The sequence below is a fragment of the Alosa pseudoharengus genome, unplaced genomic scaffold, assembly GCF_046254945.1.
Source record: "Alosa pseudoharengus isolate Yale_2024_CS ecotype anadromous, Long Island Sound unplaced genomic scaffold, YU_APseudo_1.1 YU_APseudo_1.1_scf_12, whole genome shotgun sequence".
Classification (NCBI taxonomy): domain Eukaryota; kingdom Metazoa; phylum Chordata; class Actinopteri; order Clupeiformes; family Clupeidae; genus Alosa; species Alosa pseudoharengus.
Genome location: NW_027468587.1, coordinates 38202838 through 38318117, shown reverse-complemented (window position 1 = coordinate 38318117; position 115280 = coordinate 38202838). Strand labels below are relative to the sequence as shown.

Below are 115280 nucleotides of genomic sequence, written 5' to 3'. Positions count from 1 at the left end.
GCGCCATATTTGAAAATAGCCTATGCTAACATGCCGAAGCTAATCTGCACGCTCTTGACCCCCTGCAGTCAACCTACACAATGCAAAGCATACCGCTTCTGATCGGCTATGGCAACAATACAAAGACAAAACGCAGCAGAGCTGCAGTATAGCGTTTTTCCAAAGGGGGCTCCAAAACAGCAATCTCAATAAAGCTGCTTAATTACGGCGAAAATACCATAGAAACACTAAAGTACATTTCTAACTCTGTTACACACCCCTTCCCTGAATTTCACCAAATTCAAGCAGCAACCAAATAGTACTTCCAAAGGCAAAGAGTACATTACTTTCAGACACTAGACAGAGAGTCACCAATTACAGGACAGCCAACCACAGAGGTATCCAATAAGGATGAAGTGGAAGAAGAGGAGCGCAAACTCTCACACAACCAACCACTGGCAGTAGGGTGCCTTATAAAGCCATAAACCATAAATTCCATAAATTATCCACAAAGCTAATCAGAAAAGCTAGATAAATAATAATATGTCTAACTTTTATATTAGCATATAGTTTGTAAATAAACATTTAACATTTAAATGATTTAAGAAATAACTGTTAATAAGTGCCAAAAATATATTTAGTTAACTATTAACATATGTTAATACAATATTAGTTAATAGATTTGTTAAAACATTAACTTACATATTTTATGCAAACAACTAATATTTAATTAATGATGAAAAAACTATTAACTTGTGCCAAATAGATATTTTAGTAACAATTAACAAATATTAACAAAGGGTTAGGTAATTACTAGTTTGCTATTTATTATGGCACCTTATTTTGGAGTGTTACCACCATACATATTGTAATGTTGGTGTCTTTTGGTGAGTGCTAGCCTCCCAGAATGCAATGTGTGTCCTTGTCATGTATGTGTTAGCTTGTGTAGTCTTTCTTTAGGTTTTACCTCATGTGTTTTACCCGGTGTATTGTATGTGACTACCCTGCTTGTGTATCGTGCTTGTTTTCTTGACTTCCCTTGTGTTTCCTATGTAATGGTGTCTGGGTCGATGTGTTTGCTGATTCCCGCTTCCGCGAATAAACCTTTGATTGGACAACTGTGTGTGTCGCTATCAAATCGTTACATTGGTGTCAGAAGCGACTTTTGAACATGGCCATGGAGAGGAAGAGGTTCCTGGACGACGGATGGTATGCGGAGACGCTGGGGGCAGCGAACTCACGACGGAGGGGCAGCTTCGACGGAAAGGCCCTCTGAACTTTAAAACGTTTGGGTGCGTGTGAGAGGCACCGTCCTGTGTGGGCGCCCGTTCTGGTTGGCCCGTTGGCCAGCGCCAGAGAAAAAAAAAAAGGAGAAGGTTCGCTGTGTTGGGAGATAGCACGAGGCAGAAGAGGGGGGTCAAGCCTTCGTTGTGACCATGACTGAGTGGAGAGGGCCGGGAGCAAAGGAGGACAGCTCTGTGAGGAGGCAGCGCGAGGAGGGAAGCCGGAAACCGGTAGCTGACGGCCTGAGAGCTCAGCGTGGTCCGGCTGCAGCGGAGTTAGTGCCTGCCTGTCCTGGTCGGTGCGACTGTGGAGTGGAGCGACGGAGGTACAGCGCCAGTTGACCCGTGAGTTCCAGTGCTTGGTGCCACAGTCTACGGTAGTAAGGCCACCTAGGGCCCCGTCTGGAGAGGAGGAGTGCCGCGGTGACGCCGCGGAAAGTGCAGCCTGAGGGCGGCTGCTGAGAGGGAGCTGGTGACGAACGGGGACGGCCACGTGGCTGCTAGCACGCCCGCACTGGATTGCTAGCAGCGTGGCTCCCCGTTGAGTGAGCTCCTGCGGTGTGTGCACCCCTCGTGTTGTTGGCGGTATCACAGACTGATGGACTGAGCGAGTGAATGCCCACACCGACGTTATGGCAATGGCTAAGTGAGGAGATATTGCAGAGGACGGCAATAGCTCGCGAGGGGGCTGTGTAACGTAGGTGTCTTTTGGACTGAGTGCTAGCCTCCCAGAATGCAATGCGTGTGAATGCTGGTTTGTGTAAAGTCGGTTTTAGTTAGTGTAATTGCGTTTTCCTTGTCATGTATGTGTTAGCTTGTGTAGTCTTTCTTTAGGTTTTACCTCATGTGTTTTACCCGGTGTATTGTATGTGACTACCCTGCTTGTGTATCGTGCTTGTTTTCTTGACTTCCCTTGTGTGTCCTATGTAATGGTGTCCGGGTCGATGTGTTTGGCTGATTCCCGCTTCCGCGAATAAACCTTTGATTGGACAACTGTGTGTGTCGCTATCAAATCGTTACAATATCTATTCTGCCACCCTTATACGCGGCAGATAGACAACTCCTCCTCCAATCACCAAGCTGAAGAGGATACTTTTAATGGTTCACTGGAAGTAGGGTAAAACAAAATACAAAATAATACATTTTTAACTTCAGTACATTAATGAAAATGAATATGAAATTACATAAGTTACTTAAAGAGACCGGACACATTTAACTACACTTACAGCACACTCCCCGCCTGGTATCCTGGGATACCACTACCTTTATTTTAGTTAACTATCCTACCATTAATCAGCGGGAAGGAGTGTGACAATTTGAGTTATAGGTCTTAGGAACATTGTTGTCTCTTCTTTATTAGCAACCTTGATTTCTACCTTGCAGATCTTTCCATCTTTACTAGGAAACACTTTGATAATGCGCCCTAATGGCCATCATGCCGTTTGGACTGACAGTCTTTCATGAGCACTACAGTCCCTACTGTGATGTTCTGCTTGTCGGCTTGCCACTTACTTCTTGGCTGAAGTGTAGACAGGTATTGTTTCTGCCACCTGTCCCAAAAGTTATTGCTAAGCTCTGCACCTGTTTCCACTGGCGCCTGTAGAGGTCAGTTTCACCAAACTCACCTGGAGGAACAGGACATGGACTAGTCTTCTGTGTAAGTAGAGTTGTGGGTGTCAGAATGCACAGGTCTTCCGGATCGGTGGAGACAGGTATCAGAGGCCTAGAATTCACAATGGCGGTCATCTCGGCCATTAATGTGGCAAGAACTTCATGAGTAATTCTTGAGGGTTTTATTTGGAGCATCATAGAGTCACAGAATCGTTCCCATGCACCCCCTATATGAGAGGCATGGGGCGGATTGAAGATCCTTGAGCATCCTTGCTCTGCATGAAGCTTAGACTGTGCTCTCGTTCAAGTTGGAAGGGAGGTTCAACTCTCTGCATGCTCCAACAAAGTTGGTTCCTCGATCGGAGCGTATCTGCTTCACTGGACCACGAATGGCGAGAAAGCGTCTCACAGCATTTATAAAGCAGGAAGTGTCCATGCTCTCTATGATTTCAATGTGGCTCGCTCTGGTGCATAGGCAGGTGAACAGCACTGCCCATCTCTTATCATTGGCATGACCACCCCTGGTGCAGCGGGTTGAGCCCGACCAGGGGCCAAACACATCGATCCCCACAATATCAATGTTGACTATACAACCATCCTGACTTGCCCACCAATCTTGTCATACACACACACACACACACACGAACATACCCCGAACATACTGTACATGCAACACACCCCAAACAAAAGTGCCACTGTCAATGTTGGAGTATATTACTATAAGTGTCACAAGGTCGGTTCGTTCGCCGCTCACGGGCCTCGAATCCGCCACCTTGACACACACACACCGGCATGGGAGACGAACGCTCTATCCACTGAGCTAAAAGCCCAGGCTTCCAACTCAGCGGTTAGAATCGTTCTGAAGGTTAGGGCTGTAAGGATTTACACGGGCAACTAGCACGCTAGTTCAGTCTGCCTCCGTTATATAAGTCTCAAAAACAGGGTGACAATGCATATAAATGGCTGGAATTCCTAATGCAATATTTTTGTTCAACCCCTTGAATTAAAGCTGAAAGTCTACACTTCAAGCACATCTTAATTGTTTAACTTCATGTCCATTCTGGTTGTGCACAGAGGCAGAATTATAGAAATTGTTATTATCCAAATACTTATGGACCTGACTTTGTTGATCTAGTTTTGGTGATCTTGTTTTGTTTTGGTGGTTATTGTGATCAAAAATCTTGATTTGATCACAGTTTTCACATTTTAATTTTCATTTATATTTATTCATTGAGCTAACACTTTTATCCAAAGCGACTTACAGATGAGGACTGATGCTATAGTGCAAAAAAAAACTTTTAGATAATATCCATGGAGACAAAGAAACAAATACCAGTATGCATGATGCTCATTCAGTGCTATACAATGGATGCAGCAGGATGAGCACAGAGTAATATGGATGAGTTTATGGGCAGTTCCGTTATTGATTCCTACTTGTAATGGCAATTAGGGGACCCTTTTATGACTCTCCTCTACTGTATTGACTCTGTGGTTGGCTCTCTGTATATTGTGGTCTCCAAGTGTGCCCAGTCTGGGGCCAGTCTTGTGTGTCCAAGACTGATGAAATCAGATTGACAGTGGCAGTTTATGTTGGTAGACCTTTTTATATTTTTATGGAGGGGATATCTCCCAGTTTAGTATAATTCACAGGAAAAGGCTTGCATCAGTTAGTCCAGTGTTTCCCAAACTTTTTTTCTGGGGACCCAATTTTTAAAAATGACAGACTATTGTGGCCCAATTCACTTCAGATGTAACATGCAACCACCAATATTGCCCAAAATGTTGATGTTTAAGGCCACAGGTTCTCAAACTTTTCTATAACCATTCTACAGTGCCATATCTACAGTAAGTGGTTGGATCGATATCTAATGCCTACAGGTCTGGCCCACTACTAGGGTTTGGTGATGCACTGACTCCTCAGTTTTCCCACAATTCTGCAATCTCAAAGCTGTTAAATTCTAGCTCAGTGTTGTACACACACAACCTCAGGTTGTCCTCATCCTGCTTTGAACACTGTTGTGTTGCATTTTGAACACCATCAGCTTGGGAAGTTGGAAATGACTAGCCTACCGAAAAGATGAATTTTAATGTACATCCGAGAGTTTGGGGATATTCTGGTGTAACAGAGGTCGTAATTCGTCCACCACTCAAGGTCCTTGCACCTGACACCTTACATAACACCGTGGGCAATTCCGATGTAAACAGCAAATAACGCCCGACAGAAATATTATTTCATTTTGTGAGTGAGATATCCGCGATCTGGCGTCCACTCTGCGACGTGTTCGCCCCCCAGTTTCAGAGCTATTCTAAATGCAAAAAGGCACAGGAGTTATGACAAAACCGTGACTGTTAACAAACTAAATCCTAATAGAAAGCTGTTAGCTTTCCTAAGCTATATAAGGTATAAGCTAGGCCTATTACACAACATAAATTGTCACCAGTGTTCTAAACTAACTTTTTTGATCACCAGCCAATGTGGCTGGTAACCTTCTAAGGTACTAGCCAATCATAATTTGTACTAGCCATTTTTTTCCCGGTGAAAATAAGAGAATTATGAGTTTATGAGATGAGTGTCACTGAATGCATTTGATCATTTTATTAACATGAACATACTGTACCACAAAAAATGCACAGAAAGTGCAAACACTTCATTTCATGTTTGGGATCTCTATCTATCTATCTATCTATCTATCTATCTATCTATTTCTCTGTCTCTCTGTCGATATCCTTATTCAAGTAGCCTGTGCCATTGTACAGTTTAATCAAGTAGCCTGTGCCATTGTTCGTCTTTGAAGATTTGTTTTGCTTATTTTTTTGTGTATTGTTTTATTTGGGTTGGATCTATATGTATTTTTTATTCTTTGCTTAACATGTATGTGGCTGGGGGGGGGGGGGGGTAATTAGTGCCCTGGGCCATGGTGCGTACTATGGAATACAACCCTAGCGACGCCCCTGTATCTATCTATCTATCTATCTATCTATCTATCTATCGAGATGGACCATGACCCTCGAGATGGACCATGATAGATAGATAGATAGATAGATAGATACTTTATTGATTCCCAGGGGAAATTCAAGGTCTCAGTAGCATACAGACATCACAAACACATTCATTAACAGCAGAAAAAAGTAATTAAAAGTATATAATATAAAAAACACAACTAAGCAATAAGGACAGTAGAAGATAAAGAATATACTAAATATACTAAAATACAAATTATACTAAATAACACTTAATCTAAATCAATTCTAAAAACAGTATCCACATAATGGGTGATTGATCAAGAGGCGCTTGCAATGACTGAGGCAGGGACTGAGCCTGTGATTCTCTGTGCATAATAAAGCAAAAGTTACTTCCCAGACATATTGTGTTTCTTAAGAACTCCCAGTTAGATGCATTTTATTGAGGTGAAGCACACACTAATCCCGGCGCAGTGAGCTGCCTGCTACAACAGCAGCGCTCAGGGAGCAGTGAGGGGTTAGGTGCCTTGCTCAAGGGCACTTTCAGCCGTGGCCCAGAGGTCGGGGCTCGAACCGGCGACCCTCCGGTAACAAGTCACTGCTAACCAGTGGGCCATGGCTGCCCTGTGTGTGTGTGTGTGTGTGTGTGTGGCCAAAGTGATTTAGTAATTTAAAGTAATACAGTAAATTTACATATTGGGGATAAATTACAAATCTCCACAGAAATGCAAACATTACCATATGGAATTTAAACGTAAGTTATGTCCATAACTATGGATCGATCTATGAGACCGACCGATGACCGTCACCACGGTCTACACCAGGGGTCTCAAACTCAAATGAGCTGGGGGCCAATTCTGCCAACGTCATCTGATTGGAGGGCCGGCTATTTCTGAAAATGCAATGTTCTTTTTTTCAAATACCACACAAAACTGCAAACAGAAAGTGCAAGTGTTTTTATCTAGTTTTAGACACCTGTGCTAGCAAACTTAGCTTATAAATAAAATAATGATAAAATAAATATTAATACAAATTATAAAACAAATGAAAAGCATAAAAACAGGTATGTGTGTGTTTCACACCAAATAAAAATATTTTCCTCAAATAACTTTTTTAAACCTGGCAAACTATAGGCGTCAGGGTTAAGAAAGCAACACTATTGGATTTTTATATCAAAATTTCAAAAGGCCATGGCTTGAAAGTGGTCAGAGATAAAGTCCTACTGTAAATGTAAAAATCTTTGAGTAAAACAAAAGTTTATGAAGGGGGTAAATTTACCCATCTAATTTGCCACTGGATGGCAAGCACCTCAAATTATGCACCTTTCAATAAATACTGGATGAACATATTTGAGCAGGTTTACTTTACTTTTTTCATATTACCCACATAACAAATTAACAGGAAAACACCTAAGATGTATACCAACACCTAAGATGTATATGGTTTCTAAACCACAATGCCTACAATAAAGTATTCTGGTTAAATTAGTTCCTATCGCGGGTAATCGGAGTACCCAGAAGTTCGCATCATATTGCGGGTGACTTTGTAGTTTAGAGCCCTATTTCTACTAGCCCTGCTGTCTGTACCACGTCCATTACGGACACTATCATCACAATTACCACTGCAACCTCCAAGCTATGTTGGGCAGAGGGTCGAAATAAGCATGGTGCTTAGTGGACACCATCGTATACACGCAGACGCACCTCCATTCAATAGACGATCGATCATAATCTCCAAAAGGATATTCTCCTTCAGATTTAGAATAGGTGAATAACATAGCCTATCTATCACACGTAAACGTATGTCAACATTTGGTGTAGGCCTATTTCTGCTTAATTTCTGCTTCAACTTATGCAACACTATGGCCTGCATCGCTTCCGCGTCATTACAAATGCACGTCTTTGTGTTTCTCGCGTGTAGGCTAATACAAGTATTTCCTGAAAATTTTGGGTTTGAATGAAGCTCTGGATGTCTAGCACATAGTGGAGCAGAGTACAAATGAGATTTGTCACCGTACTTGGAACTATCGTCTATTTTAATCAGTATCGTTGTTTGTCACAATTAAAAAGTCTCAAGGGCCGGATTACATTATTATTTTGACATACGTCGCGGGCCGGAATTGGGCCGAACGCGGGCCGGTTTGGGCCGCGGGCCGGGTGTTTGAGACCCCTGGTCGACACCTTGAATGATGCCATCCTTCTACCTTTTCTCGAGACCATTATATCAACAATGTCATGTGACTGACCTGGAGGCTGTCCTGCAGTAATATAATGCATTCAGGGACATGCCTCTTCCTCTTGCCTGGAACGCCTCAGCTCGTTCCGAGCGACAAGAGATGGTGACGGTCATCGGTCGGTCTCATAGATCCATAGTTATGGACATAACTTACGATCTATTTCGACCTCCCTCAGACCGTCACCACGGTCTACACCTTGGATGACTAGTCCCAACAGTGTCGCGAGGACAGAAGACTACTCATCACCGGTCAGGTCGGCCACCAACATAACAGTGGAGCCGATAGTGGCAGATGTCACATTGACTCGTTAAAGTCTGGCAGGGATCCATGGAGTACTCCAGGATGCCGCTGCACATGCCACCAAGAGCAACCCCTTTCAATGGTACCCATGAGACGGCCATACTACGTGTGGAATGAGCCGCCAGGCTTTAAGGGATTAGGAAACACTGCCCAGAGAAGGCCTGAAAAATTGTCTCCACCAATTGGTGGGTCAAACGGTGTGTAGACACTGGGTGAACCAGCTACTCATCCCCATAGCACTGAAAGCTGTGTGTGTGCGCATGTCAACGCAGCCACGTGTGATCAACACAAGCTCCCAATGCCTTGACTGGGCATAGAGCATTAAGAGCCCCTTCAGCTTGGCAAGCTGGCTCAGGGCAAAATAGCTCCAGTTCAATGACATGGTTAACTGCCTGAGGGTTCATCCCCTAAGGGAAGAATAATGGTTGCCACCTCAGGCATATAGTACTCATGGAGGGTGCACATAGCTCACTTGCCAGAGCATGTGGCCAAAGATGCAGTTTTATTTTTGCAGGTGGCCAAACATGCAGTTTTATGCAACACAAACTTGATGCCCCAGGGGTCCACCTGGGGTTGCACTCAAAGGCCTCACCACCCAGGAGAGGTTGCAGGATTGAGCTCTCAAAAATCTGCCTGGATGCAGGTAGTCAGCTTTTTCAGGAACTGCGACCCCATAGGGTCTTCTCCAACAGACAAACCTTCTACAGTGCCATGGGACACCAAGGCATAGACTTACAGGATACTGGATCAGCTGCCCTTCCCACATCCCAAAGGGAGTGAAGAAAGTGTAGCAACAAGCATTGGATGTCACTGGATCTAACTCCAGGCCCTGCCACCATGAGGAGAACAATTCCCATCTCTGCTGGAAATGCTTGGCAATACTCATGGGCTCTGTTACAGCCAGTTTTAACCCTGAGAAGGGCTGAGGATAGCGGGACCAGATGACAGCTTGACTGGAATTCGAGATTCCGAGCTTCTGGCACTGCTTTGAGTGAGGCCAGGCATGGGAATGTCCACAGCCGAGGTTTCTGAGTAACCTAGCAGCCACGCTGAGCCCTTAAGCCCGCTTTGTGGTTGATATGGTACATGGCAGCAGAGCTGTCTGTCCGCCCCAAGACATGCTTGCCCTGTATACAAGAGAAGAGAGCCCTTAGGGTGAAATGCACTGCCCCCAGCTCCAGAAGACTGATGTGCCCCATGTTCCATGGGGGCTCGCAGAGACCGCTCACGGTTCTGCCCTCCCAAACGGTATCTATTGACACAAATGTACTAGACTGCCCAAGTTCTTGTACACACATCCTGCTGCCCAGTCATGGGGGCAGAGCTTGCAGACATGACCATCCCATGTGGAATCTTAACATGCCTGTTTTTCCCATGAACGCCGGTTTGAGGCAGTCAGCCAGTGCTGCAGAGATCTGGCTCTGAAGAGACTGTGTGGGAACACCATCACTGCTGCAGAGATCATCCCCTGGATTCTCTAAAAGCCAATCGAATCTAATGTTTGCTGAGGCAAATGTCATGTAGGACTGCCAGAACTCTTGCTATCCTTTAAGGGGTAAGAGTGGCCCTCATTGTGAGTGGGTTCAGGTGGAACCCTAAAAGACTGCCTCCTGAATTGGTTTAATGTTTCTTTCCTTCAGTTGAGTTTTAGCTGAGGGACTGAACATGGTACAGCACAGTGTCTGTGTACTACATGACCTGTACCCAAAAAGTGTATCGCAAGTTGGTAGTGGTGAACCACTTCCTTAGTATTTTGACGGGTAAGATTTGCTGTACGTGTTGAAGCGCCGGAGGACTAAGGTGAGCTGAGCCCGCCCCTCCCGTTTTGAAAACAAGGAAATATGCTGAGTAAAAAGCAGCCTGCCGGTCGCTTAGACTTTACTGTGACAATGGCGCCCCTCTGAAATGGCGTTGCTATTTCCTCTGCCAAAGCATTTGCCTGGACTGAGGCCCCTTACTGTTATAGGGACCCTAAAACAAGATGGAGGCCGAAATTGGAAACTCCAATGGGTGGGGGAGTGGCAACGTAGTGGCCAAATAGCTGGGCCAGCCAGCAGCAGCCCCCAGCCCGACAAGCCTCTTAGTCAATATGAGGACATGGCCATTCCAATATCACAGGTGAGTTAGGAATGGGTAGACAGCAGCATCCAACAAGTTCTTGGTGTCTGGACCACTAGCGCTACTAGACTTTCTGATAGCTGCTAACAAAACAGCCAAAGCAGTCTCAGCACAGGCTTCACTATACACATTGTCACTATCAGACCCAGAGCTCTGAAGCTGGAAGGAACCAAAGTTAAGCAAAAACCCAGCTACATCCGGCCTCTCTTCTCAATAGGAGAGCCAGTGTACAGAGGAAGATGGACTCTGTATCAGCCATATGTGGTTCCTGGAAAGGTGGCAGGTGGACAGGGAAAGTTCCTGCTGCCTAACCTGCCATGGATGGAGCTGGCCCTTGGGAGTGAGTGTCCCCTGGCCACTCAGTCAATCAGGCCCCAAATAGAGGCCGGAATCTTTAACTGCATGTCCTCTGCAACTGCAACTCCATGGGAATTAAGCTACGGCCCTCTATGGCTCTTTTCCTCCTATACCTATAGGAGTGCACACAATGCTGTCTGCGTGAGTGACGATCATGGATACTGTCCTGCTCTCCATCACAGGTGGGAGGAGGAACAGTCACTGCATGGGGATGTTCAACCAGGCCAGACCACACTCCTCAAATGGTCGATACCAGCCGGACATCTTCTGTGAGATGCACTTTGCCCAAACATGGTTAACACTTCCTGTCTGTCCATGATTGTGCCGCAAATGGTGCAAGTATTTGGTGCCATAGTATTGTCAGACGGTAACAGAACCCTTTTACCACTGCACCATTGCTGTGAATGGTTTCAAACATAACCTAGCCCAGCTGCACACAGTAATTTGACACTGAGGGCCAGATGTACTAACGCTTTTGCGCCCACTTCAGGCGTATTTGTTTCGCAACTTGCGTTTAAAATTATTGCGAGGTATGTACAAACAGGCCGCAATGAGGTAAAAGCTCAATCTGCCTGTCGCGGGAGCTGAAAATGTCTAATTGCGCTTTTCGTGTCATGCATATGCATTCATGGGAGGATCCAGAGGAAAGTGGGAGTTTGGCGTAAAAAGATGGGAGGGGAAGAGTAAAGAGCGCCTAATTATGTATTCCGCGGTATTTACAAAGACTGCACCTGAAAGCGCACGTCTATTCTGCGCCTAAATACTTGCGCCTTGTAAAAGCAGGTGTTAATCCAAATTGAAGTTCAATGCTTCAATAAGAGAACCTTTCAAAGACAACAGAATCGCTATTTAGAGCACCAGTTTTGCAAGTCTTTGTAGGCTACTATCAAAAGCAACATTAACTTTCGTTGGCCTTTCGAATGTCTTACTTTCACTTTCACGTCATTCACTTAAACTTTCTTACTTGCTAGATTTGACCAATTTTCCATAGCCTATGTTCACAAGTAGTTTGACTAGAACTACTGATCTTCATTATCTCCCTGCTCGTTGACATCTTATCATCTATGGTATTATTTCATGATCGCTAAACGTTTGATTCTTTTTAATGTTGTCATCAACTTCATTCAGCTGCGCTTGTAGGCTCTGCCATTCAGTTGTGGACGTTCGTAAATTGCGTTTATGGGCGGAGAGAGGCAGAGAAAGGCACAGTTTACACCAAGGATTGAACGATTGATAAATACGACGGAAACTTGGGTCTGTCAGCGTTCGCAGTCTGCGGTTTGTCCATGGCGCTGATAACGTTACGTTCGCAAATGTACGTACATCTGGCCCTGAGTCACTGGCCCACAAGAACAGAGGTTACGGGAGATGTTAGAGTATTAATGTTAGAGTATTAAGTGTAACATTAAAATATTGTAAACTTAATCCCACATGGATTACATCCCAGCAGCCACGTGACTGTCATTGTGTGACTTCTTTCCGGCGGTCATGTGACTTTATGTCATCGTGCGACTTCTTTTCAGCGGTCATGTGACTGTCATTGTGTGATTGTCACGCAGTCATGCGACTTCATGTCATCATGAGACCACACATCTCGTGTGTTTAAATGAGTTATTTCCTGTTGAATTGATTACAGCTAACAATGGCGTTTGGATGAACATCAGAACTTCTTGCACCTCGTCATCCTGGCTAATCCCATGTTAAAATTAACCATTTTAAAAGATTGTAAACTCCAAGTTAAATAAACTCACCACTCATGTATGTGTACATACACGGGAGAAATACAACCTCCACTCACAAGAAGGTATGAGGGGAACATAGCAACCAATTTAACAGCTGCGCACAGTGTAAGGGGGGGGGGGTATAGACCCTGACGAAAAATATGATCAGTTACAATTACAATTACATCACACACACCTCCACTCTTCTATGTGAACATACAAAGGGGCAATAGACATCCACTCCTGCACACGGATGTGCGAGGGGAATATAGCAACAATCTCACCAGTTGCGCACAACAGTTAAGGGAGATAGTAATTTAACCGAACAAAAGGGCTTTGCACCTCCGGTGCTTGGGCCCTAACGCTGGAAAACGAAGTAAAGTGAATCTTCTCCCACCACATGTGAACACACCGTCTAGGCCGGCAGAGCCTAAATGACTCACTGTGCAGGAACACACTAAACTGGAGAACAAACTTCTTCTACTGCATGTGAACACACCATTTAGGATGGGAGAACAGAAAGACTCTCAGTACGCGGACGTACAGCTAGACAGGAGAACAAAGATTTCCCACTACATGTGAACACTTGGCCTGCACGCCATTTAGGCTGAGAAAACAGAAACTCTCACCATGCGTGAACACACTGCCTAGGCAGACAAACATCCCCACTGCGTCTAAATGCCCTGTTTAGGCTAGTAAACAGAGAGACTTACTATGCGAGAACACACAGCTCTAGCTACTCCTGCTGCATTTGAAAAGGCTGTTTAGGCCGCAGGACCAAAAAGGCTTATCGTGCGCGAACGCACTGCTTAAACTGGGAAATGTTAAGGTTAGCAGACTAGAACCGAAGACAAGCTGCAACCCACCGCACTGGAACACGTCGTATAGGCCAGTAAACTGAAAGACTTACTGTGCGCGAACACACTGCTTTCTTTACTCCTGCTGTATTTGAGCCGCAGGTTCAGGCCGCCGGACCAAAAAGGCTTACCGTGCGCGAACGCACTGCTTAAACTGGGAAATGTTAAGGTTAGCAGACTAGAAACGAAAGACAAGCTGCAACCCACTGCGCGCGAACACGCCGTATAGGCCAGTAAAATGAGAGACTTACTGTGCGCGAACACACTGCTTCATTTTTATTACTGCTGTATGTCATGTATCCTGAGTTATTTTAGGCTGCAGGACCAAAAAGGGTTACTGTGCGCGAACGCACTGCTTAGGCAGGGGGACAGCTTTCCTTCTACTGCCTGTGAACACTGCCGTTTAGGCTGGATGAGCAGAAAGACTCACTGTGCACAATGCACCGCTTAGGCTAGTTTTTTTTTTATTTTATTTTTTTTATTTATTTTATTTAAGGCCATTTCAGCAACTAAGGCTATTTAATGGCCAGAGCATTTTGTGTTATAGAAGCTTAAATATTTTTAAAACTATGCTAGTCAGAAATTCTAAAACTTCAAAGGTGGGACAATGCACCACTTAGAATGGATAACAAACTTTTCTCCCACTACATCCTTACTATGTGCGAACACATTACTCAGACAGAAAAACAAGCTGTATACCCACTGCGCACAAATGCGTTATTTAGGCCAGCAAACCGAAAGACTCACTATGCACGAATGCACTGCTTAGACAAAACAACTTTTCTCATACTGCATGTGAACACGCCGTTTAGGCTGGAGGAACAGAAAGACTAACTGTGCACGAACGCACTGCTTAGACAGGAAAACATCTTTTCCCATATACTGTTGATTTAGGTCGGAGGACCAGAAGTGCATGCGCGACCATTGATTGTGCGCGAACGCACCGCTTGGAGAACAAGCCTTTTCTCCTAACCTACTGCATGTGAACACACGGTAAGCTGGTAAATTAAAAGACTCACTGTGCGCGAACACACTGCTTTAGCTATACAACTCCAAAAGCCCTTACGTTTCGTAATGAATTTAGGCTGATTACCATCCCTGCACACCTTTGTGTAAATCCTTAACAGGGCGAAAGTTAGTCTTGACCACCCTGCCAATTATGAGCCTTTGTTTTCTAAACAAAGCATAATTCACGTGGCTTGTACGATCAAAAAGCGCGGAGAAAAACACAACAGGTGTCAACAATTAAACTGGCTACACTAGCTTGCATTCAACAAGCCGCCGGTAACGTTCTACCGTGAAGGCGAAAGTAAACGCCTTACTAGAACGAATGTCAAAGGGAAAACCAGTTTGAATCCTCAGGGACCAAAGGCACCTGCACGATAACGTGGCGGATTACTGGCTTCTAATGAAATCATACTCACCGGTCTCAGAATTGAGGCGAGAAAGGCAAAGAGGAAGAGGCATGTCCCTGAATGCATTATATTACTGCAGGACAGCCTCCAGGTCAGTCACATATATAATATAGTCAATAGTAATATGTGAAAGTGAAGCTGATCGAAGCTGTTAAGGACCTTTCGTTATTTATAAACGGGGTCACCTGAGGGATTTTGAGTTCTTCAATCAAAAGTTGCATGACCCTCCCCTGCCTGCAAGAAAATTTTCAACGACCCTCCCCGGCCAATTGTCGATACTTACCGCCCACGTTATAAAGCGCTATGCTATGCCATGATAACACATCAACGTAAGCTATCGTTCTAAACTCACCCTCTGCATTCTGATCTTACTCATCACACTTCACCAAGATGGTGGCCATTTCAGTAGATTTATTCACTAACATTGTTGTGGAAACGCAATAAGCATGGAAACTAAATGCACACTTCCTGCAACTGCATTAGCCTAGGCTACTTGAAATAAGTTACTCCAAAAGTAAGGGACCGTTCGTTATTTATAAACGGGGTCACCGGAGGAAAAGGGGAGGGTCATGTCTTTTTATTCTTTGTTGAGGGGAGGGTCACCTAACTTTTTTTGTCAAGGAGGGGGGGTCACCCATCTTTTGTATTAATGAAAACAGCAAAAAATCAAAGTGGCTTGTTTGATAGTTGATTTCTGTCGCCATATAACGTTCTCTTTCGTTCCATAGCTCTGTCAATATTGAACAATGAAAATAAGGGAGATTTCCCGGGTTTCTCACGCAAAATACGGAAAATGTCAACATCCGTCCCCATTAACGTTGGAAGGGTTGGAGCAACAAAGTAGCCTAGTTTATTCACGCTTAACAGCATATCCATTTGGTCAACTTTATCCAGCCCTAAAAAAAGCTAACTTTGGTTTACTTGTAGTTTACCGTGTAGCCATAGCCTAACTTTAAACAGTGTGCATGCTTATAAAGCATACTTGTGCTTCATTCATCCACACATCCAGCTCCTAACGTTTTGACAAGCATTTCTACCAATTGACCGTTCCTGCCCATCTCTAGCTTTGCTGTCTCCATCCTTTCTGTTTTTGTTGTTTACAAAAAAATATATAGTAGCCTAGGCCTATTTATTGGTAACCAGCAACAAGTGCAATTTGTTAATCGCTGTCATTCTCTCTCCTGCCAACAAAAATGTGTTACGTTCCAAGTAGCACTGCGTAATTCTGCTTCATAAAGCAGAATACAGAATACAAATACATTGGTCATATAAATAGCCAGTTTATGGTCTACAGTGTAGGCTAGAGTTGGTAAGTTATGGTAGGCCAACTTGGAGTGAATATACAGGGGGATTTCTTTGGCTCTTAGCCTGGCAGGTGCGCACGTAGACATAGCCTACGGCCGAACACTGCAAGCGCCAATGAATCGTGCTCTCACAACAACCACGTCGTTAACTTAAATAGGCCTACTGTAGGTTAACATCACTCTGAGTTCGCATTCAAGCAAGCAAAACGATGATTTGAATACATCTGTTTCTCTGGAAGGGCAAGGGGTAACAACAGGACAACACAAAGACAGGCCAGAATGCAGGACTAATGTTAATGAGAGTATTACAGTAGCCTAATATGGGATATTCTACGGGAAAATATTAAAACGGCAAGACAGCGGGGAAAAGTTAAAATGATAGGCCTAAACCCGGAAAAAGTTGGTTAGGTATTTTTCGGTCCCTGTGATTATTTGTGAAATTGTTCAAACGGTGTAGCAAGCTCCCAAATTGACGCTCGTCTGAGAAATTGAGTTTTGGATAATGTTCAGCTTCGGCAGCTTTACAATGACTGAGGAAGCCTAGAGACGAGTCCATAGCAACAAGTTCATGTGTTGAATTTGTTATTACCCAAATCACCATGGCGATTTATTCTGTGGAGCTAGCCTGCTCCAGACCAGGCTAAATTCCAGGATCTATTTAATCTCATCCCTTATCTCAGTCAGCAGTCACCACAAACGGAAACCAATAGTTATTCCACTGCCCACTACACATTGTTATCACATATAACTAGACCCACTGTCATTATTTAAACGTTTGTGATCATTAATTAACTTTTACATATTGCCATTCCCGACCTGTCATGAGATAATGTGACGTCACGGGAGTGCCTAACCATTTCGCGCATGGTGGTCGCGGCACTAGTTGTAATATTCTCCTAAACAGAGGTGTTGCTGTTTGTTGCTGTTGTGAAAAGGCTATCGCTACCTACTTCACACCGTAAAAGAAGCAATGAAGCCGCTCTAGTTATGTCTAGTTGCCATGGTGAATCAGTGAATCTGTGTTCGGTGGCGGGGTCTATTTGAGGGAGCCGTGAGCGTGCACTTATCCAAGTTATATTATTATTATATTATTATAAATATTAGGATAGGTTTCACCTGGCTTGATGAATCCGTGTCTGCTCATCCTGGCTTGGTCTTTGTGCAACCAATTAAGCCTGTACCCTCTTGTTTTGGATTCATTGAGTGCAGCTCAGTAATTATCACAGATGTCTTAATTCTGCTTTTGTGCAACAGGCCCCTGGTGCTTGGTTATTGTCAACAGAATAACATGACTGAATGTCTGAGCAATTATTGCACCTGTCAAGTATAAGTATAAGTATATATACTCTTTTGATCCCGTGAGGGAAATTTGGTCTCTGCATTTATCCCAATCCGTGAATGTGAAACACACTCAGCACACAGTGAACACACAGTGAGGTGAAGCACACACTAATCCCGGCGCAGTGAGCTGCCTGCTACAACAGTGGCGCTCGGGGAGCAGTGAGGGGTTAGGTGCCTTGCTCAAGGGCACTTCAGCCATTCCCACTGGTCGGGGCTCGTACCGGCAACCCTCCGGTTACAGATCCGGAGTGCTAACCAGTGGGCCACGGCTGCCCAAATCTGTGTCCTTATGTAATATTTATTCTGAATTGTGGACACAAATAAAGAAGTAGAATGTGTGCATGCCTGTGTGTGCATGCATGTGAGTGTGTGTGTGCCTGTGTGTGTGAATGTGCATGCGTGCTTGAATGTGTGCTGTGTGTGTGTTTATGTGTTTGTGTGCATGCGTGTACATGTATGTGTGTACAGTACGTGTACATGCGTGTAGCCGGAATCCCACAAAACTTGGCATTCAGAGGGTGTCATAATACTATACAGGGCCGGTTCTTCCTATATACACACTACGCAAGTTGTGTAGGGCCCCACAAGTAAATGAAGGCCCCGTCCCCCGTCTCACCTTGAGTCAAGTGAGGACAGGTATACAGTTATAGCGAGTGTCTCATACATTAAGAAGATGAACATGACACCAAATTACCATTCAGGGCATGGGAACCGGAAAAAGAAACTTCACGAGAATGAACAGCAGGAACAACAGTCGGGTAAACTTTCGTTCGTTCCATGGTTTGATGTCAACATAAAGTATACTGTATCTCTCCAGCACATGTTGCTGTCCCAGTCTAGGCCTACTTAACAGGGCAGTAAATCCCCTGGTCTGTCTGTGGCCTGCTTGCCAGCCTTTCCCAGTCAAAGTACTTCGCAAAGTTGTGAAATATAATTGCATATTCCGTGTTTTGAATGCGGGCAACTTGCTACATTTTTGAAGAAAAAAATAAACGTATCTTTAAATGTGTTCATAATAACATGCAGCTCGGGATGAAACTAGCAGTTTTTCAGCAGAAACACAAGACCTTTAAACTAATCAGTGATTTAACTCTTCCCATACATTTTTAAATGAAGTAAATAGTTTTATAATATTTCAGTCAAACTTTAGTTGGTTTAGATAGCCAACGTATGTAAAATGGAAAGTAGCCTAAAGTATTAACTTTGATTTACTGTGCTGCATACTGGACAATAGATGCACATCGTAAATTAGGCCCATATGAAGTATTAAAATGATTGTATAAAATAGTCTACGTTTGAAAAAATATTGAAGGGAATCAGGGGGAGCCAGTTCAGTAGCCTACTGTATGTCTTTGGCAAGTAGCCTACTACAGACACAGGTGAAGAACAGTCAGCTTCAGCCAGTAGGCTAGCACAACAAGACCCTTACAAAAAATAACTGCATTACTTCAAGTGTCAAACTGCAGATTTCTGAGTATCAAAACCACAGTTTTGGAGGAAATATTTGCAGTTCTTATACAGGAAATGCCATACAAAAAAACTGCGTTGTACTGCATACTGTAATTTACTGCAGAAATGCAGTATTTTGGACATGAAAATACTAGGCTACTGCACTATAGGCTACTGTACACTGTAAAAATTGGATAGTTCCTTGAAGAACCTCAATGTTACTCCAAGAACCCAGGGGCTCTTCTGAGAACTCAAACGTGCCTTGATGCTCTTAGAGGTCTCTGCAAGAACCTTAACGATTTTTCAGTATGAAAGGAGGTTCCTCAAAGAACCCAATTTAATCAAGGTTCCTGGAGGATCTCCAGCTGAGAAAGAATAATTTTCTTGAATTTATCTTTTACAGGCCTAAATTGCTGTGTAGCCTAGGCCTAACTGATTCAAAACATAGGCTAACCTAATCAGATAATATGATGCTAGGCCTGTGATAGGCTATGACAACAAAATAAGAGTTTTGATGAGTAATCGCCTTTGACTAGTGTTTAATTGCGCAAAAGATCTGAAGCATTCAGCTACTTGTGTGGTGTTTTGTTAATTGTGTGTAATTAACTATTTTGAAAAACTAGACGAGCATAGGCTAGGCCTACTGCCTATGCCAAAATAGCAGCAGAACACGGTCGGATAACTCGATGGGCGCACAGGTGTTGCTCGAGGCGATGACGCGCGTGTGGAATCTTCTTTAAAAATGGCAACAGAATTTGACAGTTGAGTCAACGTTACTACAGGAGGTGAGTGCAACATTTTGACAGCCCTATCTCAAGCTTTTTTAATGTTGACGTTTGTCAGAAACTATACCTTAAATGATAAATATTCTACATATTAAATGGAAACGAGACGTTTTAACCATGACCTCATTATAGGCTATAGCATACAACTAAAGGTAAGATCAACGTTGTCACCGTTCGTGAACGTTAACCTTAACTTTTTGTTTAACATAACGTTAGAGCTTAGCAGCCTTATTTAGCCTACCGTTAGTTTTTTTAAGTTATAAGATAGCATTATGCCTTGGCTTGTATGCTATGCTTAAACTGAATGTTAGCCAAATATTCTGTCTATTTTACTCCTTCAGCACAGACTTTTCAACTTCCCGTGTTTCCAACTCTCCTGAAATGAAAGCTAACATTAATGGAGGAAGTCCTGACGTTCATACTGCTGCACACAGATTATACAGGTCCTATTTGATTCAATTTCTATGTGGTAAGTGTGTAGCATGAGGTAGCCTACAGCTTTACTTACTGTTCTTCATTTGCATTCACGCAAAACAACAACCAGTCATTTCAATCATTAAGTCATTTAAAATATAGGCTACTCCATCTCTATGTTTAATTTCAAAGGTATCCAGTATCATGACATTTGTGCTGCTGCTGTATCTAAGCACCCTTTCCTCCGGGATCGCACAGGACCAGGATATGCATGTAAGTAGATTATTAAAGTAATAAACATACAGTTAGGCCTACTGGCTGTAGTGAGGGTCCTTTTTTAGTGCACCTAACAAGTAGGGATAATGGGATGGGATATTCCGGGTATTCAGGTTGTTGTAGTCTGCTCACTTACAGATGCAATTGAATCATGTATGCCTATGACACTCTTCACTTCTGTTGGTATGTTGCTTAACACCTGTATAAACCAGGCCATTGCATTTGAATTTTCCTTTAGGCTAATTGGTTTATATAACCTTTCATATTATAGTTGGTTGGGAATGCTAAAAACAAATTCAAGAAGGAAAGAATCCCACTGAGCCTTCCTGAAATTGGATACCATCGAGCAAAGTATGGGAAAAGGCAAAATTCATCACAGGCAAGTCACCTTTTCCTCACAAAGAAAAATGCATCTGTATCTCAAGCAGAAGCTTTCAGAATTACACTTAACTGTGATCCTTATTGCAGTTTACTTTGATTCCAGGACAAAACTCAATCCAATGTGAGGGAAACCACACTTATTTTTTTTCTATTCACACAGATACCTGCTACCCAGGATGCAAACACTAGTTCAGGTATGGTGTGTGTGCGTGCGTGCGTGCGTGCGTGCGTGTGCATATGTTCACTGATGATCTTTTTACACTGACAGGTTGTAGATGTTCTTGGTGATGAAAGCGTATCCAAATCCAATGTAAGTTTTCAGATGATGATTAAACACCATATATTACTACTTATTACATTTCTTTAACCAAATTGACCTTTACTTTAAATTGAGTGTAACATTTACAGGACAATGAGACAAAAATGAAGGAGGAGTGTTAAAAAGTAAACCCTGATCTAAATACGATTGAAAACAGAATAAGGAGAACAATCAGTGACAGAGTGGCATTTATTCAACGCCACTCCACACAGGAAATCCTTACTGAATACCCAGCTTTACACCACATTTGAACTGTGAGTTAACATTTGGCATTTAGTTCACTGCAAATTATTTTTCAGATGTTCTTCTGCCAAGCAAACATGTAATTTGTTCTTATCTTTTTAAAGGTTTTCTCTGAAATTCAGCACCTGCATAACATTGACCTAAGTACCAATCTGCACTAAATCAGGCCTGTGAGGAGACAACCTACAAATACAAAGGTATTAAGAAGTTTGATTTACACTTCATGTCATTACTGCTATAAAACTGTATGGAATTCATGTTATTACTGCTATAAGACTTATCCAGTATATTGTTCAAATTCAGGACTCTTTGCAGCAGAGCGGCCATATCTGTTTGGGGACAATCCTGACAGGCTCATACGTTGTGGATAAGGTAAGAGTACCAGTCATTTGACACTGTTAGAAACTTCCCCTGCCAATGGGCTTGAATATCACCAATCCCCATTCTAAATACTGTTATTCTGTACTTTTCAGATATCCAAGACACCCACACCTACCCTATACATAAGAGGCAACCCCTTTGAGGAAGACACCACCATTACACTTTGCATGGACGGACAAGACGTCGTAACACCAGAAGATGTGTTGATGGGCATTGGAGCATTGCTAGCAGTTTATTTAATTTTCAATATGGAATACCCAAAGGCCGTGAACAAGACATTGTTGTTTTTACAGTCTATGTGTGATATTAAGACAAAAGAAAAAATCCCCATTGCCGTATTTCGGATGTCAAATTTCATACTCTAAATTAAATACTCAATAGTTCAATCAATCATTTATTGACTATTTCATTTAGATTAGGAAGTTAATTGTGTTCTTGTTAATAGCATTGTTTAATAGATGTTTTCATTCATGCCTTCATCTATGTAGCCTGTGTATTATTTGTTTATTTATATATTTATTTATGTATCTATCTGTCCATCCTTTCATGTACAGTATTCCTAATATTTTGCCATTGACATGCTTTGACGCTTTTGATTAAATTCTTGCTTAAATACATCTGTTGTTTCATGTACATTTATCCCACATTCTAATAATAATAATAATAATAACAATAAAGGTTAATACATTCTAATAATAATAATAATAAAGGTTAATAATAATGAAGGTTCTGTAATGAACTTCAAAAGGTTCCTCAAGCAACCTTTGAAAAGGTTCTTCAAAGAACCTTTCTTTAAAGGTTCTTCGAAGAACCTTTTGAGGTTCCCCCACAGTTTCAAATTGAAGAACCCCTAAAAGTTCCTCCAGGATCTTATAATTTTTACAGTGTAGTACTGAAACTGCAGTTATTATGTACAGCAAGCATCAAAGGCAAGCAACCCAGAACCTTAAACTGGGCATTTATAGCTGTGAAGGTGAGTCACACACAATTATTTTTGTTTTTCCTAGTCCTTTATGGGGGAAAACACTATATTTATGACCACTGCGCAGCGAAGCGGCGGTCATAAAGGGTTTAGTCAGAGTTTTTCAATAATTTTGTGTCAACGATTCACGGGACACTGAAAGACCGGGTGCACGAAACTTGCCCGATAAACCTTCGCTGTGCAGTGGCCATAATAAGCCATCAATATCTGTGCATCAGTCTTCTTGATTCATATTTTGTAAAACAGGAAACCTCACCAAAGATCTTTGCTTAAGTGATCACATGCCTTTTAATGGTTAATGTGGGAAGAGCTTGCTTCTGTGGGAGGAGTGTAAATTGAATGATGTAGTCTGCTGGAGCAAAAGATAGACCCATGCAGTTACAGCTACAGATGCAGGCTCATGTCCAGGCAGGCTTTTGAACTGAAGCTGCATTCTCCAACCTCTCAACAACTGGTTTGACACAAAAAGGTAAGTAAAAATCCTTGCATAACAAGTGCCTCCAACAGCACTCTAAAGTATCTGTGAGTGTTAGTGTATGTATAGGCAAACTGTGATAGTCATTTAGAGCAATGGATGTATTTAAATGAAGATATTGGCGAAAAATTACAAATCTCCACAAGAAGTTTGAATAAAAGAGAAAGAAATATACATCTGTACTTAGGGTTAGGGATGCTTCGTGTCCATAATAAGAGTGATGTATACTTATGATTTCTTAGTAAATATAAAAGACTCCATTGATTTAAGCAGCTTTACTCTCACAATAGCGTAATATGTGTAAACAAAGTACGCTAAGCACCAGAAAAACAAATGCACAAGCCAGTTGTCAATCAACATTGGTGCTTTTACTGGTGTTAGTGCTACAAAAATAATTATATTGTTAGATCAGGTTAAAATATGTCAAGGGTGCTTATATTGTGATTTACTGCAGCTAAACACTGTTTATTTTGTTTTTGCCTGTTCACAGATAATGGCTTCAAAACTGGTGGCAACCTTAGCTTCATTTCTTCTCCTGTCAAGTGTAGGAGTAATCATTGCCATTGCTATAATCCAGACATACAAGATAACCTATGTGTCTCCAGGATTAAAGGTATGTCAGTAAGTCATAAAAAGTGGCACACAATTGCAATTAGATTAGCATAAAAGATTAATATTTGAGGAGATGGATCTAATCTTTTCAGAAATTCTCTATAATGGATTTAATTGAGTAGGACACACAATTGCTGTGTGGTATCTTAAATGTAAAAAGTTTCTTGCTACAGACAGAAATAACGCACCATCAAGAAGTGGTGTCTATCAGAGAAGTGAAGCAGTGTGTAATCACTGGTGCACCAGATGCATTGCCACGCCTGTTGGGTAACATACAGGGTGAGAATGGGTCAGAAATTCCAAATACTCTGTAGAGAAAAGCATATAATACATCATTTCCATATATTCAGCAATACAAAACAACATTTTTATATATTATGCAATGGACTCGAGTAAAAAGGTACATGTGTAAAAAAGTACAAAGTATCTAATAAAGGTCAATAATTTAGACTTGATTCAGTATTGCAGTAGTAACCCAATCTGCACACATTTCTCTATTTTATTTAAGTAATTGAATAAAAGCTGGAAGTAGATAAAAAGGAACAAAACAAATGAAGGGAGATGAGCAATGACTGTGGCATTAATATTCAGAGGTCAGTCTCAAAAGCACTGGAGAGCTTTTCAAGCCATATATTTTGGGTTCAAAAGATTGGAGCCAAAGCCCCCCCCCACCCCCCCCCCCCCCCCCTCAAGTCTATTTAGAAATAGTGCTTCTATAGTGTCATTGTGAATGACATAGAATTGTATGCTATGGAAAGAATGTTAACATAATGTCTGATGCCTGGGGCAAACTGACTGGATCAAAGGTCATATTTGTGACTTGCTTTCTACTGAGGGAGAGGTTGTTAATTGCAGGCGTCCTCATAGTGAAGGCGCTTTATGAAAGTGTTGTTCAGACAGGAAAGATGTCAATGTGTTCCACTGTGATCCATTCCATATTAGTTGAATTTTGCTTGCTTGAGTTCCATCAACAATATTGGAGTGCTGGTTAGGTGAGAAGAATTGTTCAAGTTATTAGTATTAATCATTGTCATTATTCATAATTATCGCCAAAATAATAATAATATCGCAAAAATGTAAATGCAATGTCATATGTTAATATCACTTTTCTTTGTGCAGTATGGGATTGTCTTAGACTGTGGCTCCTCCCGCACTACTGTGTATGTATATGAATGGCCAGCAGAGAAGGAGAATAATACTGGGATCATTAGAGAAACTGTTAAATGCAATGTTAAAGGTAAAATCAATATATATATATATATATATATATTCAATAGTTTTTGGGAACACTGGATTAATATTACATACAATGTTTACCATTTAGATTTGCTTATTTAAATTTAACTGGAAATATCAATTTTGGATTATCTGCCAAATTGCATTCAAATTATATTGAAGAGGTTAATTAGGCCTACTGTTATACTATTTTACACTGTTTCTCTGTACAAGCCAATAAGGTAAATTTGTGTACCTGACAAGTTTCGGCTACCTTGCCTCTGTAGCCTTCATCAGAGGTGTCACGTGATGTTGGTGTGACGTTGTCTGAGATGTGTTATATGGCGTTTTCCATCCCACCCAACATGCAATAAAACGTACATGGGAGAGACAGGCCGGCAATTCAGCACACGAAAAAAGGAACACCAGAAAGAATGTGAAAAGGAAACATCTGGAACGCTCATCCGTGCAACAAGAATGAAAGCAACACAGGAAAATCTGAAATCTGCCATTTCAGACCACTGTAAGAGGGAAAACCATCTAATGAACTGGGATGCAGCCAAGGTCATCAGAACGGAAAGCAACAAATTCCATCGATGGATCAAAGAGGCGGTTGAAATCAAGAAGCGGGCCCCAAAGACTGTAAACCGGGATGAAGGAGCCTACCAACTATCCCACACCTGGGACACAGTCCTGCAGGGCCGCCCCCGGCTGTATGAAAAACCACCAGATAGCAGAGGGCGCCCCCCCCCCCCCCCTGGAACACCCCAGGGGACAAGGCCATCCCACCACATCAGGTGGGATGGAAAACTCCATATAACACAGCTCAGACGACGTCACACCAACATCACGTGACACCTCTGATGAAGGCTACAGAGGCAAGGTAGCCGAAACTTTTCAGGTACACAAATTGACCTTATTGGCTTGTACAGAGAAACAGTGCATTCAAATAATTTAAATCCCTGCTGCAGGTTTGAATGCAATATAAACAATTGTATTGAACTGAACATAAATATATATATTTAACATTGGTATTTCTATATACATTTAATTATTTACCTTCCAGGTCCAGGCATCTCTGACCTGGGTCGTAATTCAAGTCAGGATGAAGAGACATGGAAACATTTCAAGAGCTGTATGGTACAAGTGAAAGAAAAGATTCCAGCTTTCAAGCACAACTCCACTTCCATCTTCCTTGGAGCCACAGCTGGAATGAGACTGTTACAGTACGTCTGTCAGCATGATATGAATACTACTAAAGCTTTTAAGTGGGGTCTAATTGGCTAACCCTCTCTTTCTCGCCAATAAGGCTATATTAACAAGCAGGAAATTGGCTGATGAGATGCCTGTAAATCCCATTTCATATTGATTAGTCTGGCATTACTGCACTTACAAACACTAGGTTTGTTTTAAATGTGTTTGAATGTGATTTTAGCTGAAAGAAAACCCTCTGATGGAAAGAACAAAGCCATATCATTCTGTCAAGAGAGAACACCTAGTGGAGAAATGCATTTTATTGAAATGGAACGTACAGTACCATGCAGAAGTCTAAGGCCACCTTACATATTTTGCTTTAGCAATGTTAAAGGGACAATATATATTTATTTCTCATGCTTTATTACAATGCAATAAGGAAATACAGGAAATACACACAGTATTAAAAAATAAATGTTTTTGTTCTGGTTCTGGTAATGTAAAGTAATAATGTAATGCAATGTGATGTAATGTAGCACACCAACCCTCAGTGCTTGTTTGATGGGAGTGAGGGGGAAAACTTAACCTAATTAAGTGCTACGGGGTTCGTTATCCTACCTAACTATTTATATATAAGCAAACCAGACCACGGTTTAAAATGATTAGGACAAGGTTGATAATTTACTATTAAAAATGTAAGTGAAGGAAGATACAGATGGTAATTACAATATTTGCAGAATGAAGGTAGGCTATTTACCCCCCAAGAGATTTTGGTAACGCTTTAGAATAACATGTGCTTATTAGGTATTAACAGTGCATAATAAACTGTTAACAATTCATTACTAACAGTTAGTTAATGGTTGTTATCCTTTAATAACATTAAAGGATGTTTAACATGCAGCTTGTAAGTGTTAATAGGCAGCCTTTTCAGTTACTTACAAGCACATTTGTTAACAGTTGTAAGTGTTAACAAGCAGCTTGTTAATGCGTGTTAATGGTGTATAAGATAAAGAGGTGGATAACTAATACGCTTAGGGACCGTTCGTTATTTATAAACGGGGTCACCGGAGGGATTTTAAGTGCTTCGATCAAAAGTTGCATGACCCTCCCCTGCCTGCTATATAATTTTCAACGACCCTCGAGCAGCATTTTCAAAAATGACATGACCCTCCCTGGCCAATTGTCGATGTCTTCCGCGCTATGAAAACACATCAACATATGCTACCGCCCTAAATTCCACCTCTGCTTTCTGATCTTACACATCACACTTCACCAAGATGGTGGCCATTTCAGTATTTACTCACTAACATTGTTGTGGAAACACAATGGAAACTAAATGCACACTTCCTGCAACTGCATTAGCCTACTTGAAAAGTTACTCTAGTAATTATTCACATGAAATAAAACAATAAAGCATTGAGACCATTCAACAAAGCACACTGGGTAATAACAAATTCAACACATGAACTTGTTGCTATGGACTCGTCTCTAGGCTTCCTCAGTCATTGTAAAGCTGCCGAAGCTGAACATTACCAAAACTCAATTTCTCAGACGAGCGTCAATTTGGGAGCTTGCTACACTTCTTCCTTCTCAAATGACTTGAAAAGCCGTTTGCACAATTTCACAAATAATCACAGGGACCGAAAAATACCTAACATGCCAACTTTTTCCGGGTTTATCATTTTAACGTTTCCCCGCTGTCTTGCCGTTTTAATATATTTTTCCGCAGAGTATCCCATATTAGTGTAATACTCTCATAACATTAGTCCTGCATTCTGGCCTGTCTCTGTGTTGTCCTGTTGTTACCCCTTGCCCTTCCAGAGAAACAGATGTATTCAAATCATCGTTTTGCTTGCTTCAATGCGAACTCAGAGTGATGTTAACCTAGGCCTATTTAAGTTAACGACGTGGTTGTCGTGAGAGCACGAATTATTAGCGCTTGCAGTGTTCGGCCGTAGGCTACGTGCGCACCTGCCAGGCTACTCAGCTAGACAAATAATTCCCCCTGTATATTCACTCCAAGTTGGCCTACCATAACTTAACAACTACACTGTAGACCATAAACTGGCTATTTATATGACCAAATGTATTTGTTCAACTTTATGAAGCAGAATTACGCACTGCTACTTGGAACGTAGGCCTAACACATTTTTGTTGGCAGGAGAGAGGATGACAGCGATTAACAAATTGCACTTGTTGCTGGTTACCAATAAATACTATATATTTTTTTGCAAACAACAAAAACAGAAAGGATGGAGACAGCAAAGCTAGAGATGGGCAGGAACAAGGTCAATTGGTAGAAATGCTTGTCAAAACGTTAGGAGCTGGATGTGTGGATGAATGAAGCACAAGTATGCTTTAGGCTATTTTAAGCATGCAGACTGTTTAAAGTTAGGCTACACGGTAAACTACAAGTAAACCAAAGTTAAATTTAGCTTTTTTAGGGCTGGATAAAATTGACCAAATGGATATAGGCTGTTAGGCGTGAATAAAGTAGGCTACTTTGTTGCTCCAACCCTTTCAACGTTAATGGGGACGAATGTTGACATTTTCCGTATTTTGCGTGAGAAACCCGGGAAATCTCCCTTATTTTCATTGTTCAATGTTGACAGAGCTATGGAACGAAAGAGAACGTTATATGGCGACAGAAATCAACAATCAAACAAGCCACTTTGATTTTTTGCTGTTTTCATTAATACAAAAGATGGGTGACCCTCCCTTCTAGACAAAAAAAAGTTAGGTGACCCTCCCCTCAACAAAGAATAAAAAGACATGACCCTCCCCTATTTTCTTCCGGTGACCCCGTTTATAAATAACGAACGGTCCCTTATAAGACCTTTCTTACCTATTTGTAGTACATTTTGCAGCCCCCCAATCTAAAGCGAGGACCATGTAGCCCAGTGGTCCCCAAACTACGGCCCGCCAACTCATTTTGGGTGGCCCCCAAAACATGTCCGTGGTATATAGCATCTGGCCCGCATGGGAGTACGACATCGTGAAACTATAACCTCCGTAATTTCCCCCATTCATTCTCTATGGCGAGTCTTAACATGTGCTTGTACATGTAATTCTCTTTTTGTCCACTGGTGGTTGTTTTGGCGCTGTTTTGCGTTTGCCATCGAAAACGGAATGAAATGTAGGCCTACCTGCAAAAAATGTAAGAGGCCTATGCTGACTGCATCAGTGCTCAAAGTATTCTAAAAGTGTATCAATTAATTGTTAATAACTAACTAACTTCTATTCAAGTCATATTTCTGGGTCTTTCTGGGATGATGATTTCTATTCATGTTCATACAAATTAACAAAGTTCTCATCAGGTGAGTGAAAGTGGTCTTTTCAGATGTTTTTGTCAGCACTTCATAAAACTCTCATAGTTTGAGAACTTCAAAATATTTGTAGGATATTGCTTGTTCACAACTTGAGCTGTGTATGCAAAGACACAGAGTTCAGAGTTCACACATTTTGAATAAAATACACTTTTGGGACTCCCTGCTAATACTTTTGGGAATTCTATTTTTTGTATTAGTATTATTTCATTTGAGCTACATTTTGCACTGATATGGCATGATTGCAATACAAACACAGCTAATAATGGTATTAAATTGCAGTAGCCTATGATTAAATGTAATGGAATATTCAACTAAGGTAGACTGCTGTTGTTCACAGCACTAAGCTATTTATGGTTACTAATATACTCCGAGTCTCTGGCCCTCTCTTAGAGCCAGGCATAGTGAGCTGGCCCTCGGAAGAAAAAGTTTGGGGACCACTGATGTAGCCTATAGTTCCACAAGCCCAACTTTCTATCTATACTGATAAACATTTTCGTCAGCAATATAGGAACAGGAGTGTAGCTCAATAAGTAGGGATGCACTCTCTGACGCAGGAGACCCGGGTTCGATTCCTGCTCACTGCAGCAATTTTGAAAGTGCATTTCTCACAGCTAAACCAAGCTAGATAGATAGATACAGTATATAGAGAGATAGAAGGTTGGGCTTGTGGAACTATAGGCTACATGGTCCTCGCTTTAGATTGGGGGGCTGCAAAATGTACTACAAATAGGTAAGAAAGGTCTTATACGCATATTAGTTATCCACCTCTTTGTCTTATACACCATTAACAAGCATTAACAAGCTGCTTGTTAACACTTACAACTGTTAACAAATATGCTTGTAAGTAGCTTAAAAGGTTGCTTATTAACACTTACAAGCTGCATGTTAACAGTTAGTTAATGTTATTAAAGGATAACAACAGTTAACTAACTGTTAGTAATGAATTGTTAACTGCTTATTATGCACTGTTAATACCTAATAAGCACATGTTATTCTAAAGCGTTACCGATTTTTTGTATTTGGTTTTGTACATCAAGAAAATATGTCCTCGTTTTACTAAATCATGCGCTCATTTTACTGAATTGTGCACTAATAAATAGTTCACTGTGAGCTCATTTTAAAAAAAATAGCACAATTTAGCTAAATGGCAAGTACAATTTAGCTAATGAGCCCAGTTTTTGTATATCAATGACACCGCCGGGGTTACTTACACGCACGGACGCACGCACAGAGTTGGGGGCAGCCGTGGCCTACTGGTTAGCGCTTCGGACTTGTTACCGGAGGGTTGCCGGTTCGAACCCCGACCAGTAGGCACGGCTGAAGTGCCCTTGAGCAAGGCACCTAACCCCACACTGCTCCCCGAGCGCTGCTGTTGTTACAGGCAGCTCACTGTGCCGGGATTAGTGTGTGCTTCACCTCACTGTGTGCTGAGTGTGTTTCACTAATTCACGGATTGGGATAAATGCAGAGACCAAATTTCCCTCACGGGATCAAAAGAGTATATATACTTATACTTACAGTAGTTTGCATTGTTTTTGCACAACCTTGAATTTAGTGTTGAATTTCATTGTTTATGTTTTAGTTACTTGATTTATTATAGTTATTTTTATAATTTATAGTTATAGTTATTCAATTGAAATACATATGTGCTTACTATAGTAACCTCTGCTGCCCTTAAAGGGGCAGGAGCTACATAAATGGCCAAATGGAACAAATCAAAGAACAGATTTGACCTCTTAACCTATTTTGGCAACAATAAATATTATTAACCATACTATATTAAATACAATAATATATTCATGACATTTAATAATATATATATATTACTTGTAGTAAGTAAAACTATTCACTACATTTTGTGCCCAAGCAATAAGCCCTGTTTACACTCTTCCCCTTCTAAAAGTTTTTGATGTCCCCATCTAACTAAAGGTAAGAATTTAGTGCTAAGATCACTGAATATGCTGCTAAGATATAAAACCCCAAGGAAACTATTTGAATCTAGCACAACCAGAGCATAATGCCAAAGGGTGACACCAAAAGGTGTGGCTTCCACATCTTCCCAGGTCTTTGTAGGTCCCATAGCCGGCAAGCACTCCTCTGCTCAAGATATTCAGTGTTCTATCACAGGGATTTCCTAGAGCATCGTAGCCAAACCTCGTCACGGGTCTACGCTCTCCTCGGGTCGCTCGGTCACCGGGCTTCTCTGAATGTCAGCCTCACTGTCTCTGGAGTCTTCTCCCCCTTCTAGAGCCATCTCTGCAGCAGGATCCAGGCTGGAAAAGACCTCTACGACTGGCATATCACCCGGATCAGCAACATCACACCGTTCAGCTGCAGGTAAGTGGATCAAAGGTAAACACTCTTTCCAGGTTCCTTCTTCTCCCTTGATGCTGAGGACAGTTGGGATCCAAGGCAGACATATTCGGACTCAGAGGAGCTTGTAGCAGCAACCTCAACCAAAACCCCGTGTCTATTGACATCTCAAGTCATCAAAGTCAGGATGCGCTATCCGACGGGACCTCTCTCTGAATGGCTTTTTACCACTCAACCGGATCCAATGTTCCACCCCCTTGGCCAGCTTTCTTGAGAGCCTCGCTTTCCACTCCTCAGGAACAGGAGAGTCTTGAAATTCAAACAGGGCTGGGTCAATCCTTCTAGTGGAATTCAGCTCAGCTCCTTTGGGCTCCACCATGGCATCAGCAACATGAAGGTGTACGATAATACAGTAGTGCCAGTAGGAATGGAGGTCTCCTTGAGCATTCCTTAACATGACTAGAAAATTGTTCTTGTCAAGAGCAGAAGAAAACAGCATAGTGGGCTGGACAAACACACTGGTGGGGAGAGCAATAGAGGAGGTGCGCTCTGTGATGAGGTTGCCTTTCTTTCGTGGCTGCACTTCATGTGCCAGGTGCTTGGTGTACCAGCTGTCAAAAATGATGGTCACTTGTGATCCACTCCACTTTAATCTGAGCTGTGGATGGTGGCCCCACAAGACCTTCAGGCAAACACCCAGGTCAAGTTCTTACTGCCCCTCTTCTTACCCAGACATCAGAGGAATCATTACCAGCTGAGCCACCTCGTCCTCTTCTGTCTCTGCTTGTGCGCTGCACATCGATGAACTTCTGGAAAACTTTCTGTGGGTCTTCAGCTCTGCACTTTGTGGCAACATGCCCATCCTCACCATCCTCACCACATCGGTAGCAAAAGAGTCTGTGAGTATGCACGGCGCTAATGGGAGCTGGGGGAAGTCGGCTGGTGGGCTGGTCTCTCTGTGGCTGCTGAGGCTGGATGGACAGTCATGACTTTGAGCTGCTTTCTTAACTTTCTCACTTCTTTTTTCATAGCATTTACATCTCCACTCTCACATTCATTGTCAGTGGAGGGAAATTCTTTGCCAACTGCTGAATGTATGGGCTGCACAGCTCTGTGCTTGGATGTTTGAAGTTTCAATGCTGCCATCTCATTCCTGAGTGCTTGCATATCACTGCCAGCATGCGCCACAGCATTTTTCACATGAACAGTAGTGTTGAGACAATCGACTCTTTTACGCAAGTCGGTTCAACCGGACAGTCATTAGTTGGCCTACTGAGTTAATACATTTGGTCACAGGTTCGCGCACCCAGGGGGTGGCAGTGGCCGCGGTTACATTCGGTCTTGTTCAGTAGCCAGCAGTGAGCGATCTCCTCGTGAGCCTACCTACCAATATTCACTTCTAACAGATTCATACCCTCGGTAATGGTCTCGTTCAGTAGCCTGCCGAGCGGTCGCTTTGTGAACCTATGAAGCCAGCAACATTCACTTTTCTAACATTTAACTTTCTAACTACAAAAATAACATGACTGTATTTGTAGGCTATGTACTTCCCCATCGATATGTGTGAATGGCCATGAACACAATCATCTACGATGCACTAAAAACAAGGCTTGGTTAATAAGTTGCCGCGAACCTAGATAGTCGTTTTGATTACATAGACTCCCTATAGGCCTACCTCGGTTACAGTCTCGTTCAGTAAGTATATGCGCGGTCTCTTTGTGACAACCGAAGCCAGCAACGTTAACTTTTAACATTTAACTTTATAACTACCCAGATAACGTGTATTTGTAGCCTATGTGATGTAGGTTACTTCCCCATCGATAATGTGTGAATTGCCATGAACATAATCATCTACAATGTACTAGAATAAGGCTTGGTTAACTTGCTGAGAACCTAGACCGTTTGATAACATTAGACTCACCTTCGGTTACGGTCTCGTTCAGTAGCCTGGCACGGTCTTCGTGACTAGGCTACTATGAAGCCAGCAACATTCACTAACATTTATAACTTTAAGATATGAGATGTACTTCCCCATCAATAATGTGTGAATTGCCATGAATAATCATCTATGATGCACTAACAATTAGCTGGTTAATGAATCAAACTGGACGAGAACCAAGACACGATAAAGGGTACAGAGCAGTTGCATTGTTACATTCGGTCTCATTCAGTCTCCTCGTGACAGCCTGCAGCCTACAGTCATTCACTTCTAAGCATTTATTTAAAGGTAAACTATGCAGTATTGGCATATTCCTTACTGTTTTCTCGGTTTTTGCTTCTTTTTCGCTGGCTCCGTCATGACGAATGTCTGAGAAACTCCATCGCTACCTTTTTCTAGCCGGTGCCTGGCGTGTATGTGTATTTGAATTTAGAGGGTGACACGGGAATCAATTTTCACTCCCGTCCCATCCCGAGCCCGCACAAATACTCCCGTCATATCCCGATCACGTGACAGCCCCCCCAAAAAAATTCTGTCCCGCAAAATCCCGAGAGAAAGACTCCCGAATCCCGTCCCACTCCATATGTTGATGTCTAAAGTTATCCGGCTGTTAGGCTACCCAGTAGCGTGCGGTCTGCGGTGACCATACATTTTGGTAGGCTAGGGCAGAAAGCCTTGTCTAACTTTTCTTTAATAGCCGATCATTTTGGGCTACATTAAAATTACATATTTTACAGGACTTTGTGTAGGCTATGCTTAAATCATTTCATAGTCAGAATTGTAGATCTCATCCCATCAGTTAAGTTTGCACCGTTCTCATCACGTTAAACCAGCGAACAAAACAATTTTTGTGCCAGGGTTATGCGATAAATATATGGGTAAGGCTATTTGCACCCCTGGTACAATTAGCAGTGTATGCTATTCGTACCCTGGTGCAATAAGAAGTGAATTCTATTTGTACCCCGGTGCACACAGCAATGTGTCCTATTAGTACCCCATCTGGTACAAATATCAATGTATGCTATTCGTACCCCGGTGCACACAGCAATGTGTCCTATTAGTACCCCGTCTGGTACAAATATCAATGTATGCTATTCGTACCCCGGTGCACACATCAATGTGTTCTATTAGTACCTCGTCTGGTACAAATATCAATGTATGCTATTCGTACCCCGGTGCACATAGCAATGTGTCCTATTAGTACCCCGACTGGTACAAATATCAGTGTATGCTATTTGCACCCTGTGCATTTAATCTGGCATATATATTTTTTTAAAAACAAGCAACATGTTGCAAGGGTGGTTTTTCCGCTCACAGGCGCTAGGGTGAAGCGAGACGGCCACCATTCAACCCGAAAAAAGTCATATAGCCATTCCACTCTGAAGCTGTTAAATTAAGGTAAATTAAGCTAAAAAAAACTGCATAGTGTGCCTTTAACGTAACTACCAAGATAACATTAGGCCTATGTGTATTTGTAGGTATGTGATATAATACTTTCCCATCGATATAAATTTCCATGAACATAATCATCTAGTTTATTATAAGCTTCAATGGGTTCTTGCATGTTTCTGCTGAAAAACTGCTAGTTTCATCCCGAGCTGCATGTTATCATGAGCGCATTTAAAGATGAGGTTTGTTTGTTTAAATGTAGCCAGTCGCCTGCATTCAAAAACGGAAGATGTGATTATATTTCACAACTTTGCTAAGTACTGTAACTGATAAAGGCTGGCAAGCAAGCCGCAGACAGATCAGGAGATTCACTTCCCTGTTTGGTTGGCCTAGGCTATGCCAGCAACACGCACTACATGTAGACATCAAACCATGGAACGGACACAAGTTTACCCGACTGCTGTTCCCGCTGTTCATTCTTCAGTTTTTTGCCATGCCCGTCTCTTTTATTGAGCAATGCACCAAGGGGTGTGGTAATTAACAGGCTCGGACTGGTAATTTGTACAACCGGGCAAATGCCCGGTGGGCCGGTCCACATGTGGGCCGGTGACCTCCGGGATTTTTTTTTTTTTTTTTTAAGTTATTTAGAGACTAGTCCTATTTGCGGCCCGTCATGTAGACATAGGCCTAGCCTATAAATGCAGTTGCATCCATTTGGCTTGGGCGGTGACAGGTCAATCATTTTGGCCTCTTCATGACAGATTCAGTGTGTGTTACGATCGTGCCCCCCTGCCCCACCCCTCAAGTGGATTTGTCCAAGCAGCCGCTAGGTTTGTGGGGAAATATAGCCTACGAGTGCATGGTAGCCTAGTAGGTGCCCTCCGCTGGCTGGTGTTCACATCATCACAGTTTAACCAGAGAGGGTTAGTAATCAAGGATCTTTGGTTTAACTGTAAACAGCAACCAGAGGTCTAGTTTTATTCCATAAATATATTGTTTTTATAGACGTTAGTTGCACGCTACCAAGAGCTTCCATTTACTGCACCATGTAGGCTAGTGCGGTTCTGTCAACATAAAAAAACTACGGGTAATCTACCATTTTCGCACAACTTGGTGGAAAAGTGTAGCACAGGTTAAAGGGGTGGTTCAGGATTTTGGACATAGGACCTCATTTCCAAGTAAGCAAGTGTGATATTTATCAGTGGAGACCGTTTTCAACACGTTTCATCCAGTCCTTCTAACTGCAGAGTTCACAGGTGCTAGGCTAGCGCAAGTCAACGGTATGTGCTAGCCTGCCACTAAAAACAGTCTTACCCACTCCAAAGTACACCCGAGGCAAATAAATTATAACGCCAGACTATCGATGTAAATGTCTGTATTGATAGTGTTATTTCTAACGTTATTCTATCCTTGCATTTCAACGATCACATTACATTTTGAGGGACTAGTTTCTTAGCAGCGACGGAATTATACTTGCTCCGGTTAGTAGTACTGCGCCGAAAAGTAAACAGTAAAGCGCACTCCAATGGGGATACCTAGTAGTAGCCTTGGTAATATCAGTTCGCCGCTGAGTTGCAAAATGACTTCTAACAACTTCAGGGACCAAAGTATAACTATTGCAACGCGATGCAAGGGTAGTTGTATTTCTTACACTATTCTATCAACACAGACATTTACATCGATTGTCTGGAATTTGCTTCAGGTGTACTTTGGAGTGGATAAGACTGTCTTTAGTGGCAGGCTAGCACATACCGTTGACTTGCGCTAGCCTAGCACCTGCGAACTCTGCAATTAGAAGGACTGGATGAAACGTGTTGAAAACGGTCTCCACTGATAAATATCACACTTGCTTACTTGGAAATGAGGTCTTATGTCCAAAATCCTGAAGAAGAAAATCCATTCATTTTTGGAGCTGATCCTACTCAAAAGGAACTTCAAAGTATTTCCCATATAGTAGGCCTAGGCTTTTAGCTCACAACGACAGTGAAAGTGAAACTTGGAAAGTGGAAGTCTCTCCACCGAGTGTTACATTAAATGCACAATCAATCGCGATTATGCAGGTAAAAAGTAGGCCATGTTAGTAACGAAGGTAGCCTAATTTTGCAAAATGTGATGACGGCACACAAACTTGGGCAAAAACTTTTAGTAGGCTATACACTTGTGGTGATAGCCTACAGTTAATGTGAATCGCGGACTATAACCAAAGTAAAGGAAATTTGCACCAAATTAAGGCTGTGGTTGTGTTTCTACAACATGTTGGCACAAAACGTAATTTCTGTCAACTATGACGATGTCCATGTTCAGTTAGCCTGGCCCTTACCGCCTGTGACTACGAATTCTCTTCGTCATACAGTCTGGAACAAAGTAATAAGAATCCGTCTCCGTAATGGGCGGATGCTTATTTCGAGGTTTAAAATCATTGGAGTTCCCTTAACCAATCAGCAACGTTTGGTAATGACGTATGCTGTGCGCCGGAGTTCAGGCTATTACGCTTACCACTTCCGCTTCAGGCTCTTACGCTTCCCACTTCTGCTCTCAGTAGTAAACAGACCGCTGGCTAGTATGTAGGCTACCTGACCGCCAGGGCAGTCTCTTCGTAGTGGATATATCCCTAACTTGCGCCAGCCACAGACCGAGAGTTGTATACCAAAAGCGTCATGTCACCGAGATTATATCAGCTCTTGTCACACGCCAGTTTTCCTCTTATCTCTTCTCGCCACTTATCAGACTATTGTTGTTCTACGCAGCCCGGTGACTTCGTCGGAGCTACGGAGCTTTTACTTCGTCCTACACGGGCTGTTCAGACTACACTCTTGGATAAGTTGGATTGTACTGATGACCTACGTGTTATTTAACCTGGAGCTTGCTCAGTTAAACTAACAGTTGTTCGGCATAAAACAACGCAGCCTCACCTTGAGCCATGCTCCGTGACTGGCTAACGTTACTGTCCACAAGCACGGTAGCCTCGCCTGGAGCCCAGCTCAGCCACAGGCCTCTGTCAAACACAAACACGGAGTGGTTTACCTTGAGCCCAGCTCGGTAACCGCTAGTCCCAGTCAATCACAGCAGCCTTTCCTTGAGCCCCGCTTGGTAACCGGCTAGCTCAAGTCAAGACACACAGCCTCGCCTTGAGCCCCGCTCGGTAGGCTAGTAGCTAACATTCCATTCCTTAAGTAGGCCGCATTGGTTTTGTAAAGGTAATTTGAGAGTAGGGGGGAGAATAACGAGCAGCAAACGTTAATTTGAAAACATGAAAAGTAGTGATGCATGTAGTACACTTGTGCGTTTAGGTTTAGTAATCACCATCTGATAAATCAAACTTTTTTTCCAAAGCCAGTTGGAAGGAGAGTTTTACGACGTCCTTGCCATTTATAAAATTGACAAGACAAGCCTATTGTTCCTGCTTTAATTGCGTGATGCCCTCGAGAATTGAGACAACTTCGCGGATAGCTTCTAGCGTCTCTTCCACCGTCGCCATTGTTGCTATAATGTTGAACTACAAGCTTCGCTGGACTACAACAAGCAACTCGGCAGGCAAGTTCCGCGTCATCACTCAACTGTTCGCTGATTGGCGCGGTTGTACGCGAACCGCATACTGTCTGTTGGGCCAGACTACGTGCGAGGCTGAAATAAAATTTTGGCCGGAAGTACGTAGGATGGTAACACCAGGCTAATGTTCAGTAGCCTAGGCCCTATATTTTTTAGTCAAGCAGTGACGTGGTTTAATGCATGGGGTAACATGACGTGAGACTGTATTCCTGAATCCTGTCCTTCTCAAATCACTTTAAAAGAGAGACACCCCCGGACGCCCATGTTATTGTGATTATAGACTATAGATGTAAAATCTAAATGTTTAATGTTTGGGTTCAGTTTATGAAGTGTTGCTACAGCATAATAGGCCTACTGGGTGTTTGTTATTTATGGGGGGAATCAGAGGGGGGGGGGGGGGGGGGGGGGGGGTCGTCGGTCCAGTGGTGGGCCGGTCCAGGAGAAAATTGCCAGGGCCGAATTTTGTTCCCAGTCCGACCCTGGTAATTAAAGTCACACTATGCAAGATTTTCAACTTTCCGAAGCCAATTTGATGGTAAACAAACTTGTACTAGGCAAAACGTTCACCTAGAATAGCTATACAGCATAGGCGTAGCGAGTCCCTACCGAGAAAACCAGCCATGCAACTTCCAAGAGCGGCGCCCCGCCAAATCTCGTGAGAATCGTGAAACATTACCTTATCAGTAGATATAGCTCTTTGGAGATAGTTTTTGCCTATTGTTAATCCTTCACCTCCACAACAAAAACATTTGCATTGTGTACAGGGGGGCAAAGTCATAAGAAGTTTGCTATGTACAATAGTAACATATAAATACATTGCGACTCTAGAGGGAGCTCTACACTCGCCAAAAAATACATAAACCTACCTTGAAAAACCTAAGGAGGGGTCTAGTAGCCTGGCGGGCCATCCTATATCATTGAAATGTATAGTCTGGAATCAAACCATTCACCTCGCTTAATCCAAGGGGCGGGCAGAGAATTGTCTTTCAAACTGCCTAGGCATGCAATAGGCCAGCGCTACGACCATATCCGTTTCCGGTCGGCAAAACGGCAAATACATCCTTCTTCGAAAAGAATGACTTAAGTGCATTGTGTTGCTCAACTTTCAAAAAAAAAAGTCCAACTCCTCCAAAGTTGACGCCAACGCCGATTCAAACAACCGCTCTTCATTCGCCATAGCCACCTTCCTTGTTGTTCACTGTCGCAGGACTGTCGTTATCCTGTTAAGCCCGCCTTAAGACTCTAACAAAATAGAGTGCTGTGATTGGATGACGTCCACGGCGTCAGCCAATGGAAATCCCTATGGTTTGATACTAGACGTACAGGCTAGGGGTGTAACGGTACACAGAAGTCACGGTTCGGTTCATACCTCGGTTCGGACATCACGGTTCGGTACGAGTTCGGTACAATGGAGGGAAAAGCAAAACAAAAATGCAGAAAGCATTTTTTTTGTACATGTCTCAGTCTGTACCACCTAGTGTCATACAGTCTCTTCCCTGAGCTATCTGCAACAGCCTGAAGTGTGTAAGATGTAGGCTAAACAGTACAATAAGTGCCCAGACTCAATCTGTAACTTGTAAACAAAATAAGACAATCAGCTATAAAACTGAAAATAGGCCTACAGCATCTCTTATTTCTGAAAGTGCAAATTACATAGAAAATGATTTTTAAAAATCCACTTAAGCAAGACCTTCAACATCTGTGTTTAGTTGTATATGGAAGGGTCTACAATTTGCCTCAATGTTTTTCATTGTGTGTAAAGTAATAATCTAGCCTACTAACTGTGAAAATATCACACTATTTTGCATTTTTTTTAAAAACGAAATTGCTCCTTTCATTTCATAAACAGACTACAACTAGAAGTCACGTGACTTTGCCCTTTGACGTTAACTCACCGTAGCATGGTTTGTTTATTAGCCTGGTTAGCGTTGTCACTTTATTTTACTGTCTGCACTTACACTACCAGCTCCTCATGTGAGAAGTTACAAGTTACCCCAACATAAAGGTAATTACCACGCGATTTACATAGCTTTCTGTCATTACGAAATCATTTAATTTAAGCCATAGGTTTTGGCCCTATTTGTATGTGTATCCAAAGGCTGCTGAAGCGCACGGGAAGTTTCTTTCCCCTCGTTTCAGTGATTGGTAGCCTACATCATCTGGGTGATGGCTTCGAATATGTGTAGCATTTTTTCCACTCACATACCCAATGCTGAACAACGCCGACACACAATTTCATCTTATCCACCACTCTTCCGCCTGTAGCCTACTAACGTTACTGTAACTGAAGTTCTCAAACTTGCGATCTTAAAGACACCAGCGGATCCTCTAACTCTTGTAGGTCTAATCTTAGTGCTGCTAATGACTAGAGTTGGATGTCTCGAGACCGGTCTCGAGACCACTTTTACGTGGTCTCGGTCTTGTCACAGTCTCGACCGTCTTTGGTCTTGGTCTTGTCTTGGTCTCGGATCCCTCGGTCTTGTCTTGGTCTCATTGTCTTGGTCTTGCGGTCTCGGGTCGACATAGTGGTCGGGAGATTTGCAACAAATATGTCCATGATACAAAACATAACATTCGATAATGCAACATTAAATTATTTCGCCTTTCACGCCCTTCAAATGCAACCTTTCAAATGCAACCAATCAATGACATACATGTATTTTGTTGTGATTAAGAAACTGGCGCTCATCCAATCAAAAGACGCAAGTGTAGCCAGCGCGAAACGTTAGGTTTACGTCATAGCTGTCAGCAGGGGCGCCTGCAGGAATTAATGCTATGGTACGCACCAACCCCCCCAACCCCCCCCCCCCCCCGCAAAAAAAAAATTCACGCGTGGACAATATTTGTCCGTTTCCCGGTTTACATAGCATAGCAACATTCACATGCAATAATACAAAAACAACGTCTTCAATGACCTATTCATTTGGACAACTTGATACAGCTCTATACAGGCTAAAGTTACCTTTAGTTTTGTTCTAGCTTACCGTGACGTCTGGCTGTAAACAGCTGTCTAATGCAGTCTAACGTTCTGATAAACAATTGCCTACCTTGTTCTTGCCCATCTGAAATAACTCCTAGCTTTGCTGCATCCATTCTTTCTGTTTTCGTTGTTTAAACTTGTGATATCCATGATGAGTATTGAGTTAGTGAATTATCTCAACATTGTGTGCTGATAATATAGATAGCCGAGTAAAAGAAAACAAGTAGCCTAGTTGCGTGCCTGCGTGCGTATTCTCTCTCTCCTGCTCAAACAAAATGTGTGCGCGTTAATTTTGATAACGTGTTCACTAACTTCAATAGAAAATTGTAAATTGTAGCCTGATGGCATGCTAATAGGATACTGTCCATAGTTGGGAAGGTATGGTGGGCCAAAACACACACGCACAGGAAATGTTCTCTTGTTGAGTAGCCTGATGGTACGCACAGTGCGTAAGGACGTACACCTGCAGGCGCGCCTGGCTGTCAGTCTCAGTCAGACCTAGTAATAATAATGTCAGCGAATTCCGCCATCCTTAAATTTGCATTCACGGAACATAAAGAAATTTGCAGTCCAGGGGCAAGAAAGAAGCATTCTGCAAAATGCAAGTTTTGCAAAGTCTCTCTCTCTCATCATTGTCATGCAATTGCTATAGCCTACATAGTTTATCTCACCCAGTCTACGAAAACATTTACAGTGAGTGAGCTCACAGTCACACACATTCATGACATGCTCTGTCTCTGCATTGTTCTGTCTGTAGTTGAAATAATACCTTCTTAAATTTAATTTAAACTGGGACTGAACCTCTTACCCCAGCAGGGTTCTCAAGTCTCACGCAATGGGCGTGAGACACACGCAATTCAACAAGTTCACACGCTCACACACCACACCTTGCATTTCTCACGCAGAAATATTACTAGGGATGTCAAGGTATCTGCATAATTATTAGAGGAGGCGCAGGGATACGAGAGGATTTCTCGCAGGGTTCAGAACTAGCGCACCACTCACCAGCAAAATCAAAAAAATAAATAGCCACCGACATCCAATCAAAAAATAGTAGGCTATTCGTTGTATCCGGGTAAAATTCCAAAATAGCACATCCCCTCCCTACAACCACGTTATGCTTGTGTAGGGTTACACGTTTAAGATTTCAAAACTGCACCAACATTCTTTTTATTCAGAAATTCAACTGTCTGTCATTTGGTAAACCAGCCTACTTATGGTACTTTACAGGGTGTGTAAATCAAGCCTTTTCACGAACATTTGGCCTAGCCTACTTTATGGCAAAATTATTTCTTATCTATAAACTAAACTAAACTGTCGGTCATTAAGAAAACCTAATGATTGTGTCGTTATAGCTTTGTGTAAGCCAGACATCAGCAACGTTCATTTTACACGACCAATCACTCTCGTGGCTGCCTGCACTTTCCCTGTCGTCACGGCTGCAACTTTCGCACTCGTTTGTGCTTTTTAGCGCCGTGTTCATCAGGTCCCGGGACACCCATCTGATCCTCCATGGACCATGTCAACAATGAATGAAAATTTGCTTATTATTAACGAGTGTTATCAATTTGAGCGAGTATGCTACACATAGGCCTACATTTTTTTCTAAACATACAGGACTGCTGCAGACAATGACCTGCCAACCACCATCATGTATAATGAACTTGCTGTCCTCGGTTTCGGCATGCACATGCTTAGTCTAATGATTCAGTGACAATTTTTCCTTACTGCACCTGTAAGACATACAAAAATCACACAAAGCAAAGAAACAAAGAGTAAATATAAGATTCAAAGATTCTTTATTACATGACATTATAGTAAAATGCTTGCAGTTTGCACAAATAAATAATATTAAATGTGACTAGTGATGTGGAGTGAGTAGTGAGTGAATGAATGAGAGAGTGGTTATTAAGTAAAGACTGAGTGAAATGCACACACACAAATGCTATTGTAACGTCGGTGCCTTCCGGACTGAGTGCTATCTTCCCAGAATGCAATGTGTTTGAATGCTGGACTGTGTAATGTCGGTTTTAGCAGAGAATGTCTAATAAGGGGAGAACTGCCACTCTCGGAAAACTTCCGGTTTCTGAACTGGTTGCAGTTCCTTCTGTGGTTCCACATGAGGGCGCTCGTCCACGAGTGCAGAATGCATGGAGGTCTATGGAGCTGTACCCCTCAAAATCCACTTTTCTCGGGATATAATTTTTTTGTAAGTAATTTGAATATTGTATTCGAAAGGGGAGGCAAAGAAAATACACTTGGTGGAGTATTATATTTTTTAAAGTGACTTAATTGTTCTAAAAAGTCTTTCAAATGTGTCAATGACGTCACTCATTAGCACAATGCTAGCGTGTTATGGGCAACAACAACCCAAACTGTAAGAAATCAAAAGGACATAAGTACTCGTTCATTCAACTTTTGACCTATAACCCAAGTTGAAGTTATACAAACTACAATCAAATCTGAGATTTGTCAACGACAATCAGGTGAAAGAGACAAATTTAGCCGCCTAGCTCCATTAACTCCCATTCATTCTGCACTCATGGCGATCGCCCCCAGTGGAAATCTGGTGGAACTGCAACCAAAATTCGGTACAATGGGACTTAATACGGAGTGGCAAGGCTCTCCGTAGACGGGCTCTGGTTTTAGTGAATGTAATTGCGTTTACCTTGACATGTATGTGTAAGCATTTTTTTTTGTACATGTCTCAAGCTGTACCACCTAGTGTCATACAGTCTCTTCCCTGAGCTATCTGCAACAGCCTGAAGTGTGTAAGATGTAGGCTAAACAGTACAATAAGTGCCCAGACTCAATCTGTAACTTGTAAACAAAATAAGACAATCAGCTATAAAACTGAAAATAGGCCTACAGCATCTCTTATTTCTGAAAGTGCAAATTACATAGAAAATTATTTTTAAAAATCCACTTAAGCAAGACCTTCAACATCTGTGTTTAGTTGTATATGGAAGGGTCTACAATTTGCCTCAATATTTTTCATTGTGTGTAAAGTAATAATCTAGCCTACTAACTGTGAAAATATCACACTATTTTGCCTTTTTTTAAAAAACGAAATTGCTCCTTTCATTTCATAAACAGACTACAACTAGAAGTCACGTGACTTTGCCCTTTGACGTTAACTCACCGTAGCATGGTTTGTTTATTAGCCTGGTTAGCGTTGTCACTTTATTTTACTGTCTGCACTTACACTACCAGCTCCTCATGTGAGAAGTTACAAGTTACCCCAACATAAAGGTAATTACCACGCGATTTACATAGCTTTCTGTCATTACGAAATCATTTAATTTAAGCCATAGGTTTTGGCCCTATTTGTATGTGTATCCAAAGGCTGCTGAAGCGCACGGGAAGTTTCTTTCCCCTCGTTTCAGTGATTGGTAGCCTACATCATCTGGGTGATGGCTTCGAATATGTGTAGCATTTTTTCCACTCACATACCCAATGCTGAACAACGCCGACACACAATTTCATCTTATCCACCACTCTTCCGCCTGTACTAACGTTACTGTAACTGAAGTTCTCAAACTTGCGATCTTAAAGAGACCAGCGGATCCTCTAACTCTTGTAGGTCTAATCTTAGTGCTGCTAATGACTGACGGACTCGACCGACGACCTGACAAAAAAAAACATAGGCGCCAATCAGAGCTTCAGAGCTAAGGCGAGGCTACAGATTAGCGTTAGGTGTCGCTAAAGAACTCCCGTAACTCTCGCTACTTAACAGTAATTGCGCATGACATTAATTAATCCGCACACGAGTTTTATGTATTTTTATACCGTGTATTCTCTGTGTAAATTCATGCACCGAACCGTGACGCCCGTACCGTTTCGGTTCAATACGAATACATGAACCGTTACACCCCTAGTACAGGCTGAGCAAATTGATTTGGGTGCGTCTAGATTTCTAGGCCAAGGGTCTAGCGCATTATCTAAAAATTGCTATCGTACATTACCTAAAACGCATTACGTCACTGACTAAGAGAAACATGGTCAGAAATCCATGATGAGTTGTTTATATGTTATTTTAAGAGTGCATTATCAACAGTGATATGGGCGGGTGCACAACACATCCTGCTTCTCTCATCCACAGTTACGCTGCTTGTAATAAAGGGAATGACAGATGTCATTCTCATTGGTTTAAATGATGTTTTGATTGATGAATGATGACTGATTGACAATCATAGGAACGGCTTGTTGCATCATCTGCTCGACGTTTGATAACGTTTGTTAAAAAAAAACACTCCCAATGTGGACTGGACAACCCACTAAATTTAATTAAGCTATTCACTAGTGACCATACGTTTTAGATCGCTAAAATAGGGGCCGTAAGGAATTTGAGCGCAGCGAAGCGGCGGTCATATTTTTTTCCGCATGTGTAATTTTCCATCAAGGATTCCCGGGACACTGAAAGACCGGGGTGCACGAAACTTGGTGGACATGTAGCCCCACAAGGATAGCATGGAAGGATAGCGTAGGTGGCACTCTTCCCTATGGACAAAAGTCACCAAACAAATATCAATCCCAATGCCTTATTGCAGTGACAGGGACACTGTACTGCAGGAGATGTTTTCCTTTGCATGAATGTTAAATTGAGGTCCTGACTCACCATGGTTGTTAAAGATCCCATGGCACTTATTGCAAAGAGTAGGTGGTTCCCTGATTTGCTTTATTTACATACACATACATAAAGACACACGCACACACACACACACACATAAAAACACACACACACTACACATGCACACACACATACATGCACACACACGACACGCACAAACACATAAACACACATACACACGCACACACACCCTCACACACATGCACCCACACATACAAACACACCTACATACACAAACACACACACACAAAAAAAACACACACAAAACACATATACACAAAAACAACCATACACTCTGCACACACTCAATTACAAACACAAAAAAGGAACAAAGTAGGAAATGAAGACAATTTGCTAAGCGTGACTTATTTTTGTGGAAAAAAATGTGCTGGACTGGGCGGTGGTCACATTTTGTACCTCTCTGCGGTACATATAGTCTCTGAAACAATCTCCTTCCAAACTTTCTGACAGAACCTTTTTTCTCCTTTAGTCCCACTCCTGAGCCAATCAAAATTAGGGATGGCGAAATTTAAAAAAAATCTTAACCGGCCACTGAGCCTCATTAACCGGTTAAAGTCGGTCACAGAAAATTCTATAACTGCCATTTATGATACCCGTGTCCTGTCGCGCGTCTTTCTCTGCCCGTGAAACAAGTTATCCCCCCATTTTAGAATGGTTAGGCTCCCGTCACACAATGTTAGTTAGTGCCCTTTGTATTATACATTTTCCCCAATCATTGACCACTACTTGTGGAGGAATAAGGGTTTTGTTTTGGGGAGAAAATAATTGCTTTCCCTGTGCACCCACGCACAGGCACACATTACGCACAACGTCGACCTTCCATGCAACGCGGCACCGAGCTCGGGCTATAAAAAGCTCACGTTACAAAGTCACAAACAGAGAACGCTACATTTGGTATATTAAGATGGTATAATTTGGTATAATAAGTATATTAACCAACGTCTTCGTAAAAAAACGTACCGATTGCCAACAGCCTCTGTAGCGTGCTGCACAAAATCCTTTGCAATAAGTTCCTGTCGTCATGCCATTTAAGTACAGATGAATAATAAAACACAACAAGTAGGCATATGCTAAGTTAGTCTTTCGTGTCTTCATTTGCCATTACATTGTTACAATTATCATCATGCCATAGTCAACACGCAGCCACTAACAAGCAGTGAAGTTTGTCACAATATGCTACACGCAAGGCGTACAAATAGTCACTATAGTAACCGGTATAAACTGTTTTCGGAATGGCTACGTGAGCTCTGCTGCAGCAGAGCCATGGCTCTGCATTGCGCTTAATAAATTCCGCCGTGGGACGGCTCATGCTCACATTTATCATTTTTAGATATTGAGTGATCATATCGCCCCATACAATACAACACCAATAACACGTGTGTGCGCAGTGTAATAACAGACGCTGGCTGGCATTCAGGAGCTTTAAAAATAGTGTTTTTTTTGGGGGGGGGTTTTAACCGGCGGCAGAAAATTTTAACCGGTCAACGTTGACCACCGGTTAAACGGCTACCGGTTAACATCCCTAATCAAAATATTACAATACAGTCACATGAAAATACCAATCGCCAAACAGCTCACAGTGCATGCAGCAACAAAACAAAAACTGACTTTAAATACTGTGATAACCTCTACTGCCCTTAGACCTTAAAGGGACAGGAGGTACATGTAAGGGATAATGGACGACACGGTGGTCTGTTCACAGAAGTTAATGCACGATCAAGGTTGTAAAACGGCCCCGATGCGAAGCGGAGGGCTGTTTAAACCTCGTAAGTGCATTCATTTCGGTGAACAGACCACCATGGAGTCCATTATCCCTCTTATTCCACTGTTGCCACTTGCGTTGTGTTCATTTCCTGTTACAATTTAAACTTTTTAATCACTTGTCTTGTTTGTAGAACTACTTTCTTCCAACACATATCAACTAATTTCTCAACTTGCAGGAGAAACTGCCATTACTAGTTCTAAATGGATGGTTGCTACAGCCAAAGGCGCGTCGTTAGTTCTATCCAGTGGCGTAACAAGCCAATGGTGGGCCCAGGTGCGAGAGCGCTACGCGGGCCCCGTACCGACGACCTTTGGCCCAGGATGAATTAACTCTGATACATGCAATACACATTAAGGGTGACTTCAATTGTTTATGCAAAGGGCCTGAGGCACCGAAGTAGTTTAGTAGTTACAGATTACAATTTCAAATAAAAAAACACACGACTACATATCCATTACATGTAAAAACATTAAAAAATTATTTTATTAACAGCCTGCAGGCCAGGGTCATCTAATATTACTGCATTAACATCAACTCGCATGGAATTGTGGGAACACTCAATGCGCCTCTTCAACCCTCTGCTGAAACTGTGAGCGTAGATTGCTTGCTTATAAACTCGCACTGCGCAGAAACAAAACTTAATGTAGCCTAACTTATTTAACCGTCCAGAAACCAAATAAAATCATTCATATGCATACAATCCCCAATATGCGTGAATTAGGCCATTAGAAGAAGGCCATCTTACAAGCCTTTCGTTGTGCAAAATCGTCAACAATGTTCCCAATATTTAATGCTCTGGCTCTCGTATTTTCAATGGACAGGATAGCTAACCCACGGAGCCTCTCCTGCCCCATGCTGCTCCTTAGGTATAGGTCTTAATAAGTTTGAGTTTGGAAAAAGATCGCTTAGCTGTTGCCACAGTCACAGGCAATGTCAGAAACAACATGAGTACACACCTCCCCGAATGTGGATGTTACACTGTCATAATCTACCACCAGCATTTTGGCAAGTTGAAAAATAGATGACTTCTGTGAAATCTCTGCTTTAAAGCAAGACCTGAATGAGAGGAGTTGTGTTGGGAATGTCGGTGCAATGTCCCTGCTATAATGGTCTGACGAACGTCTTGCCTTTTCAAGCAGTTCATCATCACCTGCGAGTTGAAGGGTCATAGGACGTAAAGACTCAAACACATGACAAGTTTCCCGCATACTTGCAAATCTTTGGGAGAGCTGACTGATTATGATGTCCAGAGTTGCATTAAATACCTGCACTTTGAAGTATCTCTCTGCATCGGTTAAGCGCTCATCTTCCGATAGATCGTCAAAGTGACGCTTCACTCTCCGTGCTCTAACATTCTAAAGTTCTAAACAAAAAAAAACAAAAAAGGAGGCAGGGCGGGAGTAGCGACGGGCCCCGGGAGGTCTCGGGCCCTGGTGCGACTGCACTTGCTGCACCTACTATAGTTACGCCACTGGTTCTATCTCTCCCGTTGTCAAGCGGGCGTATCCCACGATTCTGATGAACTTTAGCTTTGAAACATTGCTATTTTACTTAGCCTGCTGTCATCCATCTAGCTAAAAGCCACCCCCGACATATGTTACAATGTTGCAATGTTCTGAACGTCTGCATTTTACAGCTCAGATGCAACATGACAGTTAATTTAAACTTTTGGGAGTACAGTCATACAGCTAGGCTCAGATCATTACACAGCCCCCCGAGACTTAGTCCATGTCCCCTTGACTCAAGTCTTACCCTACGTCAGTCCATGAGCCTGGCTGGGACGCGACGCTGGCGTTGTGGGCGCCCCGCTGTCGCGGCGGTGACTTCCGGTGAAGGCTGCACGGTGATCGGTGGAGCCACAGCTCCATTGTCACCACGTTCCACAGAGTCAGTGTCAAAGTCTCCACGACCCTCAGCTGAGGCCAGGGGTCGATACGGGGCCAGTCGATCATGGTGGAGAGCCACAACTCTCCGACGCTTAATCAGTCTCACACGATAGACCACATCAGACAGCTTCTCTAAGACATCGCACGGCCCGACCCACTGGCTAGTGAGTTTCGGGGAAATGCCTTTCTTTCTCTCCGGGCAGTACACCCACACTTTATCGCCGGTCTGGAACTCCTGGCCGCGACAGCGCGTATCGTAAGCTCGCTTTTGACGCATTCCAGCTTCACTCATAGCCTGCCGGGCCAACTCATGTACTCCTTTGAGTCTCTCGTGTAGCTGCTTGTAGTATTCCAGCCCTGGCTTACCTCCAATCTCCGCCTCCGGAGGCGAACCGAACACCAAGTCCACCGGCGTGCGTAGCTCTCGCCCGAACATCAGAGCTGCCGGTGTGCATTTCGTTGACTCTTGCACCGCTGTGCGATATGCCCATAGCACCAGGGGCAAGTGTAAGTCCCAGTCCTTTTGTCGGCGGTCGGCCAATATGGCCAGCTGCACTGCTAGCGTCCGGTTAAACCGTTCGACCAGCCTGTCGCTTTGTGGATGCAGAGGTGTCGTTCTCGTTTTCCGGATGCCCATGTGCTGGCAAACCTCAGCAAACACCTCCGCCTCGAAATTCCGCCCTTGGTCGCTGTGGAGCTCCTCCGGTGCCCCGAACCGGCAGAACATCTCAGTGACTGTCTGTTCGCTGTCGTGTGGGCGCTCTGATCTGGCACTGCATACGCCTCCGGCCACTTAGTGAAATAGTCCATAGCTACGAGCACGTAGCGATTTTCCCGCTCTGTGACTGGCAGTGGGCCCATGATATCGACGGCTACCCGCTCCATGGGAGCCCCGACTGCGTATTGCTGCAGCGGAGCGTGCGAGCGTCGCGTGGGGCCCTTCTTCGCTGTGCAGGCGTCACAGCAGTGAACATGCAGTTCAACGTCCAGCCTGCATCCCGGCCAATAGAAGTGGCTTCTCAGCCGACGAAGAGTTTTTGCGATGCCGAAATGAGCCGCCCCCACAGCCCCATGTACCTGTTCCAGTACACGGGCTCGTAATCCAGCAGGAACCAGCAACTGGAAAATGTCAGATTGTCGATCGGGGGCTCGCCAGTGTCTATACAACAGTCCTTGACGTGCTACTATTCCCGGCCACTGTGAATAAATCGCTTTGGTCTCTGGATCGAGTGCTGATACGTCAGTCCATGGCGGTCGCTGACCGGCTTCGATCCATGACCACACTCGGCCAAGCGTGGCGTCCTCCGATTGCGCCTTCCGGATCTCCTCCCTCCACATCACGTCCACCGGTGACTGCGCGTCCATGGCCTCAGCTGCCGCTCTGCAGTGCTGTGTTGTGGCGTTGGGCTGCGGTGTGTTGTCTCTCTCGCTGGCGTGAAGCTGGCGAGCGGTGGCTCTCTTGATGGCGCCGCGCTGGCGAGCGTTGAGTCTCTCGCTGGCGTGCTGTTGGCGAGCGTTGACCCTCTCGTTGGCGCGACGCTGGTGAGCGTTGAAAACAGCGACTCTCTCTCTCTCTGCCAGCGGTGATGCAGCCTGTAGCCGACGAGCGGGCTCCGGTTTAGCCGCGGCCAGGCTCCTCTCCTCCCTCCGGTGGCAGTGCTGGCACTGGTCTGCTGCACACAGACGCCTGGACAGGGCGTCCGCGTTGCCGTGAAGGCGACCCGCCCGGTGTCGAATCTCCATGTCGCAGTCCTGGAGCGCCTCCAGCCAGCGAGCCAGCTGGCCCTCTGGTTCTTTGAAGTTCAGCAGCCAGGTGAGCGATGCATGGTCCGTTCTCAGCAGGAACCGTTTGCCGTAGAGGTAGGTTCGGAAATGGCGCACTGCCACCACCACAGCCAACAGTTCTCTGCGGGTCACGCAGTAGTTCTTCTCCGCTCGGTCCAGTGAGCGGCTGAAGTATGCGACCACCTGCTCGCCCTGCTCGCCTGCTTGAGAGAGGACGGCGCCGACGCCCACGTCGCTGGCGTCGGTGTCCAGGATGAAAGGCAGTTGAGGGTCAGGGAAAGCGAGCACTGGGGCCTCACATAGCGCCCTCCGCAGCCGCCGGAATGCCGCGTCGCACTCTCGCGTCCACTCGAAGAGCTGGCCTTTGTGCGTCAAACGATGCAGCGGGCTGGCGACTGTAGCAAAGTCCCGGGTGAAACGCCGGTAATATGACGCCAGGCCCAGGAAGCTCCGCAGCTCAGCACCATCGCGCGGAACAGGCCAACGTCTCACCGTCTCCACCTTAGCTGGGTCGGTGGCCACTCCGGCGGCCCCCACGACATGGCCCAGGAATCCGGTTTGCCTCCGGAACAGGTGGCACTTTTTCGGGTGCAGTTTGAGCCCAGCACCCCGTATGGCGTCGAACACCTTTTCCAGATGTCCTATGGCACCGGTGAAGTCTGTTGCATGACACAGGATGTCGTCCAGGTAAACCACGCAGCATGTTCGTGGAATGCCCGCCAGGACACGCTCCATCAGCCGCTCAAAGTTCGCTGGCCCGTTGCATAGGCCGAACGGAAGTACCCGGAACTGCCACAGCCCTTGCCCGATGGTAAACGCTGTCTTCGGCCGAGCTTCCGGGGCTAGTTCAATCTGCCAGTAGCCACTGCGTAAGTCCAGCGAGCTAAACCAGCAGGAGCCGGCAATGCTGTCCAGCGCATCGTCAATGCGGGGGAGCGGGTAGGAGTCTTTCCGGGTTACCTGGTTGAGGCGCCTGTAGTCAACACAGAACCGCCATGAGCCGTCCTTCTTCCGGACGAGTACAGCCGGCGCAGCCCAGGGACTACTGCTTGGCTCTATCACTCCTGCCGCGGCCATTTCCTTGATCTTTTCTTCAGCTGTTTGTCGTTTGGCGAACGGTAAGCGATGAGGCTGAAGTCGGATGGGCCGAGCATTTCCGGTGTCGATCTCGTGTTGGACCAGGCTCGTTCGGGTGCAGTCCTCATCTCTTGCAGCGAAGATGTCGGTGTACGCTGCTAGTAGTCTCCGCACCTGGCTACCCTGTGCTTCACTCAGCCCCTCACAGCTACGAGTGCAGAGTTCATTTACGGCTTGCCTTGTCTCTACAGAGGGCCGCGCTCTCTGAGTGGAGAGTGGTGATTGCTCAACCCGCGCTCCTGGCTCCTCTCTAGTGGGCGTGAGCTGAGCAGTGGCGAACTCAGCAAGCGGACCTGGACGAGACCTGTTGTTTTCGCGGGCTTGAGTTCCGTGGGCTTGTGTGGGGAGGGGCGGAGTCTTGGATGGCGAGCACTCTTTGCGAGTTTGCTTCCTGCGGGCTTGTGTGAGCGAGTTGGAGAGTTCTTCGTCGCGCCAGCTCTCCGCACTTCATGCTCTGTTTTCCCCGCCGTGTGCAACACTACGCTGCTCGTCCCTAAGTGTAGTGTGAACCGGGAAATGTCCACCACAGCCCCCCATTTCTCTAGCACGTCCAGGCTGAGAATGCAATCCTGAATGCTAGCCAACCAAAGCCGGCGGCTCGCCGCCTCACCGTTGATGCACACGCACACCACCTTTTGTCCATACAGTTCCGCTCGCTCTCCGGTAACTGTTGTGATGCGCGTTTTTGTCTTTTCCCAGCCTCTGGGTCTGGCTACCAGCGTGCCGGGTAAGAGACCGGGGCGCACAAGCGAGATGGTGGAGCCAGTATCGATCAAGGCGCGACACCGAGTCCCGTCTAGCGTGCAGTCCACATACAGTCCTCTGGTTTGGCCGAGCCGGCCCAGCCGTATGCAATCCATAGCCCCTCCCGCCGTGCCACCTTCTTCTAGTAACTGGGGTGCGAGCGTGAGGGGTGCCGGGGCTGGGCAGTACCACGCGATGTGTCCCGGCTCGCCACACCGGTGGCATCCGTCTCCGCTGGCCGGCCTCTTCCACTCGCGTGGGCGCCGTTGTGGTGGCTGTGCCGTGGTCTGCCGCGTCACCTCCATCGATGTCTGGCGTACGCAATGCCGCGACTCTGTTGTGCGGAAGATGTTTTCCACCCGTTCGGCTTCCGCAAGCGCCACGGACAGCGAGCTGGGGGCGCTCAGGCGAAGGTGTTCTTTTAGCCGCTCTGGGTGGATGCCTCGCACGAACGCTTCCAGTGCCATCTCTTCATGTAGACCCTGGCTGTACGTTGGGTAGCCCCGCCGGGCATACAGCTGCAGGTCAGCCGCGAACTTGCCCAGTCTCTCGTCCTTGTGTCGCCGTCTGGAAGCGAGTTGTTCTCTGGCATCGCTGATGAAGATTCTCTGGCCGAATCGTCGTTGCAGAGCTGCTTCGATTGCGGTCCAGCTTACTTGCTCAGCCGGTGGCAGATCTTCTCCTCCAGGGCCAACGCCACCTGTACGCCCGTTCTCTCCGCCGACCAGCCATTCAGCTCGGCTGCCAGCCGGACCTGTACCAGGTATGTCGCCAGCGGCCTTTCGCCATTGTAGTGGGGCAACTTTGCGCTGGGGCGCCCTTCTACCGCCACCGTCGCACCGAGGACCGGCCGGTTTCCATCGCTCCCGTGTGGAGCGGGTTCAAGTGGCGGGATGCTGCCATCAGCCCAGTTCGTTTCCTCCTGTGGCCGGGGGCGGGTCTCTTCATCACGGTCACGCTGCAGGCTGGCTCCGTCTGCCGGGCTCAGCAGGTGGCCATGGGCGAGCGTGCTGTCGAAGAGCCGTCTTGGCAGGAAACTCATCATCGTCAGGTAATCAGTTGCAGCTTTCTCCTCCCGTCCAGTAGGGGTCGTCATCCCACTTCTGACACCAATGTAACAAACTGTAAGGTTGTCTCAAAATGGTCTTTATTGGTTACGCACCAAAAACACGAACGTCATGAAACAGGCAACATAAGGGAGGTCAATTAAACAAGCACGATACACAAACAGGGTAGTCACATACAATACACGGGGTAAACACATGAGGTACAACACAAAGAAAGACCATACCAGCTAACACATACACAACAAGGCAAACGCCACTACTCAGCACTACAACCAACATCAACATTATACACACACACACGCACAGCATTATGGGAGTACAGTCATACAGCTAGGCTCAGATCATTACAATACGGTTAATGGTCGTTCTAAATTACGTAGGACAATGGGAAATTCAACCAAACAGTGGAATAAAAATACATAAACGCCCAAACGGAACAAATGAAAGAACAGACTTGACAATAAATATTGTTAACCATACTTTGAATACAATAATATATTCATTACTTTTTTTTTTTCTAATCCCACCTCCACCCCCCCTCATTGGGGGACTTTTCCTTTCTTTCCATTTTAACAAAAATGTATTTATTTATTTATTTATTTGTTTGTTTATTTATTTATTCTTTTTAAATGTGTTTTTTGGTGTCTGTTTTAGTTATCTGTTGAAGCTTGAAACGGATACAGAGTATAAGCCTTACATCTTTACAAACAGAATACAATAAAATTAAAAATAACAAAATCACCAGTAACAAAGGGAAAAAACAAACCAATGAAGAATGAAAAAAAGTCCCTCCATCCAAGCCACATTCTCCCGACCGATCTACAAATCCCCCCCCACCACACACGCACACACACACACACCCTACTCCCAACCTCCAAGGGACAACAAATTCCTGAATCATACAGCAACATGTTGGAATAGTCATTCTTTTCTACCTGCTCCATCCTTCCACTTCCTTTATTTTACTCCATCTTTCTGCATAATGCACTTCCTTGGATTCATAGATCATACATTCAGTTTCACAGTAAACTTTAACATGGTCTTTAAGTCTCCCTATACTCAATTCATGTATGTCGGTTGTTTTGAAGATTAAGATTTTCCCTAACAAAATAATGATGTTCTGAAGAGCGTGAGCTTCCGCTGAAAGATCACCCAGAAGCACTGTGAGAAGATCCAATCGCAATATTACATCATAACCCAATAACCACCTTTCCACTTCAATCCAAAACAAAGCAACTGGTGAGCAATACCAGAATAAATGATCTGTTGTCTCCTCCTCCTCCTTACAGAATCGACAACTTGGTGTTAACTCCTTCCCCCAAATCCATAATATTTTTTTCGTAGCTAAATACTTATAGATTAATTTATATTGAAAATATCTTGCTCTTGTATCTATTGTTGTTCCATACAAAGTTGTGAAGACTTGCTTCCATGATATTGGTATGTCTAGCAATCTTTCCCAACTGTCAAAAATGTTATAGGGTATTGCCACCAGATTTTTAGCTTGTAGATAAAAATTATACAGTTTTTTATTAACCTTTGCTTTTTTTAGCCACCTGGTCTGTTTTATATCTGGTCTACAAACTAAGTATGAACCTGCAATCGCGTTAACTTTTCTTTTCCATTGTTGTGGTAAGGCTCCAATTAACTGATTGTATTGTTGCAAAGTACATATTCGCCCATATACTTGTGTTATTTGTGAGTATGACATAAATCCCCCTTCTTCCTTTATAATATCTTTTACAAACATTATATATTTTTCAAACATTTGCTTCAAGAACATTGTGCCACCTCCACTCAGTATATTAGAGTTAATCCATAGCATCTGTTGTAAAATTTGGTCATTGTTTTCTGGAGGATGGTACTGAAAGTGCAGCCAACTTTGCAGTGCCTCTGTCAAAAAGGACGACAGTTCAGAAAAAATATCCTTCATTACAAAAAAACTGTGAGGGTTGTATTTGTATAAATGGAAATAGTTTTTTTTCAAACATAGGATGAACCTTTCCTAAGAGTCTAATAGAAAACCACTCCTTATTGAAATAAAATTTGGGAATGAGGGAGGCCTTTAATGATGGTTCATAGCCTTCAAGTTCAGCAATTATGTACCACCTACATTATAGTCATTATATAGATATGTGCGTTCGATTTTATCTTTCTTTCCATTCCATATGAATTTAAATATTTGTTGTTCGTATTCCTTATAAAACATTTCTGCCGGTGTTGGTAGAGCCAGGATCAGGTAAGTAAACTGTGACACAATCAGTGTATTTACAAGCGTTGTTTTACCAAAGATGGTCAGTTTATTTCCATGCCAGGGCTGTACAATTTTTGAGAGCTTTTTTAATTTGATGTTAAAGTTAAGAGTGGCTATTTCTTTCATATTCTCTGGTATATGGATACCTAATACATCAATGTCTCCATCTGTCCATTTCACTGGCATTTCACATGGTAGTTTGAAATTTGTATATTTTAGTGAACCTAATCTCATTATATGACATTTTCCATAATTAGGCTTTAATCCATATATTTTTGTAAAGTGATCCATATCATTTATGAGGTTTTGCAAGGATGTTATATCTGGTCTGATCATGAAGGTTGTATCATCTGCATACATTAATAGTTTTGAATTTATGCCATTTAATTGCAAACCTCTGATGTTTTCATTAGATCTTATTCTCTCTGCCAATATTTCAATAGCTATGATGAATAAATACGGAGATAGGGGACATCCTTGTTTCACTCCTCTTTCCCGAGTGATAGGTTTTGAAAGGTATCCATTATTAATCACTTTACTGGTAGCTCCCTTACACTCTAAAAAATAACCCAAATATAACCCAGCCACTGGTTAACTATTGGACCAACACCCCATTGAGTTATCCTAACCCAGTGGTCTGGGTACATTATTAAACCCAGCAGATTGGGTATGATTCTAACCCAAAACGCTGGGTTATATCAACACAACATTAGTTAAATTGGCACAATAGACAGGTAACCAATGTGCTGGGTTATAACTATATAAATGTTGAGTAAAATTCACACAGTATATTGGGTATAGATTCAACCCAAACCACTGGGTTATATCAACAGAACTGCTAGTTAAAATAACCAGTTGTCGGGTTTTCTAAACCCAGTATTTGGGTTGCATTGAGAGAAAATGGGCAACAAATAGCCATGCAATAAAATAAAACAGTTCAACATAATTATTTATTTGACAGTTTACTTTATTTTTGAATGGATAGCCTACTCTAAAATCAGCATCAGCATGTGATAAGTTACTTCCATGAAGACAGCTAGATTCCACGGTCCATTTGGGGGTCAGCCCTGTCACTCAAAGAAAGAAAAAGAGTAAATTAATCATTGCTATTGACAAAACTTTATATCAAGACTTTCACGAACCATGATCAGCAGGGGCGGAGCTAATGCTTCACTATAGGGGGTGCGACGATCTTTAGTGGGCCCCTATACTGTCGGTGTTTATTCCAACATCATGTTTTTATTTAGCCCACTTCATATTGTGCTTATTAGAGGCTGAGGCATTTTGTTTATGTCCTGATGACCTAGTCTACCGTTTAGTTTATGCATCGGTGCAGCTGTGCGTATTATCAGGCAACTCAATGAGAGAATTTCCCGTGTGTGTTCACACAAAGTTAGCCCACCATAACTTCCCAACTGCTTCACAACTGTGCAGTATCCCATTAACTGCTCGACAATAGGCTATTTACAATTTTCTTTAAAATTTGTAAACACGTTGTCAAAATCAACTTTAATGTTGTTTGAGCAGGAGAGGGAATAAAAGCCTACGCACGCAGCAATTACAAAAGTTGCGGGCTAGGCTATACTTGCTTTATTTTACTATGGTTGCCAGTTATCAACACACAATGTTAAGCTAATTCACTAACTCAAGACTTCAAGGCTATCATGGATATAAAACGTTTTTTGGAAACAATGAAAGGGTGGAGGTAGCAAAGGATGGAGGCAGCAAAACTAGAGGAGTTATTTCAGATGAACAAGGTAGACAAATGCTTTTCAAAACGTTACCATTATAATATTTACTGATGTTAAAGCGCGAACGCTGTTTAAAGCCATACAAAACGGTAAACAGAACAAAACTAAAGGTAACTTTACCCTTAGGGTCGTATAAAGTTGTCCAAATGAATAGGTCGTTATTAGGCGTTATTGTTGTATATTGCATTTTGTACTAGGCTACTTTTTAGGTGGCCAATGCATGAACGAAACCGGGAAACGGACAAATATTAAGCCTTTCAATGTTTTGTTGCGCGCGGAGGGGTAGATGCGCTGAACATTCATTCCTGCTGGTGTGCCTGATAGTGACTGCTGTTGTCGCGGCAAGCTTAGGCCTATGCTCCTGCCTCTAAATAGGCACAGTGTAGACTAGACCTACACTGTAATAAATGCAGCCTGTAGCATAGGCTACTTCGGCAAACCCAGACCGGTTGTGGCATCAGTTTCGCTTTTAAAACGCAACAGTGTAGCGAGAGGGAGAGTGCGGGCTATTTAATTTGCAGCATGACAGACGAACTCCCATTGTGAGCGCACTCTACGGACCAGTGGCATCTTTAGTAGGCCTAACATTTTAGTACAAATAAGCATCGGTAAATATAACAATTAATCAAGATAGATTTGGCCAAAAGTGGGCCCCCTTTGCGGTCGTGGGCCCGGAGCGACCGCCCCCCCTGCCCCCCCGCTCCCTCCGCTTATGATGATCAGTGAATGATGTTGACAAACATTACAAATCCGGAGACCAAATATTAGCGCAATACACTCGGAAACCATGCTCACCTCATGGAGTTGTTTAACAGCACACTGACAAACATACGTTCAGTTATATTAACGTTAGTGGCAGTGGTAGTTCTATAGTCTATGGCAGTGTTTCTTAACTGGTGGGTCGGGACCCAAAAGTGGGTCGCAGAACTGTTCTGGGTGGGTCGCAGAGCTAAAGAAAAAAAATCGCCAATTTAAAATGCTACCTTATCAAATCTAATATTGGACCTTTATTTTGGACCTCATGTTAGACATAATTTTAGTGGTAAACGCAAGTACTTGTAGCTTACTTGAATGAAGTAGACAGGTTATCCAACTGGTGCCAGGAAAACAACCTCCTCCTGAATGTTACGAAGACCAAGGAGATGTTTATAGATTTCAGGCGTGATCAGCATAAGATGTATCAACCACTTATGATCAATGACTCTCAAGTGGAAAGGGTAGAGAGTTTTAAGTATCTTGGAGTCCATATTACTGAAGACCTGACTTGGACCAAGCATATTAATTAATTGGTGAAAAAAGGTCATCAGCATCTTTTCCACCTCAGACGCCTCAAGTACTTCAAGCTACCTCAACAACTACTGAAGAACTTTTACAGAACCACCATTGAAAGTGTTATCACTGGCAGTATAACAGCTTGGTATGGAAATAGCACTGAGCTAGACCGTAAAGCTCTGAAGAGAGTAGTAAGATCAGCTGAACGTACCACCAGAAGTGCCCTACCCAACCTACAGGAAATTTACATAAGGAGATGTCAGTCGAGAACAAGGAAAATTATCAGGCATCCCAGTCACCCCAACAACTGCCTCTTCACTATCCTACGGTCTGGGAAACGTTACCGCTGCCTGAAGTCCAACACGGAGAGAATGCGGAAAAGTTTTTATCCCCAGGCTATCAGGATTTTAAATGAGGATTGTAGCAGGAACACCAACATAGCCTAAACACTTTTGCACTTTGGACTTTCTTTCTTTATTTTTCCTTTTCTATATATCCTTTGCACAGTCTTGGAGTCAGTGGAACAAGCATTTCACTGCATTTATAGGCTACCTGTATAATGTATGTGACAAATAAACATTTGATTGATTGATTGAAGTAGGCTGCTACTCTGAATATTGAAGTAGCCTACAGTAGGCTCGGATATGTATTCACTTAAACTGAGGACAAAATAGGACAGAAACCCCATTGTGTGGTGTGCAGTAGATGGCTGGCAGTAGATGGCATGAAACCATCAAAACTAAAATGCCACATGGAAACAAGGCACCCCTGTCAAAGTCATACAGTACCTGTTGAGTACTTTGAAAGGTGACATCAAGAGTTGAAGACCTCACAAATGTAGGCTAATGCCAAACATCTGCATGTTCCAAACAAGTAGGCCTACAGGCACTTCGCCTGTCTTACCATGTAGCTCACCATATGCATTGGCTTGAACGCTAAAAAAAAATATATGGGTCGCGACTTTATGAACATGGGAAATTGTGGGTCCCAAAGCCAGACCAGTTGAGAACCACTGGTCTATGGTTCTACCGTTAGCTAGCTCATGTTAACACATTCAGTTAGTTAAATTCAAGTTGTCTGTAACGTTAAAGGAACCGTATGTAAGAAATGTATTTCAATTAATCATAAAATGGCCCTGATATGTCACTGACATTAAGAAATCATGTTCATTTCAAATACTTAGATCACTGACAACAGTAGTCCGGCCAGGTTATTGTCATTCAAAAAGTAAATTTGCAGCCTTCAACTGATGTTGATGTTGTCGTGTTATGTTTGGCCAGGGGCCTATTGCACAAAACTAGGATAAGGGATTAAGCCGGGATATCTTGGTTATCCTGGCTCAATTTATCCGTGATCAAGTTGCACAAAAGCGGGATAGGGGACAGCAGGATATGTTATGGTATAAGTTACCATGGCGATTTATTCTGTGGAGCTAGCCTGCTCCAGACCAGGCTAAGTTCCAGGATCTATTCCCCCCTAATCTCATCCCTTATCTCAGTCAGCAGTCACCACAAATGGAAACCAATAGCTATTCCACTGCCCACTACACATTGTTATCACATATACCTAGACCCACTGTCATTATTTAAACTTTTTTGATCAATAATTACATTTTACATACTCGGCATTCCCGACCTGTAATGCGACAATGTGACGTCACAAGAGTGCCTAACCATTTCGCACGTGGTGGTCGCGTAACTAGTTGCAATATTCTCCTAAACAGAGGTGTTGCTGTTTGTTGCTGTTGTGAAAAGGCTATCGCTACCTACTTCACACCGTAGAAGAAGCAATGAAGCCGCTCTAGTTGCCATGGTGAATAAGTGAATCTGTGATCGGTGGCGGGGTCTATTTGAGGGAGCCGTGAGCGCGCACTTATCCAGGATAGGTTTCACCTGGCTTAATGAATCCCTGTCTGCTCATCCTGTCTTGCTCGTTGTGCAACCAATTAAGCCTGTACGATCGTGTTTTGGATTCATTGAGCGCAGCTCAGTAACTTATCCCGGATGTCTTAATTCTGCTTTTGTGCAATAGGCCCCTGATGTGCCACCCTCCACCTATCTACTAATCACAAAGTCAGTAGTGTTTCGGCATCCGGGTTGCCAGCTCTGCCCAAGTACCCAGGTGAAGCCAGGATAAGCCAGGGGCTTCTCGCTCTGCCAGTCAGGGGAGAGGGGGAGGGGATACACCGCTCTACAGTATTTTGAAAGTGATTGCAGTACCAGTTTTGGCCACAATCTTAAATACGGTTCCTTTAATGTTACCACCAAAAACCACCCAGTAAGTTACATGGCTATAATATGAAGCTACCCTGAAAGAATTAATATGTTGTTTGGCATGATGATTACCGTACGTGTGAAGAGACTACTTCGACTGTATACATTAGCTGACACACATGCTGCACTACCACGAAGCACTTAATTAACGTTAGCATACCAACCGTCTGCTAACGTTAACCTAGCCAGCTGTTGGTATGCTAATTTTAGTTTGTTGTAAAAGTTTGTTTTGTTTCTGTTCAGCAGTTCATACCCAGTGAACACAGAACTATGTTTTTAAGAGTCTGTCTTTGTGTAGATTTAACATTAACATGAGCAGTAATTGTAAGTTAATGTTAGCTAACGTTAGCTGGCTTGAATGACACAATTCTTAACCTGCTTAGGCTGAACGAAATTGGCAGGCAGAATATCCATTCATATCATGAAGGGTGTCTCTTTGTGTACTTTTAAAATTCGTCTGAATAATAATAATAATAAAAGTTAAAAGCAGATACATACCTTCCAAAATCGCCTGATTTTCACTGCATGTTGACAGCTGCTGGACTGCATGGACGGTTGAAAGAATAACTCTCAAATAACTATGCAGCTGTGTTAAAGTTACCCTGGTGCTGGGTAGTGTGCTCACGTCAGGTGGGGGAGAGGAGGGGGACTGTCCTAAACTATCAACCCAACAAGCCGGGTTACAGAAAATAACCCAACATGAGTAAAAACAACCCCACACAATGACCCAACAGTTTCAACTCAGCGTTTGGGTTGAGAAAATAACCCAGCATTTTTTGTGTATACATTACTTTGACCCATGTTATTATAGAATCTCCAAAGCCGAAATACCTTAAACATCTATTAATAAATTCCCACTTCACTTTATCAAATGCTTTTTCAAAGTCTGCAATAAAAACAAGTCCTGCCTTTTGTCGTGGAAAATGTCCACTTCCGAATCCAAATTTCCAATTAATAATTACCACTTGACTATTTAGTAATTTAGCACTCTGAAACAAGGCGTCCGAAGGAGACAATGTAGACAGAAGATTTTCCAAAGACTGTTGATCTTTATTCCCCGTATTGCAATGATAGTACAGCCCAACCGTCAAAGCAATAGGGAGAAGGTGAGATGTTACCAGCTGGTACCCTCGGCGAGATCTGCCTACGAATGGCTATACACTATATTTTATACTCCTCCGCCCTTGAGATGTGCCACCCTCTCACGTCACCTCCAACAACACCCTTCGCCAATCAGTATCATGCAGGGTCGCTTACATTGGTGGAAACTATCTTCCCATCATGCATAAAACTATATGCAAACCTATGTAATACATAGGTAACATATGTAAACTAGTATAACCCTAAATCTCCCTGGTTCCTTCAAGTTTGGTGAGTTAAGGCCTTCTTATCTGATTCTCTCCCTGGCTGGACAGGGCCTAGCACATGAGGCACAATGGCCTCCTCATCCCTGTCCCGTCCATTCCTCGCCAGCTTGATAACACCCCCCCTTCCCTTGACCAGGTATGGAGGAGATGCTTTCATCCTGGTACCCCATTACTTTTCCCCTCACCCCACTCTTCTGACAGTTGGTCTGGCCTACAAAGAATACAATGATCTCACTCTGCTCACAGCAAATGCAGTGGCCTTAAAACTTATGACACTCATGACTTCATTCTTCTAAACATGAAAACCCCATACGATAGTATAAACCCTTATGAAACTCATGTAATAACATAAACACTTATAAAACCCATGATTACATTCCCTTAAATCATGAAAATCCACCATACTTTTCTTCTACATCATAATGTTCAATTATTTCCAGTAACTGCCTTATACTATTTGATATATTTCTTCCCTCTATAAAGCCTGTTTGATCGTGATGTATTAATGGTGGTAAAACCTTTTTAATCCTAGTTGCTATACATTTAGCTAAAATCTTAGAATCATAACTCTGTAGTGTAAGAGGCCTCCAATTCCTTAAGTGCACAGGGTCCTTATATTTGCCACTTAGTTCTTGTTTTAGCAACAGGGAGATGCGCTTTCACTTTGTGTACCTGTAAGTTCCTTATATGAGAAATTTAAACAATCCATTAAAGTTTTTTTTAAGATGATTGCTTCTGATCCTCAGTTAATTTCACATGGTTATAGGGGAATAATAGATCTTCTCTACCCTCTTCCTGATCTTTATCCGAATAAATTTCTGTGTAATATGTTTCTATTTCATTCATTATTTCTTCTGGTGTAGTTAGTGTATTCCCATCATTTATCTTAAGTCATATTCTTCTTGGAACTGTTTCTTTGTTGTAAATTCAAAAAGAACTTGTTGCATCTTTTCCCCATTTTCATATTCATTACTTTTAATAATATATGTATTACTTTTAGTAAGTAAAGCTATTCACTACATTTTGTGCCTAGGCAATTCGGTTGTTAAATCCGATGTCACGCGCCCAACAGCTTTTTCGTCAAACATGCTTACTAGCGCAGCTAGCTGGTTTTTGCAACATGTAAACATTGTCTACCTCACCTCTGTTTTTCGTCATTACTGTAGCTGTGCAGTTAGATGATACAATCAAGGGTAACGCCCGGGCTTCCGTGAAAAATAGGATTTTATTAGGTTGAGGCAACAAGTGAGTAGCAGGACGACAATTTTCTTAAAGGCTGCTCTGAATAGTGGTAGAAATAGTTCATTGTTGCTGTCTAGGGAGAAAAACGAGCAGCTCTGAAAGCTGTTGGACCCGGAGAGAGTCCAGCCCGAATGGCTTAAACCACATTTGAATGTATTGTTTTAGTAGTATTTTAATGACCAATTTTGCCAGGTTTACTGAGCCATCATTCCCCACCTAGGCCACTGATGGGCAATGTGTCAAAACTAGAACCAACCGGCTCCATCTACAGCTTCTCCCAGCGAGATTGTTAACACTGCTAAAACAATGGAAGAAGTGTGGTCTGCACAATGCAATTGCTCCAAAAATATAAACTATTATTTTAAATACATAGCAACGTTTCAATCACCCTGGATCTTCGTCAGGCAAAAATTTCTTTGGATGTGTGCGCCCACTCTCCAAAACATTGCTAAAACAACAAATCTAATGGCTTAATGTCAGGTATGTCAGGTTAAAAAAAATATTTGACAAATGAAGGGACATGAAGCAAGATAGTAGTGAGTAGTGATTTTTCTTGAAAAAACAACTTTAAATGCAATAGAACAATATTTACAGTTATTTTTATAACTGAATTTATGAACATTCCAGACACAGTGATGACCTCATAAGAGGGAGTCCAGCAAAGTTGAGCATAGGGGAGAATGGGTTTTAAGTGCATTTTCTTTTACACTGATAAGGCCAAAAATGTTCTCTATGACATACCAGTGGTTCATAAGCATGAACCTGACTGGCAGGGACAAAGTAAAGACGAATAGGCTACAAAATTTAGGTAAATCATGGCCATCAAATCATCAGTTAGAAATTGATTAGGGGTGTGAGTAGGATCGGATCACTATTAGTATGTATCATGGCTTCAAAATGGCAGTTGTGTCATTCATAAAAAAAAAAAAATCATAAAAAAAACATAGGCTTTCATATACAACAAGTTAAGTAGAATCAGTAAGCAAATTAATAGTCTGTCTATAGCTAACATTAGTTGATAAGCAGATGTATATATAAAGAGCAAATGTGTGGTAGCACATATACACGGATGGTTTTATAGTCAGGTCTCTAAAGAAAAGCATATATGCCCATGGTTGGCTGAACACAGACTAATGAGTTGCTTACTGATTCTACTTAGTTTAGGCTATATAATGGCCTATGTGATGGCAAGTGACACAACTGGCATTTTCAAGCATTGCTACTTACCCATATCCTCTTCATCACATTTTAAGATCAATAATGGTTACCAGTAAAGAAAAAAGGTATCAGGATATTTTTATGTCAGGCAGGTAGTAGACTCTGAATTAGGTCATGTTTTTGGCCTCATCAGTGTAAAAAAAACTACTTTATGATCCCTTATCCCATGTGTTTTAATTGACCAACTTTGCTGGACTCCCTCTTATGAGGTCATCATTGTGTCTGGAATGTTTCCTGGAATGTTCATAAATTCAGTTATAAAAATAACTGAAAATATTGTTCTATTGTATTTCAAGTTGATTTTTCAAGAAAAATCACTACTCACTACTATCTTGCTTCATGTCCCTTCATTTGTCAAAAATGTTTTTTAACCTGACATACGCACGACTGATACCACAACAAGAAGTACTTGGGTAATGCGGTAAAATTATGTAGGATGTATAGTTGAATACATTTTCATTGTGCTGTTGTAACAGAGGTCGGTTCGTCCGCCGCTCATGGGCCTCGAACCCGCCACCTCAACACACACCGACATGGGAGTTGAACGCTCTAACCACTGAGCTAAAAGCCCAGGCTTCCAACTCTGTGGTTAGAAGTGTTCTTAAGGTTAGGGGTGTAAGGATTTACACGTGCAACTAGCATGCTAGCTCAGCTTGCTTCCGTTACACTGAAGTGTTCCATTATTTAGGTAAAATAAGAATAGTATTTCCAGATGAATAGAAAATGGGTCAATGATAAATAAGTGATGATTCAGTAATTCAGTGAAAGCAACACGATGGAAAATTCTTATTTACCCCTTGGCTTCAATTGTCCAAGCATTGGGTGCATCTTTAGCATCATTATTCAATGTGCACAGTAACATGAAAGTCTTATTTTGTAATTTTATCAGACTGCCTTTAGCCAGTGCCTCCAAAATTAGCCAGTGCATCCAAAAATGACAAAAAGGGTCATGTTCCTGCACAGTACATAGTGCAATACCAGGCATTCTGGGCAAGCAGTAGCAAAGAGATACCATACTTCCTACTATAAGTAAGTCACTCAAAATAAGTTTACTTAACAATAAGTTTGGTGTTGTTATTTTAAGGGAAAATAATTGCATAGTATCTCTTTTCTTTAAATTTGAATTTCCTAATTGAGTTAAAATTCCATTTCTGAAATGTACATTGTGAATCCAACATTCATTTCTAATCCCTCTGTAGGCTTCAGAATGAAACCGCTTCAAATACAATCTTGCAGGATATGAGGAATTACCTGCAATCATTGCCATTCCAATTCCAAAATGCTTCTATTATTTCTGGAGAAGAAGAAGGATTGTATGGCTGGATAACAGTGAACTATTTAATGAATAACTTTCTGGAGGTTTGTCTTTAATATTCTGTTCAAGGGACACTTACCGGTATTCATGTAGGCTCATTATACCTATACAATTACCTAGAAGTTCTGATACTCAGTTCTATCTTACATTTGTAATATAACCAATATATATCTGCCTATCTAAATGTATAATAATGTTTTTTGTACCTGTAGAGGGACTTGTGGAACTCCTGGGTGCGCCCCCATGGAGCTAAAACAGTAGGCTCCCTTGACTTAGGAGGAGCATCCACCCAAATTGCATTTACAACAACTGATGACGCCATGGGGGAGGGCCTGACAAAGGTCACTCTTTACGGTTATGACTACACAGTGTATACTCACAGTTTTTTGTGCTTTGGGAAAAATGAAGCTGAAAAAACTGTGCTTGCGAAGTTCGTCCAGGTACTGGCTTTTCAAGGGTATTGTTAACATTTGAATGTGTTTTTTGTCATGCACTGTCTTCTGCAGTGCTGATGTATTTAGTAATAAATGCATTTCATGCTCTTGAATTTTGCACTAGCAGGGTTGATGGATCCTAATAATATATTCTCTCCATAATTGAACAAAACTATGATGTCTGTTTATGTTTAAACAACAGATTAATCCTATGATGCAGTTATAGATTATACATTCTGTTAATATGCTAATGATATCAGAACATTTGTAATCACATGGCACTTGAATCAAGTATAGTATTAAATATAGTATGACTAAGACACTAAGTATTGTGATCAAAATTATCAAAAGATGAAGGATACATTCTGTATTCTGGTCAAATCTCTTGATCCATTTTTACAAGTTCCACGTTTAGTTTGCTGGTCATGGACTGTCATGCTCCCATATTTCAGATTCATAATTATATTTGGCCATAATTGAACAGAATGTTTATCTTGATATACAGTATACATTATTTTTCTATGTGTAGCATTTATATCTACAGATTCTACATTATCTGTTCTTTAGGGTTCTACTGACCTCAACAATGTTCAGAATCCCTGCTATCCTGTTGGATTCAACATAACAATGACAGAAGAGTTCATTTTTGGCAGTGAGTGCACTAAGGACTTACGAATATCCAACTACTCTCCAGAGCGGAACATAACCATATTCGGAGGAGGAGATGCAGCCGAGTGTAGAAATGCTGTGAGACAGATATTTAACCTCAGTTCCTGTGATGGTTCCCAGAATTGCTCATTCAATGGAGTCTATCAGCCACCAGTGTCAGGACAGTTCATGGTACTACTATCTCAATTAATCTCAATATAAATGCATAGTGTGTGTGTGTGTGTGAGTGTGTGAGTGTGTAAGTGTGTAACAGAGAGAGAGAGAGAGAGTGTGAGAGTGTCAACGTAAATATAGTTGAGAATTGATACGCTGGGGCTTTACGTCAATGAGTAAATGACTAGTTCAATCATAAAACTCTACAGGTGGTACAGGTGTTTCCACTTCTAATATGGCTTTATTCTTTAACTTTGACAGAGTGGGATTCTGTTCATGTCTTGTACACTGCCTGCCTGGCCAAAAAAAAGGTCACCACCTGGATTTAACTAAGTAAATAAATCTGGGGTTTTTGCAGTTGGTCAGGTACAGTACAGTAGGTTCAGCAACGTTATGTGCCCATAGAATGAAGTCAGCTGACTACTTGACTATACTGAATGACCAGGTTATTCAATCAATGGATTTTTTCTTCCCTGATGGCACGGCCGGGCATATTCCAAGATGACAATGCCAGGATTCATTGAGCTTAAATTGTGAAAGAGTGGATCAGGGAGCATGAGACATCATTTTCACTCATGGATTGGCCACAGAGTCCAGAACTTACAGTAACCCCATTGATAATCTTTGGGATGTGCTGGAGAAGACTTTGGACGGAAATAAATGTTGAGACATTGCAGAAGCTTGTGGAGATGCCGTAATTAAAGCTAAAGGCGGTCCAATGAAATATTAGAATGTGTGACCTTTTTTTTGACCAGGCAATGTATGTAATATTTATGTTATTTATACTGTGTATATGTTCCGTGATATTTCGTCACCATGTGTGGTTTTGGATCCAGGCCTATGCAGGATTCTACTACACTGCCTGGGCTCTGAAGCTTGTTGGAGCACCTACTCTTGATAAGTTCAACTCCACACTGTGGTCATTCTGCTCCATGGACTGGACAAAAGTAAGTATGCTTTACAAAAATCTGGGATGGAATACAGAGTTACAGAGACAGAGAGAGATGTATTGACCTACTGAAAGGATAATATCAGGTGTCAATAAGGGTACAAATTCATTCATTCATTCATTCAACCTTTATTTATTCTCGGAGGTTCGTTGAAGGTAGTCCTTATTTCAGTGAAGCCAAGCTTACAGTAACAATGAAACAGCAGAAGAAATAGTATGACAATTGTACAACCCGAATTCCGGGACGCTTTGTAAAATGTTAATAAAAAAAACAATGCCATGATTTACAAATCATGTCAACCCTATATTTAATTCAGAATAGTTCAAAGACAACATATCAACTGTTGAAGGAGAGAAATTTGACTATTTAATGGAAAATATAAGCACATTTTGAATTTGATGCCAGCAACAATCAAAAAAGTTGCGAAAGGCTGGAAATGTTAGTGATGATAGGAACAACAAAAGGAAGAACATTTCACAACTAATTAAGTGCATGACGAGAAATTCATCACTTTATTAGGTGTAAGATAATAACAAGCCCTTTGTGAAACTTAGCCACTTTTTAGAGTTTAACAAGGTTTTAAACTCGCCGGTGATGCAAGAAGTTACTTGACGTCTTAAGTTTCATTGCTATGTCATATACCTGTGGTTTAACCCATGTTGGGATCGTTGCTCAAAAAAAGTAATGTATTACACATTACTCATTACTGTAATGCTGCATGGAAGACATAGGATTAGGCAAGGGTTACAGTTAGGGATAAGGTTAGGGTTAGGTGCCTTGAAGTTGATGCTCTCATCCAGAGGTCGGGAACCTTTTTTGCCTGGAGAGCCACTTTTACCATTTTTTTTTTTTTTATCTCAGAAGAGCCACATAAAGACAAGAAAAAGTTTGGATATTTAACTTACAGTTACTTTCATTCAACAGAGGATTTTTTTTATACATTTTTTGTACTAGTTTTAAAAGTAATGTGCAAGTAACTTGAAATGTAAAGTGGAATGACAGAAGTATAGGCCTTTAGGCTTCCCATGTAGGCTAAATACCACCCCCTATTTTACCAGTGTCCTTTGGTAAGCAAAGTAACAACACAACACTCAATTTTTGAATGCTAAGATTACACTCAATTAGGCCTACTAGAGATTAGATTTGGTGATGGTCTTGTAGTCTGACTGGCTCATAATCAGTGAGGTGAAGTTTCATGCAAGAATTGAGGCTGTCATCATCTACAGTAAGGGCAATTCCACGCAAAACTGTCATATCCTTAATGCCAACTAGGCTACAGTTTTGCACGGAATTGCCCTTAAACGTGAGCGCAGGTTTGTCTTTATATTTTTCATATGTGAGAAAGATTTCTTACGGAGCACTCCGGGTGACATGGGGGAAAAAAACATGGGTTAGAAAAAAAAAAAAGTAGTGGGGAAAAAAAACATGAGGAAGAAAAAAAAAACCGATGCACTTTTGCGGGATCTCATTGCAAAGTTTTGCGAGATCTCGCAAAAAGTTTTGCGAGATCTCGCAAAACTTTTTTTCTACTTTTGGAACTTGCTGGGCTTCCTACTTGACCCCAATAGGCCCACAAACCACTACCGCCAGATGGCAATCGTATCATGATACTCTGATTGCTCTATCACTGTTGCGTGTTGTGGGTTTTCTGGACACATTACATAGGCCTATGACAAGGGAGGGAGAGGGAGACACCTGCGTGCAGACACGCACACACAGCAGGCTACAATAAATTGCCTAACAGACAGCAGCCTAATTTCGAGGTATCACCAGGGTGCGATTTGTAGGGGGGGATGGTGAGGATTTCCCCAACTCTGGTTTTCCTATCCCTACCTCTGCTAAATTATTTTTATCTCCGGTGGGGACAAGGATTAAACCCCTTGATAGCGATGAATGCAACTTAACTGCTAGCCTACTTAAACTCTTGAAATCTAGCGATCTTCAGTGTCAATACATCAGAGTAGGCTATTCAGTAGCCTTCTGGCAGACGGCGCATATTTCTGAACGTCATCGAACACAAAAACATTGTAACATTTTCAGTCCCTCTCAACATTTTAGTGCGGGAACTTCCGCAGGGAAAACAGCGCTGAACCAAACATGAAACGCGCTCAGAGCAGCATATCGTCTTACTTAAACACCTAGTAGTTTGCGGAGGACGAACGAGAAAGCACTCGTTTGATAAAACACAAAACTTTTTTTCTACTTTTGGAACTTGCTGGGCTTCCTACTTGACCCCAATAGGCCCACAAACCACTACCGCCAGATGGCAATCGTATCATGATACTATGATTGCTTTATCACTGTTGCATGTTGTGGGTTTTCTGGACACATTACATAGGCCTATGACACGGGAGGGAGAGGGAGACACCTGCGTGCAGACACACGCAGGCGCGTAGCAAGCGTGGGGGATGTGGGTGTTATAATGTACACAGTTTTGCTGGAACACGATTATATCCCCCACACTTTTTGTCAGATTAAATTGAAAGTAAAATATGGAAATAAACGCTCCCGTAAAGAGTTGGAACCGTATCTATAACGAACACACAGAGACACAAATAGGTCTGTTGATTTGATTGAACGGTCATCCAGCCAATCACACCAAGTTAGGTGAAGAACCAGAGCCGCTCTGATCAAATTCAAAGTGTACGTCTTTCAAGGCTGCTGCTTGGGTCTGCATTGTAACGTCTGCAGTGAGCAGATTTCAGATAGAATTGAAATGATAATTGTTACCGCATTATGCTAATTTAGTAAACCAAAATTCACTGTCTGACTGACAGTTTTTGCCACAATGCAGGGAGTCAAAGTGAAAGCGGGGTGCGTGCACCAAGGCACCTGTTTCTGCAGGAAAACCTTTGGCTACTGTTCTCAGAGCATTATGCTTTCTCTGCCTATGATCTGCAGCTTTTCTCAAACTATGGGCCTCCTCAACAATGAACCTACTACTGCTCCACGTAGCCGCGAAATTAAGTTATGCCCGGTGCTTCACACATCTGCTCATTTGCAGCATACTGTAGTGAATGGCGTTTATTGGCCACGACGGCTACGCCCCCACCTTGTGGATTAATTGCAGTAGGCTGCAGGTGAGGTGGGACACCTGTGTCTTAGGGGCGTGTGATTGTTGCTGGTAAAGGGGAGATAAAGAGAGGCTGAATTTGGACACGACAGGACTCTCGGCGTGTTGATTAGTGCGGCTGGACGGGGGCATTCCGCAGCACGCCAGACGTTGTGGATTACTTGCGAACACTGTGGATAAGGCTACTTGCGGACTCTGAATTATCTCTGGACACTTACGGTCAGTCTCATAACGCTCCAGGCTGGAGCTGCTGTACGGACTAAACCAGTACTTTCTCAAAGCCGGTCATAGGACCCTGTGATCTAGCTCAGTCATTGCCTTGTTATTGCAGTCTAGTGTGGCCTACTGTGTGTGTGTGCAAATCCTGCAGATTTGCGTTCAGTAGCCAAGTGCGTAATATTGTAAAAGTTGAAAAAATAAATGTGTTTATTGAATCCTACAGAAAATAAATAGCTTACTATCATACTGTCAGTTAATTGGCTACAGTGCAGTGAAGAGTTTGGAGAGAAGTTATAGGGCAACTTGAAGTTTTATGAAAATAATTTACGAACCAGAACATATGGGCCATAAGCTTCTATTTCTTGCAGCTGTTAAAACACCCGCTAGATAGTTTAAATACCCGCCACCAACATTTGTTTTTGCTGTACAGATTATTTCTGTAAGTTATTTGTCTACTAGGCCTAGCCTACTGGCTGATTTATCAAACGAGTGCTTTCTCGTTCGTCCTCCGCAAACTACTAGGTGTTTAAAGTAAGACGATATGCTGCTCTGAGCGCGTTTCATGTTTGGTTCAGCGCTGTTTTCCCTGCGGAAGTTCCCGCACTAAAATGTTGAGAGGGACTGAAAAAGTTAATGTTTTTGTGTTCAATGACGTTCAGAAATATGCGCCGTCTGCCAGAAGGCTACTGAATAGCCTACTCTGATGTATTGACACTGAAGATCGCTAGATTTCAAGAGTTTAAGTAGGCTAGCAGTTAAATTGCATTCATCGCTATCAAGGGGTTTAATCCTTGTCCCCACCGGAGATAAAAAATAATTTAGCAGAGGTAGGGATAGGAAAACCAGAGTTGGGAAAATACTCACCATCCCCCCCTACAAATCGCACCCTGGTGATGCCTCTAAATTAGGCTGCTGTCTGTTAGGCAATTTATTGTAGCCTGCTGTGTGTGCGTGTGTGCACGCAGGTGTCTCCCTCTCCCTCCCTTGTCATAGGCCTATGTAATGTGTCCAGAAAACCCACAACACGCAACAGTGATAGAGCAATCAGAGCATCATGATACGATTGCCATCTGGCGGTAGTGATTTGTGGGCCTATTGGGATCAAGTAGGAAGCCCAGTGTGGCCTATACGTCACTACGCCACTCCCACTTATCTGAAAGATGTGGGAGAACCTATTTGCCCACCAGACTAGAGACTTTCCCCACGCTATCAATCAAAATGAAACAAGCTGGAGGCTGATGTGCAAAAGCAATACAGAAACAGTTTATTAATTCACATTAAAATGTCATTTATTTTCTTGTTTATCATCAGTATATCAAGTCAAAGACTAAAACAAACGGTGATTATGGATCCACAGGCAATAGAGTTATAGGGAATATGGACAGCACGCAGCTCTCGGTGTAAAACGGTGAACCACCTGTTAAACAAACAATTTATTTTATAAGTCCTAAGAGGCTACAATTTCCACAGCAAACGTGACAGCACAGCATTAAAACACAGCATTTCCAATAAGAATCACAGCAGCCAAGTGGTCACCTTATTACATCCGAGAAGTGCCCGCTGTCCACCTCAGATCCCGAATCAACGGATAGGCCAGAATTTACACACTATACAAATAAATTAATGTTCCACATAACAAGCAGGAGTAGGTTTCGTTGCTGATTACCTCGCCGAATTGCGCAATGCCCAATCCCCAAAAAGAAGGGAAACCCTTCACAAATGCCCTTGTAAAAAGAGGAATTGCACTTCTGTCCCGACACTAATAATTTCATAAGCACAGCATGATACAAAAGCTAAAATACATGATAATTCACGGTATGGGAAAACAGTGGCTGCGACGTCCTACAAAATCCGCAATCCTACAAGAGAAATTAAAACACACATTTATTCAGTCGTGCAGTCATAACTCCTTCACTCCCATTATGCGATATTAGAGGCTACTATCACTCACACTTAATACTCACCACTAATAAACCAAACACTCACAATCAACGGGCCTCGAGGCCAAAGGGCTTCTAATGTGCGCGGCTCCGTCACTGAAGCCAGACCCAGAGAAATCACGGGCTACACACAATAAACGCGCATTTAAGTCATTACCAACTAGAATCTGGTGACAGCTTAGTAAACCAATGGATAGCCTACCTACTTTTACGAGGAGATCCGCCCAAGCACACAAGCCAGTTTAGCATTCGCGATGCAACGCCAAAGTTGATCTGTTTAAGGGCAATAAACATAAGTATCCCAATCCGGCTGACCGGGGCTACCATTTCAAAACACTTAAGTTATACGCACCTTAGTGGTTGGCGGTCTCAGCGAGAATCGTTTGAATTGCTTCTGCTCAGTCGCCAGTTAAGTTCTACAAAATAGCTTGTGGTCAAATCACATAATCCCCTTTTACGAGGCTCACATCACATCAAAGCACTTGGCAGGAATACATACATTGATAAAGCCGGCGTTGGGTTTGCAAGTTGCCGCTGTTTCGGGCCACTCTCCAAAATCACTGCACGCCTGTGCACTAACCCAGCATGTACTCGCTGAAAATCTATGAGAACCAAATTTAAAATAAACACCATATATTGTGATACCACTAGCGACGTCTAACAGCAACACCAAACAATTCAAGCTTACCGCGTTTCCACTCTTGTCCACTCCCCCTGCCTGACAGCTGATTCCAATGCGCATTCTACTCCAGCGGATGTCATTTTATACTACGTGACTCTGGGTAATGTCCCATTGCCCACACCAGCAAGTTCCAAAAGTAGAAAAAAAGTTTCCCGCAAAAGTGCATCGTTTTTTGTTTCTTCTTCATGTTTTTTTTCCCCCCACAACTTTTTTTTTTTTTTTCTAACCCATGTTTTTTTTGTCACCCGGAGGGCTCCGTAATTTCTCACATGCAAGTGGAACCGAACAGGGTTAGCACAGCAATACTAACTCATTGCAGTGTGCGATATATAACGGGCAGTTCATTTCGCGTTTTCAGAATCAGTCTTCGGATGGAAACTTTTCCATTTCAGCCCACTTGTGCTCACTCGCAAGCTATGTGTAACCTGCGTTGTGTTGAACCTGCGCGATTCAGTCCTGCACACGCCCGGACTCGAACCCGCGAACAGCAGCACCTCGGATCGGGAGGCGAGCTTTTTTTCATCTTTCGCCAACCCATGCTCTCATCGCTACCTTGAAGTTGACGCTGGGGGCTTAAACATGAAAAACGAGTGGAAATGTGGGTGCAGTCCACTATTCCAACCACCCAAATTTCAATGGCCAAATTTCAATTGCCGTGTTTCATGGGTTCGTTTAGGTAGGAAGGCTTTAAACATGAGGTTTCTCTCCCATCAGTGCTGACATCAGAGTTATGAGATGATCTCTAGTGGAATGGTTCCTGACAGAGATCTGTTATTATTTTTGCTCATTTTTGACCACAGGTATGATAGGGGAGTCATGGGAGGGTGGAAAAATGATCAGTCCCTTTATTTAAATATAAGTACTCTTTTGATCCCGTGAGGGAAATTTGGTCTCTGCATTTATCCCAATCCGTGAATTAGTGAAACACACTCAGCACACAGTGAACACACAGTGAGGTGAAGCACACACTAATCCCGGCACAGTGAGCTGCCTGCAACAACAGCGGCGCTCGGGGAGCAGTGAGGGGTTAGGTGCCTTGCTCAAGGGCACTGGTCAGGGTTCAAACTAGTGGCAACCCTCCGGTTACAAGTCCGATGCGCTAACCAGTAGGCCACAGCTACCCCTATTTTTTGTATGGATAAACACAACAGAGAAAATGAGGAAATAGATTTCAGCGCAATTCCGACCAGGGTGGCGATTATAATGTAGACACCCACCACAACTGAAATATGTAAGGTTTACTGATTAATGGATGCAAGCTGGTTCTTACCAGCTAGTTCTTCCTGCATTTACTTATTTACGCAGCTCAGTGGAATCACTATTCAGTGCTAGTTGCAATTCCTCACTTGATTCCAAATTTTGTTTATTCTCCCTTTTGAGTAGTTTTAAAAACCTCATTCTGCAATTATTCAATCTCACTGTGTTGATTTGTTTTGGAATCCCTTAGCTCAAGAGGAACTACAACATCACTGAGACGCATCTGAAGTCTTATTGTTATTCAGCAAACTATGTCTACACAATCCTTGTGGATGGCTACAAATTCAATACTGAGTCATGGAATGATATCAGGTTTGAAAGACAGGTAATTTGTGAATTTTACTTAGTAATTTGACTGTTTTCTCCACATAGTATCATCTTGTAACTAATTATTGTATACATTGTTACAGGTGAAGAACACAAGTATTGCCTGGACACTGGGCTACATGCTAACCCTTTCCAACATGATCCCAGCAGAGGCTAAACATATGCATTTGCCAATGGAAAACACCCTCTTTGCTGGCATCCTCTTCCTTTTCTCAGCTCTGACAATTATAGCTCTTGTGTTTCTCATCATCCTTCTCATTAGAACCTGCTACTAATTTTTCTGTATACAGGGTTCCCATCCATTTTCACTGACAAAAGTTCAAAACCTTCATGACTTCCAAGTATGCAAGTATGACTGCTTACTTTAAACCACAGGCTAATTATAACATGTCACTTAAACAACGACATTGGGAAAAACATTGCTTTCTCTGTTTTCTCCTCCACTTTTCCATTTCCATGAAAAAGTGATTGAATTCCGTGGCATGTACTGTACACCATCTCCTACCCATGTCCCTGGTAAAATGAAATTTCATGATTTTTCCAAAACTTTGATTTGATTTCTCCTGGTCTGGAAAATGGGATTTAACAATTCCATGACTTTTCCAGGTTTTGCATGACCGTGGGAACCCTGTCCATAGTTACAGAGCTTGATTTGTTTTTAGATGAAGATAATGACATTTGAACACCAATTTGATATGAATGGGAAGACGATTACCATGGTCCAAAAATGTCATTGACCAACATTAGTCTGCATGTTGACTACAAAATTACAACAGAGCTACCAGATAACATGTAAGGGATAACATATTGTCCACTGGTCAATATTGGAAAATAAGTCCAAGAAAACAGGACAAACAGGACCCTGGCGTGAAATGGTGTGAAAATGAACTTATTTTCTGTGATTGACCAGCAGGTAATACATTATCCCACTTATTATAGGCTACTGATCCCTTCAAAAACGAGAAAATAAACTTCACACAATGTATCTTTTCGTGGCTTCTGCTGAGAACTAAATAGTTTTAACTTCAAAGTTTTAGATGTTGAATAGCAACAATCTTGCTGACTTTCATTCTCAATGAAATTTCGTTGTGATAAGTGAACAGACTGCATGCGGAGTGACATGAATCAGAAGCACAAAACCTGTTGCCATTGACAGTGGTAATTATATGGAATTATCAGAACCTTGAATGTCCATTTATGTCAAGGAAACTTTCTGCAGCATTCTAAACAGTCATATAATACGCCAGTTGACATTGATGAAATTCCTTTCTGTAAATATTAGCCCAAGCATGATATATTTCCGTATAAGCCTACTTTACTATAAAAACATATACACAATCTAATGCCAGATTCTCCCAGATTTGAACATGAGGTGTTCCATCCACCCAAAATGTTTGCAGTCACCCAGGTACATTTTAAAAGATCATGTTCCGGTGTGTGCCTTTACCAGACACTGTCACGCAAAGGGAATTGGGAACTGTTGTTAGTTCCATCTCTCTCGTTGTCAAGCAGGCATAACATAACCCAGGTTTCTGTTGAACCTTAGCTTTGTAAAATTGCTGTTTTATTACTTAGCCTTCTGCCTTGTAACTGAGCTAAAAGCCACCTCGGTCATATATGCTACAATGTTGCTATGCACTGAACGTCGCTCAAATTGCTTTTTTTATAGCACTAATGCAACGTGACGAAAATCCCTGACTGTACCTTTAATACAGTACATTATGAAGGTCTTCTGATATTAAGTTGGTCCTTTTCCTCTTGTATTGGGGAAATGTAATACTATTCTACCTTTGTGATGAGATGATGACAGTTCAAAATAAAGAGGATGCACATTTATCCTTGAGCTTCGTTATCTATGGTTTTGCAAAAAATTTTTGACCAATTATGTTTTGAAATACAAGTATGATGAATTATCTTGTATGATAATCAAATGGTAAGAACTGAAAATGTGAGCTAAAGTCCAGATACCAGACCACCACTTTTGAGAATAGAATAGAACAGAATATACTTTAATGTCTCCATGGGGAAATTTGTCTTGGACTCATCAAAACATAACCCAGTAATAGACATACATCAACAGGGACATGACAGAGAACACGTTACATAATAAATGTAACATAATAATAATGTAAACAGATGCAGCAACATGGGTTGTGTGCGTGTGACACTAAGCCTCAACAAGAGTAGCCTACACTTATAGAGACTGTTGATAAAGAATATTTGGTATTGACATTGCTGTAGAACTAGCCTGCCTATCCCTGTGATCCCAAGGCTGAAAGAGGTTAGGATGAACTGTATTGTATTCATATAGCACTGTACAAGCAGTGGGTAAAAGTGCTTTACATCGGCAAATCAATTAGAAAATATAAAAACATAAAACAGAAAAGTTATATTACAAAAATAATTTAAAAACCATTGATTTAAAATGCAAAAAGATGCAAAAAACAAAATGAAATAATTTACAATAAAGCTGAAAATGACCAAGTGATGTGCACACAACACAGGCCTGATCAATACGATAAAGTATATAAAAAAGTAAAACCACTTTGTTTACTGCTTGGAAAATGTACATAAAAATAAATACAAATAAATGTTGTAATTGTGTATATAAGTTGTTTTCTGACATTATTATTACCATACCAAACTCTGTCACTGTCTACATCATATAGGTGCTAGTGGCAGATCATTTTTGGTTCTCATAAGCTTACTTGTAAAAAATTCAAGAATTTTGTGAAGCAGCAAAATGGAAGATTTGATCTTGGGGTCCCCCTACCCCCTAAGCGATATGGGAAATATTGGGAAAAGTTCTTAAAGAAGATGACAGTAGTACAAGTTATGGTCTACCGTATGTAGGCCTACTTCTTGCGAAGCCATTTAAAAGTATGACAGCCAAAACGGGCAGCCTGCAGGAATAAATGTTATGGCACAGACTAGGCTACACAGCCATATCTACCGGTAGGCTATAGGTTCGCGCATGCATAAAAGTTATTAGTTCGTTGTGTTTGAGACTTTAAACTCCACTCCAGGGGGGGAGGCAGAGCAGAACGCTCTTATGAAGTAGGCAGGGTCTTGTTGAATATTCACTGATTTTATGCAAATATCACCAGTTAACCTGCTCACCAGCTAACTGGAACACAGGCACAATCGTAACACCAAAGATCCTTGATTACTCCGCTTCCACCCTCTATGGTAACACTTTTCTATTCTCTCCGTTCAAACTCAATTTACATAAAGACGGACTGTGAAATTTGGCCAGAAAGGAGTCGTACATGTTTACTCCATGAAAGTTGAAATTTAACTTAACGGCAACATGTAGCCTACCTTTGTTACAACCTGACACAGCCATTATAAAGTGCAGTAGCCTATCGTTGTAACTGTAGCCTAAGTGTCATGAATGTAACAGTAGCAACCACCATATCTACCCAGAGACTTTCTAATGAGGAGACACAGCACTCAAAGAATCTCCCATAGAAATGTATGGGGTTAGTTTGTAACGCAAACATGGCAGTCGTCTACACATATTCTGCCCTTTCCGCTGACATGTGAATACATCGTGCCAATCATGTGGTATGTTGTGAATTAGGGCTGTCAAAATAACTGATTAATTTTGATTAATTAATTTGAGAAAAAATAACTGATTAAAAAAATTAGTGCAGATGTATCGATTCCGTATGACCTTTGACCCCGAGCCGTTCTAGTCAGTAAAAATTAGACTGTAAAATGAAGGAGAGAGAAGAAAATGTGCTGCCTGGATCATTGATTGGAATATTTACTTTTAAAAAACGGCCTGATGGTGATAAAGTGTTGAAAATAGTCCTCTGAAATGTCTGCAGCAAGGAATTTGCATATCACTGGAGTTTATCAACTCTATAATTGCACATCAATGCAAAGAAATAAGTGTTGACATTGAGGGGAGTGTTTTTTCACTTGTATATGAAAAAAAAACTTCTTGAATTTTGAATTTATTTCCTCAGCATATTAGGTCATATCATAGATTATTATGGCAATTATTTGAACAGTGAAAATAATAATAAAAGAGTCTTTGAACTTTAATGTCACTAATCGCTACCTTAGAATAATAAGGTTCTATCTGACATTTTTGTCAAAATGGAGTTATTTACATATTTTTATTCTTTGAAAGTTTCTTAAGTTCAGATGAGGTGTTTCTTAAAGTTGTGTACATATTTGGACTTTATATCAAAAAGAACTTGTTCCATTTACCATGTAACTCTATGGAATTCTAAAACTTTGAAGCTCAATATCTCAGAACTACTCAAAACGCAGATAGAACCTTATTATTCTAAGGTAGCGTAATGCTGATTATTCAATGATTCATTTGAATTTACATATTTAAAATACTTTCACAGCAAAAATTATATATGCGATTAATTTAGATTAATTAATCACAGAGTATGTAATTAATTAGATTCTTTTTTTTAATCGATTGACAGCCCTATTGTGAATACATCGTGCCAATCATGTGTTGTGATCTCGCAGCTGGAGCCAGGTTAATGTGTCATGAAGCCTTGCCCACGTGCAGTTCTGCCCGAAATAGTTGCCCAATAAGTGCCCAAAATGCATTGCAATATGGCCAAGTGGAGGAACTTAAAGGAAAATTCCGGTATTTAGCACTTTGAGTCCCTTTTCTGGTTTGTTTTGGATGAACTAGAGTGGTGGACACCGAAATTTTGACGATTGGTCCTGTCTCGACTTTTCTGACTCGTTTTGAATCGCCTTTGACTACTCTGAGTGGCTACCAACAGGCATACTGTAATATCAACGTGCAATGAGTCTTCCAACAGAAATCAATGGGATTTTACAAAATGCCAAATAAAACACGACAGAAACTGTATTTCGCTACGCTACTTGTTTTGGAACATCAACGAACACCACTAACCACTCGGTGAGTTGCACAGTTTTGAAAACGAACGTTAAGGGTTGTTTTAGGACATGTTTGAGTAGCCTACAACAGTATGCCTGTTGGCAGCCACTCAGAGTAGTCAAAGGCGATTCAAAACGAGTCAGAAAAGTAGAGACAGGACCAATCGTCAAAATTTCGGTGTCCACCACTCTAGTTCATTCAAAACAAACCAGAAAAGGGACTCAAAGTGCTAAATACTGGAATTTTCCTTTAAAGGATGTACTTTAGCAACACCCTAGCAACCATCTCGATTATTCTAGTAACAACCAATGAACATTATTACCCAAAGCAACCAACACAGCAACTGTTTCATTTAGCATAGCAACCGCCATATCTACTCTAGCAACACCCTAGCAACCATCTCAATAGACTATGTGCACGAAACGCTCTATGTGAGCTGGTTTATTTCCAGTGGAGTTAGGTGTGTTTGAACCTGCCGCTATTGTTAATGTAATTACTGTCTACACGGACCCATTTGGGTGTGGCACTAGGGAATCAGCATGTTACGATAAAGGATTTATGCATGTGTTAAAATTGTTTTGTGCACCTAGTCTGTTACCCCTAGCAACAGCCTAACAACCACTTCTATATTGTCAACCAACATGATTACCCTAGCAACCAGCATAGCAACCACTTTATTTAGCATATCAACCACCATATCTATATCAAATGCCTTTGTGTGAGCACAGAAGAGATCCATTACTTTTTCTGCAGGTTTCTTGTGTAAATGAGGTTTTTGGATAATATGTGTTTCACCTATGTATGTTTCTGTATGTTTCTAGATCAACCTGGAGGACTTTGCCTTCTAGACTGGTCTTTATTATTTTTGTAATAGTAGGATGATACGTAAATACCACAGACAAATAGGTGTGGTCAGAGGTAGATGAATAAAATGTTGGAAAACAATTATGGCAACAGCTTAATGTCACTATTAGTAAGTAACAACATGTAGAAAAACATACTGGACATACTGTATTTACATAACATATTTAGAAATAATTGTCATCACTTAAGGCAAGAGGTCTTAATTGTAAGATCTCTGTATAAACTGTACAGATCAACAAAATAGCAGATAAGCAAAATAGCAATAGGCTTGTTTGCATATGGGTTTGTGTGTGTGTGTGTGTGTGTGGGGGGGGGGGGTTGATCATTGAAGTGGTGTTGCATCAAAGCTGCCCGTAATGATCGATGCTTCTGATCTGTGTTAGGGACTGGGTGCAGGACTGTCCAGTGGTGTACTAGGACTGGCAAGGCTGGCATTCACTCCTCCAATAGACGGGAGGTAAGCATGGTGAAGGATGGGCAGCTGCACAGATAGCCTCCGCTGGATGCTGTTGGACAGAATTACAGAACTTTTGGAACAGATAGACAAATCTTTTTATTTTGCATTTGAAGAGTATTATGACAGTGGATCTTATAGATCAGGGATTCCCAAACTGTGGCACATGTACCACCGGTGGTATGCAAGCTTCCACTAGGGGGTACACGAGATAAAAAGGGCAATGTCGGAAAGGTATTACATTTTTTTTTTAAAATCTTAAACCTATGTTCTCTTTGTTCTTTATGTTTCATAATGTTGGTCTCCACGTTGTTTTTTTAGTGTGAGAGCTCATAGACCAGTTGCACATTTTGATTTTGTTATTTCTTGTCATGTAGGGCAGCTAATTAAACATGACGCCTGGAATGCGTCAATAGAATGTGTTACATTTTTCTGTGTCAGATGGTGGGGGTACGCGAGCCGAGTCAGGATGTAGGTGGTGGTACGCGGGGAAAAAAGTTTGGGAACCGTTGTTATAGATGAAAGGATCTACACTAGGCCTACTCTTGATTAGTCTGGATTCACCAAATCATTTCACTTTGTGAATAGGGTCTAAGAACATTCCATTGGAGAATGTTTCCAATTGTAGTGTAACAGAGGTCGTAATTCGTCCGCCGCTCATGGCCCTCGAACCCGCCACCTCGACACACACCGGCATGGGAGTTGAATGCTCTAACCACTGAGCTAAAAGCCCAGGCTCCCAACTCAGCGGTTAGAAGCGTTCTTAAGGTTAGGGGTATGAGGATTTACACGGGCAACTAGCACGCTAGCTCAGTTCGCCTCCGTTACAGTAGCATCCTACTGTAATGGGCGTAGACTTTTGTGTTAACTTTAAAATCATTAGACCAGCCTAACCAATTGCATTTATAAAGGATTGCTAACCTTAGTATGTACTTTGCCACTTTTGCAAATTGATAATAAACATTGATATTCTTTGATGTTTTCTGGCATTGCAATTACCATTTTATTGCCTCATCTAGCTCTACAACTGCCACTTTCTATTTTGAAACTAACGTCATCCCCTCTGGTCGCTGATTGTTTCACCATCCTGTTGGCTGAGGGAAAATTACTGTTTCCAAACTGTCTATCTCTGTGAGAAAATGAACTGAGCTACAGGTGAGTGGAGCAAGGCTAGCACTTTGTCAAACTTTAGCTTAAAACTAACAATGTCATGTCATACAATAAAAAAAGGACAGCAATATTACAATTACCGTTCTGGTGAGTTAATGTCTCTCAGCAGATCATCATCTGTCCTGGAATCTTCAGGAAGGGTACAGCATTTTTCTTTGAATGAAAATATTTTTCCAGTTCACCAGAAAATGGTGCCATGGAAATGTAAAGAAAATGATATAGCTCTAATGTTACACAGTATATCATAGCAGTGTTTGCATTTACCTGATATATCTGCATGGGTGATGACAACATATTCTGAGCAGCGTTCCGGAAAGTTGTGAGAAACTGGTATGTCATCTAATTGCATGTTGATCTCCTCAAGCTCCCTATCAAGCTGATAAAAAATCAGAGTAATGCAATGTATTTATATGACCTACACAACATACCATCTACTGTATGTGGAACAACAGGGCATTCAACCTTGCCACCTAATGTAAGTATCATTAGTATCATTTTCTAAACAGGTTCTAAGAACTGTTATGCCTCTTTTGGTGAAAATGTATCTTGTTAGCTCAACAGTGGTTTCATTTGTTTTCTAAAACAGTCTATGTATTTGTTTTATTTACCTCTACAACACGTCTCCTGAGCAGCTCATTGTAATTCTGATTGTCCTCCACCCAGAATGTCTTGTTTTGTCCAGCACTGGAGATGGAGCTAGATCTCCATTGATCCTTCCTCACCATTGTCTGGCTGAATTTAAACTGATGAGATTGAATGGCAAACTTAGAAGGAGCTTTAAGTAGGATGAGCTATGAGAGAGAGGAAGATCTCTTTGAAAACTTGTAAAAAATAAGTATGCCAAAATCACACTTTCAGTATGTAATATAGTTAGGTTTGGCTTGAATCATGTCTCTCAGGATGAATATTGAATGTGTCTCAGCAGGAACAAATGTCTAAACATCTCCATCCTGCCACAAGAGTTCAACAGAGCTTGGTAAAGGATAGATTTGACACTTTCTCTTTTGTATACACTAACTTATCATGTGGATGACACTCTACTTATCCTCTCCCCCAGATGACAGCTACAATCTCCTTTGTTGACTGAGCCTCTTGATATTCATCGGCCATCAGTGAGGACAGACAGTAGCCAATGTAACATGACTTACAATGGCAAGGCTCAAAAAATAACTGACTTATTTTGTACCATAGGTTTTTAAAACACATGGAAATAAATAACAATCAATTAGCTGAAAAATATTTGAAGTCCAAATGACCTTTGGGATGAAAAGCAGAAGTAGTGTCCCAGTGGTGGAGATGATGATGACCAGTGAGATGATACAGAACTGCACATTGGGCAGCTCTCTTGTCAGGACGGAGGCAATTGCACCAATCATACACATAACGGCCACATTGTATACACTCCATCCAATGTATTGGCTGTCATTCAGGACTGGAATGCTTACATGCCGGGTCTCCCAGGACAGGAAACAGCAAAAGACCTGTGCAAAGGAATAGCCTTTGTATAAGTTACCCATCCACTGTGTCTTCAAATATCATGTTGTAGCTACATTAAGAGAATTTTATCCAATTGTTGAAATTCTTTAAGGGCATTTTTTTTCTCTTTCTTATTTCTATACATGGTGATAAATCACCAAATAGTGGGCATTGCTTCGATTTGGCCAGCTTCCCTCGCGGTCCGCGTGCGGGATCAGGCGGTATCACGCGACTTAAATTTGTATTTTTCCAGTGACGCTGCAACGACGCTGCAACAACCCAAACAACCGGCAGATGTCTCTTGTGAGCAGGGTGTCTCGTAAAAAGAAATGGAGCCTGGAAAACCCTACACAGACTTCACTACAGACTTTAGCAGACTGGTTTAGAAATAATTTAATAGCCAGAAATATGCCTGCCCTGCCCTAATAAAGAAATATTTGGTTAACGGCGAGTGAATCCCGTTTGCAGCTGTAGAAGAAACGCAGGTCAAATGAAACATTCCTGTTTTCTCCGAGTGCAACGATGATAGACATTTGGACAAAATATAGAGCGTAGGCCTATTAACCACCGTTGCTCAGCCAAATGCCTTCCTGTAATCAAAAGAGTATATATACTTATACTTAAATAACTCTTGAACGGTTTTGTTCAGAGCTATACATGCAACTGTATTCGACAAAGGACAGATGTATGTTGCTAGTGACAAAGTATTAACTTTCAGTGTTTTACAATGTCTTTGTGATGGGGAAGTGTTTTTCCCCATGCATTTATTCTAGGCTACTGTCAGTGACTGTCGCGAGAGAAGCGGGTCTGTGTTGCGTTCATTTCAGTGACTGACGCGAGAGAAGCGGGGTCTGTGTTGTGTTGTGTTTATTTATTTTCATTGGGCATGCCCTGCCGTGCTGTCCACAGCTCTTCAGTTCCGACAAAGCGGAAATTACTTCTTTTTAAACAATGAGTGCAGGCCGCGCGTTTGTATGGTTATATTGCTTGACAGGGGGGGGGGGGATCCCAAGCAGCTTTCAGCCATAAGGCTACTTTGAGAACATTTCCTAATTCACCTATTACCTAACTATTTCGGCATAGCCTATAAGCAGTTTAATTAAATGTAATGTTAGTTGTAAACAAACGGGCTACTTGGTGAGGCTTGGCCTCACAGATGCGCTCGTGCCTTAGATGGCAAGACTTCACGATATAGGTCTATTAACTGACCGCCTGATTCACGTTGGCTGGGGGGCAGGGGGGGCCATCAGACATTTGTGTCCAGTTAATCCGGCCCTGCCACCAACAAATCACACCTTCCCACCTCTGTGACAGCTTATAAGAAGTCGAGAGGACTCCTAACTCACAGAGCTATTCACAAACTGGTTTTGTGGCATTTCGCCATGTTTTGAAATCCTATGCGGCTACAGGAGCTTCCAATCGTGTGGAAGCAATTTTGCATTGTAGGCATAACTAACATGCAATAACGCCACCAACAACAACCAAAACTAGGCTACTCATTGTCAACATGTAAATTAAATGTAACATTATTGTGAATCAAATTAAAATGTTCTCTTTTGCAGGCATAGGCATAGTAACAGATTAATTTAATAATGTTACAAAGATACTACATGAATCCGTATGTTTCATTAGGCTACTAGGCTATTTGTTTTGCCTTACTCTTGATTAATTTAGGCTAGGCCTTTTTATTCAGTTATTCATCATCTTCCGTCCTTGTGTAGCGCACGCATTCTGAGACCTGTCACCTGCCACTCATCATCGTAAGGGAGGTGTTTGGAATCATTCCCGCGTTATAATCATCAGCCAATCAAGGTGGTCACTTCAGTCAAGCATGAGTAATAACGTCATCCATAGCAACGAAGACTCACTCACTCTTAGTCAAAGATTCTAAAGCGCTCCACTCCAGAATCTGTTCAGGAGTTGTCATTTTTCCTTACTAAGAGTAGGTCTGAAAGGCTTTATGAATAACTTAATAAGAGAAAATCCTAGCTAAAATATTTTATTGCTATTTAGGAGTAGCCTAGTGGTAAGATAAAAGGCTTTGTGAATATGGCTCCTGGTGTCTAACCCAATGCATAGCCCATTTACACAAAATAATGGTCGAATATTGGGCTATGATGATCATTGTTATTTAAGAACATGCCGTGCGCGTAGGGCACCAAAAAATCATCATACCGCACATTGTGGCGGGTCTGTTATTTAACCTACTTACTGTAGGCTGCGCAAACCACAGGCCTTTATTTTGGGCAAGCCTGCATTCGAGGCAGGCCTTCTGTTAAAGAATTTTATATAAAGCCTGCGATAACACTAATCCTCCTGCCCACCTCACACATTTCTCTACATTTTGCAACGACCTTACATGACACAATGCCATAAAATGACAGTTTTTAGGACACAGAATAATGTTTGTAATGATACCAGTTAGGCCTACGTTTAACAGTAACATAAGTGTAAATATAGCTGCAAGCAGCAATGTGGGGGCCAAGCAGTGCGCTATAGCAGGAATGGCATTGCCATGGCATGAGCAAGCACTCACAGCAAGAAGCCAAATTACACCAACGTCCTTGTGTATTCTCAAAATCAGCTACAATGTCCCTCTACCAAGTTTGGACTTCATACACCAAAGTGTTGCTGAGATGTGAGCTCACTTTCTTTATGACAGCACCCCTAGAGGCCAAATGAGACCACTTTCCTTGCATGTCCTCACAATCAGCTAATATGTCCATGTATCAAGTTTGGACTTCATACAATGAAGCGTTGCTGAGATATGAGCCCACTTTCTGTATTACAGCGCCCCCTATAAAGGCCAAATGATGCCAATTTCCTACTGTGTCCTCACAATCAGGTTCCAAGTCTCTGTACCAAGTTTGGACTTCATACATCAAAGCGCTGCTAAGATAGGAGCTCACTTCCTGTATTGAAGTGCCCCCTATAGAGGCCAAATGATTCCAATTCCCTAGTGCGTCATCATAATCAGGTAACAGGTCCTTATACCAAGTTTGGACTTTGTACACCAAAGCATTGCTGAGATACAAGCTCACTTCCTGTATTACAGCGCCCCCTATAGAGGCCACATGATGCCAATTTCCTAGTGCGTCCTCACAATCAGATACCAAGTCCCTGTACCAAGTTTGGACTTCATACATTAAAGCGTAGCCGAGATGTTAGCCCACTTCCTGTTAGGCGGCATCGTCGCCATGTGTGATTAGCGGTCACGGGCAAATAAACTTGAAATTCAAAAAATCTGACAAATATTGTTTGTGCGGCTCGGTCTGAAGATCATCTCTGCCAAGTTCTGTGAAAATCAGATGAAATTTGTAACCGCTGAAACTTTTCGTAGAGTTTGGACTAAATCCAATATGGCGGAGGTCCAATATGGCGGAAAGTGACGGGATAGGGGTCGATGAACTCGGGATGGTCCAAGGATTCAGACGCTACCTCAATTGTGAAAATCAGACAAAAGAGTCAAGAATCACGCACCTGAACACATGTCCAGCATTGAACTGGTGGTGGCGCTAGAGTGTTCGATGTATATGCATAAAAATTGCTGTGAGTGATTTGGGACAGTGTCCTGAGTAATGGTATCGAGTTTTGTTATGTTAACGCAAATCGTCACCTAGATGTTTGTCCACTTCCTGTTCGGCGGCTTCATCGCCATATTTGATTGGCTGTCACGGGCAAACAAAAATGAAATTGAAAAATCTGACAAGTATCTTTTGTGCGGCTCGGGCAGAAGATCATCTCCGCCAAGTTCCGTGAAAATCGGATGAAATTTGTGACCGCTGAAACTTTTCGTAGAGTTTGGACTAAATCCAATATGGCGGATGTCCAATATGGCGAAATGTGACGTAATAGGGGTCATTGAACTTAGGTCGGTCCAGGGATTCCAACTGTGCCTGATATGTGAAAATCGGACGCACCGTTCAATGGTCACATGCGTGAATGCAATCCAGGTTCGACCCATTGGTGGCGCTAGAGTGTTGGGCATAGAGTTCTGTAAATTGGTGAGAGTGATCATGCTGTAACAATCAGCCCTTTAACGTTCTTTTTAAACAGCTGTGTTACTGTAAACGCACAAGGGGTTCTTCCCTGATAGCACAGGGGCGTTGAATCCACGTTGAATCAACCTCCGCCGCTTCAAACAAACGTGGATTCAACGCCCCTCAACTCCCCTTTGCTATCTGGGTTGGGAATGAATGTAGTAATCGACAATGACAAAACACTTCAATACTGTCACAAATGCTTTTTCCTTCTTAGCTAAACATATATGCATAACAGCATGTGTAAGGCCGTTCATAAAGCACACAGCAACAAACAAATGTCAGACGGCGCTGAACACAAACAAGAAAAGACGCACCAAACAGTTCATTTGAATGACGCGCGTAGCGCGGTATATTTATCAATGCACCAATTATTCCGTGCACCCACACAATACTTGAATCACCCCCCTTTGTCTCAGTCCACAAAATTAAACTAAAAGTCCAAACTAAAGGAAAACTTCAGGTCTTTCCCAGGATCGCGCTACAGTCTTTATATTCCAACCAGGAAACAGGTAGGCTGCGCAAATAATCCACTGTTGGAACGCAGCGAAAAATAAATAATCCACAACAAAAAAGGCAAAAGGTCAAGCGCTGATTCAGTGGTATACCACGCCAAAAAATACTCAAACGAGATAGATCTCACCAGATCCGTTGAACGTCGGGCAACGTTACCACGCGAAGTTGAAGTTTGGGGTCCGGGCACATCCTCTTGCTGGAGACGCGCGTATGAATTACAGTCTATGCAGTTGCACAACGTTCTCTCCTCTCCTCCATTAAAGCAGTCTCTTAAGACGTGTTTGAAGCGTTATCAAACCAAGGGACTAGCTTTAACTCTCTGTAGCCGCAGCAAACACATCCCCACACACCCGACGTACCCACCTAAGTAAGCTTGGGTGCGCGGCAAGCAATAGTTCTAAACTCACCCTCTGCTTTCTGATCTTACACATCACACTTCACCAAGATGGTGGCCATTTCTGTAGATTTACTCACTAACATTGTTGTGGAAACACAATAAGCATGGAAACTAAATGCACACTTCCTGCAACCGCATTAGCCTACTTGAAATAATTTACTCCTCTAGTAAGTATTCACATGAAATAAAACAATAAAACATTGAGACCATTCAACAAAGCACACTGGGTAATAACAAATTCAACACATGAACTTGTTGCTATGGACTCGTCTCTAGGCTTCCTCAGTCATTGTAAAGCTGCCGAAGCTGAACATTATCCAAAACTCAATTTCTCAGACGAGCGTCAATTTGGGAGCTTGCTACACTTCCTTCCTTCTCAAATGACTTGAAAAGACCGTTTGCACAATTTCACAAATAATCACAGGGACCGAAAAATACCTAACAAGCCAACTTTTTCTGGGTTTAGGCCTATCATTTTAACTTTTCCCCGCTGTCTTGCCGTTTTAATATTTTCCCGTAGAATATCCCATATTAGGCTACTGTAATACTCTCATTAACATTAGTCCTGCATTCTGGCCTGTCTTTGTGTTGTCCTGTTGTTACCCCTTGCCCTTCCAGAGAAACAGATGTATTCAAATCATCGTTTTGCTTGCTTGAATGCGAACTCAGAGTGATGTTAACCTACAGTAGGCCTATTTAAGTTAACGACGTGGTTGTTGTGAGAGCACGATTCATTGGCGCTTGCAGTGTTCGGCCGTAGGCTATGTCTACGTGCGCACCTGCCAGGCTAAGAGCCAAATAAATCCCCCTGTATATTCACTCCAAGTTGGCCTACCATAACTCACCAACTCTAGCCTACACTGTAGACCATAAACTGGCTATTTATATGACCAATGTATTTGTATTCTGTATTCTGCTTTATGAAGCAGAATTACGCACTGCTACTTGGAACGTAACACATTTTTGTTGGCAGGAGAGAGAATGACAGCGATTAACAAATTGCACTTGTTGCTGGTTACCAATAAATAGGCCTAGGCTACTATATATTTTTTTGCAAACAACAAAAACAGAAAGGATGGAGACAGCAACGCTAGAGATGGGCAGGAACAAGGTCAATTGGTAGAAATGCTTGTCAAAACGTTAGGAGCTGGATGTGTGGATGAATGAAGCACAAGTATGCTTTATAAGCATGCACACTGTTTAAAGTTAGGCTATGGCTACACGGTAAACTACAAGTAAACCAAAGTTAGCTTTTTTTAGGGCTGGATAAAGTTGACCAAATGGATATAGGCTGTTAAGCGTGAATAAACTAGGCTACTTTGTTGCTCCGACCCTTCCAACGTTAATGGGGACGGATGTTGACATTTTCCGTATTTTGCGTGAGAAACCCGGGAAATCTCCCTTATTTTCATTGTTCAATATTGACAGAGTTATGGAACTAAAGAGAACGTTATATGGCGACAGAAATCAACTATCAAACAAGCCACTTTGATTTTTTGCTGTTTTCATTAATACAAAAGATGGGTGACCCCCCCTCCTTGACAAAAAAAGTTAGGTGACCCTCCCCTCAACAAAGAATAAAAAGACATGACCCTCCCCTATTTTCCTCCGGTGACCCCGTTTATAAATAACGAACGGTCCCTAATTTTGCAACAATGAGTGAGCAGGCCGCACATTGTATGGTTATATTGCTTGACTTAAATCCCAGAGAGTAGGCTACCAAACCCCACAGTGATGGGCCTAGCGGTCTTACGCGTTCAGTGTGGGGTATAAACAAGCTGAGAATTTAGCGGTGTCATGTCTGCCTGTCACAGACGTGGGGAGCTCTTTGAAGCTTGGGATAATGTGGTACAGTTACTACAGTAACAGTATTTTATTTTACTTCTTATGGAATATTTTTTTTCACTTTTATAAAGGCTTTGTTTGAATGCTGTTGGAACAAATAGTAGTTGATTATAAAGGCAACTTTCTGTTGCAATACTACATGTGTGTTCTGGACTGCAGGTAACTTGGTAAGCCAGTGGTTCTCAAACTTTTTCTTTCAAGCCTTTGCATGGAATCATTGCCTCAATATCAACAAATCAGGATGCATAGGCTATGAATCTGATTGAATTTAGTATTGGCCATCCCCAAAATGCACCAGAATACAGGAAATCACATCAAACAAATTAAAAATGTTCCGGGGGAGGACCCCCAAACCCCCCCTCCCACATATACGACAATAAGTGGGTGGCCCTTAATACATCTGGGCCCAGGGGCCCGAAAGTTCATAATCCGCCCATGTCTGTGTCATGGTGTGTGTATGTGTGTGTGTGTGTTTCTATGAATTGTTAATCTGGCCCTGCCCCAACAACTCACCTTTCCACCTCTCCACCTCTGGCCTATTGTCCAGGAGGAGGAGGGGCCTGGACAAAGTCATCAACAGAGTCATAGCACTGAAGGGAGAGGCAAATGGCATGTGATCTCCCCACGGGCCAATGGATGTACAAGTTTTCTCCTGTGCCTACGATATTTAATCCAGTGTTTTGCAAAATTACAAATTGCTATTCATTTTAACGAATTTTTATGATAGTATGAAGTACTTTTTGTATAGGCTACTACTACTATCTTAATTGGTTTATACTCAATACTTGACCAATGGCTATTGCATCTTTCTATTGCAAGTGAGAATGTGGCAGGTGATCTACTGTATAGGCTTCATAAAATAAAATAAACAGGGGTGTGTTTCCCGTACAACTACAGAGGTTAGCTTTTTACTAACGTAGTACGATGCATCGTTCAACTAACCAACATGTAAGTTACGACTGTTTCAGAAAACTGTTGTACTTACATAGTACTTGTAAGTTTGGACCAGGATAGTTTCCAAACTTCAGTAGTCTGGACTAAGGTGGTTAATGACGTTTAGTAGCACGTGACGGGCACACCTGCACATACAGTAGGCTAACAGAGACTTAATGATGGACTACCTTAGTTTAATCCGTGAAATCTGTTTTTCTCAGGGTCATCAAGTTAATTCATTGGTTCATATAGACTGACCTTGTAAATTAACCATTAAATGTGCTGGTGAAACAGTTGTGTACTCTATTGTTATTTATCCCCTATTCACCCACGCCGTCAATTCTGTGGCGGAGTGCGTTAAGGCCGGCTGATGACAGCCGCCGTTACGCAGCAGTTATCAGCCCCGTCAAAGAGTTTGAATTTGGGTTAAGCGTAGTTAGCTTTTGGGAAACGTACCCCTGATGTCTGATGTGTGATCAGTGGAATATGGGGAGGGAAGTGGCAGTGTTTTTTTGCTGTCTGCAGAAGTCAGCCAAATATGAATGTAATTCTGCGGCATAAGTAGGCCTAAGGGATAATGGACGACACGGTGGTCTGTTCACAGAAGTTAATGCACTGTCGAGGTTGTAAAACGGCCCCGACGCGAAGCGGAGGGCCGTTTAAACCTCGTAGTGCATTAACTTCTGTGAACAGACCACCGTGGAGTCCATTATCCCGCTTATTCCACTGTTGCCACTTCCGTTGTGTTCATTTCCTGTTACAATTTAAACGTTTTAATCGCTAAAACTGTCTTGTTTGTAGAACTAATTTCTTCCGACACATATAAACTAATTTCTCAACTCACAGGACAAACTGCCGTTACTAGTTGTAAATGGATGGTTGCTATGGCCAAAGGCCAGTCGTAAGTTCTATCTCTCCCGTTGTCAAGCGGGCGTATCCCAAGATTCTGATGAACTTTAGCTTTGAAACATCGCTATTTTACTTAGCCTGCTGTCATCCATCTTGCTAAAAGCCACCTCCGTCATATGCTACAATGTTGCAATGTTCTGAACGTCTGCATTTTACAGCTCGGATCATGCAACATGACAGTTCATTTAAACTTCACAATGAGTTTGGCGAATTAATATACAAGTGTGATACGGCCAAAAAATGGATCTCCTTCATAGGTGTGCAGATAACATACGGTTAATGGTCGTTCTAAATTACGTAGGACAATGGGAAATTCAACCAAGCAGTGGAATAAAGCAGATGTAGTACAGCGGCTAAGGCCAGATTTTTACCTGAATCGTTCAGTTTTTGCAGAAAGCACGAAACTTGGTACAGGTATAGTACTACCCCTAGTGATCAAAAATTGAAATGGACCCCAACACATAGTGCCCCCTAGTGGCCCCTATCTTGACTTCAAATATGGCCACCAAAATATGCCCTTTTTTTCTACATTTATAATGCTATGCTGCTTTTAACACATAATATGACATGTCTACAGCCATCTTTCAGCATTATTAAATACATAATGAGACAATTATGCATAATTAAAATGGCAGACATGTTAGATTTTAAGGAAGTAGCCATACATTCTGACACAGTCAAAAACTGGGGTGCGTTTGGCCTATGTGTGAAGTTTTGACTGTGTGACTAAACCCTGCACTTGCCTGGGCTCAATCCTTCTAATTTGCCCCATAGAGGCTGGCATGCTAGCAAGGAGGCTAAAACCCTTGGATGCTAGTGTCTGTCAAGTCTCTTAAAGAAACATATGCTGCCTTTTGGGAAATTAGCTATTTTGTCTTCTATCCTAGAGTTAGATAAATTAGTACATACACCCAGTCATAGTTAGATAAATTAGTACATAACCCAGTTCAACACATCCTACTGTTAGCCTAATTCAATTGAGGTGGGTGGGGCCAATTAGCATATGCTAACGTTTCTTTTAAGGCTTATAGTGATTGTTTGAAAAGGTCTATTTTGTTTTATTGTAGTTTAATATTTTGCATCCCATAAAATGATTATGCCTGTCAATGAAGCTAATTTAAATATGTAATACCTTATGAGTTTAGCTCCCTCATGACACATTAGGGCTCATGCTAGTCAGTGAACCAGCACTTTTAGGACACTTGCTAGTGCGTTCAGCGCCAAGTCTGGTGGAAACACTAAAAGCTCAAGACAGGTAAAGTTGAGTATCGTCCGCATAGCAGTGATAATCAAATTCATGGGAGCGAATGGTCTCACCCAAGGAAGTGTGTAAATAGAGAAAAGTAGGGGCCCTAATACTGATTCCTGATGCACACCTGTGGTGAGGTCATGTGCCCTTTATGGTAGGATTTAAACCAGTCAAGGGCTTTCCTAGACATTCCAGTTCAGATAGTGTAGAAAGGAGAATGTCATGGTTAACAGTATCGAAGGCTGCAGATAAGTCTAGTAGAATGACTTAGCAACTTAGATAAGGACTTAGCTATTGTCAATGCTTCGGTCACAGACAGAAAAGCAGTTTCAGTAGAATGACTCTTGAAAACAGACTGCATAGGGTCTAGCAGGTTTGTCTGATATACTAAGTCCAAGACTTGCTTGAAGACCATTTCCTCCAAAAACTTTGACAAGAAAGGAAGAAGGGAGATAGGTCTGTAAAAACAGGAATGTTAGAGGTGGTGGCAAATGATACATTTTCCGTGGTTGACTGATTTTTCACTAGTTTCACATTTGGCTAGGGTCAGTGTCACTACTGGTAGCATAAGCCAGTACCTGGAGCCTACAAACGTTGCACAGGTAGTCCAACTCCTCCAGAATGGCACACCAATACGTTCCATTGCCAGAAGGATTGCTGTGTCTCCCAGCGCAGTCTCAAGAGCATGTAGGAGATTCCAGGAGACAGTTGCTCAAGGAGAGCTGGGCAGGATGGTAGACGGTCCTTAACCCAGCAGCAGGACCAGTATCTGCTCCTTTGTGCAACAACAAACAGTAGGAGCCCTGCCAGAGCCCTACAAAATGACCTCCTCCAGGCCGCTGGTGTGAATGTCTCTGACCACACTGTCAGACTTCATGAAGGTGGCCTGAGGGCCCGATGGCCTCTGGAAGGACCTATGCTCACTGCCCAGCACTGTGCAGCTCAATTGGCATCTGCCATAGATTACAAAATTGGTAGGTTCGCCATTGACACCCTGTGCTTTTCACAAATGAGACCAGGTTCACCCTGAGCACATGTGACATTTAAAGATGTCTTGGAGAATGTAATGCTGCCTGCAACATCATTCAGCATGACTGGTTTGGTGGTGGGCCAGTGATGGTCTGGGGAGGGATATCCTTGGAAGGACGCACACACCTCTACGGGCAAGACAACTGCACCCTCACTACTCTTAGGCATCAGGATGAAAACTTCAGACCCATTATCTGACCCTGTATTGGTGCAGTGGACCCTGGGTTCCTCCTAGTGCACAACAATGGCTGGACACATGTAGCGAGAATGTGTAGGCAGTTCCTGGAGGATGAAGGCATTGATACCATTGACCGTCCCCCCCACACTCCCCTGACTTAAATCCGATTGAACACCTCTGGGACATTATATTTTGGTCCATCCAACATCGCCAGGTTGCACCACCGACTGTCAAGGAGCTCAGTGATGGCCATGTCAACATCTGGGAGCAGATTCCCCAGGACACCATCCGCCATTTCATTAGGAGCATGCCCCGATGCCATCAAGCATGTCGGGGCCATACGAACTACTGAGTACCATCATGAGTTGCTGCGCTGAAATTCAAGCAAAATGGACTAGCTCGCCATGCCATTTTTTCCACTTAGATTTTCGGGGGGTCCTTGAATTCAGTCCTCTGTGGATTGATCATTTTCATTCCCAAATAACGAAGTGGCATCCTTTTGTTCCTAACATATTACCCAGTCCATATCAGTTTGAATCCTACCTCACAGGATGCTCATTTATCGTATCATGGCTTGGACATCTGTCATTCTCGCACCTCACCATCCCACCACAGGGGTCCCCCAGGGCTCAGTACTGGGCCCCCTTCTCTTTGCTATCCACACCACTTCTTTGGGACAGATTATACATTCGCACAGCTTCTCATACCACTGCTAAAGCTTTATCGGTTCTTTCCACCTGTTGACCCCTTGGTCTCGACACGGACCTCGGATTGCCTCTCAGACATATCTTCATGGATGAAGGCACACCACCTCCAGCTAAACCTCTCAAAAAACAAACTGCTGGTCCTCCCAGCTAAACCTACTGCTCCCACCTACTCGAATGCCCTCATACAGGCATTATATGCTACCCCCCCGACCGTTGCGCTCCTCAGACAAACATCGTCTAGCTCTGCCACCGGTACGCTCAGGTCAATCCAAACTTTTTCCATCTGTTGTTCCTCGTTGGTAGAACGCACTACCAGTTCCTACTAGAGCAGGGACATCCCTCTCCATCTTCAAAAAACTCCTGAAGACCCAGCTCTTCAGAGAATATCTTCTCTCGTAGCACTACTTACAACTAGCTAATTCTAGCACTTACCACCTGACTTGACTGTATAAAAACAGTACTCACTTATGCACTCTTCCCTATTGTACTCTACCTTTTTGAATTGTTTTAAATTGTTCTAGAATTGTTGAGCAACAATTGATGCCTTGTATATTATTGAGGTTGTCATGTGATAAAATGACTGTTAAAACTTTTAAATTGTTTTTGAATGATATTTCTATCATGAATAACAATAGAGATGGTCTATATTTTCACATTTGGTATCCTCCATATTGGATTTCAAAATGGGCAACATCAAGTTTGTTTGGAAATCATGTCAATAGCTTCCTTGACCCTAACAATTGAGTGTTAAAACTTAAAATACTTTTTTATCTTGTTTAATTTTGAAGTTGTATCAACAATTCTATTAAGAATGGTAGCCATATTTGAATTCAAAATGGCGGCCACTAGGGGGCGCTATGTGTTGGGGTCCATTTCAATTTTTGATCACTAGGGGTAGTAGTATAACTGTGCCAAGTTTCATGCTTTCTGCAAAAACTGAACAATTCCGGTGCTTAGCCGCTGTACTAATGTATTTGTTTATTGTACAGAAAAATAAAAATGACATGTCAAGCAGTCAATTGACTACATTGCAGTCAAGAAGTAGGGCAAATTAATTTACGAAACCAAAACGTGGGTCATAGCCTAATTGTCTAAGCCTCTATTGCGTAGCCTGTTAAAAACGTCGCTAGATAGTATTAAATCGGCAACAACATTGTTTTCTGCAGAAGCCTACCCAAGGCTACAGATGAATTCTGAACAGTTATTTCTCAATTATCACACAAGACACTGTTTTGATTTGCGTAGTTGCGTTACCCCCAACACTGACAATAACGTAGACAGCAAATTAAGATATTTTTTCGTTTTGTGGAGTGGCACTGGTAGGCTATCAAAAGCAGATTTCGATTTTCGTTACCACCGTGTAGTCAAGCCTTAAGCCATACCCAAGTAGCCTAAATCGAGGTAATGTTTAATTATGCATGATTTATTTTGTTATTGAATTCGTAGGCTGGGATTCCTCTCGGCAACAATTATGTTTAAAGGTAGCCTCCTGCTTTTTCAGAAGGGGCGGCAGTCAGGCTACTGACAGAGCGATGTACAGTGGCAGAGCGACGCAGAGTGGCTGAAAGTGGTACTAAAGTTTCATGCAGCTTCACACCGCGTAATGCGCGACTGAGGTGGCCATTTGAAAGCAACGCCCACTGTATATGTATGTATGTTTGCAGTAATCTTCAAAATGTGTGCTGAAATCCAGTTCAGAAATATCATGCTCATGACTGTATGCTTGGCACTTCAGGGCATTGTTCTCTTCAGGGACATCACAGATAAACATGATTTACTGTATAAATGACTGTCTGATGGAAAGATCGGATCTGAACTAATAATTATTGAGCATTAGCATACAGTTAGGTCTTTTCTATTGAGCAAAACATTTTAAATGGGAAATTATGTTACCTTTTTTGAATAGTTCATATTTTCATATATTAGCATGTAGTTTATATATGAGCCCCCTAGCTCAGTAGTTAGACCATTCCTCTGGGATGATTCCAATTTGTTTTTAACAACCCCTGTCCCATCACTCCAGAATTCATTCTTACCATGAGAACACCCTTGTAAACAAACAGAATGGCTAGCCAGGTGGCTGTGTGTGCACTCTCACAGCGCTCCAGGAGTGTATGAAGAGCCACATCATTCCCATCAACCTGCAACTCAAAAACAGATATCGGAGTGAGTGTGGCTTACAATATGATAATGGATCATAATTTCAATGAGGAAAGAACGCTGGGCTATTAAATTGGGATTTGTGTGTGTGTGTGTGTGTGTGTGTGTGTGTGTGTGTGTGTGTGTGTGTGTGTGTGTGTGTGATGCTCAAATCAACAAGATAAAATACCTCTGTCCTGTATTCTTCTACTGTCCTCCTTAAGGGATCCATGATATGCCAGCAGGTTAAAATGCAAAGATCAATCAGAAGCATTCCACCAACCACCACAAGCAACCGTAGATCTTTAATGACCTTCATGGGGAACAGTAGGTTTGTGGTGAGATGAATGGATATATGGGTCCAGAAAATGGGAAAATAAGGGAGAAAAAATAATAGAGAGATTATTGTCATTATTGACATTTAGGCACCTGCAAAATAGTTATACCTGTGCCAACAATACTCAACTTTACCACGAATGGCAAAACATGTGGGCAGTGTGTGTTTCCACAAAGAGAAATGATTCATTGATTCTGATACACATCAAATAAAGTCTGATATATTTACAATGAAGTCTTATGGCTATTATGATTTACACAATTACCTTTTTCTTAAGATGCACATTTTTAAAGATTGCATATACTCTCCATGTTTTGGCAAACATGGCGCCAAATGCCATTGTAAACCCAATGCTTAGAATCCATGAGCGAATCTGTCCGAGGGAAGTACATTTACTTGGATTAATATGGTAAACTTCAGACCCTAAAAAACTGAAATGTATGATTTGTTTGAGTCTCTTACTTTGCATAGGATTTCAAATGATCCATCTGAGATTAATGACCCATCTAGACCAAAAATGATGACGAAGGAGTAAGAGAGCATTCCACCCAAGATTATTATATTGTTTATGAATGGACTGGACATTTGTATGATCCTGGTAAAGGAGAACAGTTGATAGTTTAATATTCTTTGCACAGTGCATACCAACTTAATGATTTAAGAATGGAGAGCAAATGTAAATATGTTGTAAAAATGCATGCCTACCGATGATGCCAATGTTTTATGTTGAAGAACAGGAAAGAACTGGCCATAAGCATGCCTAGTATGGAAATAGCTGACAGTATGCTATAGACCACAATGTTTATCTGTCCTCTCTGACGCAGCACCATAGTGATATCCCTTGGGGGGCCTTTTGCTATAGAATAGTAAAAGGAAGGAATATTAGCGTTGGTCTACTGGGTGGCCTGCAGAAATTTGCTGAATTAAGGTCCTGAGCTCCAACCTGTGAACCGCATGTTTTTGCTAAGATCCAGTCTGTCTTCAATTGTGTTGTATTCACCAACTTGTATTTCACTGCCATCTGAAGACAGAGAAGAAAAGTGTACAATCTGAATACCTGTTGGCATACCTATTCCACATGTTCCATAATGTCAATTTATTAGCCATTACCTTTAAATGTGGTCACCGTCTAATGTTATATCCTTCACTAGCCTTGATGCACTAAATAGTTTAACAAAGCTCTGAATTTCTCTGATCAATTCTACCATTTTTTATATTTCAACCTAGATTGGACTAGATATCCTACAGTATGTAACAAAATATGTGTACAAATATGTGTAGAGTTAAATCTGATCCAAATGGCTTCAAAACCCATACAACCTAATCAACCTAACCAGCAATCACAGTCGTCTGAATAATATAATAAGGACGTTGATCAGTGGTTGAAATATAGCAAAAGCTTTTGAGACTAGATCGATATGTGTCAAGGTAAACCAATTTCACAAAGTTGCATGAAGTTGTTGTGCAGTGTTTCTGGTTATAGCTGATTCATTTATTTATTTATTTTTTAGTCAATATGTTTATGTTTATGTTTAGTCAATCTAAACTATGGTTGATGGGTTTCTAGGAGCATGCACACTGACATCATTGAGAAAATAAATATGTCAAAGGATAAATAAGACTGCAAAATGTGGTTTAACATGTCTGTGTAGACAGCACACCATACTTAACTAATTGTGAAAGTTTGAGAAAGACAATCCTCAAATAATTAGTTATTTACCTTGAAGCTGGGTAAATCTGATGATTCCCATTCTCTCTCCATTTTTAAACCTCACTTGGCCCTAAACAAAGAAACTATCATCATGACAAGCCCATTTTTGGAAAAATCAAAGCAAGATACTATAATTATAATTCTCTCTCTCTCTCTCTCTCTCTCTCTCTCTTTCTCCCTCTCTCTCTCTCTCTCTCTCTATATATATATATATAGACACACTGTTTGTTATGTTTCTATGTCAAAAATGTCAATTTAATAAAAGTGTTATATAAGGCAGTGTTGCAGTGTTGAACACAATATGTTTTAATACTCACAGTGACACCCAAAAATGTGGTTTCGTTCATGGCCTCAATAATCATCTGAGACAGCTCTTCATCACTGACTGTATAGTTGTGGTGCAGACTGTACTTCTCATTGTGTCTCATAGCCTCCATAACTCGTGTTAGTGCTTTTGTGACAACCCAGATGGCATCATAGGCAAAACCATGGAACCTGCTGGAGTTAACGCCTTTCTGAATGCAAAGCTGGTCATATTCTTTCTGATACTCTTGTGGTGTCTGAGAATAAATGAGATGTAAACAATTGATCACCAAACCTTGCTGAAGGCAGAGTACAGACATATCTGTACTCACCTAGTATTTAGCTATCCATCTATCTTTCTATCTATCTATCTATCTATCTATCTATCTATCTTGCTATCTATTTTATAAGGTATTTTTACAGTTTCAGTTTGAATACTTTTGAGACAGAAATTGTGAAGCGAACTCACCTTTCCAGAAATGCCCCTGGTCTCTTTGGAACTAAGGGGCTCAAAGTCCACACTGATAGATCCCTCCATGGCCTCCATGAGTTTCAAAGAGGAACAATTCACTGTCCCTCTGTTAACCCACCAGTTCCTCTGGTTCCATCTTGGAATAACCCACTGATACCTACTGCTGAACATGTTGAAATGGTAAGCCTTAGAAAGGATGACAGTAGAAAAAGGAAATACGTTTAGCTGATTTTACAACTTAATTTGTATGTATCTCTCTACAGAGTGTTATGGTTTGTCCTTTTTGATCCAATGGCAACACAGCATTGCAGACTCCATCGAGGGGGACTTGCTGCCTATGTGCATATAAATTGCTAATTCTGTGCTAACGAAAGTCATCAATTCATATTTACAGGTAAATAATGGAAACATGGTTTTGAACACTACTTTCCATTTCAGCTAATCACCATTAAAGGATAATTCCGGTATTTAGCACTTTGAGTCCCTTTTCTGGTTTGTTTTGGATGAACTTGAGTGGTGGACACCGAAATTTTGACGATGGGTCCTGTCTCGACTTTTCTGACTCGTTTTGAATCACCTTTGACTACTTCAGAGTGGGGCTGCCTATGGGCATGCACAAACATGTCCTTAAAACAACCCTTAACATTCGTTTTCAAAACTGTGCTGGTGATGTGAACATGTACATTTCATAAAATGCTGAAATTAAGAATAAATCTGTTAAGTCACACACATCCTCATGTTCACTAGACAGAAAAAAAACATACTGTAGTTCACACCCTCAGTCTACATCCACAAAAAAAGTTCCTGATATTTTCAATCAGAATTAGACACATTAGTAAGGAAGATATTATAAGGAGATATTTTTGGGTAACAATAATATTGTTAAAGCAACACCAAAGAGTTTTTTGTACCTTAAAATAATGTTTCCAAAATTGTTTCCGTGGTTCATCAACTCTTAACAGGGTGAACGGCACTTCTGCATTCGCTTCGCGGCCCTCTATCGGCTACAACCGCACTATGTAAGTTTGCCATATCGGGTAGCGGATCTGTAGTTCGATGGAATGAGACATAAGAAACTACAAATTTGACTTGCATGATGTCGCAATACATCGTAATTTCATAAAATCATGCAACATATTCTACCTTGTCTATGGACATTGTTATTTGCAAAGCCGTTGCTGAATAAACAAATAGCGTGACAGAGGAAAAGTTCTTTGGTGTTGCTTTAAGTCTTGCTCTCAATTTCTGCTAGAGAGTTTTTTGATGATCACAGTAGTCAGATAGTATAAGTATATAAGTTATATACTCTTTAGATCCCGAGGGAATTTTTGCATTTATCCCAATCCGTGAATTAGTGAAACACACTCAGCACACATTGAACACACAGTGAGGTGAAGCACACACTAATCCCGGCGCAGTGAGCTGCCTGCAACAACAGCGGTGCTCCGGGAGCCGTGAGGAGTTAGATGCCTTGCTCAAGGGCACTTCAGCCGTGCCTACTGGTCGGGGTTCGAACCGGCAACCCTCTGGTTACAAGTCCGAAGCGCTAACCAGTAGGCCACGGCTGCCCTAGATACTCACAGAACAGAAGATTTTAGCTGCTGTGCTTTCATTGAAAAGTCCAATAATGATCCTCACATCATTTTCCTGAAAAAAAGTGAATCATAGCCTCATATGATATATTTTGGGTAATTAGTCTATATATACTCTGTGAATAAACTTGTTGTATGAGATTTTTTAGCTGGCAATGAAACAAAAGCCAATGCATTTATAAATCTGTTATTCTCATCTGTAATGGCAAATATGGTCAGAAGATGGTAAATACAAAACTCACAATTTGCAAATTTCAAATAAAATGGAAAATTATAGTCACCTTCAGTATTCTTAGGCTGACAGAGGGATCGCCGATGAAGTTTTGTGTAGCTGCTATCTGAATGTTAGCCCTTAACAGCACCTTCATTAAATCTCTTTGGACCTGTTGGGTTAGGTGGTTGCATGTCATATCAGTAATGTCTACATTTAGTCTAGCTAATTCAGGTGATTTATTATCAGAATGTTGAATTTCGAAATCCTATGGGGGTCTCCCATGTGTCTAAGGGTGCATAAGTCAAAAAAAGTGCTTAACTAAGCGCTTTTTCAGCCTGTGCAAATTCTCCCCTTCACTTAGCCTACAGCTGTCATTTAGCTGCAATGGAAGGAGTTACGCATCAACCCCAAAATCTAGGCGTTTCTTATGAAACTCTTGCGTGCATTCTGCCACTGACTTAAGCACCTTTTCAGCTACGCACCTCAGAGGGCTGTATTAAGGTTGAGCACCACTACAAGGCGAAACAGCATTGCTCGATGTTGGCAGTAGACCCAGTTCTAAATACATGTAGGTTACACAGAATGTTACAAATTAACATTACAGTATCAAATCTTGTGCTTAATAGGCTGATACAGCTTTATGTTTTCCCCCAATACAGGTACATGTACCCAAGGTGACATATTTCCCGACATTACCTTTTCCATGACGCTACGTTGTTAAATAGGGAAATCCGTTGCTGAATGTGACAGAAAATGTTATGAACTTCAAAATGCGTAGGCCTACAATAGGCGTATAGGCCAATAATGACACTTGGTTAGATTATTTTTTTTTGTATTGTATGCAAAAACAAAATTTGCCAGCAATTAGTTTTATATAAAAGAAAGATGTCTGCCCAACGACTTTTGACTTTGTTTTTAAAAGTGCTTATTGAAGTTGAACTTGATGACGTAAATTAGGCTTTGCAGTTTTTATATTAATAAATGACATGAAAGTATTGTATCCAGAAAACCAGAAATGTGAAAGTTCTCGAATATCTGTCTTCATTTATTTCATTTATGTAGTTGTTTGCAGCAATATATCCTAAGCTCTCATCTTTAAATAACTGTCAGATAGCCTTCTAAAATCAGAAGCTTCAAAATAAACAGTCATACACATATCGATTGACATGTGTATCACTGTTATATTCTTAAAAGGCTTATGCGCGATTTGCGCACAAATGGGAGAATTCGGCCCTAAGTGCCTACTCCATGTTGTTCAGACTCTGACGCTTGTGCTAATAATAATAATAATAATACATTTTATTTAAAGCGCCTTTCAAGTCACCCAAGGACACTGTACAATAAGAGAAAAGGATATAGACATAAGAGTAGCATAAAGACATCAAACAGAGACAGTATACAAGAGAACATAGACATAAAAGCAACATATACAGGGACAGTACAAGTAGACAGTACACTTAGTAAAACACACTATACATTCAGCAGGAGACAGACATAGCCAACAAAAGTAGAATAAAACTGAGCCAACTGAGCTGTACATTGCAAAAACTGTTAAAAATCTAGTTGGTATTGATTTTAGTATAGAGACTTTGAATCATCTTTAAATAACTGTCAGATAGCATTCTAAAATCAGAAGCTTCAAAATAACCAGTAATACACATATCGATTGACATTGTGTATCACTGATATATTCTTTGCACACATATTGAGTTTGTCATTTGGTAAGATTCTCACAGAATGGTTAATTTGCCATGGAATGACCATATGACCAGTTTCTGAAAAAAAAAACCTTTATGACTATAACTAAAGTTGTAAGTTGTCTGTAAGATGAAACTTACCTCAGAGACTCCCTGGCCATCCTGAGTCAGTATTCCTACCCGATTCCAGTTATAGTGTTTGACAAATTTAATCACAGCTGGATGAATTGCATTGTCTGATGGGACAATTCTGAAGAAGTTTGGATACCTTCTCTTGTCCTCAAATGCAGGAGCTGTCACAGCAAAAGACAGCTAAAACAAATTGATATAATTCCTTAAAGATCATGTGCAGTACAATGTAAAACTATTTTAAAACTACTACAAGTGCAACTCCCAGTTCAAATTTAATGGGTCAAATATTTTAGAGATACAGATTCCACCCAAGATATCAGTATATTAAAATGGTTTCAATTTTATTATTTTCAAGTTTTTGTAGCGAAATGAAAAAGTACCCATGTCAATATTACCACCAGCAATTTCATTATGTAAGCACTTTTATACTACTGTGTGGCTGTTTTTTAGATCTACCTATCTATCTATCTATCTATCTATCTATATATTTATCTATCTATCTATCTATCTATCTATCTATCTATCTAAATGCCTCTTTCTCACAATCTGTACCCAATCCACTTCACTCCATCTTTACCCTCTATGCTGTATATTTTCATGTTTTTTCAAACTCTATCATTTCACTCCTTTTGGCTTTCTGTTTTTCATCTCACTCTCCCCAATTTAACATGACATGACATGTTTTCTCTTCTTGTCATTTCCATTCTCTTCATGCTTTAACAAGTTTAATTTAACCTTTTGGAGCCTATGTTTTTTTCAGTGTAATTTAGGACCATCTATAGTGGTTTTGACCATTCGATCATGCAGTGCTGCGCAGATCTAGCTGAATCTTTACAACCATGCCTTACGTTTAGAATGGGCCCGCTGATTTGACGATACCAGACCAGAAGGCCATTGAATTTTCTTCCTACAGATACAGGTGTTGTTATAACTTCTCTGTACACTTTCAAAGTTTACAATACTTTGGTTTGTCTGTAGAAACCCTCACCACACTACTGTATAGCGACGTGGCACCCTGCCCGGTTAGCATTACTGTAAGGCCATTCAGTAATAATGCAAATAAACCGTCTTGCTCAAAACGCCACCAATGAAAGTAATTTGCTCTCAAACAAAAGTTTGAAGTTGTTAACAACCATTGTTTTTACTCTGGATTTACCCTTTAATCTTAAAGTTTAAGTTTAAGTTAAAGTGTATTAGTTTTAATTTCGTCAGACGAGACGAGAGGAAATATGTTCGTCAACGACCTTTTTTTTCATGACTAAGACGAGACGATGACGAGACGGCAGTAATGTCCTGAAACACTGACTAAGACTATCTTAAGATGCATTATTGTTCACGAAAAAAGACGAGAATAAAATGTTTTGCATGAAATAAAAACTAAGATAAAATCTCTCTTCATTTTCGTCTACAAAATGAGAAGACAGAATATCTAGCTGTTACGTCTTCAAAATATTCCGAATGAGTTCATACGCAACAGCTTTCCTGTAGGCTAGTCTACGTGCTGTTGCTGCAACCCTGTGGCTGCAACACGAAACTACATGGAACAAGAACACTGGAGATTTCTGCCAGAGCTAACTACCTACGCTTTATGCCACAATGCTACATACCCAGAAGTTGAAGCTTCTCTCATACAAATTAACATCCCCCAGAATGTCCATACGAAAATGTTCATCATGTAATGTCAACTATTTAACTACCCAGATAGCAAAGGGGCGTTGAGGGGCGTTGAATCCACGTTTGTTTGAAGCGGCGGAGGTTGATTCAACGTGGATTCAACGCCCCTGTGCTATCAGGGTAGTTAGACTGATGATGCAACGTTTGCTAGCAAGTAAGCTAATATGGAAAGTTCGCTAGCAAGTTAGCTATGGCTAAGATGAAGAGTCTGTTTGGGGAATGTGTTGTGTTTGAGCGCATATCGCCATCTAGCGAGGCGGAGTAAAACATTAATACTTTGGCCTACGACAGTGTTTCTCAAACTTTTTCAGTTTCAGGACCACTTAACTAACCCTAGCTAAAAAAAAAAAAAGATTAGACCTACTTCAACAGTAGCCTATAATTAGTCTACACAATAGGCCTACTCACTGAACCACCTTGCTTATTGTCTTTGCACTTTGCTTATTGTGTGGATTCATACTGTATGATTTAAACTGGCATATCTTACATAGACAGTGTTGCAGAACTGTTTTTACATACAAGTTGGTTCAATATTTCAAACAACTCATCTATATTATATTTTACCACGTCTGCTCGCGGACCACTTGGGATAGCTTGCGGACCACCAGTGATCCCCGGACCACACTTTGAGAAACACTGGTCTACGAATATGACAGTGGTCCAGTCAAATCTTTTACTGTCTATGGTCAAATCCCAGCCGAGCTATAACTGTAGCTCGACTTACCTGTGCATGTAAACATACTGACTGACAAAAAATCAGAATGAGTAATTATAACAGACGAGTAGCCCTGTGGACACACAATATTGTTGGAAAATTGAGATGTGTGAAACACTATTTGACTCAAATGGTAATCAGAAATAATTTGTTTGTATTAGACTAAAATGTGTTGACTAAAACTGACTAAGACTAAGATATGTTTAGTTTTCTTTTGACTAAAACTAAACTAAAATGACGAGACTTTTAGTCGACTAAAACCTGACTAACAAAAATTATATTTGAATGACTAAATATGACAAAGACTAAAAAGGACATTTCGTCACAAGACTAAGACTAAATTAAAAATAGGTGACAAAATTAACACTAAAGTGTATTGTCATGTACTCATAAAATAATCAGTAATTACATCTATTGTGCTCAAGAGCCAGCTCAACTTTAAAGAATAAATTAAATTATAGTAATTAAAAAGGTATATTAATTGTGTGTATGTGGGGGGGGGGGGGGGGGGTCGTTGGTGTGTGTGTGTGTGTGGGGGGTAGTGAATATGGTAGTAATGGGGTGTGTGGGGGAGGTGGGTGTACCTGTGTGTGTGTGTGTGGAGGGGGGGGCGGGGGTGGAGGGGGTATGTTGTGCGTGTTTATGTTTATGAATGTATGTGTGTGTGTGTGTGTGTGTGTGTGACATGTGTATTCTTATATTAAGATAAAATAATTAGTTGGTATCATTTTAAGTATAAATACACTTACCTAGAGCTCATTACAGCCAAAGTGAATTCAATAACAATTTGTATTATTTTAAGACATATAATCAAGAAAACAAACAAATTTGGCTGCCAGTGCATTAAGCAAAATTGTCTTGATAAGACGTCTTATTTTGCATGCACTGGTATTTCCTTCAGGAAATGCCTCTCTAATTTCAAATTGTTCCACTTATTGTTCCACTGAACAAAATACTGACAAAAGCAAACCCTTTGCATGATGTAATGCCACTCTGGGCAACTTCCCCAGTATTGCCATTTAATTATAAGACATTCAGTCATCTACCTGCACAAGATTCCAGCCCTGAAGAGACTCAGCAATGATGGAAGTCACAGATGGACAGACCCCTCCAAAGATCATGAGGTATTTTGGACCATGGCATATGGCATCAAAGAAAGCTTTCAAGCCTATAGCATTGTCACACTAAACAGAGAGAAACACAAGAGAAGCAGGAAGAGAAAGAGTAAACTGACAAATCGTTTGACAACTGGAAGTCATATAGGGAGGGAAAGTAATCTCATCGCCATCTAGTGGTTGCGTTCCTAGAGTTTAGCGGAGGGGATGGGATTTTTTTTTTAGAAAAAATATATCTCGGTGCTCATTGGGATCTTAATTTAATGCCTTCCATATGTTAGGCACTGGGGTCACCTCTATTGCTTCAAGTGGTCATACCTTATTTTTAGGATCAGTTGAATTGTTTTGAGTTTTTGTCGTAACATGGTGATAACAAACTACAGTTGCATGTGATGTCACAGGTTTGGGCGCTTAATCTCTAACTGATCAATATGGCAATTTGCTTAACTGGCTTACATATTTTTGTAATAACGGAAGGTGATGTAAACCGAGTGGTGATCACCTTTATGTCTGGATAACTGGTGTTGTGCTTCTACTCACATGAATAGCTGGCAGTAAGTGTTAAGTGGCAATGCTAACTAGGCTAATAAACAAACCATGCTACCGTGAGTAACGTCGAAGGGTAAAGTCACGTGGCTTTTTTGTAGTTCGTTTATGAAACAAAAGGAGCAATTTCGATTTTTTTAAATAAGGCAAAATAGGGTCTGACATTTTCACCGTTAAAAGATTATTACTGTATAGACACTGAAAACTATTTTTGGTGGATAAGATCGCTGATTTGGCTTCACAGTATTTTTTTTAAAATAGGTCTATGGGACTTAACATTGGAGCTGCTCTTCGATAGACGCAACCACTTGGGGCGCTGGTTTTCACTTTCCCTCCCTATAGGAAACATCAAACCAGCATCATAATCACTGTATCCTTTTCCAACTGGCCATAAAAGGCAATGTTGAAAAATAATCTTACACTTTAAGAGAAATATAGTCACTCTCTTAAAGAATAAGTCATTGCAAACACCAAACTTTGGAATTAAGACAGATTGGACAGAGTCATGTAACTCTACAAAAAGCATTTAATACCAAATATACAAAAACAATTATGTGGAATGCTATTGCAATTACAGTTTCCGCCCATTGCTTATACTCACTAAAATGCTTGAATGCTTAGATCAAAGCCTCAATATCTAAACTTCTTGTAGCATACTTTAAACGCTGTGTAACCATAGTTTAAACACATTTTTTGCGGGGTGGGGCCTGACCAGAGCTGTTATTGGATCAATCCAGTGTCAGTATGAAAATTAACCAATGGGCCACTGACTGTCCTTGCTTTGGGTCGATCGTTGGCCAATCTAATTCAATTGTATATTCTATTGGCCCAAAGGTGCATCAGACCACTGGGAAAACGCCTGCTATGACAGATGGCCAGTCCACCCCTGACCAGCATTAGCCCAACTACCCCACTCCCCCTCTACAGCCATAGAGCACTTCACCCCCATACACCATGGCCCTTTTGGTGCTTTTTGCACATGGACTGTGACTGTCTACCTTGGGTCTCAATAACCCCCCCATCTGTTAGCACGTGCTATACATATTTATTATCTATTTACCATCTCTATATCTATTTACTACAATAATTATCTATTTACTATAATAATAATAATAATAATAATAATAATAAAAATAATGGCTTACATTTTTATAGCGCCTTTCAGGATACCCAAAGTTGCTTAACATACAAAAGGGAGAGGTAGGGAAGGGGGGTCGGAGAACAAGTGTGCTTGTAGGTGTTTTTTGAACATGCCTAGGGAGGGGACAGTGCGTATGTGGAAGAGTAGACTATTTCATAGACTAGGGACAGCAGCACAGAAGGGTCTGTCCCCAAAGGTCCAGAGTCTTGTGCGGGGAATGGCAAGCTGATCCTTGTCAGAGGATGGCAGGGACTGTAAGGGTGAAGGAGATGGGTGGGGTGCAAATGCGTGGAGGAATTTGTAGGTGAGGAGGAGTGTCCATGACCATCTACATCAGCTCTCAATGGCCACCCATATGTTGTACTTGCCATGTAATATGTATTATTTATTCATGAACTGTTATCTATTTATCAACAATCTGTTTGTACTTGCTTTTTAATACTTATTATTCTATTACCAACCATTTATATACCCTGTAAATACTGTCTCAGCAGCACTTCATCTACTATTTACACTACTTACTAGATGCAAAAATGCATTTTGTTGTACTGGTGTTTTACTCGTGCAATGACAATAAAGAAAAATCTTAACTAATGTAATCACATGCTTCACTGAGAGGAAAAGGCAAAACACGTATACTGACAATGTAACAGATCGTATTGTAGATACACTGAGATGCATCATCCTGTGGGAAACAACATCCACTCATTTTAATTCAGCTAAAGGTGCTGTAAATATCTTGTATAGACAGACAACCACAAAAACAACAAAAACAAAAACAAATCAAAGCAAAAGCACTAGTGAGATATGAAAAATTACTGTACCTGCGAGTTGGCAAAATGAAACTCTAGCTCATAGTTGCCTAAAGGAGCTGGTTGCTTCCTCAGGTGTTGCTGGGCCAAGTGGACAGCTGGCAGTGTTGTCTCTGTGATATTGCCACACCCAAGTTCATCTGTGAATGGCATAATCCACAAGACTGGCAGTGTGTGTCGACCCTGGCATAAACACAAAACCCAATGTTCCAGCAGTCCCCAAAGTACCAGTACCTTCCAAACATCCATTGTCCAACTTTCAGTTTAGTATTCTGGGGGAAGTGTAGGCTAGTGGGGGGAACTTCAGTGTCTTGCTTAATCTACCTTCATCTGTTCAGACTGCACAGAAGTGCTCTGTGGAAGGGGCACAAGGCCCAGAGCAATCCACTGAAAAGGATTATGGGATAAAGGCGTTACCCTGAAGCTGATGACCACATACATCTGTCACTGAGTATGGACTAACCCTAAGTCGAGTGGACAGGGAAAAACTTAACACGAGAGACAAATTCTTGTAAAGGCTCCAGAGAGATCAGGGCCTGTATTCACAAAGCATTTTATCTTACAACTAGGAGCACTCCTAAATCGCACTAAAAACTTTTGCCTAGGAGTTTTCTCTTAAAAGTTATTTACAAAGCCTTTCAGACCTACTCTTAGTTACCTTGGAAATCCAGTGTTCTCGAGAGAGCACAATTTGAATTTGCGCAGCGAGTCACTCTGTCATTTCGCCTTATTCACCTGCCGGCCAGAACGAGGCTACAGGGTACACTTGCCATCACACTTCAGTCCAGCAGATGGTGGTAATGCACTCCATTTGCAAACTGCCAAAAAAAAAAAACTCGCTGAATAAGAAGAAGAAAGTTACTCTGGCAGGCCCAGGCCAGCCATAGCCAGCGAACCCTTCTTTTTCCATGAGTTTTTTTTTGTGTGAATACGGGCCCAGATAAATACCAACTTTTCAATATTATGTTAGCTTTGTGTATGTATGGAACTATGTGGTTGATTGGGATTTGGCTAGCCTTAGTGAACTCACAAGCACAGAAGGCTGAAAAGACACAATTTCCAGGGGCGTAAACAGCAGTGACAAAGCGACACACAAATACAAAAACAACATAATATTTAAAATCTAATACAGATTAGAATGTTGGTCAAACTATAATAAGGACAATAGTAATAATAAACAACAATGTCAATTCAATCAATAGCCTAATAAAATAAGCAATGAAAATGAGGGAAAAAGCAATAAGTAAGGGATAATGGACGACACGGTGGTCTGTTCACAGAAGTTAATGCACGGTCGAGGTTGTAAAACGGGCCCGACGCGATGCGTCGGGGCCGTTTTACAACCTCGTAACATTAGCAGCTGCTGTAAGGCATATACCGGAGTATGCTACGTACTACATACAGCAAAATAATTTGTTTTTCGTAGGACTACGGTACATTCAAAGAGCTAGGGAAAAGTGGGTTAAGCATTTTTCTACCACAAAAGTCCAGAACGACATCTGAACCATTATTTCTTACTTTAGCTAACCGTTTCCTGCATCATTATCATCACATCATTATAGAGCAGCACAGTCCCGCCCACAGGAGTTTCCGGAAGTAAGAATTCAATGCAATTTCTCCATTGACAATTCGGGTATAAGCCATAAAAACTTAACTGCACATAGACTCAAAACCAGCTACGACTGTACTAAGCGATTGTGTATGCTCATATAGACGCCAATAGTGGGGTCGTATGTATGTGTAATTTTTCTCAGTCATTTCAAATTGGTGTTAAAGTTTGGTTTTCACTTCTAAGTTGAAGTGAAGGGTCTATAGAACAATTTGAGTCCGAGTGTCAAACACACAGATAACAAAATAGCCTCTTGGGCGGCGCTGCAAAATATTTAAACTGCTACAACTTTTGACTAGTTTAACCAAATATAACATATGAGGTATGTATGGATTCAGAATTAAAAGGAGAAACTGGTGAGCTAAGCATTTGGTTACCAGATTAAAAACACACTTTATAATAAACACACATTTAGTCCATGGACAGCAAAATTGTTGCAATGAAACATAATTTTTAAAGTTATTGTAAATAAAGCCTGGGTAATCACTCAACTTGATTTAAGATTGTTGTTCAGAATATCCCTGAAGCACAAAGATACCTAGGATACCCATACACAAATATGGCTGCATAAAGCCGATGTGATATTAAGCACCTAACTTGCAACTTTGAGTTTATGAATTTAGGATCATGAGTACCAACTTTTTTCAATCAAGCCATCATTTTATTCACAAAAAAATCACAAAAGAACTTTATATCTGAAAGAAAGTAAATCAATAATAATGTGCGTGGAATTTTGAGGAACCCATTGCGTAATACAGGCTTGTGAAAAAGGCTAGAGGGCTATTTTTGAGTACATAAATCAATGACCAATGACACAGTTTCTGAATAAAGACGGTTTTAGGTAGTCATTTAGTATTCGTGATAGCCTAAAGTAGGCAACAGACCCATTACACAGCTCAGTCATCATCATGGGCATTGCCTAGCTCTCTATATCAGGGCCGTGCAGAGACCTTTGGAGGGCCAGGGGCTCAAATTGAAAAAGGGGCACATGAAACAAGATTTTTAAACATATGTCAGCATAATTTACAGTTCAATCCGTTAAATTATAGCGACCCATATTGAAACAAAATTCAACATGGAATCTTACAACAAACTACATCATACTATAGTATATAGATAATTTACCCCACCAGGTGAAATCTTTATCTATTTGTTTGTATTTGTTTGTATTTGTGGTGTGTGTGTGTGTGTGTGTGAGAGAGAGAGAGAGAGATCTACTGCCTTTTGTGGCTTTCTTTCTGCATTTGTCTACTGTCTTTGAGGCATCTTGCACTGCATAATTC

The 115280-nt window shown here is 41.8% G+C and overlaps 2 protein-coding genes and 1 long non-coding RNA gene across 3 annotated transcripts; 1 reads left to right on the top strand and 2 right to left on the bottom strand.

The window, feature by feature from the left end:
- The first annotated feature begins 23094 nt into the window (after positions 1-23094).
- On the top strand, positions 23095-82236 carry entpd3 (ectonucleoside triphosphate diphosphohydrolase 3). The gene is made up of 10 exons (XM_076281214.1): positions 23095-23182; positions 23679-23801; positions 24920-25037; positions 26082-26241; positions 67320-67479; positions 67648-67875; positions 68437-68709; positions 69528-69638; positions 77003-77137; positions 77223-82236. The coding sequence occupies exons 2-10, from the start codon at positions 23682-23684 to the stop codon at positions 77412-77414; spliced, it is 1497 nt and encodes a 498-aa protein (XP_076137329.1). The 5' UTR covers positions 23095-23182; positions 23679-23681; the 3' UTR covers positions 77415-82236.
- On the bottom strand, positions 74916-75365 carry LOC143119595 (uncharacterized). Its single transcript, XR_012986305.1, has 3 exons — positions 75226-75365; positions 75080-75146; positions 74916-74997 (listed from the first exon to the last, which is right to left on the bottom strand). It is a non-coding gene; the product is annotated as an uncharacterized LOC143119595 (long non-coding RNA).
- Positions 82237-83169: 933 nt separating the features above from the next.
- Positions 83170-112829, bottom strand: LOC143119706 (gamma-aminobutyric acid type B receptor subunit 2-like). The gene is made up of 20 exons (XM_076281321.1): positions 112806-112829; positions 112401-112571; positions 109821-109958; positions 106395-106565; positions 104624-104725; positions 104332-104397; positions 102748-102936; positions 102293-102535; positions 101985-102045; positions 101208-101285; positions 100970-101120; positions 100727-100859; positions 100530-100637; positions 100118-100240; positions 99825-99935; positions 85766-85990; positions 85118-85300; positions 84774-84885; positions 84590-84662; positions 83170-83391 (listed from the first exon to the last, which is right to left on the bottom strand). The coding sequence occupies exons 1-20, from the start codon at positions 112827-112829 to the stop codon at positions 83265-83267; spliced, it is 2589 nt and encodes an 862-aa protein (XP_076137436.1). The 3' UTR covers positions 83170-83264.
- Between the last annotated feature and the right edge of the window lie 2451 nt (positions 112830-115280).

Coding starts and splice junctions, on each gene's coding strand:
- LOC143119706 (XM_076281321.1), bottom strand. CDS start 112,829: ATGTATGTGGTCATCAGCTTCAGG. Junction 109,959..112,400: donor TTCATTTTGCCAACTCGCAG/GTACAGTAATTT, acceptor CTCTCTGTTTAG/TGTGACAATGCTATAGGCTT. Junction 101,121..101,207: donor CAAAAACATGCGGTTCACAG/GTTGGAGCTCAG, acceptor ACTATTCTATAG/CAAAAGGCCCCCCAAGGGAT.
- entpd3 (XM_076281214.1), top strand. CDS start 23,682: ATGGCTTCAAAACTGGTGGCAACCTTAGCTTCATTTCTTCTCCTGTCA. Junction 25,038..26,081: donor TGTTAAATGCAATGTTAAAG/GTAAAATCAATA, acceptor TTTACCTTCCAG/GTCCAGGCATCTCTGACCTG. Junction 67,876..68,436: donor TGCTTGCGAAGTTCGTCCAG/GTACTGGCTTTT, acceptor TCTGTTCTTTAG/GGTTCTACTGACCTCAACAA.